Below are 144,179 nucleotides of genomic sequence, written 5' to 3'. Positions count from 1 at the left end.
ATAGGAATTATTTTTCTTGTAAAGGAAAGAATTTAGGAGTCGGGTTCCAATGCCCCTTATGCCAGAGCCCAGGCTTCAGGTAGCTTTTTTATCTGCCTTCTCAGTTTGTCACTTTCATTTCTATTTCTTTGGGGGTAACACTCATCCCGACATGGCTACTACACCACCATACACTGCATCTACATTAATGAATGGGCAAAAGTCAGGGCTATGTGACCCTTTTACTTGGAAGAAAGAAACTTTCCCAGAAATCTTTTCAATAGACTCGCCATTAGATTTCATTGGCCAGAACTGGGTATAGGTGAGTACCACATATACAAGTAGAAATATAAGGCACATAGTTAAATTTGCATTTGAGGTAACTATAACTATGACTAATTTTAACTCTAAGTATGTTCAGTGCAATATTAGGGACATAAAAATTAGTCATTGTTCATCTGAGAGTCAGATTTAACTGGATATCCTGTACATTCCATCAGGCAATCCTAACAGGATCACACACCTACCCTACTATGAAAAGAGTTGGGAAATCAAATAATACAGTCATGCTATCGTAAACCAATTATGATTTATCATTTAGGCTTGAGCACGTTACCTGCATGGAAAAAAAAGGCAGTTTTTGTTGTTGTTGTTGTTTTTCAAGAAAGAGAGGAGAGAAAGAGAAAACTATTAACTGTGTCTGACATAGGCTGCTGGAATATATTCCTCATCAGTTCTAAGAATTGGAATAGTATAGAGCGTGAATTGTGGAAGACTGGGAATCAGATTTTTTTTTTAAGATTTTATTTATTTATTTATTTGATAGACAGAGATCACAAATAGGCAGAGAGGCAGGCAGAGAGAGAAGGGGGGGAAGCAGGCTCCCTACCGAGCAGAGAGCCCGATGCGGGGCTCGATCCCAGGACACTGAGATCATGACCTAAGCCGAAGGCAGAGGCTTAACCACTGAGCCACCCAGGTGCCCCGGAATCAGATATTTTAATCTGCTGTCCAAATATAGATCTACACACAGCCAAGTGGATGATGACTAAAACAAAAATAAATCCAATAACCAACATTTGGTCTATGAAAGAAAATATGGAATTATGGAAAAATTGTTTCATTTTTTTTTACAAAATAAAAATATAAATAAATATTTAATGTTGAGGGAGGGGATATTTTCTTCCAAATAAAATCAATAGAAAAAGTTAAAAACTCCCAAAGCAATAGGTTTAACAAAAACTGTATGGAACTTTAATAGATTAAAAAATCATAATGAAAACAGGAAGACAAACTGGGAAACCTTCTGCAGCAAATACAACAGGCACAAGGTTAATGTGCTTATTTTTAAAGGATTTCTGCAAGTTAATGATTTTTTAAAAGATTTTTATTTGAGACAGAGAGAGGGTGATAGAACAAGCACAAGCAGGAGGGAGGGGCAGAGGGAGAGGGAGAAGCAGACTCCCCGCTGAGCAGGTTGCCAGACATGACCTGGGACTGATCCCAGGACCCTGAGATCTTGACCTGGTCATGACACGAGCCAAAGGCAGATGTTTAACTGACTGAGCCACACAGGTCCCCTCTACAAGTTAATAATTAAAAATATCACTAATAGCCTAGAAAATGTAAACAAAAGATAGGAACCAATGAGTCATAGAAGAAAATGTACATGGCTAATAACATGCTTAGAAAAAAAAATCTGACAAATTGGTAATGAAAAAAAATCAGGTGAATAGAATGTAATTTTTACCTGCCATATTTTCAATCTATGATAGCAAAGCATTTTCTTAGAGCAGCCTTGTACACTAATTGTAGAGGCAAAAATTGATGCTGAACTCCTGGAAAGCAATTTGAAATACCTGTGAATCAATCAAAAGGTATGCCATTGAATAAGCAATTCTGAAGCCAGAACTTACTTCTTATAATATAATCATTTTGTAAATAAATAATTCTGTGAAAAACTTCATTTCTTAATTTGAAACAATATGAAAACATTTAAGGTGAAAATAAAAATTGGGTTACCCATTTACTTGATATTCTGGAAAAGGCAAAGCTATAGGAGTAGAGAACAGATCAGTGACAAGTGACAAGGATCTGGAGTAGGAAGAGAGTCTGAGTACAAAGGAAGAAGGGAGGGAGTTCTTTGGGGGTGTTGAAATTGTTCTATATTCTTTTGGTGATGGTAGTTATCAGAATACATGAGTTAAAACTCATAGAACAGTTTATCAAAAGGAGGAGGAGAAAGTGGAGGAGGAAGAGGGAGGGGAGAGAAATGAGTATACCGTGTGCTTATTTTAAAAAGTGTTGTCACCGATATGTATAAAATGCATGTTGGAAAAATTAGAAAAGCAGTGTAAAAAACATGTAACTTCTTAATACTCCCTGCTCCAGATAGCACAAATAGCTAATAGCAAGTAGATTAAATTTTTAAAAAGCTTTACTCTATATTTGTGTATCTTTATCTATAAATGAAATGTATATTTGGATTATACTATATTTATATCTTGCTTTACCACTTATAAGTATTTTTCTATAAATTATATATTTTGTATGCACATTGTGGAATAACTGATCATTTTCCACTTAATTTAGTTAACTCATTTTTATATACTTAGTAATATGATGATTAAATATGATCTTTATACATTTATGTATATACAGTAAATACACGTATACATATAAAACTGTTTTAATCAGAAAGATATAAATATTTTTTAACAAAAGTTGTGATAGTATTCTTAGAGAAAAGTTGCTGTGGTGATCTTTGTGTCAGTTTTAAACCGAGTTTTAGATTCTTGTTATATTTCTTCACACCTGTTAAGGTGCTGTTAGGACATCCTTTTTAGAATGATATGCTGCTCTCTCTCTTCTTTTGTCGCGAACTACAAATGTAGTGATTACAGAGAAATGGTCATCTTTAATACTTTTTCCTTCTCAGGGAATTTTGAAAGAATAGTGAATCATTAGGAAGATTTGTTAGTCTTTGAACCTTATCAAATATAGGATATGAAGGCTCTAATATTTGTATACATGATAAGCTTTTGGATAATCAAACTCTGTGATATATTTGTAAATTTCTCATGCAGCAAACATTGTAAAGACATAAAGGGACCACTATGCTGTTAGAAGAGGCAGTTCTTTGAAATGTATGTGCATCAATGGATTATACATACACAAAACTCAAAAGCAAAGTTTGTTTAATTCAAGATGGAGCTCAGATTGGAAAACAGAGATAATTCATCTCCATGCATGTATGTGTGAGTATCTTGGGCAGCAATACAGATGTCAGAGAAAGATGAGATTTCCACAACACATTGTCCTACCTGTCCTCTGAGGTGTAACTCAAAATCAGAGGACCATATTGTAATGCACAAGTAGGAAGGGGGTATATCAGAAGTGAATATTGTTTGTTGGAAACCCCGATTTAAGTTCCATGACATTCCAAAAGACTATAGTCTGGTTACCAAGTCCAGGCAGGCAGAAGAAGGGGCTGGGGATAGGGTAACTCTTGCTGAGTATAAAATACTAAGTTATGTGTCAGTCATTAGGCAGCAACATGGTGGCTACCGGGGCCACCATACCCACTTTTGGAGCTGCTAGTTTGCCTTGCCACACTTCAGTGGATCTGGCTAATGAGGAAAATGTTCTGAATGAATTCAGACAATATATTACTTGCACGAATGGCAGCAGCAAGTTCTGCATGTTGTCAGCTTCTGTGTCCTAAGACCTACAGGAAGATACCAACCAGAAAGGCAGGAAACAGGCAGCTCTTGGGTGGTGGTTTGCTCTTTGAAGAGTCAACACTCAACACTAAGCCAAGGGGTTTTAAAGCCTTTAATTGTACCATAGAGGAAGATAAGGTAGAAAGTCGTGTGTCCAACAGAAATTAGGGAAATGGAATATAGAAACAGATTGTGGCAGTTCCCTCAAGATGGGGATGTGGATGAGAAATGGCCTTATGGCATCTCCTCACCAAGCTCCTTATCTTTCCCTGTTCCAGAGAAATCAGTGTATTTCACAAAGACTTGGGCATAGATTTCAGTCGATCCTTGCCTACACGGTGTGTGTGGACTTGTGCAAAGTTATCAGTATACCAGAGTAGAACTATTCCCCTACATAGAATGATTCATGGGATGTTAGGCACTGAAAGTACAACTGTGAATAGCTACAAGAAACTTGTTTATGCTTTTTTTTTTTTTAAGGTCAAAGAGATGAGCATGTGCTAAGCTAGTGAGCTTTTAATCATGACACAGGTGTGTCTTGACATACCAGAAAGCAACACATGGAGAAAATTAATTTGTAAAAAACAACATATGGTTTTTAATCAGATTAATTTAGGCTCTGAGCTGCAATGTATTAACCATGTTTTGTTGGCCCTAAACCACAATTGATTCACAAATCAATTAATACTCTAATCTATTTTTGTCACTCATCCCCCACTAGTGAACACACTATACCTCAAATGAAGCCTAGCCTCTGGAAAAGTTCTCATTTACATACAAGATCTGATCTTGTATGTATCTCTGCTTGAGCACTTAGAAATCATGACCTCATAGAAGACTTCTTTAAGTCACAAAACAATTCTCATGATCAGGAGTGTTTGCACCTTAGTTTGTGGCCAAGCCTACAATTTTCAACTTACCTCTAATTGCAAAGTTCATTTTTTGTGGGTTTTTTTTTTTCCCCTACTGGCAAACATTGGGTAAATATGCTACCTCTTCTACAAGGTTGTACTCAGCAAATTAAGACACACTTTCTTTCTTATTATTAGTTCTTAACAAATGTTGGGGGTCAGAGAAAAGAGTGCTCCAAGTTTGCTAGCTTCCCCCAATATAGTTACATAATTCAGTGCTGTGATCTTCCAAAATCAAGTCCTGGACAACATTAGAGAATTTAGATAGGTAAAGAAATGGACATCTTTAAAATCTATGATATTGCAGCTATGGGAAGCAGCCATCAAAATAACAGTTTAGTGATAGGTACTTGCCAGGGGACATGGTGTCTTTTTTCCTACACTGAGGCCTGACTTTGCCTCTTCTCCATTTTTAAAATTGTCTACTTAAATTTATATCATGAACCTCTGAATCCATCTATTTAGTCAAAATATATTTATTGAGCAATGCTGAGAACATTGTAAATTTGCCTTTGTGAAGTGTACATTATGTAGGAGACAATCAACAACTAATAAAGATAATTTCAAAGAGTCAGAACTGTAATGAAGAAAATGAAATAGGTGATGTGACAGAAGATGGGTGGAGAGTTTCCATAAAGGTCTCCTGTGTGTATAGCAAGTTTTCAACATCAGCAACTAAATATCTTCCTGGGAAAGGTCAACCAAGATGATGATACTTTTTTACAATTCAATTTTCTATTTAAAGTTATTCAATTTATCCGAGATTTGCTTTAAGAAATATTGTGGGTCTACTGAATATTAAAAAACCCTAATGGAAAAGACTAATTCTATCTATTGGATCAAAATATAAACCCATTTGAATTTATATGCTTTTAATATATATTGAAATTACCTTCATTTTATAATCTTATGGAATTATAAATGACCTTTCCTTCTTCTTTAACCTTGAAGGTTTGTGCAAATTTTTCCAGATTCTGTTCAGATTCCATCTTGCAAGGAAAACCTTTCCCATTCTTCTGGTTTTGTTTGTTTGTTTGTTTGTGTGGTTTTTTTTTTTTTTAGATTTTATTTATTTATTTGACAGAGACACCAAGGGCAGGAACATGAGCATCGGGAGTGGGAGAGGGAAAGCAGGCTTCCCGCAGAGCAGGGAGCCTGATGCAGGCTGGATGCAGGCTCCATCCTAGGACACTGGGATCATGACCTGAGCCAAAGGCAGATACTTAAGGACTGAGCCACTCAGCCGCCCATCTTCTAGTTCTGTTTAAACCCCAAGCTCCTACCCTGCTCTATCCCTTTTCTCATCTCTGGGGATTCCATTTCCCTGACTACACTATGAGCTCCAAGAGGGCGACAGTCTGCTGTCTGCCAGAGAGAAATCAAAACACAAATCAATGACTGACCTTGGGAGGTAACATGCCGTGTCATGGCTATAGATGGAGTACTGGAGGCAACTGCATATGTGACAGATGAATTTTATTTCCAGTTAAAGATTTAAGTTCCAACTCAAAAATTACATGTTGCTTCTCTACATAAGAAATATGTTTTAAAATGCTATCTAAGAATAGGTTTGCTTCTCCCAAAGATCTGGATTATTTTCTTCTCATAGATAATGAAAACCATGTAACTAATAATACCTTCCATTTTGCTTTGACTTTTTGGGATGTCAGACACAAATTTATGTCTCAGTTATAACAACCATTTTGGACCTTACATCTGCTTATCTGTGTTCTCTTTCCCCCTTGGTCTGTTCCTTCTATTCTAATTTATATTTTCCTTGATCCTGATATTTTATTTATGTTTTACTATTTTGTTAGTTGTGTTTTTATAAACCATCCTAAATCCTTTGTGGATTAACTCAAGATATAAATAAGCTACTTACTTAAAATCGTTCTGAGTGTATTACTTGTACCATCTCTAAACCACATGGATTCTCAGAAAAAATAAACTTTTTTCTCTCAGCTTTTAAAGTTCTATTTTTTTCTCTTAAATTCTCCCTCCAAAATAGTAAGCTTATTTCAAGAACATTTGTATGGAATTTCATCTATGAAAAATGCACTTAAATTTTAGACATTACTATAAATTTCATTCTCTTATTTTTAAACAGTTTTTAAAAATCAAGGCTGTTTCGGGGCACCTGGGTGGTTCAGTTGGTTAAGTATCTGCCTTTCGCTCAGGTCATGATCTCAGGGTCCTGGGATGGAGTCCTGGATTGGGATTCCCTGCTCAGCAGGGGATCTGCTTCTCCCTCAGCAGCCCATCCCCCTCCCCCAAACATGCACGCATGCTTTCTCTCTCTCTCTCTCTCCTTCCCTGTCTGAAATAAATATATAAAATCTTTTAAAGAAAATCAAGCCTACTTGGTTTTTTAAAAATCAAGCCTAGGATGAATCATTCTTTCAAGGCTTACTGCTTTCATCTCATTTGCCTTTTAATTTGCAGCTTCACATTTATGATTTTAATTTCTGGATATGACTGTGGATTTGTTCATCACCTATGTATATAATTCTTACCTAATATCTTCAAGAAATTGTTTGGCCATTTCTAATGAAATCATTTAAAACACTTACAGAAAATGAATAATAGCCTAGAGGCCTTTGATAAGTTTGCCTACATAAATTTTAAACACTTGTGCAGAAAAATATCATTACAGAATTTTTAAACACAAAGGAAATTCTAGAAAAATTAGTTCACATAGTTAACTAAGTAAGAATTTCTTTAATGTACAAATAGCTTTTGCAAGTAACTAAGAAAAAGACTAGTAGCTCACAAGACAAATGGTTAAATTGTGTAACATTGAGGTCACCAAAAAGTAAATTTAAATGTAGAAAGATGTGGAACTTTTAAAAAATTAAATTTAATTCTTTAAAATTAAGTATCATTGACATACAATGTACATTAGGTTCAGGTGTACACAATGTAGTGATTAGACAAGTATACACTATGCTTTGCTCACTAGAAGTGTATGTACCATCTGTCACAATACAATGCTATTCCAGTACCATTGGCTATGCTGCCTATATTGTACCATTCACCTCCATGATTTATTCATTCCATAATCAGTGGCTACTATACTTCCCACTTCCCCACATCCATTTTGTCCTTCCTGCCACCCTCATACCCTCTGGAAACCACCACTTTGTTCTCTGTATTTATGGGTCTGTTTCTGCTTTTTTGTTTGTTTCTTCCTTTTTTTTTTTTTTTTTTTGTTTGTTTGTTTGGTTAGGATTTCATATATAAGTGAAATAATATAGCATTTGTCTTTCACTGTCTGAATTATTTCACTTAGCATAATACTTTCTGGGTCCATTCATGTCATCACAGTTGGCACGATCTCATCTTTTTATGGCTGAGTAATATTCCATTGTGTGTGTATACCATAGAAAGCTGTGAAACTTTATCATAATAAATGCAGCATAAGGGGCGCGTGGGTGGCTCAGTGGGTTGGGCCGCTGCCTTCGGCTCAGGTCTTGATCTCGGGGTCTTGGGATCGAGTCCCGCATCGGGCTCTCTGCTCGGCAGGGGCCTGCTTCCTTCGCTTCCCCTCTCTCTGCCTGCCTCTCTGCCTACTGTGATCTCTGTCTGTCAAATAAATAAATAAAATCTTAAAAAAAAATAAATGCAGCATAAATATAAAGAATTATGAGGGGCGCCTGGGTGGCTCAGTGGGTTAGGCTTCTGCCTTGAGCTCAGGTCATGATCTCAGGGTCCTGGGATCAAGCCCCACATCAGGCTCTCCACTCAGCAGGGAGCCTACTCCCCCCTCCTTCTCTGCCTGCCTCTCTGCCTGCTTGTGATCTCTCTCTCTGTCAAATAAATAAATAAAAAGTTTTAAAAATATATAAAGAACTATGAGATGTTTTTTATTTATCAGATAGGCAGAGATTAAGTTGTTTGATAACAATGAGTTTTATTCAAGGTATTGGAAATAATCTTCTCTCATGCTATTGGTGAGAGTGCATACTGCTGTGAGTTTCAGAAGGCAATGTTTATCAACATTTTTTTAAAATTTTCTATTTTTTATAAACATATATTTTTATCCCCAGGTGTACAGGTCTGTGAATCTCCAGGTTTACACACTTCACAGCACTCACCAAAGCACATACCCTCCCCAATGTCCATAACCCCACCCCCCTTCTCCCAACCCCCCTCCCCCCAGCAACCCTCAGTTTGTTTTGTGAGATTAAGAGTCACTTATGATTTGTCTCCCTCCCAATCCAATCTTGTTTCATTGATTCTTCTCCTACCCCCTTAAGCCCCCATGTTGCATCACCACTTCCTCATATCAGGGAGATCATATGATAGTTGTCTTTCTCCACTTGACTTATTTCGCTAAGCATGATACGCTCTAGTTCCATCCAAGTTGTCGCAAATGGCAAGATTTCATTTCTTTTGATGGCTGCATAATATTTCATTGTGTATATATACCACATCTTCTTGATCCATTCATCTGTTGATGGACATCTAGGTTCTTTCCATAGTTTGGCTACTGTGGACATTGCTGCTATAAACATTCGGGTGCACATGCCCCTTCGGATCATTACGTTTTATCTTTAGGGTAAATACGTAGGAGTGCAATTGCTGGGTCATAGGGCAGTTCTATTTTCAACATTTTGAGGAAACTCCATGCTATTTTCCAGAGTGGTTGTACCAGCTTGCATTCCCACCAACCGTGTAGGAGGAGGGTTCCCCTTTCTCTGCATCCTCGCCAGCATCTGTCATTTCCTGACTTGTTGATTTTAGCCATTCTGACTGGTGTGAGGCGATATCTCACTCTGGTTTTGATTTGTATTTCCCTGATGCCGAGTGATATGGAGCACTTTTTCTTGTGTCTGTTGGCCATCTGGATGTCTTCTTTGCAGAAATGTCTGTTCATGTCCTCTGCCCATTTCTTGATTGGATTATGTGTTCTTTGGGTGTTGAGTTTGCTAAGTTCTTTATAGATTTTGGACACTAGTCCTTTATCTGATATGTCGATTGCAAATATATTCTCCCATTCTGTCAGTTGTCTTTTGATTTTGTTAACTGTTTCCTTTGCTGTGCAAAAGCTTTTGATCTTGATGAAATCCCAATAGTTCATTTTTGCCCTTGCTTCCCTTGCCTTTGGCGATGTTCCTAGGAAGATGTAGCTGCGGCTGAGGTCAAAGAGATTGCTGCCTGTGTTCTCCTCAAGGATTTTGATGGATTCCTTTCGTACATTGAGGTCCTTCATCCATTTTGAGTCTATTTTCGTGTGTGGTGTAAGGAAATGGTCCAATTTCATTTTTCTGCATGTGGCTGTCCAATTTTCACAACACCATTTATTGAAGAGGCTGTCTTTTTTCCATTGGACATTCTTTCCTGCTTTGTCGAAGATTAGTTGACCATAGAGTTGAGGGTCTATTTCTGGGCTCTCTATTCTGTTCCATTGATCTATGTGTCTGTTTTTGTGCCAGTACCATGCTGTCTTGATGATGACAGCTTTGTAATAGAGCTTGAAGTCCGGAATTGTGATGCCACCAACGTTGGCTTTCTTTTTCAATATCCCTTTGGCAATTCGAGGTCTTTTCTGGTTCCATATAAATTTTAGAATTATTTGTTCCATTTCTTTGAAAAAGATGGATGGTACTTTGATAGGAATTGCATTAACTGTGTAGATTGCTTTAGGGAGCATAGACATTTTCACAATATTTATTCTTCCAATCCAGGAGCATGGAACATTTTTCCATTTCTTTGTGTCTTCCTCAATTTCTTTCATGAGTACTTTATAGTTTTCTGAGTATAGATTCTGTGCCTCTTTGGTTAGGTTTATTCCTAGGTATCTTATGGTTTTGGGTGCAATTGTAAATGGGATGGACTCCTTAATTTCTCTTTCTTCAGTCGTGTTGTTGGTGTAGAGAAATGCAACTCATTTCTGTGCATTGATTTTATATCCTGACACCTTACTGAATTCCTGTACAAGTTCTAGCAGTTTTGGAGTGGAGTCTTTTGGGTTTTCCATATATAGTATCATATCATCTGCAAAGAGTGATAATTTGACTTCTTCTTTGCCGATTTGGATGCCTTTAATTTCCTTTTATTGTCTGATTGCTGAGGCTAGGACCTCTAGTACTATGTTGAATAGCAGTGGTGATAATGGTCATCCCTGCCATGTTCCTGACATTAGCGGAAAAGCTTTTAGTTTTTCTCCATTGAGAATGAAATTTGCAGTGGGTTTTTCATAGATGGCTTTGATGATATTGAGGTATGTGCCCTCTATCCCTACACTTTGAAGAGTTTTGATCAGGAAGGGATGCTGTACTTTGTCAAATGCTTTTTCAGCATCTATTGAGAGTATCATATGGTTCTTGTTCTTTCTTTTATTGATGTGTTGTATCAAATTGACTGATTTGCGGATATTGAACCAACTTTGCAGCCCTGGAATAAATCCCACTTGGTCATGGTGAATAATCCTTTTAATGTACTGTTGAAACCTATTGGCTAGTATTTTGGTGAGGATTTTTGCATCTGTGTTCACCAAGGATATTGGTTGATAGCTCTCTTTTTTGATGGGATCCTTGTCTGGTTTTGGGATCAAGGTGATGCTGGCCTCATAAAATGAGTTTGGAAGTTTTCCTTCCATTTCTATTTTTTGGAACATTTTCAGGAGAATAGGAATTAGTTCTTCTTTAAATGTTTGGTAGAATTCCCCCAGGAAGCCGTCTGGCCCTGGGCTTTTGTTTGTTTGGAGATTTTTAATGACTGTTTCAATCTCCTTACTGGTTATGGGTCTGTTCAGGCTTTCTATTTCTTCCTGGATCAGTTGTGGTAGTTTATATGTTTCTAGGAATGCATCCATTCTTCCAGATTGTCAAATTTATTGGCGTAGAGTTGCTCATAGTATGTTCTTATAATAGTTTGTATTTCTTTGGTTTTAGTTGTGATCTCTCCTCTTTCATTCATGATTTTATTTATTTGGGTCCTTTCTCTTTTCTTTTTGATAAGTCTGGCCAGGGGTTTATCAATTTTATTAATTCTTTCAATGAACCAGCTCCTAGTTTTGTTGATTTGCTCTATTGGTTTTTTGGTTTCTATTTCATTGATTTCTGCTCTGATCTTTATGATTCCTCTTCTCCTGCTGGGCTTAGGGTTTCTTTCTTGTTCTTTCTCCAGCTCCTTTAGCTGTAGGGTTAGGTTGTGTACCTGAGACCTTTCTTGTTTCTTGAGAAAGGCTTGAACCGCTATATATTTTCCTCTCAGGACTGCCTTTGTTGTGTCCCACAGATTTTGAACCGTTGTATTTTCATTATCATTTGTTTCCATGATTTTTTTCAATTCTTCTTTAAAATCCTGGTTGACCCATTCATTCTTTAGATGGATGCTGTTTAGTCTCCATGTATTTGGGTTCTTTTCAAACTTCCTCTTGTGGTTGAGTTCTAGCTTCATAGCATTGTGGTCTGAAAATATGCAGGGAATGATCCCAATCTTTTGATACCAGTTGAGTCCTGATTTAAGACTGAGGATGTGATCTATTCTGGAGAATGTTCCATGTGCACTAGAGAAGAATGTATATTCTGTTGCTTTGGGATGAAATGTTCTGAATATATCTGTGATGTCCATCTGGTCCAGTGTGTTGTTTAAGGCCTTTATTTCCTTGCTGATCTTTTGCTTGGATGATCTGTCCATTTCAGTGAGGGGAGTGTTAAAGTCCCCTACTATTATTGTATTATTGTTGATGTGTTTCTTTGATTTTGTTATTAATTGGTTTATATAGTTGGCTGCTCCCACGTTGGGGGCATAGATATTTAAAATTGTTAGATTTTCTTGTTGAACAGACCCTTTGAGTATGCTATAGTGTCCTTCTTCATCTCTTATTATAGTCGTTGGCTTAAAATCTAATTGATGTGATATAAGGATTGCCACTCCTGCTTTCTTCTGATGTCCATTAGCATGGTAAATTCTTTTCCATCCCCTCACTTTAAATCTGGAGGTGTCGTTGGACTTAAAATGAGTTTCTTGGAGGCAACATATAGATGGGTTTTGTTTTTTTATCCATTCTGATACCCTGTGTCTTCTGATTGGGGCAATTAGCCCATTAACATTCAGGGTAACTATTGAGAGATATGAATTTAGTGCCATTGTATTGCCTGTAAGGTGACTGTTACTGTATATGGTCTCTGTTCCTTACTAATCTACCACTTGTAGACTCTCTCTGTTTGCTTAGAGGACCCCTTTCAGTATTTCCTGTAGAGCTGGTTTGGTGTTTGCAAATTCTTTCAGTTTTTGTTTGTCCTGGAAGCTTTTAATCTCTCCTTCTATTTTCAATGATAGCCTAGTTGGATATAGTATTCTTGGCTGCATGGTTTCTCGTTTAGTGCTCTGAAAGTATCATGCCAGCTCTTTCTGGCCTGCCAGGTCTCTATGGCTAAGTCAGCTGCCAATCTAATATTTTTACTATTGTATGTTACAGACTTCTTTTCCTGGGCTGCTTTCAGGATTTTCTCTTTGTCACTGAGACTTGTAAATTTTACTATTAGGTGACGGGGTGTGGGTCTATTCTTATTGATTTTGAGGGGCGTTCTCTGACCCTCCTGAATTTTAATGCTCGTTCCCTTGCCATATTGGGGAAATTCTCCCCAATAATTCTCTCCAGTATACCTTCTGCTCCCCTCTCTCTTTCTTCTTCTTCTGGAATCCCAATTATTCTAATGTTGTTTCGTCTTATGGTGTCACTTATCTCTCGAATTCTGCCCTCATGGTCCAGTAGCTGTTTGTCCCTCTTTTGCTCAGCTTCTTTATTCTCTGTCATTTGGTCTTCTATATCGCTAATTCTTTCTTCTGCCTCATTATCCTAGCAGTGCGAGCCTCCATTTTTGATTACACCTCATTAATAGCTTTTTTGATTTCAACTTGGTTAGATTTTAGTTCTTTCATTTCTCCAGAAAGAGCTTTTATATCTCTTGAGAGGGTTTCTCTAATATCTTCCATGCCTTTTTCAAGCCCGGCTAGAACCTTGAGAATTGTCATTCTGAACTGTAGGTCTGACATATTACCAATGTCTGTATTGATTAGGTCCCTAGCCTTCGGTACTGCCTCTTATTCTTTTTTTTTTGGTGAATTTTTCTGCCTTGTCATTTTGTCCAGATAAGTGTATATGAAGGAGCAAGGAAAATACTAAAGTGTGGCAATAACCCCAGGAAAATATGCTATAACCAAATCGGAAGAGATCCCAAATCATGAGGGGGGAGAAAGGGGATAAAAAGAGGTTCAAAAGAAAGAAAGGAAAAAAAAAGAAAGAAAAAATAATTAAAAAAAGAAAATGAATAAAGAAAAATATAAAAACGAAAAATATATATATTAGATAAACTAGTTAAAAAAACATTAAAAAAGAAAAGGGTAAAAGTTAAAACAATTTAGCAGAAGAAGAGAAAAATGAAAAAGAAAAAAATTAAATTAACTGCAAGACTAAAAAAATCACAGGGAGAAAGCCATGAGTTCCATACTTTGCTTTCTCCTTTCTGGAATTCTGCTGCTCTCCTTGGTATTGAAACCGCACTCCTTGCTAGGTGAACTTGGTCTCGGCTGGATTTCTTGTTTATCTTCTGGGGGAGGGGCCTGATGTAGTGATTCTCAAGTGTCTTTGCCCCAGGCGGAATTGCACCGCCCTTACCAGGGGCCTGGCTGAGTAATCCGCTCGGGTTTACTTTCAGGAGCTTTTGTTCCCTGAGCGCTTTCCGTAGAGTTCCGGAGGATGGGAGTACAAATGGCGGCCTCCTGGTCTCCGTCCTGGAGGAGCCGAGAACCCAGGGCCCCACTCCTCAGTGCGCCCTCAGAAAACAGCGCCCAGTTACTCCCGTCTGCCTGACCTCCAGCCGCTCTCCAAGCTTACCCAGCCTGCGACCGGTTCAAGGTAACACCGAGCTGCGAGCTTACTGTCGGCTCTGTCTCTGTAGCCAGCTTTCCCATTCCAGTACCTGCAAGCTCTGCGACACTCAGACACCCCTGATCCTTCTGTGACCCTGCGGGACCTGAGGCCATGCTGACCCCGCGTGGGCTTCGCCCCGGTTTAGCCTCTGGAGCGATGTCCCTTAGTGGAACAGACTTTTAAAAGTCCTGATTTTGTGCTCTGTTGCTCCGCTGCTTGCCCGGGAGCCGGCCCCTCCCCCCGGGGTCTATCTTCCCGTTGCTTTGGATTCACTTTTCAGCCAGTCCTACCTTTCAGAAAGTGGTTTTTTTTCTGTTTCCAGAATTGCTGTTCTTCTTCGCTTCAATCTGCTGATGGATTTTCAGGTGTTCGCAATCTTTAGATAAGCTATCTAGCTGATCTCCTGCCAGCTGTAGTAGTCTCAGACTGCTACTTCTCCGCCATCTTGACTCCTCCTTTTTATCAACATTTTTAAATGTACATATTCTTTAATCTAGCCAGTTGACTTCTGGTATTTTTTACACACATACTTGAATTATAGAAATAATAAAAAGATCTTATTTCCAGTATTGCTTGTAATCTTAAGATAACTAGGATAAATATTTACCAAAAAAGTGACTAAATTTGATCATTTACTCAATAAGTACTTATAATCTGTTATAAGTCAGGCTTAGTCCTAAACTTTGTAAGTAGGCCAAAATGAATAATATAAAGTCTTACATTCTAGTGGAAGCAATGGAAAACAAATAACAAATTTTTGCTTATATATATGTATTCATATACATATATTCAGGTTATAATGCATACTATGAAGAAAACAAAATTAAGGAGCATGATAGAGGAAATAGGAAGCCTAAATTAGGTAAGGGGGGTCAAGATAGAACTCTGAAGAGGTGACATTTAAAGTGTGACCAGAAGAGCAGGGCATAAGTCATATGGCAATAAGGGGGAGAGTGTGGTGGTAGTTTCATATATACAAAGGCTGCTGTTAAAAAGTAAGGGGATAAATATAAATGGACTTACAAATTCATTCTATTATCTTTCTGGTTAGGAAATTATTAATGATTAACAAATGTTACAGTGTGGTGTGTATTGTATAATCCTGTTTGTTTAGATGAATTTGTACATGTCCATCTGTATTTCTATGGTGTCTACATACACATGTCTATCCATTGAAAATTTATAAAAAAACATAAGCCCCCTTCCCATCAACAGTGATGGCACTTCCAAGGAGTAGGCCTTGGATATCAGGGAGCTTGTAGATTTCATCTTATAACCATACATTTCATAAACACGTTCATTGTGTTATTTTTTAATAGCAATTTCAAATTTAGAATATATAAAATATGTATTCGAAATGAATAATGGGACTAGGAAGGAATAATTTTAAAACAGCTTCCTCTGAATCACATTATAGGTTTTCAGGCCTTTCTTAATCCTGCTTTTATTACTTAATGAAATTATCATCAGCCTATTTGTCCCTCAGTTTACACTTGGATGAATGTATTCTTAAAATCAATCTGATAAATTTCTCCATTTATTTTACTGAAGTAATATTACATTTTTTGTTAAAAGAGCATACCATTGTTTAAGAATTCAGTCTTGCTATAAATATAATATTAATGTGGGTGTGGTAAATAGATTACTGAATTACAGCACCAAACTTGAGTCATAATTAGTTATTTTAATTAACTATTAATTATTTGTGTCTTGTTCAGAAGATGGCCATCAGAGAGATCTTTCTCCAGAATTTAACATATAAATACTTTTTTAGTATAAACACATTACCTTTTGCAAAGCACTTCTGCATTTATTTCAATCCTGATGTCACTTCCTAGGTGAGTCTATATTCTCCAGTATAACAGCATACTATCTTGACTCTGTCATTGTTGTTGTCCTGATTTTATAATTTATATTGATTGTGTTGTCAGGCTCCCTTATAGTATTGTGAGCCCCCAGAGGAAAACTGATATGTCTCTCGAAACAAAAACAAGTCCTAAAAGAATTTCCTTAAACCAAGAGCTGTTTGAGCCTAAAGAAGCAAAAAAAGACACAAAACAGCTATAATGGAAAAAAAAATCACTGCTATTTTTTCCTGCATATTCTTTTTATCTTCTGACATGATTACAGATTATATATATACAAAAATAATTTCTGAAATATTACTTTGTATTTATTCTTGCATAACCATTTTTTGACTCAAGAATATATCATGCATATGTTTTCAGTGTTAAGTATTACTCAACAAAAGCATTTAATAACTATATCATTTCATTCATATGCATCAGTCAATCTTCTTAACAGAATTTTGGGGTAGTTTCTAACTTTTTTTTCTGAAGGAAATGGTTATGTTAGATAAAATTAAAAAGATAAATGTTGAGAATAAAGAGAAAACATACATGTGGCAATAGCTGTATTGCATTCAGTATTTTCTATCTTCTGCACGCTACCACCTATCCTCACCAATCCAATTTACCCACCACTCTCCTAGCTTTGGTCAGCTCTGGGGTCTCACCTGATTTGCGTAAGCTGAGGACTACTTCACTTATATTCCTTCAAGACCTCAGCTGTCTCTTTTCCAGGACACAATCAAAATTGGACTTGTCAAGATTATGATTATTTAAGCCATACACAAAACAGTATTTAATGCCATTGTTCTGTAGCTTGAGTAAATCCTAGGGAAATCTGTTTTTTCTTGGGCTTGAAATAACAGGCAATTTTGCTCCTTTCAGATGCTTCCTGGAATCCTAATTAGTAAAATTCTGTTGCCAAAAACCAATTTTGATTCAATGGTAAAAGTTGGATTAAATGAGAAAGCTTTAAGGTAACTGGGGGTTGAGGTAGCATGTTCAAGTGTTTGGGCTCTACTAAGAAGAGCCTGGACCTTTTTCCCAAAAAAGAGGTCTCTTCAACCCTCCTGGCAAAGAGCTGATGTAGCATGGACAGGTACATTGGTTTTGCTGATACCAAACATCCATTGGGATCTGATGACTTAAGAGACGAGATGAGAGAGATCCCACTCCTGGAGACCCACTGGCTTTTAGCATTCATTTCATATTTTTCCATAGTTAACTGTACCATCATATCGTGCCCTTCTCGTAGAAGCAGTAAAGTAACTTTGAATATGTGTTTGTTTCTCCTCATTAGATAAAATCTAAAAGCAAAGAAACTGTAAATGGCTCCTGCTTACAAATCCAATTTATGCAAGTGCCACCCTCTGATTTAGAATAGTAGCTTGAGTGCTTCTTCATGCAGAAATTTGCAATTGGAAGGGACATACACAGCATCAAATAATGGAACAATGAATTCTTATTGCACCCTATCATCAAAAAGGGCAAACAGATTTGAAAGGTAGTAAGGGAGCAGAGCACTATGCTATGCCACCTGGAATGCTCAGGGAGAGAAGGCTGGACGGGTATTTTGGACAACAGGACAGCTCAGAACAACTGAAGCTAATCCCTGACATACAGAAGGCCTTTTTAATCAGTAGGGTTGAAAGATCAAAGGTTGACATTTGAACAGATTGTCAGGATGAGGAGGTCATACAGAGGGAGTAAATAATTTTGAGTGTTTATGTTGTGGTTAAACCACACATTTTCCCAAATGAGAAGCTCTGGTTTACATTGCACAGCTAAATAATGACAGAGCTGGTGTGTGTGTATATGTGTGTGCGTGTGTGTGTGTGTGTGTGTGTTATACATATATGTATATATAAAAATGTGTGTATAAATATATATATATTTAAGTCTGGCTGTATTGTCTCTGAAATAAGAACTTTTGTTGAAATAACTTCTTTATCTGCTTTCTCTTGCTTTGATTCTACCAGTCTTCATTAAACATAAATATTCAAAGCAGATGTTTTGGCCATCAAGACTAGTAATAAAAGATTTTCCAGGAAAAATTCACTATTATATAGTTTAAAAGTACGTACCTATAATTAATATTTGATTCTTCCCATATACTAGTCTCAAAACGATGTCATTCACCTATATTTACTTAAGTATACCTCACAATGACCTTATACAGAAAATACTTCAACCTAAATGTATTGATTCATAAGATCTTCTTTCTGGAATAATGTGCTATTTCTGGTGCTTCTCAGAATTTTAGAAGTGCTACATTCCACATCTCTACCCCAAATTCTTCTGTTGGTATTAGTGAGATTCTTATCTTACCAACTTGGCTAGCACAGGTTCAGCTTCTTTTTAGAGGCTGCTGCCTCACTTTAACATGCTGCTATATGACTTTTACAGATTGAAAAGGCATAGGGACAACTTCATTTAAAATAAGGAGATGTGTTTCAATAAGGCTGGCAGTGTTATAGCAAAGGGGGAATTGACCTTTTATCTCTTTGAAATCCTGTTCTGATTAGTTCTATTATCTCAGAAACATTGTAATAGCAGGAAATTTTTAAATGGTGAGGTAAATGCTTAAAGTGTAGACATTTTTCCATTTTCTGTTTTTGCTAATTTTTATTTGTTCACCTATATTTACGTGCTTTATTTCCTTCTTAAAATATGTCTTTCCAGGGCACCTGGGTGGCTCAGTCAGTTAAGCATCTACCGTCAGCTCAGGTCATGATCCCAGGGTCCTGGAATTGACCATCATGGAGCTCCCTTCTCAGCAGGGAGTCTGCTTCTCTCTCTTCCTCTGCTGCGCCACCACCCCCCAACTTGTGCTCTCCCTCTCAAATAAATAAAATCTTTAAAAAATGATGTCTTTCTTTTGGATGAAATACAGTTTTCATTTTAAAGTCAATACATTTAAATGAAATTAATGTATCTGAATAACACATATTCAAATAATATATTTAGAATGCAGTCTGGTTTCTTCTTGACTTAATTCTGGAACAACCCAAAGACTAAATGACAATAATGAAAGCTTTCTTTACTTCAAGTAAAATTGCTCTTTGATGAATAAGGGTGTCCTGGGAAATTTTATGATATATGTCTTAGATTTATGATACATGCCTTCTTCTAAACATAGTTTTCCCTTTTTAGATATTCTTTCCTTCTCTGGGGTCATGTTATTCTCATTACATCCTTTTTGAAGAAATTTTCCACCCAGTAATGGTTACCAACTTACTGTCTGGAAATGCATTCATTGAATTCCTCATTTATGCAGTGGTCTTTCCTTTTTTCAGGAAGGGCTTCCAAAGATAAGATAAAGTTTAACCCAAAAGAGAGAACGTCATTCTGAAATAACAGGCACTGAGACAACTTGACGTATTAATATTTGGTGATAGGAAGTCCTTCTGTTTAACCTTCAAACCCATACCACATTACCCAAATTTATTTTAAGGCTATATCTTTGTTAAAGCACACACATTTCCCAAATATTACAATTTGCTTGAGATTACAGAGCTAGCTAATGAGAGTACTGGATTTTTCCTTTGAGTAGACCATACTACCTCCCGAACATGAAATTTTATTGAAATCATTACTCTTTTATGTCTAATTGTAATCATTTTGTTCTTTTTCTCTACCATTTATCTATAGATCTTCATTAAAAATAAATATCCAAGGCAAGTGCTTTGATATTGTATTATTGTTATTATAAATTATTTGTTAATCCTTTATGTGTGCTTTCTTATTTTGTCTGCCTATTATGATGCTGAATGGATAGGCCTAAACCTAGGTTTCAAATATCTGAGGAATAATAAGGATTTTCATTTCAGAGTTAATATTTTCACTATAAAATTATCAATCATTTTAAACAAAAATTGTAACATTTCCCAGAATATTTATTTTAAAAATACTTATTTACAACTACAACAGCACTTTAAATATGATTATCTTAGAGAAGATTAATGCTTTTGAATGCCTCATGCACTGATTGTTTTATGTCAGGCTTTTATTGTATGTTGATATGAATCTCTGAATGTAATTTGACCTTGGTGATATGATTCTCTAAGGTAGTAAGTTATGTCATAATGAAAGTCTTATATTTTTCCCAACAATAACTTTTAAAAAATCAATTCATTATTTTATAATATTTGATTGAGTTTGGGTTTTACATAAAAAGATTTCTAATTTGCCTACCGTAAAATATGAAGTTAGTTGTGCCATCCTTATTAGTTTTCTAAGTTTGGAATTATTCTTGTTTTGTTTTGTTTGTTTTGTTGTTTCCAGATCTATAACATCTCCAGTCTTTGCTGAATTCATCTAACCAATTATTACCTAGAGTATCATTATTTTCTAGAATAAATTATTTAGTAGTATGAGACTTAATGAATTCTCGAAATGAGGACTGAGTCTCAATAAACTCAGAAGTTCAGAGTAATTTGTCAAAGTTCAGAAGAAAAAAATCTCATTGAGACATCGGAAATTAGCAAGGAGGGCTATGGTAAACCTTGCTGTTCTCTTTAGTACTGCAAGTCAGTAAGAATTAGGGGCAGGGCAGGGGGAGGGGGAATAAAGCCTGCTGACTAGAGCACTTTTTCCTTAGGATCTTTCTATCAAATTAGAGAGTGCCGTTTGTTACTATTTTTCTGAAGATGGCATCAGATTATATTAAAAGTGGCCTATGCTTTTGTTTCTACCATTTGGAAGTAAACAGGGAAGGAAGTAAACATTAATTTTAAGAAATATTAAACCTAGAAAACCACTGTCCCGGGAGTTAGAAAAGTGAACTGAATTCTCAACTAAGCTTTGCCTCTGTCAAGTTTGATACTTTCTACAAATCGTTGATTGCTCTGATCTTCAATATACTTTTCTCTAAAATGAAGGAAACAGACTAGGTGGTATCTCTATTTTTTTAAATAAGGAACTAGATTTGTATATATGTAAAGACACATTAATATAGACTAGTTAATGTAAAAAAAAAAAAAAAAACAGGGTGCACAAAGGCCAGGCAGGAAGGAGGTTTCCCTCAGACTTGGACGGGCTTCTTTGGGTCAGCTGAGGCAATATTTTGGTTGCTGCCGGAAACATACCCTGTGGGGAGAGTAAAACCTTAGCCTTACAGGAGCAGCTACAGTGGACTGAATAAAAAAATTATAGTTCCCTGAATGAAGGCCAGCACAGGTTGAATGTGCAGTCTGTGTTTGCTAGAAAAGTCCATCTCAGACTTTTTCAGGCTACATATTACAATCACTCAGGGAGTTCTAAACTACAGTGGTGCCCAGGCCACACTCTAGAACAAGGAAATCAATCTCTCAGGGTGTTGCATAAGAAGAAGTGGTTTTTAGGTGGCTGTCAGGTGATTCAAAGACATAAACAAAGCTGAACACCAGTGATTTCACACACCATTGGCAAATTCACGTTCATTTTAATTATCTACTCAATCTGTCGTTGGTGGAAAAAGACAACAGGTAGCGTTTCAAAAATGATTCTGGGTGGCTTAGTCTTTAAGCAACTGCCTTTACCTCAGATCATGATCCCAGGGCTCTGGGATGGAGCCTGACCCCAGGGTCCTGGGATCAAGCCCCACATTGGGCTCCCTGCTGGACAGGAAGCCTGCTTCTCCCTATGCACTCCCCCTGCTTGCATTCCTGCTTTCTCTGTCTCTCTCTGTCAAATAAATAAATAGAATCTTTAAAATAAATAAATAAAATTAATTAATTAAAATTTAAAAAAATGATTCTGGGGCACCTGGGTGGCTCAGTCAGTTAGCGTCTACCTTCAGCTCAGGTTGTGATCTGGGGGTCCTGGGATCAAGACCCTAATTGGGCTCCCTGCTCAGCAGGAAATCTGGTTCTCCCTCTCCCTGGGTCCTTCTTCCCTTGCTCATGCACGTTCTCTCTCTCTTTCTCTTTCAAATAAATAAAAATTAAAAAAAAAATGATTCTGAGATCATTCTGTTCAGCACAAAGAAGACCTATGGTGTGTCAGTGAAGGCCATCACTGGCAAATGAGAACTGAGTGAGGACTTGCTATCACATATTTGCCATCCCGGCGTTAGAGTTTTTGTTTCTGCTTTTGTTGTTTTGTTTGTGGTGGTTTTTTTTTTTTTTTTTTTTCCCTGCCTGCAGGTTTTCAGAGCAACGAGTAGTGTCTGCTCATAGAGAGTGTTTTGAAATATCTATAAGTTCTTTAGAACTTGCATGCTTTTACCTACTATGAATAATTTGGCTTTACTTCTATATACTTAACTTCAGGTTGCATAGGTTTTACTCCTGGAACCCTCCCAGGAAGGGCCAAATAGTTGAGAATGCATAGGAAAAACAAAAAATCACAGTAAACAATAAAAAAAACTTCTCAGTTTTATGGTAGCTTTGTAGACGTTGGTACATTGATTCCCATGAAACACTTTAAAAATAAGATGTATACTCATTGTGAAAGTTTAAAAATCAATGCCCACAACATAACTGACTTTTACAGTCATGGTAAAAAATTATCTTCCATTCTGAGTTTAAACCTGCATCTTGCATCTATCTTTCCAATGTTAAAACTAACAAAAATTACTTGAACTTGTTTCTTTTCCTGCTTCAATTTTATTTCTTCTTAATAATTTCAAAATTATTTTTTAAGAAAATAAAAAAAATAGCCTGACCTATTGCCTCCATATCTTTATGGATATGAATCCTTTACTGAATCCTTTAGACCCTTGTAGCTGACTTCTAACTACTACATTATGTAGATTTTTCAATTTAGGACTTCCATACACAGATGGTGGGATGACACCAGATTACAAAATCTTCCTTCTCCAGTGCTTGATAACATGCAAAACTTAAAAATTTTAAGGCAAAAATTTTCTAGTATTAAACAGACAAGGATTTTAACTTCATGTCATATACCTCAAAGGTGACAGCCAAGAAAACTGGCAGATTGTGGATAATACTACTCTTAAGTACCCCTAACCCAACCTCAGAAGCTGTACTCTGACTAAACAAAATCGTCACAGTGCTCACTTAGACCATCATGTTTCCAAGACATTAGGCTTATGAATATTATTTTTTTCCCTTCTTAACTTGGGAATGAGGATTAGAAATGGTGGAAAACCACAACATGGTTGAGTGAAGATAGAAGTAGTTGCCATAGAGAGTCTGGCTAAATAGTAGGGATGAAATATGGTATCTGACGGTCACTGACAGAAATAGCCTCTAGGATCTGTTGGCAAATTAGGGAGCCATCAGGATTTATTTATACCCTTATGATAAATGACTGCATTCCCTACCAGGTTAAGTATAGCCTGGCATAGGACAATTAAAATAATCTCAAATAAGAGTACAGAAGTAATTCCAGCTAAATTCTCCTTATCTGGACAAAACTGCTTAAGTTCAGCATGAATATGAGGAAAAGAAGAGTCATAGTGGCCAGTGCAAAACCTGCTACTGTAAGAGGAAAGTAAATTAAAGTAAAAGAACAAAACATGTAAATGAAAGATGAAGTACTGATCTAGAGGAAGAAACTCAAAAATGAAAATTTCTCTGGAATATTTAATTTTTAGATAACTCATTGAAATAAGAGGTCATAGATCATTGATAAAATAACAAGGTAATTCCATGTTTGATTTTATCCCAAAATTTCAGAATAATAAAGCCAGTTTGTAACTCCAAGTGGATGCATATTGAACATTTCAAGGTTAACAAGATCAAAGCAAAATTTTTCAGTCATAAATATCTTTGTCTTTCAGTCTTCCTCATTATAATAAAAGTCACCCCCAAGCACATGTTTACTCAAGCCAGAAATATGCTCTTACTCCCTCTTTCCATCATATCTCATGGCCAGTTCATCAACAAATCTTATCTAGATAGAAAATCAATAAAGAAACAGTGGCTTTGAACTATAGTTTAGAACAGAAGAATCAAAGAGATATATGCAAAACATTCCATCCAAAACCAGCAGAATACACATTCTTTTCAGGAGCACATGGAACATTCTCCAGGAGAGATCCTATGTTAGGCCACAAAACAACTCTCAATAAATTTAAGAATGAAATCACATCAAGCATCTTTTCCGGCCAAATGGTATGAAACTAAAAATCAATAATACAAAAACAAAAACAAAAACAAAACACCCCAACCTGGAAAAAACATAAATATGTGGAGGCTAAACAGCATGCTACTAAACAACTAATGGGTCAATGAAGAGAACAAAGAGGAAATTAAAAAAAAAAATACATAGAAGCAAAACTAATTCTGAATTATCACACACACACACACACACACACAAAATCAGGAAATAAGATCCAACAAACTCAACTCTTGAAAAGTTTTCTTGAAACACAACTGTGGAAAAAAGAAACTATAAGGCAACATTCCAAACTGAATGAATAGGTTTCAACAAGCATTGGTCAATAGGAAAAACCATGATGAATGAGAAACTAACAAAACTAGAAACAGAAGTAGAAAAAAAAAAATGAGGAATGAAAAGAATTGTTAGAAGTCAGGAAATGGACATGAAAGAAAAAAAATTATGCCCACAACAATTAAATTACAAAGTGCATGTGAGAGGCTTAACTCAAGTGATAATTTAATAAGGATCATTGAGCAAGGTAGAAAATAAACTAAGAATGAAATAGATTAAAGAAGAATCCCTGAAACAAGAAATTGCAAAAACTGTGAGACTGCCCATGTTTATTTCTATGTGAATACATTTGAAAACCTAATTGAAGCAGATAACTTTCTGTGGAAATACAGTTTATCAAAATTGATCCCATTCTATAAAGAGAATCTAAAGAGACTGATTTTTGTACAAGAAATCGAGATAGTAATTAAATAACTGTTCCCTTTTCCTTCTAAGAGCAACTAACCCAGATATTTTTACAAAGTCTATTAAACCTTAAAGACCAGATAGACCTAATGCTCTATGAATGGTTTCAGGGAATTGTAATGAATTATATCCCCTAATTATTTTTATTAATTCTTTATATATAACCTGGTAAATACAGAAACATTGTTGTGAATATTAATGTAAAAATACCAGATAAAGTGTTAGAAATCTAAATCCATACTAAGAAAATAATACAAGTGATCAGGTGGAATTTATTCTAGTGATAGAAATTTGGTTGAATATTAAAAAATCATTTAATATAATAAACTATGATAAAATGGCAAAGAAAAAATAATGTAATCATGCATTTCCATATATGCTAAAACTATAGCAAAATTCAATACTTCTTCCTGATTAAAAAAAACAAAATAACTCAAGGAAATAGGCTATCTTACTTTTTATAGAATGAGAAAATGCTAAGGGCATTTTACAAAGACAAGGAACAAGTAAGTCCAGGATGCCCATTTTCTCCACTACTATTCAGCATTCTACTATATACATTTGTCAAAGAAATTAGACAACTCAATCAAAGATATATATATATATATTAAGTAAAGGTGTATCTATTTATAGATGCCATAACAGCGAACTTTGGAAACTGAAAATAATCATTGCTAAAACTAACAATTAACTAATATTACAATAATAAAAAACTAATAAAATAAAAGTAGGCTAAAAAAATTACCATGCAAAAATCATTAGCCTTCATCTATGTAGACAATAACCAACTAGAGGACATAATATATGAAAAATAACCTATTTGCAATAGCAACAAAGATTAAATACTTAAAAAATGAACAAGAATTGCATAAAACATATATGAAGAATACTTTAAAACACTCCTGAAAGCTACTGAAGTAGACCTTTAAAAATGAGACGCCATTCGTTCTTGTATAGGATGACTCAACAAGGGATGACTCTTGTATAGGATGACGTTCTTGTATAGGATGAGAATTGAGGATGTCAGTTCTCCCTAAAGTAAAGTGAAGTCAATGTAATCCTAATCAAAATACCAACAAGTTTTTAAATAAAGTTTGACAAATCAATACATGTATACCTCATTGTATTGTGGTTCATTTTATTGTGTTTTGTAAAAATTACGTTTTTTATAAATTGAAGGTTTGTGGTAACCCTCCAGTTGAGGAAGTGTATTGGTGCCATTTTTCCAACAGCATTTGCTCACTTCATGTCTCTGTGTCATATTTGGTAATATCCTATACTTTTACATTTGTTACAATGATCTGTGATCAGTAATATTCAATGTAGTAATTGTTTTGAGCCACATTCATATAATATCGCAAGCTATTCATAAATGTTCCATCATTTTCTGACTGTTCCACAAACCAGCCAATCCCTGGTCTCTCTCTCTCTCTCTCTCTCCCCCTCTCTCTCCTCAGAATTTCCTATGCCATAAAAGCAGCAATATTGAAATTAGGTCAGTTAATAACTCCACAATGACTTCTAAGTGTTCAAGTGAAAGGAGGAGTTGTATGTCTCTCATTTTATTTATTTTTATTTATTCTAGAGAGAAGAGAGAGAATGTACAAGCAGGGGGAGGAGCAGAGGGAGAGGGAGAAAATCTCAAGCAGTCCTTTTCCTTCATGCTGAGTGTGGGAAACTGATGCTATAACCCTGAGATCATGACCTGAGAAAAAATTAAGAGTCAGATGCCTAACTGACTCAGGCACTCAGGTGCCCCACGTATCTCATTTAAATCCAAAGCTAGAAGTGATTACGCCTCATGAGGAAGGCATGTTGAAAGCCAAGATAAACTGAAAGCTAGGTCCCTTGTGACAAAATGTTAAGCAAATTGTGAGTGCAAAGAAAAAGCTATTGAAGGAAATTGAAAGTGCTACTCTAATGAAAACATAAATGATAAGAAAGCAAAATAAAAATAGACTTACTGATGATCGGAGAAAGTTTTCATGATCTGGATAGAAGATCACACCAGCCACAATATTCCCTTACTCCAAAGCAAATTCAGAGCAAAACCCTAACTTTCTTCAATTCTATGAAGGCTGAGAAAGGTGAGGAAGCTATAGAAGAAATGTTTGAAGCTAGTAAATGTTGGTTCATGATGTTTGAGGAAAGAAACCATCCCCATAACATCAAAGTACAAGATGAAGCAGCAAGTGCTGATGTAGAAGCTGCCATAGGTTACCAAGATAATTCATGAAGCTGGCCACACTAAACCACAGATTTTCAACATGGATGAAACAGCCTTATATTGGAAGAAGACGCCTACTAGAACTTCCATAGCTAGAGAGGAAAAGTTGATGATTGGCTTCAAATTTCAAAGGACTGACTGACTCCCTTACTAGGGACTAATGCAGCTGGTGGCTTTACATTGGAACCAGTTCTCATTTAATATCCTGAAAATTCCTAGGACCCTTAGGAATAATAGCATAATAATATTAGCATAATAAATTATATATTAGCATAATAAATTATGCTAAATATACTCTGCCTATGTCCTGTAAATGGAATGACAAAGCCTGGATGACAGCACATCTATTTACAACATGGTTTATCGAGTATGTTAATCCCACTGTTGAGAAGTACTGCTCAGAAAAAAAAAAAAAATCCCGTATTTCAAAATATGACTGCTCACTGTCAATGCATCTGGTCACCCAAGAGCTCTGATGGACACCCAAGAGCTCTGATGGAGATATATTACAAGGTTAATGATTTTTTCATGTCTGCCAATACAACATTCTATAGCCCATGGATCAAGAAGTGATTTCAACCTTCAAGTCTTTTTATGTAAGAAATACATCTCAAAAGTCTCTATCTGAGGAGCTACTTCTTCTGACTGAACAAAAAATAGTGGTTTCTTGAGATGGAATCTATGCCTGGAGAAGATGCCATGAAGACTGTTGAAGACAACAGAAGATTTAGAGTAAAAACATAAATTAGTTGGTAAAGCAGCAACAGATTTTTAGAGGATTAACTGCAATTCTGAAAGATGTTCTGTGGGTATAATGTTCTCAAACATGCTACAGAGAAATTGTTTGTGAGTGGGAAAGTCAGTCAATGTGGTAAACTTCATTGTTGTCTTATTTTAAGAAATTGCTGCAGCCACCTCAAACTTCAGCAACCTCCACCGATTAGTTAGCAGCCATCAGCATGGAGGCAAGACCCTCCACCAGCAAAAAGATAACTCACTAAACTCAGATGATGATTAGCAAATTGCAGGATTAAAGTGTCTTTAGATTAAGGTATGTACATTTTAGAGACACATTGCACACTTGATACACCACAGCTAGATATAAAACATAACTTTTCTATGACTGGAAATCTAAAAAATTCATTAGACTCTCTTTATTGTGATATTTGCTTTGCAAAACCAAACCTGCAGTATCTTTGAGTCTATATTCCCCAAAAGTGTATAACTGAAGAAAGATAGATACTTAAAGAAAACAAAGTAATTTCTAATGCTAGAATTTCTAAAGCTAGAGTAAATTCTGATGATTTCTTATCAAACTTAGAAATAACCCAAATACTGATCCTTATTTATAGGGTTCTATGTGATCTGGCCCCTGTCTGTCATCTCTGAGCTCATCTATCTCCCTTCCAGATTCAGCTTGTTTCAGCTGCTTGTCTTATATTGGTTTATTCACTCTCTACCCCTTCACCCTCTATCTCTTTACCCTGTTGTGTTTACTTCTTTTGTATTAATTACACTTAATCTACCTCAAATAAACTCAAATTAAGAGCCACTCTTATGAAATGCAAACCCAAAGGAAGTATGCTGTTGTCTTCCTCATTTCTTTTTCCATCTCTTGCTAGTACATTGCCTGGCACATTCTAAGTACTAAATAATACTTTCTAAGCAGTCGTCACTCATGACTTCAACTGGTAAATTCAAGGTTTTGTTTTGTTTTTCTTTTCTTTTTTCTTTTTCTTTTCTTTCTTTAAACTAATCCATAATACTATGGCATTTAACTCTGGCTCACTCATAGCTTCATTAATTTCTGCCCTTCCCTGGCTTTTGTGCCACTGTCTCCCTAGTTTTCTTTTTATCTTTCATACTCCTTTTTCTTCTTCATGCCTTTGACCTCCCTTGATCTCCACTTAAAGGTTTTCTACAGAATTCTGTTGGGCTAGAATGCCCACTCATAAGGGAAAATGCCTAAATTTGGAAATATAATAAATGGCTACAATCCCAAGACTTGCAGTGTAACATGTTCACCCTCATTAAAAGAATCCTATCTGCCTTCATGTCTGAACTGTAGGAGTTTTTCATTATCCTTCTATGCACTAAAGTAACATTAGCTGTAACAAACAATCCTGAACATTACCCTAGCTTAACTGTGTATGAGTGTATTTCTTGTTCATGTTGTAGTCTACCTGTTTATACAACTCTGTTCATATTGGGAATCTAATGCACTCTAGGATTGGAATCATTTATGTACAGTTAGTGGATGGAGGAAGAGCATGAAGGGAGATACTGTGCACAAGGGCATCCCTTAAGTATCTTGCACCATGTCTACTTTTATGGCACTGACCAATAGCACTCAATCAGAAGTCTGAGAAATATAGTCTAGTTGTGGGATCAGGAGAAAGAGGACCCAGGCTTTGTGAACACAGTAGTCTCTGTCATACCAAAGTAGAAGCATAGTGGAAGTCTACAAGGCAAACATGATGGTATCTGGTAGTTAACCTGATATAAGAGGAAGCAATAAGACATAAACTTTATGAGCATGTTTAATGCAAAGGACAGACTCTTTGCTAAGACCTGATCTTTGTTTCTAGTATTGCCTAGCAGGTCATCAACTTAAACTCTGAATTGGGGATTTGAGAGCTACATTTATGAAGACTGTTAGCCTCCCACCTCATATGGGCCCTTGGTTTAGACATTATAGTATTGGATTTCTCAAATTTAGAGTGTCCCTATAACTCGTTCCTCAGTTTTCAAAGACAAGCAGTTCTTACATGGCCTCTCAGCTTCTTCAGCCATGCCACAGTGGAGCTGTGGTCTAGCATCAGGACTAAGAGACTCATTTGAGCAGACTTTCTTTGCTCCTCTTAGGTCCTCTTATTTCTCTATGCATTCTCCCTTGGCAAGCTCAGAAATAGGCCCAGTTTCAAGTGTTCTCTGTGCATTATAATACAATTCACAGCCATTTTCTGAATGTTTTAACTTAGATGTCATGTTTGTAGTTAAAAATATGAGCTATGAAATCAAATAGATTTTGGATCTATTTGAAAAATAGATCTAATTTCTCATCTAATAGCGGTGTGTCTTTAGGGAATTTACTTAACCTGTCACCACTTCTGGCTCCTCATCCAAAAAAAATCAAGATGTGATGACACCTGTTAACCTGTTGTTAACATCACTTAATCGTAAAAAAAAAAAATCTGTAAGTGACATTTTCTTACTCTATTTCTTATGCTAGTTCAAAGACATGAGTACCCCCTAAACTGTCCAAGTGAGAAATCTGGTTGTCAGCCTAAACACCTTCTCTGTCACACTAATTAGTTGTCAAAATCTATTAATTTTACCCTTGTGACAGAAACTGCTGGCTGCTCAGAAAAACTCTTCTTTCTGGTCATCTAGCTAGATGACATTATAGTTAGGTGTGGTCCTAAGACTGACCTCTAACCAGGGAAGTATGGGTGGACGTGTTATGTGTCACTTCCAGGGGTGGCTCATAGAGACTTACAGCTTGATTCACCATACTCTTTCCCTTCTGCTTGCTGTGTTTGCACTCAGGGTGACCTTGAACATCACTTGCTGAAGACATGGAGCTTGCCTCACTCAGATTCTGTGAATTACTGTGTGGAGCAGAAGATCACTGTCCCACTGCTATCTTTCCTTTTTACTTTTTTTTTTTTAATTTAAATTCAGTTAACCAACATACTAGTTTCTAATGTATTCAATGAATCATCAGTTGCGTATAACACCCAGGGCTCATCATATCATGTGCCTTCCTTAATGCCTATCACCCAGTGACCCCATCCCCCCATTCACTTCTCCATCCACCACCCTCAGTTTGTTTCCCAGAATTGAGAGTCTCTCATGGTTTGGCTCCTTCTGATTTCTTCCCATTCAGTTTTCCTGCACTATCCCTGCCATCCTTCCATTAACAGTTAAGGTAGACCTTCCGTGGCTGTCAGGACTTCTCTGTTGAGCAAGAAATATACTTGTGCTGCCAAATATTTGGGAATCTATTTGTAATAGTGGTTTGACTACTTTTAAAATCCTTTTAAAAATTCTGTTACCTGTTAGATACTATTTATGACCCACGAGTCACCTGATAATTATAAATTTTCTCTTCATTCAAAATCTGCTTCACCTTCCTCCCTGTGCATATCATGCTATGTATCTATACTAGGACACCTCACAAATACCATGATGGAACATGTGTTATTTTCCCTTTGTAGGTTATTCTGTGTACCTTAGATGTCTGACTTCTTTATCTACAAAATGGATTCCCATTAATATACAAGGACTCAATTTAGATACCACTCTGTGATTCTTCACTTCATTCTCCAGCTCCTACTTGGAATGAAATATGTCTTCATTTCTTCTCAACACTCTGTACATTTCTTTAATATTTCTCTTAGCAGATCTTTGTGTAACTATTTGCTTACCAATTTTTATTGTGAATACTAGGATGTTTCTTCATTTAAGACTAGAGATTTTTCTTTTTAAATATGGTCATTTTTGTATTACTCAACATGCAGTCATTTTCTGGGGAAGACATTTACTGAATGAATGATTGTCCTTTCCTCACTGTGTCATAACAAACTATCCCAGCATTTAGTGGCTTGAAACAAACATTTTATTTTATTTACAATTTCAGAGGTCAGAAGTCTGTGAAGGGAGTGGTTGCTGGGAGAATGGTTGCTTCAGGATTCTCTTCTATGATGGCTGTTTCATTTACATGTCTGGGCCTTAGAGCTCCTTGGTGTCTCTCTACATCTCTGTCTTTATCTCTATCTCTGTCTCCATCTCCATCTTTATCTCTCCTCCCTCTACATGGTGTCTCACCTTCCAGAGATTCTTCATGTGGCTTGTGCTTAACACATCATGGTAGTTTCAGTGTTGCACTTCTTCAATGAAGCTGACTTCCACGAGGATGTGCACTCAACAAAATGTTCAAAATAGGCTTGGTAGAACCTAAAAAATTGGTTATGATCTTACCCTGGATTCCCAAGACATCTCTTCCTCTGCATTTTATTAGACATGTAAAGTCATAAGGCAAGCCTGATTTCAAGGGAAAGAGTCCCTCTGTCAATGGGAAGAGTAGCATCTTTAATGTAACAGTACAACAAATAAATGGATATACTGAACATACTCAATATCTGAGTAGTGAATATACCGATAATTAAAAATAAAATCCCCAAACAGTTTCACTGTACGGTTATAATGTTATACACTTAAGTGTACCAGATACCATATTAATTTGGGAAAACCACATGATCTGTGGATTTGGGGAGTCAAAATCTGAAAGTGGATATGTATGTAAGTGAATCATAGTTCCTCCTATTCCGTGTACAGAGTACATTATTGTATCTCAAGTAAACTCAGTAAAAGACCAAAGTGAAAATATTCATAAAAACAAAAATTGATTTTAACATTAGCTAACGTGCATAGGTCTTTAAGAAGATGGGTAGCTTTTTCAGTCATAGAAAAGATAAGAATAAATGTGTGTATAAAAATGCCCAATTTCGATGTATTAATAAGAACTACCCTTTTTCTGGCTTAGGATTTTGCCAACAGGTATAAGGTCATAATTACAGCTTGTTCTGATATGATAGTTATAAGTATTATAAAGCAAACGAAGACAAAATAGGATATTTTTTTCTTCGAGGAGTATATATATATCAGTTGCTATCACGTATCTTGAGGATAGAGGAAAACTTGTGAGTGAGGGTTGTGTTTCAACTGAAGGGAGTTGAAGCTGCCAATAACAACTGCAGGGGGAGATTATTTCTAGGACAATTAATGAAGTAGATTTTAAGATCAGTGGTAGGGTAAAGTTGGGGACCTCCTCTTTGTACTCTGGAACTCATACGTCCCTGATTATAAGACATTCCAGAACTATTTCAGGAATGATCTCCAACTATCTCTCACCATGTGAAAGTAGTTTGGGAACAAGGTTACTAAAATGAGTGTATCATTCATCAACCACAGCAACAGCTGCAAATGTAGTGAAATGAGGCAGCAAAAGTCTCTGAAGCAAGTTTGGGCAGCCATGAGTGAGACTCATAATGAATATCTGTCATAGTTCAGTTGCAGAAAATAGCAACCATTCTAGTTATTTTAAGGAGAAAGAGATTTAAACCAGGAAGTTGTCATAAGAATTATGGGCTGAGTGAACCCCCAAAACACACTGCTTAACTGGACTTCCAAAAGAGCTGCTACCTGTATCCCAGTGAGGATGGAGGGGCCTCCAGAGGCCATCCTGTACACTTTGGGGCTTAGGGACTAAGTAGCAGTGATCCAGCATACCTACATGTCAGCAATCCCAGAACCCATGACCGCAACACCACAACAGGCTTGTCCACACCTCCATGCCCCTTTCGCTTGCAGGAACGGCAGCTTCTCTGCAGCCTCACTTCTGCCCGTCTCATCTTGAGAGTGCGTTTAACTGGCAGGTGCTAATTCCCATCCATAACTCTGGATATAAGGGAGTTTGTGCGAAGTAGTTTTTAGCTCTCCAGCTCTCTCACGGTGAAGGAAGGCACTTAGGAAGAGGCTGCAATGGCTGATGATTGCCCCTTCACCTCATCCACCACAGGGTGCCCTGAACATTAAGAGCAGCCAGAGTGGTACATTGTGTGGAAGAAGGGCACTGGCCTCCTCTACCCAAGGCTGTCCTGTGGCTATCAGACTTCCAGCCTTCTTCCCACAGAGTCCATGCTCCACACAGGGCCAGGAGGTTGTAGAACTGGGAGCCCATGGTAAGATGCAAATTCTGGTGAGTGGCGGGACAGAGGAAATAGTTCTCACACAGAGTTGGACAACACCCCTGGGATAGGGTTCTCCCATGAAGCTTGTGTAAGGCTCCTGCTCTAGTACTTTGTTTATATGAAGGAAATACATCTTGATTTTGTGTGGTTTTGGATGCATGAGGCCAGGCATGTGCAGCTTTCATACTTAAGAAAAAAAATCCCATAAAACAAACTTTGAGCCCAAACGTCAAGATCTCCCAGACAAAACTGTGACACAATTTACCCTAGGACCCTGAAGCCCTGGCCAAAACAGGGATATAAAATGAAAGCTCAGAAGCATTTTAGAAGTTGTTCCAAATATTAAGGAAATTATATATGTTCATTATAAGGATTATAATGTGTTTTAGTGCTTTTATATAAAGAAATTGCTATGTCAAGCCAGTATCAATAGTAAAAGGCACAATTTTGCTAACTTATGAGAAGATGAAACATGTAATTTTTAATTAGGCAACATTGGATTAGCTTTTAAGTTGAGCACTTGGAGTAAATGAACACGGAAGATAAAGCTGCACTGGGGTTGTCTCATCAGTATTGCTTGAATGAATCACACCTACCACTGAAAGTATGAGCCCACAGATTGTGCTGCTTTCTGGGTAGGATTAAAAATAAATTGATAAATAAATCTGCACTTGAAATAAAAATGTACTCTTATGGCAGCTATGCTACTAGTTTTTCTTTTCATGAGAAAACTAATACCTAGAAGCTCCCTAATTGTCCTCAACTATGTTGTATAGCATTTAGTATAGGTGGAGATTTAACAATGAATAAATTGGTCTTTCACATGGGTAAAACAATATACATAAATGAGATTTATTACTTCGGGACCAGGGATTATTAAACACAAATAAAAGTAATCATATTAAATCTCTATTGCACTGAAGTTCAGACACTAACCCTTACCCTCTGTCAGGTTCTCACTGACTCTGCTCTGCAGACAATCCACAGTCTCCCCCTTTTTGCTATTGCATCTCGGGTTTTCCTCTCCGATAGTATAATTGCCTTGAATTTTAACTTTTGGTGTGATTTCCTTTCTACATCAACAGAGCGTGCTCCATGAGGTCAGCGTTTTTGTTTTATTCTGCTTTGAGTCCTCAACATCAAAAGCATAGTGTCTCACATCAAGGAGGAGCACTATAAATTTGGGTTGAATAAGGATCTACAATTGCTTATGCCTTTGACTTGCTTATTCAATTCACCCCCCGATGTTTCACTCAATGAGAAAATAGGTGATAGAGGAGGTTGCTGAAGAACACAGTTAACATTTCTGCCTATAATTGTATTGAAGAAAAAGAAAGCTAACAAACCAAAATAAATTCATATAATATACCAACAATGGTGTACAATCTAATCTATTTGATAGACCCAGAGCTTCAATATGACAGCTAAGATAACTCATAGGAAGGAGAGATGGTAATAGATATGTGTACTGATGAACGAATGAAAGTATTCCTGCATGGAAAGGTCAAACTGAGGTGAATGATCTGACTGGAGATTCTCAGATTTTTACATTGGTAAATATTTGTTGGGCACCCACTGGAGAAGGTGTCCTTTTTGATTCCATAACTAATGCCGAAATATAGAAACTATGGTTCTCAGCTTACTGGAGATAACTTTCTAGAATCCTCAAAGATAAAAGTAGGAAATAAAATTGGAAATGGAGGGGGCCCTGAGATACTGTTGCAATGTTTGTTTTAGTGAAGCCCTGTCCCATGAATTATGTATTGTGCCTGAGAAATATTTCAGAGGAGTACGAGGGTTATTATCCAACACGAACAACAACTATCCTGATGCCTGAGAAAACATTAGTCCCTAGTGAAAAGCAGATACCTAAAAAGCAAATAATGGGTGCTCGCTTCGGCAGCACATATACTAAAAAGCAAATAATGGGCTACGAAACACAAGGTAGGACCCAGAGTGGAGGACGGATGAACATTAATAATGACAAAATTATCAAATTGGGTTTGAAACAAATTAATTTCATTACCTGAATTAGATATTTTTATTTTTTAAATTTTAGATGTTTAAGTTACAATTATAAATCTACATAAATTAAATTTTAGTTTTATTTTCCTTCATTCCACCTTTCTTTCATCTACCTCCTAAAATGAGTTGAAAATAATATTGAGAAAAAAACAAATGCAATTAACTTATTGAAGATTATATATTAAATCAAATAAATAATGTTCAATTATTTTGTTCTTGGGTATTTGCTTTCAGGTGGTTGCTTCCTCCTGTGAATTTAGTAACAAACTATTCTTAAGCAGCATTAGTATCATCACCAATTAATTGAATTACATGCAATATTTATGAGCTTGAAAAAATTCAATCCTTATTTTATGATTAAAAGAGCATAGTTGAAGAAACACTGGGTGGATACATAGCTCTAAAGGTTTCAACTGGATCTGATAAAAGGGAAAATACTAGATAAAAACCCTGAAAGAAAAATGCTTAATCTCTATTTTCAAAGAAAATTGAAACTAAACCTCTACATGTATCAGATATTAACCACTAAATATTATTATATACTATAAAATAATTTTCATTCTCCCACAACAGAGACTTCATGTATCTGCTAGTTTGTAATTCGAATGGATTTCCCAAATGAGTCAGTTTGAAAATACACTAAATAAAATACAATGTTTTTATGGAAGATTTTTGAATTATTATAAGCAATTTTGAATGAATAATTTGAGTATAGTTTTACATTACTTAAAAGGTAAAATTTACATTACAAAAATGATGCAGCATTCATGAACAGAACCCTATATCCTTTGAAATTGCTCAAAACAAATGACTATCTACTCATATTCTAACAAACTGGTTTGATATTATGTGGCCATTTTAACCTTAGAAAGATTTTGTTGTTTTCATTTCCTAGAAATATAGAAAATGTCCCTATTATCAGGTAGCCTGCTTTTCCTTTTCTTCTTCTTAAGAAGAAGAAATGTGCTCTTGGCATATTGCTTAGTTTTCTCTCATTAGAAAAAACAATAAATGATCAATGTAAAAAATGAATAGTGGGTTGATGGACTTCAGGGAGTCAGTGAACCTTCTGAAGTCGTGTGAGAGATACTACATGTATCTGCTCATGTACATTTTTTAGGAGGGGTTGGGCCTATATTCTTATGGATTCTCAAACTGGTTTGTGGAGGGAAAAAGGATTCACTGGTGCTCAAGCTTAGTTAATATCACTTAATGGTTAAGTATTTATGCTTTATGGTCCTTATCTTTATATCTATTTCCATTTCTTTATGTCTTCCTCACTCTCTTGAGCCTCCTTATCTATATAGTTATTAATATCAAGTGTGGCTAGGTAACCATGTGTAGAAAAGAACATTAGTGCACATTTTCTTGTTTGCATATTATTTATGTTTGTAATTTTAATGTATATTATTTCTGAGCATTTATGTATATATTCATTAGTTACTTTATTTCTTGTTTCACTTTCTCCCTTTCCCTTACTCTCTTGTGTAAGGAGAACTCACAGTGTTTTTGACAGTGTGATTTAGTCTTTAGATTGCTGAATAGGGAGGATGGATATTGAATATACTAGAAAATAAATTAACACCACACAGACATGGGTATGGAGACTTCTGGGTCCTTGTACTTCCCATTTTTCTGAGAGCAGCTTAATTTGTACAAAAACACTTGCATTTTTAGGTGAATGTATGATGTCTGGAAGCTGAGTAGGGGTACAAAGGTGAGAATAGATTATCAAGAGCCATAGAGGTAAGTGAGAAAACTACATAACCCCGACTTCCTTGGTGATGGATTCCTAGATACTTTCTGCTAATGGGAAATCCTAGTCTGAGTATGAAAGTTAGGAAAGAAAAGTATTATTGTTTCTGCTTCTAGAGTGCTTCCAGCAGCACCTGCTGCAGCGGTGGGAGAATCTGTGGATTTCGTTGTCATTCTCAAGCAGTAGGGTCCTATTGCCAGCTAGGGCGGGAATGCTAGAGCAACTTTGGCTGTGGTGTTCATGGGTTCTGGCTGTGGCCCAGACAGTGCTAATTGCGGGTACTATCAGATCTTCAAGCTTCTGCCAGAAGTGTGTGGGCTTTTATGTATTCTACAGGTGGGAACATGACCTTCAGAGAACTGTGAAAATTAGAGGGATAGGAAAACATAGCAAGAACAGCTAACTTAAATTTATAGCTCTTTAATGTTGGTTAAAGTCTTCTTTGCTGGTTTTTGTGTTTAAATCATAAAACTAGAAAAACAATTTTAACCAATACTGGAGGCTTACCAGTTTACAAAGGAGAACTTCCGTGAATGGCACAGTGACATAAAGTCAGATCAACAGGTCTTATAATTGTAGGGATGCGATAAAAATTAAGCACTACCGTGCCCTAATTAAGTGAAGAATTTAATTCAGAAGAATGCATCAAGAGGCAAAAGCAGGTTGTGATTTGCCAATAAAGCCACTTCTTAAGAACAGAATTATATAATGAATCATTTTTTAGAATTAAAATTACCTCAGAAATCATCAGGTTAATAACCTTTCTTTCCAAGTGAAAAGGATATTCTGACAGCAGTTTCTTAAAATTTACAAGACTAGTTGGTGACAGACCTGGAAAAAACATCCAGATTTCTCTCTGAATAACAGCATTTTGCTATAAGTAGAATGGTCAGGATGAAAGAGTCTGAACCTTTATGGATTTACTATACTAATTCCTTTTTGGCACATTGACCTTGAAACCTTGCAAGGTCACTAGGTCAGTAGAGAGAAAAGATTGATGCTTTGAAAAATCTGGTTTTGGCATTTTGCAGAGTCTGGGTGATTTCACACAGATTATAGATATTTGCTGAATGTCTTCATTTTATAAATGGCATTAGGTTATTTCACATGTACGTGGAGCCTCACATGCTCAACAGATGTTTTTAGGTGATTTTGTTTTGGCTTTTAGAAGCCTATTTTGTTGAATTTAAGAAATTGCTATTTTTAGACCAAAAATGGTCAAATATCAGCAATTCCTATAGTTCGACCAAATAAAAAGGAGATGGTATTCTGATTAGATTTTTTGGCTTAAGAAAAAAAAAATCAAAGAGGTTTCAAATGCATCATATATCAGGAGGATTTTGCTAATTTTATCTTAGAGATAGGAATTCTCTGAGATCAATACAGACCTCTTGACTTTCAGTCTTATTGTCTTACTCCAGCATCAGGTGACAGCCAATCTGTTCACTTAGTGTATGGATCATTTCTATATTGTATCAATTATAATAGAGAATTTATGAAGGATATGAGTGGAAAAAACATCCCGATTAGATTGCCATTGAACCCTACACTCTCTAAAATCCACTAGGGAACATTAATGATTAGGCTTTGGTATGGGTTCAGGCATGGCCAAAAAAGACTGGTGAGTTTAGTCTGTAAGGTGGAGGCCTGTGTCCAGCAGATAAGACAAGATTATAGAGTCAAGATCATTCTCAAAGTCAACAATTTGCATATTTTTTTCCTTATGTATAAGGTAAAACTGCAAAGAAAAACTATTTCCACTGACCTCTACTTTCTTTTTTCCCTTCCTCTCCCTCTTTTGTATGTGTGTGGAAGGAAGAACTCTTTAATCATAGACAATGTTAGACTGTGCAAGCCTTGCTAACTGATAATGCTTGAAACGCAGACTGATCAGAAACACTGAGAAAGGTTACTTGTCTAGTGAAACGTATCAGTAGAGATCAAGATACAGATAAATGTGTTCATTATAGTTCAGCCTAAATGGTGAACATGAATCTATCTGGTAGATAAATCTGTATTTGGACAGTCCATTAAAAAAGGCATTAACAATTTTAAATGCATCATTGAGCATTTTATTACCCTTACCTATTGGCTTGAAAACTCAATAAGTAGGGAAGAAAAATATCCAAATTAATACACATTTCTATTTTGCAATGTATGTGTATTGATTTAGTTTTAAGCTAATTAATAAATTTTTTAAATGTCAAGTTCAGCAGCATAGAATTAGAATTATGTGTCTCTAAGTATAAATACTGTATATCTTCAACAATTAAACATGTTTTATGGAAGGTAATTTCTTGTTCTTTCTTAACTTACTTTTGCTGTGATTTTAAGAACATGTTAATTAGAAATGTGAGTTATAGGAAAAGAATATCCCTAAAATTGATGATAATTTTAATATATTAGGAAGATTTTATAAGAGAATTGTAATAGTCATTTTTCTGAAAGCTAGATATAAAGAAAAAAGATATTATTATATAAAAATGACATGGGTTTCTACATTATTTAACCTAATTCTATTAGTTAAAGCCCAGGAAGGTAAAAAATTAAAAAAAAAATTTTTAAAGATGTTAACTGTTCAAATGATAAGAAACTGACTAAAAGACAATCGGAGAAAGACAACTATCATATGATCTCCCTGATATGAGGAAATGGAGATGCAACGTGGCAGGGGTGGGGGAAGTTGGGGGGTAGGAAAAGAATAAATGAAACAAGATGGGATCCAGAGGGAGACAAACCATAAGCGACTCTTAATCTCACAAAACAAACTGAGGGTTGCGGGGAGAGGGGAGGTTGGGAGAGGGTGGTGGGGTTATGAACATTGGGGAGGGTATATGCTATGGTAAGTGCTGTGAAGTGTGTAAACCTGGTGATTCACAGACCTGTACCTCTGGGGCTAATAATACATTATATGTTTATAAAAAAATTAAAAAATTATAAAAAAAAGAAAAAACTGACTAAAAGTAACTGATTATTCAGATGAGGGAAAAGTTGTGGAGCCAGAGAGAGCAGTGATTGAATCCAGAGATGAATACAGATGGGAAACTCAGTCTTCCATAGGGCTAAAGAGACAATGAGAGAAGCCCATTGAGATCACAAAAGCCAGAGTCCCAAGCCTGGAACCGTAGCAGGGACTGTCCAGAAATTGCTGGGACCATAGACAGAGGAGCTGTAACTGTAACTCTTCTCTGATAAAACCACAAAAGAAGTACAGTTGTTTTTGGTCATCAAGCAAAAGTGAAAGAGAGGGAGAGTAATTGCCTGGTATCTCCCTGTCTTTTATCAATATGCCATCAGTGCTTTCCATTGTACTTAATAGGTAACCAGTTGAAAAGGGAGGCTGAAAAATGTGTTTGTGGCAGCCTTGCTAATGTGTGACTGGATCTTGTGTGGAGGGAAATTAAGACTGAGGTCTTCAGCCGCTTCTCTTCTGGTTCCATCTCTGTATTTGCGCTGTATTTCTGGAGGGCAGTACCTAGCCAATTAACATTGCAGAGGTACTAATACAGGCTCATTCCTGCAAGATGCGGGACTTTAAAAAAAAAAAAAATGGCTGCAGTTCAAGGATCTCCCCATGGGCTTAGGCAAGCTTTCTTAGTACTGTACTGTGGTCTTACATTCTTCTGCTTAAAAGGGGTCAGACATGCATTAACATGTGAAGGCACTTTCCACCTTCTCTTGCTTTCTCTTTTTTTTCCTCTATAAGCCTCGTCCAGTAAGTCTCTTTCATGTGTCTTTGGTAGCTTATTAAAAGGCTTTAGCTTGTGCATGGGAATAGCTGATGTAACTAAGTAGAACTGAGGTTCTGATAATTAGTCATAGAGCTCCAGTGACATTTAAAAGCTCATCCAAGGCAGATGACTTGTGTTATAGTCAGGGTCCTGATTGAGAACATCTGGGACTGGAAAATGTAGGAGGGAGACATTGATATGCCTCTGAGCTTATTGGTTCTGCAGATCTCCTCAGTGACTGTAGCTTGCATAGGTGACTTACACCTCCCAACCAAAGCTAGCATTTCCCCCATGCTGGAAGACTGCAGAGGCCTCTCCCTTGCAAGTTAACAGGTATTTCCATTTAGGAATAAATGGAAATTTATTCCTTCTCCTTGTTGACAGACCTCTAACTACAACGTTGCTGGGGAGTTGCTGTGCCTAATAAGGAAGAAAAGAGAGTATAAACCAATAGTAATCGATAGTACTTATAAGTACTATCTAGCATGCATTGACAGGAACCAGAGTAGAATAAGGATGCTCGATCAAGGGAGTTGAGACAAGAGACTGGATAAGTGAGAATTCCATTAACTTGAGGGCACATCCTCAGACTTAATACCCTGGAAAATACTCCAGGGAATGAGGTCGAATTGGCTCTTAGAAACCCGGCCCTTAGGAGCTCTTAGAAGAGAAGTCAAGAGCCAATATTGTAGTAGAAATGCCTGGGTTGCTCTGGTAGACAGCAGAGAAAGGAATGAAGGGGCCAAGAGAAATGGTCATGACTGAATGAGCATTTTATGTAAGGCCACAATAGATTATGCTCAGCTGGAGGGCCCAGAGTGCATTCCTTTCACCATGGCCATCAGGAATGGGCTGAAAAGAACAGCATGGATAACACCAAGTAGTTCTGGGGTGGTTCAGGCAAGTGATAATAGGAAAGGTGATCACATAGTTGGACTCATAATACCCAAGGACATAATGCTCAGTCTTCTCCCTCAATTCTTAGTAATAGAGGGCAGGTGATGATGACTAACCTCACCACTGGATACAAGAGGCTTAGAAGTACTGCAACAACTGGCAATAGTGGAAGGGCACCAAGAAGCTCAACTGGCATGGATTTGTGCAGATAGTTAAGAGAGCATACCTAGGGATAAGTGGACAGGCTGGACAGAAGTTTGCTATTTAATATTTATAGACAGAAGAAGGAGGAGCAGGAAGCCTAGGAATGTCTCCTCAGTGAAAGGTTATGATAACTTTCTTTCATTTCCCATGGATAAGCCCATTTCCAAATCCAAATCACATTTGTGGACCAACCAGTTGTCATTTATAATTGGGATTGCTGTAGTTGGTAGTTAGAATAACCTCCACATTGTGGTGTTGGCCTGTGGGTTAATATTTATCATGATAGAGACAGTCAAGTGGAAACCTCTGAAACTTGCCCAATCTCCTTGGCCAAGAGAGAACTCAAAAGCAATAGTGTACCCCATCATCTAACCTTGGGCTCTGAATGATTATAAGTCCTGATACTTGAAGGACTGTACTCTAAAGACTAGCAAATATACTACTGAGTTATAATTTATGGATACCTCCAGAGTAATTTGGATTTCTTGTGTTAGGGATCACTACCTTGCAGGGTTAGTTAGCCCTGATCAGGAGAAACACTAGGCATACTATTACACAATGCCATCAGGGAGGAGTTTGTGTGGGGTGCTGGTAATCCACTGGAGAGCCTTCTGGTAATCAGAAGTTACCAACATGGTAACTTCGGATCAATACGTGAAGAAACCCTAGCCTGCGAAGTTTCTTATTACTGAGGTCTCAGACTCTGTAGGAATGATGTTGGGTCACATCACAAGATAAGCCGTCAAGATCTGCCAAGGTGATAGCCAAGTTTGATGAGAATTTAGAATGGATAGTAAAGGAGGGACAGGATGAATACCATATGTAGTCCCTGACTCCAGTCATGACAGTGGTAGCTCATTCCAGTTTCTTCTCTTTTCTAAGTCTGTCCTCTGGAAGAGAAGTCCACAAAAAAACACAAGGGGGCTGTTCTTGAAGACATTTTTTCTCTACAATGCATATGCAAGATAAATTATGTAAATAGGCAAACACAGCAGGGTATCTTGAAAAATTAAGAAAGCTTTTAGAAATTTTTTGAAACCTAATGTTAGTTGTAAACCCTATATAATTACAGGTTTTAGTTCTCCCTTTTCTGCAAGAAATAACAATTAAGAGATGTCTAACATAACAATATATGAGTCACCAAAATGTAAAATCAAATGTTTGGTTTGAACATTGTTAATTATATGCCTGTCCTCCAACCTATAAATTTTGTTACCACTCATTTCGAACTCTTTAATCAACAAGAAATTCCCTAATTTTCTATTTTTCTCCAGTATCTTTAGCATATTTTGACTCTGTTGTTAAATTATGTTATTAATAATTCATTGTATTTATGTATTGTGGCTTAAATTATGTATATAAAAAATTCACAAATGAGGCTGCTACCCTAAAATAATGACCCAAACCATCATACTCTGTGCTTAAAAATAAGTGGATAGAAACAACACAAATTTCCATCAAGAAAAGACCTGATAAATCAGTAAATATTCCAACAGAATAGCAGTAATGGAAATGAACAAACTACTGCTACATGCAATAACACGGATGAATCACAAGCACAATAGTGAGGGGAAGAAGTCAACTATAAAAGATTACATGATATAAATTCAAAGAAGCACACGTCAGACCTCAGAATGGAAGTCAGCATAGCAGCCATCTTTTGGGAGAAGGGCAGGTACTTATGGCATGAGAGGGGCTCCTGGAGTGTTCTTGATGCTCAAATTCGTCACTTGGCTGGAGGCTACATGAGCGTGGTCACTGTGAAAATTGGGGCTATACTTTTATGATTTGTGTATGACTTGTGGTATGTTTCGACAGAAAGTTTTTTAAAAAAATGAATGTTCAAATAGAGGTTAGCATTGAGATTGTGAGCTATCCTTATATGCTGTAATAAGTCATTGTATATCTGAATTGAGAAAAGAGATTGTTGTGCCATGCAGACATGTCCGCTTCCCTAAGAGAAAAGAGTACATGTATTTTCCTAAGACTAATCAGTTGTCCTCTAATATGTAGAGCATCACAGAGACTTTCATAATAATCTCGTTACTACCAGAACAAAATTAATATTCTGTATCATACCATACAAGTACTGCACTATCTAGTCCCCTCGCCACACTGAGCATCCTTTCTCACTTTGCTGTGTATTCGGGATGAAGAGGGCTTCTTTGAGCTCCAAATATTTGCCCAGATCTCTCACATTGGAGTCTTGACAGGATTGTCCTACCTGCCTGCTGTGCTCCCCCCAACCCGTTCAATTAGTTAAGTTTCTCTTAGTCAGCATCTAGACTTCCAGAAAGAAGTATTCTCTGGTTATACAACTGGTATAAATCTCCAAGGCTATGTTTTAGAGTCTTGCTTCATAGCACTTGTTACAGTTGAGATTGTTGTGACTGTTTACTTAATTCCTCTCTCATTTTGTATGCCATGATACCTATGAGGAGAGCTTCCTTGTCTTTGTTAGTTTAAATTACTTTTAATTTTGAAATTGTTTGTTTAACAAGCAGTTGCAAAGATGGTACAGAGTTTCCCTGTACTGTTCATGCAGCTTTCCTCATCATTAACATCTCAAATGAGGAGTACATTGTCAAAGTAGGAAAGTAACATTGGTGCCATATTATAAACTTGAATACAGCATATGACTCCTTATTATCATTGTAAATTACCTTCTACTACAGCATTGATGCTGCATAACTAGCTTTACACAAATATTTTAAAATGAACACTATTTGGATGAGAATATGAAAAAAATCACATTTTAACCAAAATTTCCTCATCTATGAGAGTGTAAGACTATTTTACAAAATGCCTTAACTTCCACATTTTTTGAGTTATAAAACATTGCCACTGTCCTCCATTAAAGGAATATATACTTAAATTATTTTTTGCTGAAGTTGTAATAATCCTGCTTGATTTCTCTACTCAGTTCTTCCTAATCATTGCCAGTGAGCTGATGTTGAAGTCTTGGGTTCTATAAACTTGTCCTTTAGAGGAGGGAATCAGCATTCACTAGCATTCTATTTTATAAAGCAGAATTAAACAGTTCTGTGAATGAGCAGAATTATTCCCAGAAAAAGGATGTGTTTGAGAAACTTCATTATACAAAAAAGAAAATCTTGGAACACTAATTAATTTTAAGTTTGTTTCAGAGTTAAAGGAGACCTGAGACATTGTTATAGCATCGTGAAGACTCTCGTTCCTTGTCTTGATCCCCTTATATTTTCTTCTCCGTATTCTTATAACAATATCCAGTGTTTTCAAATCAAACTCAGAATTAGACAACCTAGATTCAAATGTTTGAGTTATGGCTTTTTAGTCATGACTACTAAGCTCCAAAGTGACACCCTGTGTATTTTTACAAGACCCTGGACCCATTTGCTTGAGGAACACACCTCAGACTTTACATTATTTCATAGTCATATTTACCCAACACCACCACCACTCTTCATCCAAGCCTGCTTTAATTACACTCCTTCTCATCAACTTAGTTCAAAGAACCAGAGGACTAGCTACTTTCTTACTTCCTCTTCTATATTCTCCACCACTTCTTACCTAAAAATATCTCAATACCAATCTGTAGGTTGAAGATACTTCCCTAAGCCTTGCTTTTATCTTCATTAAGGGAATGGAAGCTAGCGTTGTGCCTTAACCCAAGTTCTTCTTAATGTATTCTGTGTGTTAACTATCATGGGGACTCCCTAGTACTCTGCTCTGCTCATAATTTTAAATTTTCCTTATCTTGAACTGCCCTCGAATTAAGCCTGAGATAGTTCTGTCTCTTTAGAGATGGTGTCCAGTCTATAAAGCTGCCCTGATGTAGTCTTTGAAGTGAGTTCATTCTCTAGGCTCAGGGAATACCTCTCTCTGTACATGCCTGCTCAGTGCTCCCTCACAGCACAGTCATCAATGATGAAAATAAAAAACTTGCATAAAATTTATTTTTCCTGAAATGAAAAAGATGCTATTAATTATGTTCCATTACAGAAATACCAACTTCTCACCAGTACTAAACTTAAATAGCGATTTCAATGGATGGCAGAGAGAAAATATATTCAATGCTAAATTCTGTTTAATCACCTTTTTATATCTCACAGCATGAATATGTTCATCATTGACTCTTTAAAAGTTGACTGAGGTAATTATCAGGAAAAATTATTTCATTTTGATTACTAGAAAAGCATCTTTTAAATTATTAAAATCTTCAGGCAAATGCAAAACCTATAATTATGCATTTAAAAACAAGGCAGCATTTTACAGCTATTAAAACACCTTCCCTGAAGGAAGTAAGCAGTGTTGCCATTATTCAAGCTATAAAGCACAGCACAGAGATGGGACTCATAGAGCTTTAAGAACTGAACACATTCAAAAGGATCTTAGCATGTTCAGTTGGAGTGTGGTCTAAATGGTTGATCCAGAGTCCCACATGGCTAATTGAATTGACAGACACTCAGTTATTGAAATGGTAAAGCTTTCCAACTTATCCACACCAAAGAGATGTAGAATCTGAATAATTCAAGCTAAATCAACTCTTCCTGAAGTTAAGTGAGAAGGCCAGAAGACCTACTTCATATAGAATATTCCAATAATTAATATATTATATTTATTGCAACACTTGTTCATTTTTTATATCATGAATGGAAAATTATTTTTAATGGAGGTAAATTGATGTGGTATTCTGTCTATGCCATTTTCTAGAAGGGCATTTTAAAAATGTTTGAAAAGAATGAGTTCTGTAGAAAGGTATGACTCTGGTTGACTGTATATATTTACAAATTAGAAAGAAAGACATCAGATTAGGTAACATCTAAAGAATATTTCAATCACTAATGCAATCTATATAGAAATTTTGCTGCTTTTAATCAGAAAAATTAAAATATAATAAATAAAAATATTTTTTCAGTAGCAGAGCTAACAGAATAAGAGTACAAAAGAAGTAAAGTCTTTAAAAAAGAAAAAAAAATAAAAGCTTTAAGAAAGAAATAAGAGGGGCCTCTGGGTGGCTCAGTGGGTTAAAGCCTCTGCCTTCGGCTCAGGTCATGATCCCAGGATCCTGGGATCAAGCCCCGTATCGGGCTTTCTGCTCAGCAGGGAGCCTGCTTCCTTCCTCTCTCTCTCTCTGCCTACTTGTGATCTCTGTCTGTCAGAAGAAAATAAAATCTTTAAAAAAAAAAAAAGAAAGAAAGAAGAAAGAGAGAGAAATTTTTTTTAAAAAAAGCTTAAGTATATGTAACTTAATTTTAGTTGAGAAAACTGTGTATAGGTTTCCTAAAACTGATCATTCTTATTAGCCAATAAAAAAAATTAAAATATTTTTCATGTCCTGTTTTGATCATAATCTAATTCATTCAGTCATTAAAATGGGTGTGATTCTACTACATTTTACAATTTCTTTTGAAATTTTAGCAGCTTAAAAATGAAAAGAAAAATTATTACCTTTTTAGACTAATGTAAGATTTTAAAAATCTAGTAAAATTTAAATTTATTTCATCAAGAGACATAAACATTTTTTTAAGATTTTATTTATTTTGAGAGAGAGAGAGGATGCACCAGCACATGGCGGGGAGGGGTAGAGGGAAAGGGAGAAAGAGACTCCAGCCGACTCTACTGAGTGAGGAGCCCTACGTGGGGCTGGATCTCACAACCTTGAGATCATCACCTGAACCAAAACCAGGAGTCTGACGCTTAACCAACTGAGTCACGTTGGCGCCCTTAAAGACAAATGTTTTGACCAAAAAATATGTTTTCATTCTTTTATACATATGCCTGGGATCTATTTGTTTTTTCTGGTTTATACTGGTCTATTTACCTGTGTTTTATTTTCTTCCTTTAAAAATTCTTTTGAAAGAATCAGAGGTACTATAGGAGTAGGACACTAAAAAAAAAAACAAAAAACAAAAAACAACAACAACAAGAAACAAGTGGAATCAAGAGCAAGTACTAGGTGATGGGAGCTGGGGTAGAGGATACATTTGGCCAGGTCACACTTGTGCAAGGTTCTGCTATTCAGAGCCTTCCAGAAATGAAAGAAGAGGCCAGGACAATTGACAGCCAAAAGTAGAGTCTATAAAGTGATTGATATTAATCCAGTTCTATAAAGAAGATGTAAATAGATGTCAGGAAATACTTAAACCATACAGACTGGGGGGAAAAAAACCCTCATTTTCAAAATCAAAAGTATTCAAATCTTGCTCATTGAAAATGGCACTATACTGAGGGGCATAATGACAGTTTTTGTTTTATAATAAGAATTGAGGTGTTTGTAATTTTCAGGCTGTGAGAGGAATATGTCTCCTTTTTATTAAAAAATATTATTGTTTCAATTGTTATGCAATAAAAAATAAAAAATATTATTCTCATTTCTTCTCCACAGGATATTTTATTGAGTCATGATCTGGAAGAGCAAGTTAATAGTCAGTTAATAACATTTTTACATGAGCTAATTTAGAACCTTATTTAAAAACTGTGGGAAAAAATACAGATCAGTTGTGGAATCTTGAGTAAACAAAATATCAAAAAAATAGTCAAACAGAAAGAAATTGTGACATATTAAACATACACACTCAAGTGTGTGGACACACACATTATTCTGAGTTAAAAAGACAGCCTGAGAGAGTTGTTATACTAGAGTACAATATTTTTGCTAAAATAAATCTACATCTCCATGCCATTTTATGCTACATGAGAAGTTATATAAAGTTGCAATCTCTAGGAATATATAAGGTGAATTCAATTTTTTGAAAATTCTAGATTCAATTTTTTGAAAATTGCTATTAGGTAAATCATTCTTAAATATGTAAGTCTTAAGCTGTGGATTAGCAAAAAGAATGTCAATTCCTAGATTCATGAAGTTGAAAGCTCATAGACTTTTGACTCAGATACATTTATATCTAAATCTTAACTTTACTGCTGTCTTCTATAATCTTGGAGGAAATACTTTCTCTCCCTGTGCCTGCATTGTGTTATCTACAAAATACGGGTAACATTACCTATTTCAAGAACTGTTAGGAGAATTAATTAAAAGGATGTTTGAAAGGTTCATTATTTAGATCTCTGTTACCACCTGTATTGTGTACAACTATGCACAAAATTAAATTATTTGTGCTTTTGAGGGCATATTCAAGGACTCAGAAATAGAAGCATTGTAATGCTTGCGACAAAGCTAAAGCTGGTTTTTAGAGTGGAAGGATTGGTCTCACAATACAGATGTGCTGGGGAAGGAGTGCGAAAGGTAGTTATTGCTAACTCTCCTGACTAAACTTTATTCCTCAACACTACTGTTTCATTGGCACATATGCATTTGCTGTGATTTCAAAAGGCTCTTGCGCAATGAAGGACCTGTAGCTGTGCTTTGAGGAAGCGTTAGTGAGAAAAACTGGAGAGCTGGGTTTTGAGTTTGGCGACTATCAGGCAACTTAAGGCCATTAAAACCAAGATATCAGATAGAGATTTATGCATGTGTAACTTACACATGGCATGTGGGCTAAAAAGGCAAATTTGGAAATCATTAGCATATGGTTACAGTTGCACACACAATCACGAATAAATTGCCTAGGAGGAGAGTACAGAGTACAGAGTGAGAGGAGAAGAGGGTTTAAGATTTACTCTTGTCAAATCCACTTAAATACACATAGAGGAGAGTGGATGGACATGCAGTGGAATCTGTACTGAGAGAGAGTAACCAGAAAAGTGAAGGAAATCGGGACAGCTCAGGGTTCAAGAAGTCCCCAACAGTATCGATAACCTCTGAGACTAAAGTTACAGTAGAGCTGAGACATCACATTTTACAATTTGATAAAAATGTAGCTCCTGAAAAATCCTTCATTTCATTCCATGGTGCTGCAGTTCAGAGGCTGAGTTTTTTTCTTCAGGGTGACCTCAGTTCTTCTCTCCAGGCCAAACAACTGATTGGATGAGCCCCAACCAGATTATTAAGAGTAATCTCCTTTATTTAAAGTCAACTGACTGTAGATGTTAATCATATCTTCAGAATACTTTCATGGGCAACAAGTAGATTAGTGTTTCAGTGAATAACTGGGTACTGTGACCTACACAAGATGAATGCAAGACTGACCATCATGCTTGGCCTCTAGCTACCCCCCAAAAGCAATCATATAATAAATAAATAATTATATAAGAAATAAATTTGCTTAGCTTATATAAGAAATAAATATAAGAAATAATTACATAAGAAATAAATAAGAAATAAATTTCTACTGCTAGAAAAGGGACAGATTTTTGTTATTGTTGTTTTATAACAAGGAGCTAAAATTTTAGGATTAGATGTACCTTAGAGGCCATATAGGTGTCTATACATAAAACATTGATTGTACACTTATGTTTGCACACATTATGCATGGTAAACCTCAGTAAAACATTAAAAAAATTCACTTATGAAATCTCTTAATGGCTTTTATTTAAAAATAGTTTTTCAGGATGTCTTCTTTGCAGAAATGTCTGTTCATGTCCTCTGCCCATTTCTTGATTGGATTATTTGTTCTTTGGGTGTTGAGTTTGCTAAGTTCTTTATAGATTCTGGACACTAGTCCTTTATCTGATATGTCGTTTGCAAATATCTTCTCCCATTCTGTCAGTTGTCTTTTGATTTTGTTAACTGTTTCCTTTGCTGTGCAAAAGCTTTTGATCTTGATGAAATCCCAGTAGTTCATTTTTTCCCTTGCTTCCCTTGCCTTTTGCGTTGTTCCTAGGAAGATGTTGCTGTGGCAGAGGTCGAAGAGGTTGCTGCCTGTGTTCTCCTCAAGGATTTTGATGGATTCCTTTCGTACATTGAGGTCCTTCATCCATTTTGAGTCTATTTTTGTGTGTGGTGTAAGGAAATGGTCCAATTTCATTTTTCTGCATGTGGCTGTCCAATTTTCCCAGCACCATTTATTGAAAAGGCTGTCTTTTTTCCATTGGACATTCTTTCCTGCTTTGTCGAAGATTAGTTGACCATAGATTTGAAGGTCTATTTCTGGGCTCTCTATTCTGTTCCATTGATCTATGTGTCTGTTTTGTGCCAGTACCATGCTGTCTTGATGATGACAGCTTTGTAATAGAGCTTGAAGTCCGGAATTGTGATGCCACCAACGTTGGCTTTCTTTTTCAATATCCCTTTGGCTATTCGAGGTCTTTTCTGGTTCCATATAAATTTTAGCATTATTTGTTCCATTTCTTTGAAAAAGATGGATGGTACTTTGATAGGAATTGCATTAAATGTGTAGATTGCTTTAGGTAGCATAGACATTTTCACAATATTTATTCTTCCAATCCAGGAGCATGGAGAATTTTTCCATTTCTTTGTGTCTTCCTCAATTTCTTTCATGAGTACTTTATAGTTTTCTGAGTATAGATTCTGTGCCTCTTTGGTTAGGTTTATTCCTAGGTATCTTATGGTTTTGGATGCAATCCAGATGGCGAACAGACACATGAAAAAGTGCTCCATATCACTCGGCATCAGGGAAATACAAATCAAAACCACAATGAGATATCACCTCACACCAGTCAGAATGGCTAAAATCAACAAATCAGGAAATGACAGATGCTGGCGAGGATGCGGAGAAAGGGGAACCCTCCTACACTGTTGGTGGGAATGCAAGCTGGTGCAGCCACTCTGGAAAACAGCATGGAGGTTCCTCAAAATGTTGAAAATAGAATTGCCCTATGACCCAGCAATTGCACTATTGGGTATTTACCCTAAAGATACAAATGTAGTGATCCAAAGGGGCACATGCACCCGAATGTTTATAGCAGCAATGTCCACAATAGCCAAACTATGGAAAGAACCTAGATGTCCATCAACAGATGAATGGATCAAGAAGATGTGGTATATATACACAATGGAATACTATGCAGCCATCAAAAGAAATGAAATCTTGCCATTTGCGACAACATGGATGGAACTAGAGCGTATCATGCTTAGCGAAATAAGTCAAGCAGAGAAAGACAGCTATCATATGATCTCCCTGATATGAGGAAGTGGTGATGCAACATGGAGGCTTAAGTGGGTAGAAGAAGAATCAATGAAACAAGATGGGATTGGGAGGGAGACAAACCATAAGTGACTCTTAATCTCACAAAACAAACTGAGGGTTGCCGGGGGGAGGGGGTTTGGGAGAAGGGGGTGGGATTATGGACATTGGGGAGGGTATGTGATTTGGTGAGTGCTGTGAAGTGTGTAAACCTGGTGATTCACAGACCTGTACCCCTGGGGATAAAAATATATGTTTATAAAAAATAAAAAATTAAAAAAAATAGTTTTTCAGTACATAACTATATGACATTGGTAATTTAACTAAAGGGTTTTTTATTTCCCCCCAGATATCTTGGAAAATACTTCTCACAGGTTACAAGTGTAATTATTTCCCTCCTATAGATTGATAAAAATCCACGTTAATAATTAGTTGTAAAACACAAAAAATAAATCACCCATGTCTATCCTAGGTCCTGAAACCTGAATATAAAATTATATTTCAGACTAAATACTATTATTTTGTGATGAACTGAGCATATGGTCATTTTAATAATATAGTTGTATAGGATAAAAATAATTGTAGGATTTAAAATTATTATTTTAAATTACTGTTTATAATGTCTGTCTTTCTCACTAATACAGAGAAGAAACCTAAGCCAGTAGTTACAGGGAAAGATTATCCATGATTACTCTGGGATACCATGGTCTGAATAAAAACCAAACATTAAATCGTGTAATTTTGGGGGATGCCTAGGTGGCTTAGTCATTTAAGTGTCTGCCTTTAGCTCTGGTCATAGTCCCAGAGTCCTGGGATGGAGCACCACATCAGGCTCCCTGCTCAGCGGATAGCCTGCTTCTCCTCCCTGTGCCTGCTGCTCCCCCGGCTCATTCTCTCTCTCTCTCTCTGTCAAATAAATAAAATCTTTAAAAACTTTTTAAAAAACAATAAATAATTAAATAAATCCTGTAAATTTTTTTTTTTACTTTCAGATATTGTGAGAAATATGGTAAGAATCAAAAGAGAATCCAAGATATGTAATTACAGTGCTATGAACATACCAACATCCTGTTATAACTTTAATTGTCAAGCCATTGTCAAAAAAAATTAATTTACTGGTTTCTTTTTTGGTGTTTATTTTATTTTCCAAAAATTCTGGTCTTCAGCATCAGCAAAAAAAATTCACCTTGAGGGTATGCTATTATTCTACAATTGCACATAAAGGATATTATAAGCATTTGGCCTTTAGTTCCCAATCACAAAACATATCTTGCCTTTATTATCCAGAACAGTATTGTAAGTCTTAAGGAGTCCAGTGTCACAGCAGGTGATCAAGTGGAAACTAGGCAATATTTGCCATATGCTTTTGTATAGGTCATTTGACAGAATGAGGAAATATTTTATATAATAGGTAAAATTGTTACTTTTACCATAGAACCTTTAGCATAATGTGATATAAGTATATTTCAGCCTTCCAGAATCTCCTAGAAAGGACTTTGATAATATTTCAAGGGCTCTAAATGTAGAACTATGTTACCAACACAATAGTCTTTAACACCTTGGCTTTGTTGGGAGGGGATCAACACTTGTAAGAATCATTGACAATACTGCAAGATTCTGTGTTCACTGAGTCAGAGGCATCAACAGGCAAGGCAGTGGAACTACTGTCAGGATTTAAGAAAAGCCAGATCCTACTCTATAGGTTAGGGAAAAAAGAATTATGTGTCTGAGCTTAGTAGTCATGAAATATTCTGCTAAATTTTAAGACATGTCTTTATACACTAATTATAAAAAATATATGCAGAATATCTTCCTAAGATTTATTGGACAGATAAATCAAGGGAATAGTTAATAGATTTTCAAAGAACAAAGCATGGCAATAAACAACTTTTACCCATATTCTAGGCTTCTGATAAGCATTACCATAATTTCTAGCATGCTCTGAATTCTTCATAGTAATTATAGTTAAAGGAAGAGAATTCATAGAAATATAAGAAAATGCTCTAATTCCCAATATTAAAATGTAGGTATTTGAAATTTTCTTTGTGCATAATTTATGTGTCATTTATCATATGTGAAAAGATATGAATAGCAGTTAGAAAAGCTATGAATAGCAACATATCTTGATCTGGTAATTTCAGACTCTGAAATCCACATAGAGTTGGTCCACATCTGATTTGTCTAGGTCTTTTGAGTACTGGTAAAACTTGGAAAGACCTATATATTACAAGATGTTCTTCATATCACAAGCTTATCTAGTCGTTGCCACAATTTCCAAGGAGTGAGTGGTACTTTCTTTTTTCCCCCCCGATCCTAGTACAACAAAAATACAATAATAAATATAGCAAAGAATCTATTTAAAAACTCTTAAATATTAATTGAAATATTATAGCTGCTGCTGCTTCTTCTTCTTCTTCTTCTTCTTCTTCTTCTTCCTCTTTTTCCTCTTCTTCTCCTTCTTCTTCTTTTTTAAATATTATGGCTTCTGAAAAAATCCAAAGCAATCCCTTTTTTTCCTTATGTCATTCCAAATAAAACTCAGGTTGGTTTTGTTTTGTTTTGTTTTGTTTTTTTAAACTCAGGTTGTTTATCATGAAAAAAAAAATCCCAGCTTTGAGATTGTTTCATGAGCAGGAAAAGTTGTCATGACCACCAAGTAAGAAACATAAAATGGATGCCCCAGGGAGAGAAGCATTCCTCAGGGTATGTTACTATTTAAAGACTCAAATCTGCATGCCCTTACCTTTTGACTCTTAAAAGGATCAGAGTTCAAAACAACTTACTTGTCAGTCTATCAAGAGAAGCTGCCTGGTACAGTGTACATTGTTCTGGATCACAAGCTAAAGATTTGTTTTCTCATCCTAACTCAGCCATTGTGTAGTCTGAGCAATGCATTATACAAGTACAATCTGAATACTTTACAGTACCTGTAAAGCAAAGCATTTCATCAAGAAAATGTCTCCTTTACCTCAAATATTCTGTGATTTAAGAATTTAATGTCACTTAACCTCTGGTGATATTTAGCATTCTGCTAGTTTTTGTGTGGAGGTTAAAGAATCACGCTGTCAAAGAAATAATAATGTTATTGCCTTTAAAAAGTTAAAGTTAGCAAAGACACACTTGGGATAGCTAAAAGGTATTAGAGATATATTTCAGAAGTAGGAGTGGAAATTAGTCACTTAGAGATGATGTAGAAAAGACAAGGAAGAGCTAAAGAGAGAGTCAGATACCCCCTAAAATGTGTAAAATAAAAAAAAGAAAACTAAGAGTATCAAATTCTGGCAAGGATGTGGATCCATTGGAATTCTCACACAGTACTGGTAGGAGAAGAATAAGGGTACAGGCATTCTGGTTAATTCTTTGGCTTTGCTTTCAAATGACACAGACATTCTGCTTGTAGATATTTGCTCAAAATAAGTGAAAACATATATCTACAAAATATTGTGTAGATAAATATTTATAGTCACTTTTCTAATAACACAAAACTTGTAACAACCGAAATGTTCATTAATAAGTGAATGAATAAATAAATACATTCATATAACTGAATACCACTCAGCAGTAAAAATGTATTCATTCTGAAAGCATGAAACTATGATTAATGTCATGAGCTTTATGCTAATTAAAGCCCCTGAAAGTGTATATTAAATCATTACATTTAGATAATTTCCAGGAAAAGGTAAAACTAATCTCAATAAATACTGTAAATATTGTATATACTTTTTTATGAATATATATAAATATGCATGAAATAATATAAAAAATAAGAGCTAATAAAGGGTTTTAGATAGGTTGTGGTATGCAAGGTTAATACAAAAACGTCAATTGCTTTACTATATATCATCAATGAACAAATGAAATTTGAAATTAAAAACACAATTTCATCTATATTAGCACCCCAAAATTGAAATACTTGAGTTAGAAATCTAACAAAATGTGCACAAAATCTATATGCAGAAAACCATAAAATGTTAATAAAAGAAATAAAAAAGAGAGCTTAATAAATGGAGAAATAGTCCATGTTCATGGATAGGAATAAGAAGGCTCAATTTTGTCAGAATATCAGTTCTTTTCAACTTGGTTCATAGATTCAATGCAATCACAATAAAATCCTAGTAAGTTATTTTATAGGGTTTGACAAACTGGTTCTACATTTTATATGGAGAGACAGAAGACTCAGAATAGCCAAAATAATATTGAAGGAGAAGAACCAAATTGAAGGACTGATACTACCTAACTTTAATTCTTATCATAACCTTACAGTAATCAAAACAGTGTGGTGTTGGTGAAATAATAGAAAAAAGAAATCAGTGGAAGAGTAAAGATCCCAGAAATAGATCACCATAAATAAAGTCAACTGAGCTGTGACAAAGGAGCAAAGGCAATACAATGGAGAAAGGATAGTCTTTTCAATAAACAGTGCTGGAAAAATTGGAGATCCACTTTCAAAAAAATGAATCTGGACATCACCCTACATTATTCACAAAATGTAACTCAGAATGGATCACAGAACTACATACAAGATGCAAAACTATGAAACCCTAAAAGATAACATAGGAGAAAACTTAGATGCCCTTGGGTATGGTGATGACTCTTCAGATGCAACATCAAATCCTGGCCCATGGAAGAAATAATTGAGAAGTTGGACTTCATTAAAATTAAAAACTTCTGCTCTGTAAGACAAAACCAAGAGTGAGAAGAGAAGCCATGGACTGACAGAAACTATTTGCAAAAGACATATCTGATAAAAGACTGTTATCCAAAATATACAAAAACTAAACAGTAAGAATAGAACTAGCTCAATTAAGAAATGGGGTAAAGATCTGGGGTGCCTGGATGGCTCAGTGGGTTAAGCCTCTGCCTTTGGCTCAGGTCATGATCTCAGGGTCCTGGGATGGAGCCCCTCATCAAGCCCCGCGTTGGGCTCTCTGCTCAGCAGGGACCCTCCTCCCCACCCCCCCATGCCTCTCTGCCTACTTGTGATCTCTCTGTCAAATAAATAAGTAAAAAAAATGGTGCAAAGATCTTAACAGACACCTCACCAAAGAAGATGTCCAGATGGCAAGTTACCATGATACACCTATTAGAATGGCCTAAATCTGGAACACTGACTGACAATACCAGATGCTAACGAAGATGTGGGACAACATGAACTCCCATTCACTACTGATGGGATGGCAAAATGACACAGCCACTTAGGATGTCAGGCAGTTTCTTAAAAATGAAACTAAATATGCTCTTACTTTACAATCCAGAAATTATACTCCTTGGTATTTACCCAGAGGAACTGAAAACTTATATACATACAAAAACCTGCATATGATGTTTATAGCTGTTTTATTCAGAACTGGCCAAACTTGGAAGAAACCCAGATGTCTGTCAGTAGGTGAATAGACAAGTAAACCATGGTACATTAAGAAAATTGAAGATTACTCATCACTTAAAATAAATTAGCTATCAAGCCACAAAAAGACATGAAAACAAAACCTTAAATGCACATTGCTAAGTAGAAGAAGCCAATCTGAAAAGTCTACATACTATAGATTCAAACTACACAACATTATGGAAAAGGCAAAAATGTGGAGACAATTAAAAGGATAAGTGGTTGCCAGGAGTTTTGAGGGAGCAGGAGAAGGATGAATAGGGTTGTCAGGGTAGTGAAAATACTCAGGATGATACTTTAACAATAGATACATTATATATTTGTTGAAATACAACACTAAGACTGAACCCTAATATAAACTCTTGATTTCAGGTGGTAATAATAATACCTCCATGTAAATTCATCTATTGTAACAAATGTATCATTCTGCTGGGAAATACTCATAATTGGGGAGGAAAAGTACAAGAGAAGGAAGCATTTGGGAAATGTCTGTACTTCTTTCTCTATTTTGCCATGAATTCAAAATTACTCTAAAATTTTTAAAATTATTAATAACTTAAAATGTATCTGAATTACATGTGTGAGAGAATAAAAAAGTGATCAAAGATTAAAGAAAGTAGTTTTTCTTTATGTATTGGAAATTAAGAAGGGAGAAGAGAGACTAAATTCATGACCAGGCACAAGTACATGGTTTTACAATTACAGAGAGTGAGAGAGAGAGAGAGAGAGAAAGGGATAGAGAATATATGTGAAGCTATGGAGGAAGGGCCCCTGTGTCTATGATAGGGCAAAACAAACATGAGAGGGATGTTACTACATCCATATATAGTCTATATAAAGCTGTACTAATCAGAACTAGAAGGCAGAATAAAGTCAGGTGAGCTAATAATGGCTAATCTAATCTCAAGAATCCAACATTTTTTAAGAACCCAAGAACTATATTAGAACAAATTTGAGATTTCTTAGCTGACTTTCTTTACTTTTAACTGAACTTTTGATTCTTGCTAAGATCACACAATGTTTCAAAACAAGTCAGTTAAAGAATAATTTCCCTCTTAAATATGAGGCAAATATGAACATTCAACTTAGTCTTTGTAGTTTAATCAACCATCAGTGTAAGAATATGTGCTTCTAAGGGTGTATAGAATGCATTCTCAAATCTACTCCATTCAACCATAATAACTGACACCAATTATAGTTGAGGAAAATGCATACCTTGTTTGATTTAAACTCTGAACCACTGATAAACCTCATGAACACAATGAAATTGAGCCATTCCCCTGTGGAAGTGCTGCAGCTGGGGGATATTTACTAGTTTGCTCAAGCATTAATTATGGTTTTCCTATTTAATATCCGTGAAATAATGTGCAAGAAAATGGAGTTAAAAGATGTCAACATGAATTTACACACACACACACACACACACACACACACACACACACGATATATGAGAGGCACTTTCAGCATTCATTAGGAGGCCAATAGTTTTTATATGCCCTAGGCTGTGATACTAATGGTTTGGTAATGAACAGTACCTAATCCTACTGTAAGTGGCTGTATTACTGCCAGTTTGTTCTCTTTTCTCTCTTTTTCTTTCCTTCCATTTCCATTCCCAGTGGCCTAATTCAGTCAGGCTCTCCTATTGAACTTGCTACAACCACATTTTGTTTTTCTCTATTCAAGCAACTAAAAACTATGCATAAAATCTGACATATCAGCATGTTTTGTTTTTTTTTTTTTTGTATTAAGAATATATGTAGGTTAATGCAAAGAACTACCACATAATACATTGTTGGACCTCTAAAACTTTATCTCCCCCTTTTCTGTGTATTGTAAGGTAAAGACCTCAGGACATTAGCTATAGGTAATGCTATTTTATTGTTGTAGTATGTCCTTTTTCATTATCTTCTGGAAAGAGAAAACTGTTTTTCTTGCAAATCTAACTTGCTATAAACCAAACATTACTTGTTCTTACAACTTCTTTTTATTACCAATAATGCTTGTATAAGCCCTCTTGACACACTTATACAAATTCTGCTTATTATAGCAAGTGCAGCTAATCCCCATCCAGAGCCTCTCCTGCCCTTTGTCCCATGAATCTGGTAAGCAGTTTTATTTGTATCCTTATCTTTCAGTTAAGCTTTCAGAGTCATCTCTACTTGCTCTTTCCCAAATGTGTGAGTGTGACCTAAATGTCAAGTATAATTTCAGTGCTCTCAATCTTGGATTTTTTTTTTTATTCCTTCTCTTTCAATATTGCGCTCAGCCCATTCATTACTCATCCTTTTTCTACAACAAGGAACAAAATTGTTGGCACTGTTGTCTGAGGATTGTCCTGTGATATTCTTTAATATAAGCTTAGAAATATATTTATTTTTTGGAAATGGTTTACAACTAGTGATAATGGTTTAAGCTACTGAATAGAAAGAGATAGTACTAATTCCATTGAGATTCTCTAGGATGGACACTTATGGTCCCAGTTATTGAGTATTTTGTCACTCTTATATGTATGTCACTCTTATTACATTGGGGAAAATTAATCCCATAAAAAACTACTGAGTTATCTAATCATGAAGGAGTCTTCTGAACTCATCTCCTCTCACGGACATAATGAATCTACACTGACATTCAGAGAAGTCCCCTTTGCAAGAAATTCAGAAACTAGCTAGGCAACTCCTATACATCAGGCAAATGAGAAGATACCCACATCACCCACATCAAAATGGGCAGTAAAGGCTGAGACATGCTCTCACCATAAACTCCACTACCAGCATAGTGCCATGCAATCTGAAGGGAACACTTAACTTCCAGCTTCTCCCTAAGGAGTAAAGAGTTGGAACCCCACATCTAGCATGACAACTTTTAAGACTCCCACCTGAGGGAAAGGTGGCCCAAACACCTAGCTCTGAAAGCCAATGGGGCTTGTGTCCATGAGACTACAGAATATAGCTAACAAAGAAAGAATTTTTTTTAAAGATTTTATTTATTTATTTGACAGACAGAGATCACACACGTAGGCAGAGAGGCAGGCAGAGAGAGAGAAAGGAGGAAACAGGCTCCCTGCTGAGCAGAGAGTCCGATGTGGGGCTCAATCCCAGGTGACCCAAGCTGAAGGCAGAAGCTTTAATCCATGGAGCCACCCAGCTGCCCCAAAGAAAGCATATTTTTAAAAAAGATTTTATTTATTTTTTTTTATTTGAGAGAGAAAGAGAGAGTGGGAAGAAAAGACAAGAAAACTCCAAGGTGAGCATGGAGCCCAATGCGGGTCTCCATCTCAGGACCCCCGAGATCATGATCTGAACCAAAATCAAAGTCAGTTGCTTAACCAACTGAGCCACCCAGGTGCCCTGAAAGAATTCTTAATGGACTTATAAAGACTTACCATGGCTATTCCTCCAGACCCAATGCAGAGGGAGCAAAGAAAAACAAACAAACAAAATGCCCATTTTCCAGTCTTGCTGTGAAAGAGGCCATCTGGATACTTTCAAAGCTGCTGCCTAGGGGTCAGGCTAATTTAGTACACATCTAGGAGCTGACCGAATTTTCCCCAGAGACTTGGAAACCAGAAGAATGCACCTGGGCTTTTCAAAGCAGCCTTCTGTAAATCACCAGTATCTCCCTAGAAGGACCTTGTGCAGAACCCATACAACTCAATGACAAAAACAAAGAAACAAAAATAGAACAAACAAACAAACAAACAATACAACAATTAAAAAATGGGCAAAGAAGGGGCTCCTGGGTGGTTCAGTTGGTCAATCATCCAACTCTTGATTTCGGCTCAGGTCATGATCTCAGAGTTGTGTGATGGAGTCCTACATCAGACTCCAGGCTCAGTGGGGAGTCTGGATATATTAACTCAATTGTTAGAATCCTTTCACAATGTATATGTACATCAAAACATCACTTTGACATCTCAAATACAGTTTTATTTATCAGTTATTGCTCAGTAAAGCCTAAAAGAAATGAACAGCACATAAATCCAAGCCACATAGATATTCTCTTACTAGGTTCCTTTTATTTCTGTTATAAAGAACAAAGCAGGACTTTTTGACAAAGTTGTTTAAGCATTTCAGGTTTCCTACAACATTTTATTTTCTTTTATTATTATTATTTTTTGTAGGCTCCTCGCCCAATGTGGGGCTTGAATGCACAACCCTGAGATTGAGTCTCATGCTCAACTTACTGAGCCAACCAAGTGCTCCAGCTCCAACTTTCTAAAATTGAATATTCATACATAGCTTCATGGCAAATTCATTGTCAGATTTATCTGTCTTGTTATGACAATATAATTTTACAGGAAAGAAATCAAACTCAGGGTGGTGAAGTAAACTAATGGGCAATATATCAGAAAACTAGCAGGTATTAGTCTCCATTTGATCCCAAGTCTGTATGACTCTTAAAATTAATTCTCTTAATGGATGTAATACCTTAGTAATAGAATAAGTGGTGATGGTAGTTATAAATGTATACCAAAAAAACCATAAATAATGTTTCTGTATTGCAATCCTAGGACCAATAAAGAGTAAGAACTATGTGATGTGAGTCACACTAAGCTTTACTCTATTGCATGAAGTTATTTTGGGTAGAAGAGGAGCTCTCTAGAAATCCCATGCATTGGATAGAAAACTAAATGCTTCTACTTAATGCTTTAACTTTAAGGAGAACTCATATCCATCTAATAATTTCAGGGATGTCACAAATGCATTGAAAAATGTTTCAAGTACTAATGTTCTCCTAATGTCAATATAAGATTTGGGAAAAATTAAAGGTTATTTCAGAAGGCATATGGGGTTTAGATAATGATACTAAGGCGAGAATATCTTTAAAAAAACAAAGAAATTATTTCGGAAGAGTGGACAGTTTTTTCCCAAGAGATGCTCTCAATTTATTGCTTATTTAATTCAGTTAACAATTTGAAAGGCAGAGAGGGTTCTGATACGCACCTTCTAACTGACACACTAATTTTATGATTATCCCCATTGTTTTCATGTGGATAACTATAGGGAATGTTAAATGTTTTTAAGATCAAAATCTTCCCATTTCCTTAGGAACATGATTTAACTCAAGCAAACCAATAGTAACAGAGTATCAGCTATCTACATTTTGTGGGTATTGTAGGAGCTATAAAGGTGAACACAAAATCTCTGCCTTCAGAGAGCTTATACTTTAGTAAGAGATATTTAAAAAGCATCTAGATAACCAAAGTAGAGGGCTACCATAGAAGAGGGAAGCAAGACAGGATATACATACAATATTACAGTGGTAAGACAGAATTTTAAAAGTGAAATGACATTTGCTGTGTGCATGGTGTGTTTAGTAATATTTCAACAGAGGGTAAGTGTTAGGAAGGAGGATGGCATTTGAGGTGGATATGTAATTCTACACAAACAAGAAGATAGGGACTTGGGGATATTTGAGTTCTCAAGTTCAGTTTAATTAGAGAAGGCTTTATAATTTATATGATTCTTTATAGACTTCTGGCACTTTTTAATGAATAATATAAATATATTTATGCAAGCAAACCTGGTGATTCACAGACCTGTACCACTGGGGATAAAAATACATGTTTATAAAAAATAAAAAAATTATATTAAAAAAAAGGAAAAAAAATATATTTATGCAAATAGATTATCTTTTATCCTAGTAAGAGTGAATTCTCATATCCACTGTGATTTGAACAAGAGAAAAAATATGGAATTAACAGTGATTTGATAGCTTAAAATAAAAGATAGGGGCACTTGGGTGGCTCAGTCCGTTAAGCATCTGCCTTTGGCTCAGGTAATGATCCCAAGGTCCTGCGATCAAGGCCCACATTGGGCTCTGTTCAGCAGGTAGTCTGCCACTTCCCCTGGCGTGCTCTTCCTCTCTGTCAAATAAATAAATAAAATCTTAAAAAAAAAAAAAAGAATAAACAGGTATAAGGAAAAAATAATTGATTGGCTCCTCCAAGGATAGGATTGGATTCAAGAACTCAAGCAATATCATTGGGCTCTGTCTCTCTCTGTTTGTCAAACAGCCTTTCTTTTATGGTAGAATTAATTAGACCATATCTTTCAGTTTATCAATCACAGAAAAGAGTGTGTTCCCTGATAAGTCAGGAAAAAAATTTCCACCAAACTCTCTGATGAGCCATTTTGCATCACAGACACATCTTTGTCAATGTGATTCTAATTAGTTAGCCATTAATCAACATATCTTTATAAATTATTCAAATTTATGATTTAATTTTACACATTTGATTCCAGCAATTCTTTGACTATAACCAGCTGTTATTATTATTATACTTATTTCAATGTTGAAAAAACTGAGGCTTAAAAAGATGATAGATATCCTGGATGACGGAATTTATCTGAGATTTTCAAATTCGAGCAGTGAGCAGAATTGATTATTTTGGAGTATTTATATATGACGACTGGAAGGTGCTAAGGAACTAGTGAAATATATACCAGAGAGGTAAAAAGAACATTCTAGAGCCATGGAATAAAGGGCACAAGAGCAAACAATTTCACGACAGAAAAAGTGATAAAATACCACGTGATATTTGAAGAATAAAGCTGAAGACAAGGCTACGAGATTTTAAATACTGATGTAAAGGAGGAAAGTTATACTGCACTGAAGACATGTTGAAGAAGATTTGGGATTTTGGAAACTGACATTCATATAGCTTAAGAATTGCACTGAGAAAAGCAATGGGACTATAGTTAGAGTATAGCAGGAATGAGGAATAAAGGAAATTTTTGCTTTGCGATTAAGATAGCAGTTACCAATTTTTATAGTATCTGAGCAATGAAAATAAACATAAAATGCATTAGAAATATTTTTAAAAGTAAAAGCATCATTAGAAAAATATGTATTCCAACTGGTCTGAATTCTATGTTCAATTCAATATAAAAAGTTCTAATAAGCTTATTAAAAATCTATCTCATTTCTTGATATTTGACTTCCCTCATCATGTGACAAACCACTGACCAGAAACAAATTCGAAGTCTCCTATGGTCTCAGGTCTAAATAGCAGTGACCATGTCTCTATCTATTATCATTTCCTGATTGTAACAGAACAAATAACTGTTAGAGGTTATCAAAGGTAAATTCGTTACCTTTGCTAAACTGTCACAAGCTTGGTGATTTTATCGACTTTGGTCAATAGGCTGTCTTCTCTTGAATTGCCCAGCAGTATTTCTGATGTCGGTTGGAGGCATTCGCCTAAGATTTCTAGGCTCCAACATTCTAACTAGACCTTTTACTCTTTTTTTAAGTCTCTGACATGTGCTGAGCACTCTTAATTAGTTTGAGTCCTTGAGAAGAGTTGGGATGCACATCGAGCTGCATCGAGCTCCACTGTCTTTTTTTGTTCTCCTTAGTTCTGGCTTTTGGCTGCTAATAGAAGTATATTTGACTTCATAATGCATTTCCGTAGATGTTTTTTCCTTGAATAGCCAATAAAATTGTGCCTCACTGGAAGCATTTTATTCAGGGACAATTCTGAGAGGCAACACAAAGTAAAAAATGTTAGCCTCCAAGAAAAAGGAATCCAAATTTAGACACACTTTTTTATTGCATGTTTCTATCATTTTTGTATGGTTCTTTTCTTTTTTTTTTTTTAATGTGTGGACTACAAAAAATAACTTATGTTGGCTAAGTGAAAATTAGTGGGTAAATGGTAAGAGCAGCAACTAATGCTATAGGCTTCAAAGTCTTCATTTCAGTGCCTTAATTTATTTAAGCAGACAGTTATATAGTGAGGTGAATTAGCATTTTATGCTTATAGAATGCAGAATTTTTTTTTTAAACAAAATCCTACCAGAGATCACTAATCAGTTTTTAATCAAATGAAAAGTGACAGGAGCTCACAGTTCTGCCTGATTGTCCTTCATGGTTTGAAAACTTACTGACTTGGGCAGGTAATACCTAAGATAAATCTTCTCTCTGAAATCTTATGGGCAATATGGTAACAATGTTGATCTTGGATTTTAGGCAGCTGTTGAGGGAGGAGGAGAGGAATATGTCCTTGTAGCATGTGTAATGTAGTCAGTGTTTTTATCCTATTGAGCAGAGTAGCAATCTACATATAATTGATAATCCTAAAAGTTTGGGGTTGGCCCTAGTGTGTCTTTAAGAATTTGGCCCTGGTGCAGCCTAGGAACTAAAAACAGGGACATGGTTAGCATGGCAACTAAAGTAACAAGTTAAACAGTCTTTGAAAGTAACATGTCCCAATTTGGCAGCTAGAGAAAACATGTTTGTATTCTGATGGAAATAGCTACTTATAAGCTATTAACAAGAACATTGCTACACTTTGTTCAGATAGTCAGAAGCTTTTCTAAAGCATCCAATCTATTTCCACTTTTGTCTTTCTATTGTTACCCTGGGTTTTCAAAGAACATACACAATCTTCAAAATGCATTTTTTGGACTTTATTGAATGCCTCTTTGCCCCATTCTTTGGTTCATACGGTATAGAACATTTAGAAGTTCTCAACAATTTATTTTGAATGAATGAGTAAATGAGTGAATAATGAAGGATGCCCATGAACAGAGCCGCAGCAATTGAAGGAGACTAAAGGAGACATGGGTGGGTTTACAAATGGACCTACCAATGGAAATCAAGGGTTAACATATTCACCTACTTTCCTACTTTTAAAATGATGACCTCATTTAATTCAAGCTTTCCTCTGGAGCAGGAGTTTTTCCATGTCAACTTATAATAGAGTTGAAGGTCTATGCCATATACTTAAATTTCACTTCTGCTGAGTTACAAATTTGGAAGGGCTGGAGAGGGAACAAGATTTTCTTTTAACTTTCATCACAGACCAGGCACCTCCCTTCTATACTACAGTGAAGGTTGGTTTTTCTCTACTCATTGGTGTGAACACTTTAACTTTCATACTATTTTTGTCCATTTTTAAAGAGAAGCACAAGGAAAACAGCGCTCTGTAGAAAGATGACGCAAGTGGAATGCATTTAACTATATTTACAAGTGACTTTCTAAAAAACATTTAATGGGAATCTAACAAATACTTTTCAATTATAATGTACTTTATGAGGGAATTCTTTTACTAAGAGATTTGAGAATTCTCAATTAATAATAACCTTCATGATCTACTGAACAATTTCAAAATTCAAGGTTTTTAAGATACATTAAAATAACATGCAAGTAAACATCCTTAGAAGAGTACGTAGGTGAATAGGAGAGAGGGTGATTTCTTCACAACCAAATCCCAGATTGAGCTGTTATTTCTTGCTTTGGATCAAAACCTGGACTTTCTAGCTGCCTTTACAACTTCTGTGCTTCATACTCAGTTTCCATAGCAAGCTAGGAATCGTTCCTGTTGGAAAATTTCAATAGGAAAAGGAAAGTTTTGAGGACAGAAAAACGCATCTAACAATGTGCCCTGCAGCCTACAGTATAATTGCTTTAAAAACCAGGGAATGGAAAACAGTTTAAGTGTTATACTGCCATACATCATTCAGGGATTAAAAGTGATCATTTTTCAGACTTGCGCAGGGCAGTTTGCTTCAGCATGGCATTCTGCCACATGGTGATATATTTGCCTGCAGAGATCACGCTGAGGTAGTATAATACCCAGTTCTGCTTTGGATTTTTCCTAAAGGCAGACACAATTACTACAACAATCATGACAAATTGCATGGTGCTCTTTCCAACAGCAAGAGATTCCCCCCAATTTTTGCAACTGTTTGAAGTGGGTTATCCATGCTGGGGGGTTTTTGTGTGCTTTGTTTAGCTTTTTTAATTATGTTATCCAAAGGAAATACTGACACCGGGATATAACTTTGCCAATACTGATAACAAACATTTTGTTCCATGCCCTTTAAAAATTGTAGCCAAAGTATTTTGAGTTTTAAATCATGGATCAGTTAAGGCAACAGATAACTGGTTTCCTATTTTGGTAGAAATTGAATTTTGAATTATGTTTATGTCCTAGTGATACATAAAATGGTTCACCATCTCAGTTCATTTCAGAACACCAAAAATATTCAGTGCCTTCTATGTGCCAGAAAATGGCCTAATTGATGAAGAAACAAATGAACATGATATGTTTCCAGTCTTCAAGGAATTTCATATCTAGAGGGTCTTCCTGTGACTTCAGTATGATCACATGATTTTCTTACTTAATCTTTTGACAGCAATGCTCATGAATGAATCCAGACATTACCTTCTATTCTAAAAGTCTCTGTTATAGTTTTGCAGCAGGACTGTCAAAACTTAATGGCATTCAAGGACAATTTTTGCATTTGAAAATGCGTTAAAGTGGGGAAAAATGTGAGAATGACCGGTGCATATGCCAAACGAGGAGAACATGCATCTCAATAATCCAGTTTTATTAGACTGAATACTTACTTGAAAAACTCAGAAGAATCATATAAAATGAAGTCATCTGTATGTAACGATCATAGCTGAACATGTGAAGAGAGAATGATCTGACTACAGAGAAGGATTTCTCTTCTCAGATAGATAGTGAGGAGAACAGGATAATTAACACCTGGAAAAACTAGAGTCAAAGGAGATTTGCGAGGCTTTGAGGTCAGAAGTGATCAAAGTTTTCCATAAAATGGCTAGTACTAGACTTCATGGTGAACTGGGCAGGGTGACTTTTATTCTGCATATTCAAAGGAGCCAGAAGTGTAACAAAGAAAAATTCTCAGATAATTTTTTTCCCCAGCTTAATATTCCCCTTTGCTGACACTCTTACCCTATATTTACATTCCAGTGCTCACTTTTAGGATGTACATCTAGAATCATTCTTCCAAATAACTTTTGGAAATCTTACAAAGATTCTCAGCAGTTTAAACTTACTCTGTCAAAAATTCAATTCATTATGTCTCCTTTTTTTCGTGGTGCCCGTCTTTTCCCAATGACTCAAATTCATAATTCCACACACTTCTCCTTTGTTTCCTATAGATAACACATTGCAAAATCGATTTTCATATTCTCTTCCTCTCTCTTCCTCCTGCAGTCTGGTTTCTTTCATATTCTGTCAAGAACAGGCAATAAAATACTATAGGAAGACCATAGGTTTGCAGACAGATAAACATTGTTTAGAATACAATTCCCTCTGTTATAGGAGTCTGTAAAATAATTTCATCTGTCTAGGCTTCAATTTTATCATCCTTAATAAGTACAAAATATAGCATAAAATGATTAAAAATGATTTTCCTAGATAGATATGCTATCATCTCATTGGTTTATGTGTTCATAGACCAATTCCAAAAATAAGTATCAAAATTTCAAAAATTTTGAAACTATTCATAGACCAGTTTCAAAAATACCTATCAAGTGTCTGCTGTAAACTAGAAACTATGTTATGCCTTGGAAGTGTCCCATCTGGGAACATTTTGGTGTCATTAACTAGAATGAGGAGCATTAGAAGATGCCTAGATTGGAGGTGGCATAAATCAGGGAAGCACATAGCAGAAATATAAATATCTGCCTACAGGAGGTGGAATACAGAAAAAGTGAGAGAGGAAGAGAGAATGGTGTGCTGTTTTCATAATGAATCCCAGAATTTCATAGATAGAAAAATTGAATCCACGAAGTAGATGGCAGAAAAATCAGAGGGGACAGGAGACTATTGTGTCATCGAAATCAAGTCAAAAGCATATTTCAAGAATGAAGTATGTAATCCGTGCCAATTGATGCTAAGAAGTGGCACAAGAGTAATATGGAAGAAAGACCTATTGGATTGTTGTTATTTCCAGTTTTTATTTAAATTCTAGTTAGTGAACATACAGTGTAATATTGGTTTCAGAAGTAGAATTCAGTGATTCATCACTTATATATAACACCCAGTGCTCATCACAAGTGTCCTCCTTAATACCCATTGCCCAATTATCTCTTCCACCCACCTGCCTCCCTTCCAGCAGCACTCATGTTTTTCTCTATAGTTAATAGTCTATTTTGTGTTTTGCCTCTCTTTTTTCAAGTATGTCCATCTATTTCATTTCTCAAAGTCTACCTATGAATGAAATCATATGGTATTTATCTTTCTTTAGCTGATTTATTTTGCTTTGCATAATGCACACTAGCTCCATCCATGTCATTGCAAATGACAAGATTTCATTCATTTTGATTGCTGAGTAATATTTTGTTGTACATATATACCACTTCTTCTTCTTGTAGTTCCATGCAAATATTAGGATTGTTTGTTCTAGCTCTATAAAAAATGCTGGTGGTATTTTGATAGGGAATTCATTAAATGTGTAGATTGCTTTGTGTAATATAAATATTTTAAGAATATTTGTTCTTCCAATCCATAAGCATGGAATGTCTTTTCATTTCTTTGTGTCATCTTCAGTTTCTTTCACAAGTTTCCTGTAGTTTTTAGAGTACAAATCTTTTACCTCTGGTTAGGTTTGTTTATTCCTAGGTAACTTATGTTTTTTTGTGCACTTGTAAATGGTATCAATTCCTTGATTTCTCTTTCTGTATAGAAATGCACCAGATTTCTGTACATTGATTTTGTATCCTGTGACTTTACCGAATTCATGTATCAGTTCTAGCAATTTTTTTGGTGGAGTCTTTCAGATCTGTAAATAGTGAAAGTTTGATTTCTTCCTTGCTGATTTGGATCCAGTTTATTTATTTTTGTTGTCTGATTGCTGAGGCTAAGACGTCTAGTACTATGTTAAATAACAGTGGTGGGAGTGGACATTCCTGTTTTGTTCCTGACCGTAGAGGAAAAGCTTTCAGTTTTTCCACATTGAGGATGATATTAACTGTGGGTCTTTTGTATATGGTCTTTATAATGTTGAGGTATGTTCCTTCTATACCTACTTTGTTGAGGGTTTTTATCAAGAATGGATGCTGTACTTTGTTAAATACTCTTTCTGCATCTAAAGAGTATATCATGTGGTTCTTATCCTTTCTTTTATTAATGTGGTTTATCACATTGATTGATTTGTGAATATTGAACCACCCTTGCAATATAAGAATAAATCCCACTTGATTGGGCTGAATGATTCTTTTAATGCCTGTTAGATTTGATTTGCTAGTATTTTGTTGAGAATTTTTGCATCCATGTTCATCAGGGATATTGATCTATAATCCTCTTTTTTAGTGACATCTTTGCTTTTGGAATCAAGGTAATGCTGGCCTTGTGGAATGAGTTTGAACATTTTCCTTCCATTTCTATTTTTTGGAACAATTTGAGAAGAATAGGAATTAATTTTTCTTAAAATGGTGGGTAGAATTCCCTTGGGAAGCCATCTGGTCCTGGAATTTGTTGGGAAATTTTTGATTACTGCTTTAATTTCCTTTCTGGTTATCAGTCTGTTTAAGTTTTCTATTTCTTCCTGTTTCAGTTTTAGCAGTTTATATGTTTCTAGGAATTTATCTATTTCTTTGAGATTGCCCAATTGTTTGGCATAAACTTTTCATAATAGTCTCATAATTGTATTTCTGTGGTGTTGGTTGTTATCTCTCTTCTCTTATTCATGATTTTATTTATTTGGGCCCTTTCTCTTTTCTTTCTGTTAAGTCTGGCTAGGAGTTTATCAATTTTATTAAATTTTTCAAAGAACCAGCTCCTGATTTGATCAATCTGTTATTTCTTATCTATATCGGTATCTATCTATAGATATTTATATATATAAATGTATTTAGTGTATAAGTATATCTATTTCATGTGTGTATATATATATGTATATATACTTGTTTATGTTCTAATCTTTATTATTTCCATTCTTCTGCTGCCTTTAGCCTTCATTTGTTTTTCTTTTTCTAGCTCCTTTAAGTATAATGGTAGGTTGTGTATTGAGATTTTTCTTGCTTCTTGAGGTAGGCCTATATAGCTATATACTTCCCTCCTAGGACTGCTTTTGCTGTGTCCCAGAGGTTTTGGACAGTCAAGTTTTCATTTTTATTTGCTTCCATGTATTTTTCTATTTCTTCTTTAATTTATTGGTTGATCCATTCATTCTTTAGTAGGATGTTCTTTAACCTCCATGTATTTGTGGTCTTTCCAAATTTTTTCTTGTGGTTGACTTCAAGTTTCATCACACTGTGGTCAGAAAATATGCGTTGTATGATATCATCTTTTTGTATTTTTTGAAGCCTAATTTGATCTATTCTGGACAATGCCATGTGCACTTGAAAAGAAAGTGTATTTTCCTGCGTTAGCATGAAATGTTCTGAATATAACTGCTAAGTTCATCTGGTCCGGTGTGTCTTTCAAAGCCATTGTTGCCTTGTTGATTTTCTGCTTAAATGATCTGTCTGTTGATATAAGTGAAGTCCCCTACTATTATTGTATTATTACCAATGAGTTCCTTTATATTTATTATTTATATTTATTATTTTATATTTTTGGATGCTCCCAATTTGGGGGCACAAGTACTTAAAGTTATTAGATATTGTTGGATAGACCTTTTAATTATGATATAGTGTCCTTCTTTTTCTCTTTGGCTTAAAACCTAGTTTGTCTGACATACATATTGCTACTCCAGCTTTCTTTTGACATCTATTTACATGGCAAATGGTCCTCCATCCCCTTAATTTCAATCTGCAGGTTTGATTAGACCTAAAATGAGTTTCTTGTAGGCAGCATATAGCTGGATCTTGTTTTTTTCTTTTTCTTCTTCTTTTTTTTTAATCCATTCTAACACGCTGTCTTTTGATTGGAACATTTAGTCCATTTACATTCAGAGTAATTATTGATATATTTGAATTTAGTGCCACTTTCTTCTTCTTCTCTTCTCCTCCTCCCCTCCTCCTCTTCTCCCTCCCCCTCCTCCCCCTCCTCCTCCTCCTCCTCCTCCTCCTTCTTCTTCTTCTTCTATTTTTATTCTTCTTCTTATTATTATTTTAGATTTCCTATGTTCCATTTTAGTCTTTGTCACTTTTGGTCTTTCTTTTCTATTCAAAGAGTCCCCTTTAATATTTCTTGCAGGGCTGGTTTAGTGGTCACAAACTCCTTTCCTTTGTGTTTTTCTGGAAAACTCTTTGTCTCTCCTCTATTCTGAATGATAGCCTTGCTGGATAGAGTATTCTTGGCTGCATATTTTCCCCATTTAGTACATTGAATATATCATATTACTTCTTTCTGACCTGCCATTTCTGTGGAGAGATCATCTGCTAATCTTACTTATCTAACCCTATAAGTTTGGGACTTCTTTTTCTTACTTTTAGTATTTTTTTCTTTATCTTTGTATTTTGCAAATTCAACTATGATATGTCTTGATGGTGCTATGCTTTTGTTGATTTTGATAGTTCTATGTGCCTCCTGGATTTGGAGATCTGTTTCCTTCCCCAGATGAAGGAAGTTCTCGCTACAATTTCCTCAAATAAGCCTTCTGCCCCCTTTTCCCTCTCTTCTTTTGGAACTCCTATGTTACAAATATTATTACATTTTTTTGAAGTCACTGAGTTCCCTAAGTCCACATTTGTGGTCTAATATTTTTATTTTTCTCTTCTTTCCAGCTTCACTATTTTCCATAATTTTATCTTCTTTTTTTCATATTTTTATCTTCTATGGTATTTATCTGTTCCTCTGCTTCTTCCATCCTTGTGGTCATTACATCCAGTCAGTTTCAAATCTTGGTTCTTGCATTTTCATTTCTACCTAACTAGTTTTTATTTCTTTCATCTCTGTGGTAAGGGAATTCCTGATGTCTTCTATACTTTTCCCATGCCCAGCTAATATCATTATGAATGTTGCTTTAATTTCTGAATCAGGCATATTACTTGTATCTGTTTTGATTAGATCCCTGACCTTTTCTTATTCTTTCTTTTGGGATGAATTCCTCCATCTTTGCATCTTATCTAGATCTCTGTCTTTTTCTGTGTGTAAGGAAAACCTGCTGTTTCTTGCTCCTGAGCATAATGGTTTTATGAAGGAGAGGTCATATGCTATCCAGGACACTTCAGGAGGTGTCTCTGCTGTATGCTGTGTGTACTCTGCTGCTGTGTTTTGCTTCTTTCCCCCAAGTCAGTCCTTTGCAGAGCTTCTCCTTGCCTGCAGTGGAGAGTGTTTGGACCTTGGCCAGAGTGTGGTGGGTTTTAAGTAGCTGTGTTCTGGTCCACTTGTTAGAAGAGACCTTGTGCTATTTTTGCTAGGGCTGAAACTTTGCAGAACTCTTTGGTTAGTAGACATGGTTTGTGTAAGGGATATGTGCTGGTCTCCTAGGGGAAGGGGCCAACTGTGCTGATTCTCAAGCACACTTGCATGAGAAAAGCAGTACCTGCAGAGCGCTGGAGAGTAGGGTTTGATGTAAGTGGTTTAGACTGTCCCTACTGGCACTATGCTGATTGCTGAAGTTAGTTTGTAGGGGGGAGAGAAAAGTGCCAGCACTCACCCTTATCCCAGAGAGGGGAGTTTGCACTTACTGCTGTCTGGGAAGCACTCCCAGAAGAGTGAGCAGTCTCCCCTTGTGTGCCCCAGCTGTCCCTCAGATCCCTATCTTTACCCTCTCTGTGTCTAGGCTGTCTGTCCACCCATCAGCACAGTGCACCTTGGGGTCTATCCCAGGCAGGCCAGCTGAGTTTTAAAATTCCAAAAGTTAAGGACCTTAGGAGACACAGACCCATGTTAGTCCTCTGTGGGAAGTTCTCACTGTTCTGGGATTAATGAAGGTTTGTCCCAGTAGGGCAACTGCACCAAAATATAGGGGCATGGAGTTTAGAGTAAAGCACAGCAAATAGCCAGTGTCCAGGTTAGCCACCTCAACAGGTGTCTCTGCATCTCTATGCTGAGAGACAGGTGAGCGAAATGGAGCCTATTAGCTTTTTTGTCCTTGGCAAGGCAATGCCACCTCTCCCAGTGTGTCCCAGAGGATCCTCAGATCACACCATCTGCTCTCTTGTTCTTTGACCTACTTCTCCACAGGAACACTGTTGTGCCTTGGCGGGTGCCACACCAACCATCCCCTACAGACCTCTTAATCTCTGGTCTTTGAGCCCCACTGGTTGTAAAAACTTCTGAAAATTAACCCCCTTTATTTTCTCCGTCATTGACATTGGGAAAGTATTTTTTTCTGGTGTGATTCCTTTTGTGCTCCTCTCTTTCTCTCACCTTCCTTCCTTTCTTCCCTCCCTCCCCTCTCTGTGACCAGGGCTCCCTTCCCTTTACCACATCTCTGATCCTTTTCTTCCCCAAACCACATCTCCACTCTTCCTACCCTCCATGATGTGGCTTCTTCTCTCTCCCTAGTTATGTATTTTGTTCTGTCAGTCTTCAGATCACTTTCTTGTTATTCAGAATGATTTCATATTTATCAAGCTTGTTTGAGGGATGAGGCAAGACTCAAGTCCTACTATTATTCTGCCATCTTAGCTCCTCAGACCTACTGAATTTAAATTTATGGACACAATCATCATTCTTAGTGGAAGTTCTTTTGGAGGAGGGCATATAAAATTGGTAGATTCTTCCGTGGTTCTCCACTATCCATTCTTATCTTCTCCTACAGAGTAATAGAACCTCCCATTTCATCTGTGCACTGGACTTCCAAAATTAAGCCAATATTTCTCTATTACCATCATTGTTAAATGTGATTATATTTTTGATTTATGGATATAGATATAGATAACATAACACAACTTCCTAGTAATACTCTTTCTTTCTCCTATTCTTTCACCCAGTTACTGGAATGTGGATATGTTGGTAAGCTGTGTTTGTCCATGCAGATAAAGGCAACAATTTATGGATATCAGAGCAATAAGAAGGAGCATGAGTTTTGAAAACTTATCAGATGGGTGCTGCCACAACAGTTCCAACTTTTACAAGAGAAAGATAATTCACTTTTGCTTAGCCTTTTGATAAGTCTGGATCTCTGTTGTAGCAGCTGGGCTTATATCCATACTAGCACACAGCAAATATGAAATAAGAGCAAGATGCAGAAATGAAGACAGCTTATATAGAAAACCTTTTTCGTAACAAAAGAGAAGAAAAGAGAAAGCTACGAAAGTAGCTATAAATGAATGAGTGAAAGAGTGACTATGGTGAGGTATGTTTGTTGCCAATGGTATGAATATGATAATTCTGTAATTGTCTAAAATCCAATGGTAAGAATCCAGGTACAGGTTGAATATAAAATTAGAAAAAGGTATTCAATAATATTAGAATATTGAATTTAAAAAGTCCATTGGATTTATAGTATATTCATAGTAAGGGCCTTTCCTCTCTTGTAATAAGAAGTAGGATGGACAAGGTGTTCACAGATATAATTTTGTATGGCTGCATTGAAAAATTCCTGTGCTATTTATTGTAGATCTTCTATAAAGACTTGAGGATTCACTGGAAGACTTCAGATTTAAGAAGACTGTAGAGTTGTGTGTTTGTGTGTATGAATATGTGTGTAAATTATGAGGACAAGGTAAAGGAAAAGAATAGAGTGGAATTGTGGGGATGACTGAGTAGCTCAGTCAGTTAAGCATCTGCCTTTGGCTCAGGTCATGATCCCAGGGTCCTGGGATCAAGTCCCATAACAGGCTCCTTGCTCAGCAAGAAGCCAGCTTCTCCCTCTGCCTGCTTCCCCTTCTGCTGCCACTACCTCTGCTTGTGCTCTCTTTCTCTTTTTCTGACAAATAAATAAAATCTTTTAAAAAATAGAGTAGAGATTCACAGACCTGTACCCCTGGGGATAAAAATATGTTTATAAAAAATAAAAAATTAAAAAATAGAGTAGAATTGCCTATTTGATTCCATTTGATATACTGATCTTAGGTTTGTCATTGAACTTACCTACATTCTCCAGCACTGTTTGATTACTAGAAGGCAGGTACAAGAACAGTAGATAGTTGGGTTAGCCAGCAATGAGCCTTTATCATATTAGTGTGATGAAAAAAGAGCAGAGAAGGGGGATTTATGATGTCATTAAAAGTGTTTTTGAGATGGTAAACTCTGTTTAGACTCAGACATGATGACTCTCCTGTGCTTGGCGGTATCACTGGAAAGCTGGCTTCATCCTGTTGTAGTTAAAATGCAGACATCTAAGAGACTGATTAAGAGTCTGATACCTCCTCCATTATTTTCATATCTCTCTTTTTTCCATTTAAGATCCATGGTACTGTTGTTCTGTTGTTTTTTAAACGTTAGAATTAATTCAAGAAAATCAGATAAAATATAGAAAGAATTCAATGTTTGTTTCTTGAATGAGTTGTACGAATGAATGACTACACACACATCCCATCTAATCCTCAGTGTTTTCACCTTTCCATACCTAAATTTGAGAGCTAAGTGCCACAAAACATAAGTATAGTGGAAATAGGCATATTTAGATAAGCAGCAAAAGATTTCCACATTATGATTTCTTTAGGGGAAACACACATGTATTTCTGATCTTCTTCATTGTACTGTACTTAGAATGGTCATAGAGGTTTCTCATCGATATCTAGCATAAGTTGTTGAAACTGTATTTGGTGATTTTATTTTCTATGTTTCACTCATTACATTATATTCAGATGGTTAAAATCCACCATTGTTTTTTCCTATTTCATAATTAAAGTCAGGATTCCACTTGATCATGATCAGTTAGAGGTTTGGCCTGCAGATCTTTGTCAACTTGCACTTAAGTATCAGTTTCCTTCTTTCCTTTGGGAGTCATGTATTCCCTAGCTTTTCTATCAGCTGTGGCATTTCCTTTGCAAGGAGTCTCTGGTGTAAGCTGGCTGCATATGTTTCTTTATGTTTTCCCAGTAACTGACACACCAAAAAAACCCCATCTAAAGGCAGCCTCTAATTGCCATTTGATCTCCCTTTCTTGGGGAAGAGGGTGTTCTTAGATATTTTCACCCAAAGGAAATAAATTTTCTTTGAGCTTCCTGAAATTTGTGCCTCATTGTTCTTTAAGATTCCAAGGGATTAGAACATTTGTATAAAAATGAAACTGAAATATAGAAGTATAACAACCAAAATTTCATATTTCAAAGTGTCTACATAGGGTTTTATAAAGAATCATGGGTATAAAGCACTTGACAGAATAATAAAATTAGTTAACAATCGTCTGTGAATACTAGAGCTCAGTTAGCTTTTTCAAAACCATTCTTTAGGATTTTCAACTTTTGAATGTCAAAGCCATTGCAGAATTTAACCCCTGCCCTTAGAGATTTTAGAACACGCAAACAATTTTGAGAATCAAAAATCAGAAAACACTTACAATATGTTTTGTGTGCTTATTGGAAGAGGGAGACCAAAAAGAATAGGAGTATGGAACAGGGGCAGGAAGATGGAAGTCAATTGTCATTTGTAGATTATTCTCATTTATTTATTTATTTTAAAAAAGATTTTATTTATTTATTTGCAATAGCACAAACAAGGGAGGAGCAGAAGGAGAGGGGCAAGCAGACTCTGATCTGAGTGTAGAACTGGGCATGGTCAATCTTAGGACCCTGAGATCATGGTCTGAGCTGAAGTCAAGAGTCAGCACTCAACCCACTGAGCCACCCAGGCACCCATAGGCTCTCCTTTATTTGCTAACTTCTGGTCACTTTGGATTACCAGTTTCTTTGAATGCCTCTTAGGATCTCTTCTATAGTAACACTTTATATTATGTTATGATTATCACACTAGAAGTTGAAAAATACTATAAATCACTGTCTCCTCAGTGTTCTATATTACTTTTATTAGGCTGTGATATTTTGGGATGCCTGGGTGGTGCAGTCAGTTAAGTGTCCAACTCTTGGTTTCAGCTCAGGTCATCTCAGGGTTGAGAGATTGAGCTCTGTATTGAGCTTTGTGCTCAGCACAAAGTCTGTTGGAGATTCCCTCTCTTTCTCCCTCTGCCCCTCCTGCTCATTCTCTCTCTCTCACTCTCTCTCAAATAAATAAATAACTCTTTTAAAAAGAGAGAGAGGTTGTGCTATTTTAATGAACACAATCTAAACTCTGACACTGGACGCACATAAAGTTTTTGTGTTACTCTAATGATATACTCAAAAGGGGAAACCAAAGAGTAAGCCAGGCAAATTGGAGGAATAGGAGAGAAGAAAGAAGTAAACAAGTCAGAGGAAGTCAGAAAGATCAGAGGGAATAAATGGAAAGACTATGTGTAGATATATATGGGAAAAAACAATCATTGGCACCTAATACAATGAACTGATGAATGAACAACATTCCCCCATGCCTAATTCTTCAGTTGTGATGAATATTTACTGAAATCAGTTCTCTTACCTGGGGGATATTTTCATAACTTAGAGTGATAGTAATGGTCCAAGAAATGTGTAAGTGTTACAATAACATCAGATATGCCCAAATATTTATTTGGTATCTGTAATTATAGGATTTGTTGAACACTGGAGCTTATACTACTTAGACAACTAGGATGCATCACCCTTATGGTTATAAAATATTCTTCCTTAAACCCAACTTCCATTTCTCCAGTGTGCAAATTTTGGAATAAAATGTAATAATGGGTAAAACTAGACGTATTTGGTCTGAGAGTGCACACACACACACACATATATATATATATATATATATACATGTCTGTATGTATGTGTGTATATATACATGTCTGTAAGTCTTATGTATGTGTGTGTATATATACACACACTTATGTATATGTATATATATACACATACACATACATACAGACATGTATATATGACTGAGATGTGTGAATTACATAAGCAAATTCAATGAAATTTTATGTCTAACAAGTAAAAAAAGCAACAATTTAACATGCATATTACCTTCTTTAAAATGCATTTTGAATATTTGAGCTGTATCCCTAGGTAGCTTCATTTTGGCCCATCTTAATAGTATTTAGTCTAGGTTTCCCCTTCATTTGAGGTGGCTGATCTTTACCAATATGTAAAAATCTTCTGCCAGATTCAAATGTAATAAAATGTTGGAACAATAGCTGCTAATGTCCATTTTATTTCTTTTATTTCTCTGGAACTTCAAAAAATACATTAGGTTCCTGGGTTTTAGTTTCTTAAAAGCTTGAAAGAAATTGAAGAAGGCACAAAAAGATGGAAGACCATTCCATGCTCATGGATCGGATGAATAGATATTGTTAAAATGTCTATACTGCCTAGAGCAATCTATACTTTCAATGCCATTCCGATCAAAATTTCACCGGCATTTTTCAAAGAGCTAGAGCAAACAATTCTAAAATTTATATGGAATCAGAAAAGACCCCAAATTGCTAAGGAAATTTTGAAAAAGAAAAACAAAACTGGGGGCATCACGTTGCCTGATTTTAAGCTTTACTACAAAGCTGTGATCACCAAGACAGCATGATTCTGGCATAAAAACAGACACATAGACCAGTGGAACACAGTAGAAAGCCCAGATATGGACCTGCAACTCTATGTTCAAATAATTTGTGACAAAGCAGGAAAAAATATACAGTGGAAAAAAGTCTCTTCAATAAATGGTGCTGGGAAATTTGGACATCTATGTGTAGAAGAATGAAACGACCATTCTCTTACACCATACACAAAGAAAAACTCAAAATGGATAAAAGACCTCAGTATGAGCAGGAATCCATCAGAATCCTAGAGGAGAACATGGGTAGTAATCTCTTCGACATTGGCCACAGCAACTTCTTTTAAGAAATGTCTCCAAAGGCAAAGGAAACAAAAGCGAAAATGATTTTTTGGGACTTCATCAAGATCGAAAGCTTCTGCATAGTAAAGAAAACAGTCAACAAAACAAAGAGGTGACCCACAGAATGGGAGAAGATATTCGCAAATGACAATACAGACAAAGGGCTGATATCCGGGATATACAAAGCACTCCTCAAACTCAACACACACGAAACAGATAATCATATCAAAAAATGCGCAGAGGACATGAACAGAAACTTCTCCAGTGAAGACATACAAATGGTTAGCAGACACATGAAAAAATGTTCATCATCACTAGCCATCAGAGAGATTCAAATCAAAACCACATTGAGATACCACCTTACACCAGTTAGAATGGCCAAAATTAACAAGACAGTAAACAACAAGTGTTGGAGAGGATGTGGAGAAAAGGGAACCCTCTTACACTGTTGGTGGGAATGTGAGTTGTTTTAGCCACTTTGGAAAACAGTGTGGAGATTCCTTAAGAAATTAAAAATAAAGCTACACTATGACCCTGCAATTGCACTACTGTGCATTTACCCCAAAGATATAGATGTAGTGAAAAGAAGGGCCATCTATACCCCAGTGTTCATAGCAGCAATGGCCACAGTCACTAAACTGTGGAAAGAACCAAGATGCCCTTTAGTGGACAAATGGATAAGGAAGATGTGGTCCATATACACTATGGAGTATTATGCTTCCATCAGAGAGCATGAATACCCAACTTTTGTATCAACATGGATGGGACTGGAAGAGATTATGTTGAGTGAAATAAGTCAAGCAGAGAGAGTCAAGTATCATATGGTTTCACTTCCTTGTGGAGCATAAGAAATAACATGGAGGACATGGAGGGATGGAGAGAAGGGAGTTGGGGGAAATTGGAGGGGGAGATGAACCACGAGAGACTGTGGACTCTGAAAAACAATCTGAAGGCTTTGGGGGGGCAGAGGGTGGGAAGTTGGGTGAGCCTGGTGGTGGGTATTATGGAGCGTACATATTACATGGAGCACTGGGTGTGGTACATAAACAATGAATTTGGGAACACTAAAAAGAAATTTAAAAAATAAATTTTTTAAAAATAAAGTATTTAAAAAAAGCTATTTTAGATTAGAATTTTAAATACTCAATTGCAATTTATATTATTATTTTCTTTTGTAATTAACATATAAGTAGCCTAGTCTCTGCCTAAAAGAGAGTCTTGAAGAAGAATGAGGAAAAAAGATCTTAAAGTTAAATATAAGTAGGGGTGCCTGTGTGCTCATTTGTTTAATTGCCTGACTCTTGATTTTGGTTCAGATCATGATCTCACACTTGTGAGATCAAGCCTGGTGATGGGCTCCATGCTGGGCATAGAGCCTGCTTGAGATCCTCTCCCTCTCTCTTCTTCTGTTTCTCTGCCTATCCCCTGCAACTGCTCTCTCTATAAATAAATAAATAAATAAATAGATGTAAAAATAATAGTAAAATATAAATAAATTATATATTATATATTGAAAATAAATATAAGTAAAAAGTATAATTTTGTACTGATTCACATCTACTGTGAATCTAAATGTGGGCAGTCCTTGTCTTGCTCTGTAGTGTTAATGCATTATAAATGACTGTATAAGCTGAAAGAGTGCAAAGTGGTCTTAATAGCAAATGATAAATTTATGATTGCCTTATTACCTTCAGCAGTTTTTGGCAAGAAATGAAAATGTCAGTTATAAATGTATATAGAAAATTTAAAAATAGTAAATTCACATTTTATTTTATATATTATAATTTAAAATATTAAGAACGTTGAGAATTGAGATGTATTATATCTTGATAAAAAAATACATGTCAGGGGTGCCTTGGTGGCTCAGTGGGTTAAAACCTCTGCCTTTGGCTCAGGTCATGATCCCAGGGTCCTGGGATTGAGCCCTGCATTGGGCTCTCTGCTCAGTGGGGAGCCTGCTACCCTTCCTCTCTCTCTGCCTGCTGTGATCTCTGTCTGTCAAATAAATAAATAAAATCTTTTTTTAAAAAGTGTCAGCAATAGTTGAACAGTGTTTGACTCCTTTCTGTCATTATAACTTACAGTACTGATTGAGCATCCTTTCTATGCCTTGTGAAGTGACATACTTCTTTCTAAGTCTGGATCCACTTCCAACATTTTATCCTTTGTTCTTTTGAAGTCATGAAGTGCCTCTGAGAATTGCTTTAATGTTAAGTTTTTGCCCACATCGCTTCTGAGATATCTTCATCTTTTTCATCACAACCATTTTCTGTCATCATTATTTCAGTAAGTGTGCCTTCACGAAGTTCCTCTGGATGCATACCTAGTATCTCCCAAACAGCTGTAGTGTTGACATTCCCATGATCAGCTATTTCTTCTGCAATCCCTTTTATGTGTGATTTGAATTCTGAAAATTATTTGCACAATGTAGTTTCTGCTATACTGCATGTATTTTATTCTGTTACTTACAGCCATCATGCTTAAATATTTTCCAAGACATGCTATAAGTAATATTTTTTCCAAAATTCATCTAAAGAAATTTCATGATCTTCCATTGTAGCATCATTAGCCTGTCTATGACAATAGGGCTTCAAGTGTTGAAATGACTCTTTGGTCCATTAGCTGAACTGATGAAATTGAATTTGGTGGTAAAAATTAAATGTTCACATTTTTATTCAAGTTCTAAAGAGAATCAGGGTAGCCTGGAGCATTATTCAAAAGAAATGGTACTTGAAAGGTTTTCTGATTATAATTTATAATTTGCCTGTAGTGTCTCTCACCTGTAGGTGATGAGGCAACACAACTACACTCTTTGCTGTCTGTGTATGAGCTGAATAACTGATGTGCAATGACCTATTGCTGACAGCCTTTGAAAGAAGTCACATGCTTGGTTCCTGATTGTAATGCACATTTGTTATTTATGCAGTCAGTTTATAGACTAAAAAGCTAAAAGCAAAGTTGATATTTTGTGTAATTACAATTAATATACTGTGATAATTGAAATTTGAGTTGTGTAGTTGGGGTTGCATATTGAATCACCAAAAGTGAGAACTGTCATATGGTTGCTAAATTAAATAGCCTCACTAAGTATTGAAGCCAATATTCCCAATAATATAATTGAAACATATATGATTTGATTTTGTCCAAGCCAAAGGACATGGAATGACAAATGTTTGCTAAGCGATGAAAAACCAGTGAATTCCTAGAGGTCATTAACCATAAGCCACTCAGCAATTCTCACCGGAACCTAATTGTGTATGTGTAGTACACTCTTATTATGAATAAATGCACTTAAGAATGAATGAATAGAAAGAAAGTACTTCTTTCCAGTATGTATAATATATCCAACAAAAATACATTTAATTTACTAAAATTAAGAAATTCAATCCTTTATCTTTATATAAAATTATAGACTCATAAAATCTATAATTACATTCATTTTATGAAGCCAACAAGATTTGATAGAATCACAATAGACAATGAAACTAATTTTTTTTTCTTCTGAATATTCCCCAGGAAAAAGAAAACAAACGTCATGTTTATGTGCCTTCTTTATTCCTTGGATTGTACGTTGAACAGCTCTTCTTCCCTCACTTTTTCCATCTGAGTTTTTCCAGGAAATAAATATCCGCTAGGTCTGAAAAAAGCCATTTGTGTCTTTGACTTCATTTTTGCTTCCTGCAAGCTCAGTTATGTTTTATGATTCTCCTTTCCAAACCATTGTATAAATCAGTAGTGGTCTGGGTGTGTTTATTCTGATACTACAACATTTTTGGCTTACTGACTAGTATGCATTTCTTGCTTCTCTAAAAATAAGAAAACTTGATTAAGAATTTATTGTCCTTATGCATCCCATTTTGAAAATTATAAATGACAATATATAACAAACAAAATCAGACAAACGAAAAATAATGAAACATAAACCCAGGAAACCACACTGTGGTAAGTGAAATCTTTCTCCGAAGGGGAATGTAAACACTTGATTTTGTGTATTATAGACAGGTGTATAGAGATAGCATTTCATGTTAAATAAGAAGCAATCTGATTAATTCTGCATCACTACAGTAAACTCTGCCTTCAATGTTTATGGATAATTAGCAAGCCATCATATTTTTGAAAGTGAGAACTGTGTCCTTGGCACTACCTAACATCACTTGATATTTTATTCATCATAACTTTCTTAAAGTATACAGATGACCCTTGAACAATATGGAGGAACATTAGGAACATCGACCTCCTGCACAATTGAAAATCTGTATATAACTTTTGATAACCCCCCAAATTAACTACCAATAGCCTACCATTGGCTTGAAGCCTTACCAATAATGTAAACAGTTGATTAACACATATTTTGTATGTTATATGTATTACATACTGTATTCTTAAAGTAAGGAAAAGGAAATGTTATTAAGAAAGTCATAAGGAAAAGAAAGTACATTTTAAGTATTGTACTGTAAAAAAAAAAAATCCATATAGAAGTGGATCCATGCAGTTTAAATCTCCTGTTGTTCAAGGGTCCTATATATATATATATATATATATATATATATATATATATATTTAAAGACCTATATCTATTTTTGAAGCAGATGTCTAAATAACAGATCAGCAATATATCCAACATATTGTTTCAAATCAAATATCCAATATTGCTCAAATAAAAGGAATTAATCCTTGTTTGTCATAGTAGATAGAGCCTTCTTTAAAAACTCTATATTTGTCTTTACTATTTATATTCATCAGTCTGAACTTCTTAGACAACAAAACTAGTGAAAATTGGTTCAGTGGTCCTTTTTTGTTTTCCCTCATCTGGTTTCCTTCAAATTATGAAAAGAAACCAAAACAAAGAAACCATAACAAAAAAAGATGTTATGCTTCCATAGGCAATTAATACATTAAAGGGAAGTAGAGAACAACCACTAGAACTCTAACCATAAAATAAATGTTTTTATTTATATAATTAATTGTTTTTTTTTCTGAGTTACGTATGAGTAAATCTCAACATTTCTATTGGAGCAAATATTTTTATATTTAGGGCTTGCTGAATTCTTACATTCTTAAATTAATTCTTATTGAGTTAGAAATTTTCCATTCCTGAAATTTTAATACCTCTGAATTCTCTTGCTTGAACTAAATTGTGCTTAAGTCTCTTGAGGTTGCAGTAATGGAGGCGCAAGAAGTAAAAGCATTGATTGAAATTATGTCAATTAAAGCAAGCCTCAGACCCCGATATTTCCAACATCCAGAGTGAACATATAGTCTCTCCCACTGGGAAGCTTCTGAGAACCAAAGAAAGTTCTATTGTAATTACATTGGGGAAACAAGAATGAACTGGTAATGTCCTTATCTTGGCACACCTGAATGTAAATCCCTCCTCTAACTGATGAGTTCACATGGGTACGGATCAAGCATTTCTCCATCTTTTACTCATATATCTTTGAAATCTTGACTTCTGGCCCATTTCAAGTATTTACTGCATTAAAACTGAAATACAAAGAAAATAGGGGTAAAGCAGGGCAGAGCAAAAATAAATAAATAAAAGGAAGCAAAATGAGAGGAAAGGAGAAAAGAAAGGAAGGAAAGTGAAGTTTAAGAATCCTTATACCATTTATTCACAAGATGAGATATGGGATATTTGTATTTGAAGAAGGAGGACTAGAAATTTAAAGAAATTTGTATTCCTACATAACTCTGTTTCCATTAAGAGATAGATTGGTATATTTTAAATATGAATACAGTGTGATGGGAAACAGGGAATGGATGAAAAATCACAGCTCTCATATCACATAATTTGGTGGTGTAGTGTACTATTAGTCTATTTTTTGTTAGTCTCTCTCCTAATTCTGTCCTCCTCAAAAATTCTTTTTGACCAAACTATGGTTTTGCAAAATCCCATACATAATCATGTGGTGATATATACCCCAGAGCACCTTGTAAACTGCTTTTCCTAAAAGTTTAATCTGGATCAAAATTAAATTTGTTTAATTATTTTCCTTATGAACTTCTAACATATTGTATCAAAACTTACACTTGTATTCTTACACCACATACATGGAAATGAAGAGACCAAGTTTCATTTCATTGAAAAGCCAAAAAAAAAGGTGTTGAATATCAAGTTGTGAGATAGCCCTTGTAAATACAAATCCTTTGTCTCCTGTTTTACTTTTCTCCTCTGCAGTCATAGATATATTTAGTTATTGCAACTAAGTGTACTTCATTCATTAATATTTCATTTTCAGTTTCAGCGACACTCCAGGTTCACCACAGGCTTTTAGAATTAGAGACAGCCATGAAATTGCATCCTACTCCAAAAAGATAAAATAGTTCCCCCATTAAGGGAAATTTGTTAAGTGTCATTTCCATAGCTTGCAAACCCATCATTCTCATTGCATATCCAGCCATCTTCCTCCATTTCTCAGCAACAAATCATTAGCTAAGAACTGGAGTGAGACCTCATTATCACTCACACTAAACAGTTTTCACAAAATGTGTTAGAAGAAATTTACTAGTCTACCCTGAAGCATTATCAAAGAATTGGTACTGAAATACATTTGTCAAGATAAAGGAACAAAGTATATTTTGTGATATGATCTCCTTCATTTTTAATCCTGTTTTGCTGGCTTGTTCACTAATTCGTAAAACTCAGTAATTGGCAGTAGTTTTCTGTCAATTTGCCCTGGACTTTCATAACTTTAAAACACAATAGTATTTTGTGTGTTTTTTCAATATGCAAAATATAAATATAGACATAAACAATCATATGTTTATTGAGTAGTCTTTTGTTACCTTTGCAAAAAAGTAGTAGAGGAAATATTTATGGTACAGCTTAAAGTCATAGTAAAGCTATAGCATATCTTATAAGGGAAAACATGCTATTTCTAAAAATGAACTGCTTCCAAATTTAATTATATATAAATTAAAATTTTCTAAATAAAATAATGAACAACAAAGCCAAAGACATGCAAGAACCCGAGAAAAATATGAAAGCTAAGTGGCTAAATATTTTTAACATACAAGGAGTGCTTATAAATTAACAAGAAAATATGAATAAATAACTCAATATACAAATGGGCAAAGAAAAAGCAAAATATAAATGGACAATGGATTTGAAAGATGTTGAATCTCATTATAAATAATGCAAAGTAAAATAACAAGGAGGTATTTTTATTCACCTAAGCAAAATCTTGAAATATACTTAAAATATGAAATAAGACAAAAAAGGTCACTAGACATTATTAGCAAAAGTACAAACCTATACTCTTTTTTTGGAAAAATATTTGGGAAAATACAAACAAAAGAACACCTAACTTTGCTTTCTCATTAACCAAGCAAATTTACCTCAGGGCAGATAGAGATCTCTAAATTTATATATATTTGGTGAATAAATATGCCTAAACCAATATTGAAGGCTATAACATAAAAATATTACCAATTAACTGTTTGTCATAATCAAAAAGTGTTCAGAAGGAGCAAATTTGATCAATTAATGGTGGTCGTTCCATTAAATAAAATGGGACAGAGCTTTTAAAATCAGATCATCTTGTATATAGTCGTATGCAATTTTTTAAGAGTTGCAAATACATACATGTAATACATGCAATATGGAAGTATATCTATTACTTGTGCATGTTTTCATGTGTAGATTGTCACTACATGTTCATAATGCCCCATACTCTGGAAAGTTGGATTCATATGGAATCCTTGTTTTGAGGGGTAAGGCAAGACTGGATTACTTCGAATTATAATCTAATTATATTACTTACTTGACAAAAATGAAAACATACAAAAGGTAAGGAGATATTATTAATTTTCTTCTTCGTATATGAGAATCAGTTCTTGGTCCTCAATACGTTTTAATCTGTGTTGTTTTAGTTTGAAGTTAAAATGAAAAGATAAAAATGGGATAACCTTTTTTAATCTATAACGCTCATAATTATGTCATGTTTACATGATATTTATTTGACATTTAAAAATGTATAACATAGACATACAAAAGCATTTACTTAAAACTCAAAATTACATGAACTGCTAGCCACAGAGAGAGAAATACTAACAACAACCTTGTCTAGGTGACTAAGGTAATCCTTTGCAGCAATGTCTTTACTGCGTGGAATGAATAATGGGTAAACCATATCCTCATGACCTCAAACAATAAATGTAAAATCACCACCGGACGATCAGGCTTATTATCAGAGAATGTAATTAGACCTAATTACATCTCAGACTTATTTTCCCTAATTTTTCATTCTCCTGGTACTCATGCATATTGATTATACCACATAATCGTGGGCTTACTGATTTGTTGCCTTTTAATTGGTCTCTAGTGTTTCACTGATGTGTATTCCTCTTCTTGATATCACTGTGGGGCTTTTTAAAAATGCCTTCCTCATATCCCTTAGTATAATTGACAATCAGGAAATGTTTCTTTAATGAAAACAGAGTGAGGCAGAAGCTTTTTCAGCATGGACTATTAAATCACTTAATTAAACAGGAGAAACCCAGTAGGAAAAGTGAGATTCTGGTTGTCAATTGGATAATGATAAAAGAAAATAAAGTGAAAGCTGTATAGGTAAGGATGAACCAAGGAATCTCGGTTCAGTAAGATAACTGGGAAAAGAAAGATGGTCATACAAAAAAATTTTTTAATAAATTTCATAGGTCTAGTCATGGCAAGGGGGTGAAATAATGCTAGGTGTTGACATGGTTCATTTTAAAGTAGTAATACAGGTATTTTTCATGATCTATACTAAAATACAAAAAAAAAATTAAGAGATCCTCTTATTGAAAGGACAACTCAGAGGCAACATCTGTAGGTCATTATTATGTATATATATTTTTTCCTAATCCATTTCCTTTATCCCGAAAACAGTAGGGATAAAGTTTCTAAATTACTTTTTTATATTTGGTCAATGAAATAAAAATATGCTAATAAATCTTATACTTTGTCATTGAAAAGTAATGAAAATTAGTAAAACTAGATTTCACATAAAATCATATGTATATCTGAAGTCTCATAAAATGCATTGGAAAATGTTATTTTGTAGGCAATATGTGATTCTTAAATATCTGAAAGAATAATATTATTTAAAAATCTAATTTATTCAGGGCATCGGGTGGCTCAGTAAGTTAAGCCACTGCCTTCGGCTCAGGTCGTGATCTCAGGGTCCTGGGATCAAGCCCCACATCGGGCTCTCTGCTCGGCAGGGAGCCTGCTTCCCCCCTCCTCTCTCTGACTGCCTCTCTGCCTACTCGTGATCTCTTTCTCTCTGCCAAATAAATAAATAAATAAATAAAATATTTTTTGAAAAATCTAATTTATTCCATTTTGCTGAAGACATTTGTCCACATACAGGGCTAATTTCATGCCAAGATTAAAATTTTAACAGATAAAATATGCGTAGGCTAAAATGTATTGGGAAAAGTTTTTAGGACTTCATTCAGTAGCACTCATTGAAAAGCCATTTTTTACATAAATATTTTATCAAATAACTTTAAGTTATTGAGCAACAACCTGCATCATATTTCTTTATGTGTGTGATCAATAACAAAAACAATGCTTTTCTCAAGTTGTTTAATTTGTAAATACCTTTCCCTTTCTCTATGATATTTGACTGATTTTTTAAAAAGATTTTTTAAATTTATTTGATAGAGAGAAAGAGAGGGAGGGAACACAAGCAGGGGGAGTGGGAGAGGGAGAAGCAGGCTTCCCACTGAGTGGGGAGACTGAAGCGGGGCTCAATCCCAGGACCTCAGGGTCATGACCTGAGCCAAGGGCAGATGCTGAATGACTAAGCCACCCAGGCACCCCGACTGTGGTTTTTTGACACAGAAAATGGTTGATGTAATGAAGCACGAGTCAAGATTGCTATCTTTTTGAGGATAAGGATTAAACTTTGTGCCCCACAGCTTATTCACAAACATTTATATGATACTATGTCAGGCACTGTTCTAGGCACATAATAAATATTAACTCACTTTAGTCTTCCTAAAACTCTATGATATAAATATTATTATAATTCCTACTGTGCAGTCAAGGGAACTGAGGCAGAGTGGAAACTGAGACAAGGTTCCACAGCCAGTAAGTGGAGGTTTAAAAAACAGGGCTTGTATTTCAGATTTTATATTCTTAACCAGTATAAAATGTTTCATCCCTATAACCTCTGATATAAACTCTTAAACGAGTGAATTAAACTGAATAAAACTTTTCAAAGTATTTAATCCAGTATGTATACAAACCCACACTGAATTCCAGATTCGGTAATTTCGGTCAACATGCTATATATGACTTGCTTATTCATTAAATTGTATCAAGTCCTAATTCAGGACTAGAGTTAAGTAAAATTACTGTAGGGAAACCTACTTTGAGTAACTTTAAAGTTAGTATTATAATAAGTATATCACAATATTTCACAATATATTTTTCACAAAATATATCAATGGTGCTTGCTTCAGCAGTGTATATAAAAAACAATACTGAAATTAGATATGTATTAATACACATATAAAATAAAAGTCGATTGCCCATTGCTGCAGGTTTTTTTAATCATAAAAAATTATAATTATCTGACCAAAGACAGCTTACTTTCTTCATGATGAAAAATTTATTTAATGAAGATATTCACTGTGCCCAGTTACACCCTCAGAATCCTTCTCAACACAAAATGTCCATCACCATTGCCAGTATATTGAAGGTGCTTCAATGAGAGAAATCAATTTGCCATCCTTGTAATGTAATCACTAAAATAATAATTGCTTCCAATATTTAAAAAGTCCTGGTATCAACTATACTAATTTCATGGAAATCACGTATAAGTGTTCTTCTTTTTTATATACTATGAACATTATAGTTAGCATTGAGATGATTCACTCTTTAAAGATTACATGCTATTTTGTGTGTGTGTATATATGTGTATATATATATATATATATATATATATATAATGACTTTTTTTCTTAATTTTTTATTTTTTATAAACATATATCTTTATCCCCAGGGGTACAGGTCTGTGAATCACCAGGTTTACACACTTCACAGCACTCACCAAAGCACATACCCTCCCCAATGTCCATAAGACCACCTCCTTCTCCCAAACCCCCTCCCCCCAGTAACCCTCAGTTTGTTTTGTGAGATTAAGAGTCACTTATGGTTTGTCTCCCTACCAATCCCATCTAGTTTCATTTATTCTTCTCCTACCCACTTAAGCCCCCATGTTGCATCACCACTTCCTCATATCAGGGAGATCATATGATAGTTGTCTTTCTCTGCTTGACTTATTTCGCTAAGCATGATACGCTCTAGTTCCATCCATGTTGTCGCAAATGGCAAGATTTCATTTCTTTTGATGGCTGCATAGTATTCCATTGTGTATATATACCACATCTTCTTGATCCATTCATCTGTTGATGGACATCTAGGTTCTTTCCATAGTTTGGCTATTGTGGACATTGCTGCTATAAACATTCAGGTGCACGTGCCCCTTTGGATCACTACGTTTGTATCTTTAGGGTAAATACCCAATAGTGCAATTGCTGGGTCATAGGGCAGTTATATTTTCAACATTTTGAGGAACCTCCATGCTGTTTTCCAGAGTGGCTACACCAGCATGCATTCCCACCAACAGTGTAGGAGGGTTCCCCTTTCTCCGCATCCTCGCCAGCATCTGTCATTTACTGACTTGTTGATTTTAGCCATTCTGACTGGTGTGAGGTGATATCTCATTGTGGTTTTGATTTGTATTTCCCTGATGCCGAGTGATATGGAGCACTTTTTCATGTGTCTGTTGGCCATCTGGATGTCTTCTTTGCAGAAATGTCTGTTCATGTCCTCTGCCCATTTCTTGATTGGATTATTTGTTCTTTGGGTGTTGAGTTTGCTAAGTTCTTTATAGATTTTGGACACTAGTCCTTTATCTTATATGTCGTTTGCAAATATCTTCTCCCATTGTGTCAGTTGTCTTTTGATTTTGTTAACTGTTTCCTTTGCTGTGCAAAAGATTTTGATCTTGATGAAATCCCAATAGTTCATTTTTGCCCTTTCTTTTCTTGCCTTTGGTGATGTTCCTAGGAAGATGTTGCTGCGGCTGAGGTCAAAGAGGTTGCTGCCTGTGTTCTCCTCAAGGATTTTGATGGATTCCTTTCGCACATTGAGGTCCTTCCTCCGTTTGGAGTCTATTTTTGTGTGTGGTGTAAGGAAATGGTCCAATTTCATTTTTCTGCATGTGGCTGTCCAATTTTCCCAGCACCATTTATTGAAGAGGCTGTCTTTTTTCCATTGGACATTCTTTCCTGCTTTGTCGAAGATGAGTTGACCATAGAGTTGAGGGTCTATTTCTGGGCTCTCTATTCTGTTCCATTGATCTATGTGTCTGTTTTTGTGCCAGTACCATGCTGTCTTGATAATGACAGCTTTGTAATAGAGCTTGAAGTCCGGAATTGTGATGCCACCAACGTTGGCTTTCTTTTTCAATATCACTTTGGCTATTCGAGGTCTTTTCTCGTTCCATATAAATTTTAGAATTATTTGTTCCATTTCTTTGAAAAAGATGGATGGTACTTTGATAGGAATTGCATTAACTGTGTAGATTGCTTTAGGTAGCATAGACATTTTCACAATATTTATTCTTCCAATCCAGGAGCATGGAACATTTTTCCATTTCTTTGTGTCTTCCTCAAATTCTTTCATGAGTACTTTATAGTTTTCTGAGTATAGATTCTGTGCCTCTTTGGTTAGGTTTATTCCCATGTATCTTATGGTTTTGGGTGCAATTGTAAATGGGATTGACTCCTTAATTTCTCTTTCTTCTGTCTTGTTGTTGGTGTAGAGAAATGCAACTGATTTCTGTGCATTATTTTATATCCTGACACTTTACTGAATTACTGTACAAGTTCTAGCAGTTTTGGAGTGGAGTCTTTTGGGTTTTCCACATATAGTATCATATCATCTGCGAAGAGTGATAATTTGACTTCTTCTTTGCCGATTTGAATGCCTTTAATTTCCATTTGTTGTCTGATTGCTGAAGCTAGGACCTCTAGTACTATGTTGAATAGCAGTGGTGATAATGGTCATCCCTGCCATGTTCCTGACCTTAGTGGAAAAGCTTTCAGTTTTTCTCCATTGAGAATGATATTTGCGGTGGGTTTTTCATAGATGGCTTTGATGATATTGAGGTATGTGCCCTCTATCCCTACACTTTGAAGAGTTTTGATCAGGAAGGGATGCTGTACTTTGTCAAATGCTTTTTCAGCATCTATTGAGAGTATCATATGGCTCTTGTTCTTTCTTTTATTGATGTGTTGTATCACATTGACTGATTTGCGGATGTTGAACCAACCTTGCAGCCCTGGGATAAATCCCACTTGGTCGTGGTGAATAATCCTTTTAATGTACTGTTGAATCCTATTGGCTAGTATTTTGGTGAGGATTTCGCATCTGTGTTCATCAAGGATATTGGTCTATAGCTCTATTTTTTGATGGGATCCTTGTCTGGTTTTGGGATCAAGGTGATGCTGGCCTCATAAAATGAGTTTGGAAATTTTCCTTCCATTTCTATTTTCTGGAACAGTTTCAGGAGAATAGGAATTAGTTCTTCTTTAAATGTTTGGTAGAATTCCTCCGGGAAGCCGTCTAGCCCTGGGCTTTTGTTTGTTTGGAGATTTTTAATGACTGTTTCAATCTCCTTACTAGTTATGGGTCTGTTCAGGCTTTCTATTTCTTCCTGGTTCAGTTGTGGTAGTTTATATGTTTCTAGGAATGCATCCATTTCTTCCACATTGTCAAATTTATTGGCGTAGAGTTGCTTATAGTATGTTCTTATAATAGTTTGTATTTCTTTGGTGTTAGTTGTGATCTCTCCTCTTTCGTTCATGATTTTATTTATTTGGGTCCTTTCTCTTTTCTTTTTGATTAGTCGGGCCAGGGGTTTATCAATTTTATTAATTCTTTCAATGAACCAGCTCCTAGTTTTGTTGATTTGTTCTATTGTTTTATTGGTTTCTATTTCATTGATTTCTGCTCTGATGTTTATGATCTCTCTTCTCCTGCTGGGCTTAGGGTTTCTTTCTTGTTCTTTCTCCAACTCCTTTAGGTATAGGGTTAGGTTGTGTACCTGAGAACTTTCTTGTTTCTTGAGAAAGGCTTGAACCACTATATATTTTCCTCTCAGGACTGCCTTTGTTGTGTCCCACAGATTTTGAACCATTGTATTTTCATTATCATTTGTTTCCATGATTTTTTTCAATTCTTCTTTAATTTCCCGGTTGACCCATTCATTCTTTAGAAGGATGCTGTTTAGTCTCCATGTATTTGGGTTCTTTTCAAACTTCCTTTTGTGGTTGAGTTCTAGCTTTAGAGCATCGTGGTCTGAAAATATGCAGGGAATGATCCCAATCTTTTGATACCAGTTGAGTCCTGATTTAGGATCCAGGATGTGATCTATTCTGGAGAATGTTCCATGTGCACTAGAGAAGAATGTGTATTCTGTTGCTTTGGGATGAAATGTTCTGAATATATCTGTGATGTCCATCTGGTCCAGTGTGTCGTTTAAGGCCTTTATTTCCTTGCTGATCTTTTGCTTGGATGATCTGTCCATTTCAGTGAGGGGAGTGTTAAAGTCCCCTACTATTATTGTATTATTGTTGATGTGTTTCTTTGATTTTGTTATTAATTGGTTTATATAGTTGGCTGCTCCCACGTTGGGGGCATAGATATTTAAAATTGTTACATCTTCTTGTTGGACAGACCCTTTGAGTATGATATAGTGTCCTTCCTCATCTCTTATTATAGTCTTTGGCTTAAAATCTAATTGATCTGATATAAGGATTGCCACTCCTGCTTTCTTCTGATGTCCATTAGCATGGTAAATTCTTTTCCACCCCCTCACTTTAAATCTGGAGGTGTCTTCAGACTTAAAATGAGTTTCTTGGAGGCAACATATAGATGGGTTTTGTTTTTTTATCCATTCTGATACCCTGTGTCTTTTGATTGGGGCATTTAGCCCATTAACATTCAGGGTAACTATTGAGAGATATGAATTTAGTGCCATTATATTGCCTGTAAGGTGACTGTTACCTGTATATGGTCTCTTTTCCTTTCTGATCTACCACTTGTAGGCTCTCTCTTTGCTTAGAGGACCCCTTTCAATATTTCCTGTAGGGCTGGTTGGTGTTTGCAAATTCCTTCAGTTTTTGTTTGTCCTGCAAGCTTTTAATCTCTCCTTCTATTTTCAATGATAGCCTAGCTGGATATAGTATTCTTGGCTGCATGGTTTCTCGTTTAGTGCTCTGAAAATATCATGCCAGCTCTTTCTGGCCTGCCAGGTCTCTGTGGATAAGTCAGCTGCCAATCTAATATTTTTACCATTGTATGTTACAGACTTCTTTTCCCGGGCTGCTTTCAGGATTTTCTCTTTGTCACTGAGACTTGTAAATTTTACTATTAGGTGACGGGGTGTGGGCCTATTCTTATTGATTTTGAGGGGCGTTCTCTGAACCTCCTGAATTTTGATGCTTGTTCCCTTTGCCATATTGGGGAAATTCTCCCCAATAATTCTCTCCAGTATACCTTCTGCTCCCCTCTCACTTTCTTCTTCTTCTGGAATCCCAATTATTCTAATGTTGTTTCGTCTTATGGTGTCACTTATCTCTTGAATTCTCCCCTCGTGGTCCAGTAGCTGTTTGTCCCTCTTTTACTTAGCTTCTTTATTCTCTATCATTTGGTCTTCTATATCGCTTATTCTTTCTTCTGCATTATCCTAGCAGTTAGAGCCTCCATTTTTGATTCCACCTCATTAATAGCTTTTTTTATTTCAACTTGGTTAGATTTTAGTTCTTTTATTTCTCCAGAAAGGGCTTTTATATCTCTCGAGAGGGTTTCTCTAATATCTTCCATGCCTTTTTCAAGCCCGGCTAGAACCTTGAGAATTGTCATTCTGAACTCTAGATCTGACATATTACCAATGTCTGTATTGATTAGGTCCCTAGCCTTCGGTACTGCCTCTTGTTCTTTTTTTTGTGTGGAATTTTTCCTTCTTGTCATTTTGTCCATATAAGAGTATATGAAGGAGCAAGTAAAATACTAAACGGGTGGCAACAACCCCAGGAAAATATGCTTTAACCAAATTAGAAGAGATCCCAAATCGTGAGGGGCGAAAAAGGGGATAAAAAGAGGTTCAAAAATAAAGAAAGAAAAAATAAATAAATAGAAAAGAATTAAAAAGAAAAGAAAACAAATCAGAAAAATATAAAAAAGAAAAATATATATATATTAGATAAACTGGTTAAAAAACGTTAAAAAAGAAAAAGGTAAAAGTTAAAAAAAAAATTTTACCAGAAGGCGAAAAAAAAACAAAAAAGAAAAAAAAAATTAAATTAACTGCAAGACTAAAAAAATTCACAGGGAAAAAGCCATGAGTTCTGTGCTTTGCTTTCTCCTCCTCTGGAATTCTGCTGCTCTCCTTGGTATTGAAACCGCACTCCTTGGTAGGTGAACTTGGTCTCGGCTGGATTTCTTGTTGATCTTCTGGGGGAGGGGCCTGTTGTAGTGATTTTCAAGTGTCTTTGCCCCAGGCAGAATTGCACCACCCTTACCAGGGGCCGGGGTGAGTAATCAGCTCGGGTTTGCTTTCAGGAGCTTTTGTTCCCTGAGCGCTTTCCGTAGAGTTCCGGAGTATGGGAATACAAATGGCAGCCTCCTGGTCGGTGGCCTCCTGGTCTCCAGCCCGGAGGAGCCGAGAGCCCAGGGCCCCACTCCTCAGTGCGCCCTAGAGAACAGCGCCCAGTTACTCCCGTCTGCCTGCCTTCTAGCTGCGCTCCGAGCTCAACGAGCCTTTGACCGGTTCAAGGTTACACCGAGCTGTGAACGTACTGTTGGCTCTGTCTCTGTAGCCGGCTTTCCCGTTCCAATTGACATGCAGACACCCCTGATCCTTCTGTGACCCTGCGGGACCTGAGGCCACGCTGACCCCGCATGGGCTTCACTCCGGTTTAGCCTCTGGAGCGATGTCACTCAGCAGAACAGACTTTTAAAAGTCCTGATTTTGTGCTCTGTTGCTCCGCCGCTTGCCGGGAGCCAGCCCTCCCCCCCGGGTCTATCTTCCCGTGGCTTTGGATTCACTTCTCCGCTGGTCCTACCTTTCAGAAAGTGGTTGTTTTCCTGTTTCCAGAATTGCTGTTCTTCTTCTCTTCGATCTGCCGATGGATTTTCAGGTGTTTGCAATCTTTAGATAAGCTATCTAGCTGATCTCCGGCTAGCTGAAGTAGTCTCAGCCTGCTACTTCTCCGCCATCTTGACTTCTCCTATAATGACTTTTATAACTTGAGAATTTTGATGAATAATAGCTTATTTCATTCAGTGTTTTTGCACTGAAATCTAGCTTGTCTGATAAGAGAAAACTCCACTTTCCTTTTGTTTGGAGTCGCCTGTGTGCTTTTGGTTCCCTGTTTATATTCAATTTTTCCTAATCATCTATCACTATAGCATAGAATTGGTTTTTGCTTTGAAAGACAATCTGGAAATAATTCTGATAGGTGAGCCATTCTTACTAACTTTTTTTTTTCACATTTTTTTTCTTACTAACTTTTTTATATAATCAGTATATATGTAAATATTACTCTCACTGAGTTTTTAATATTTTTCATCATAATGATATAAGTTTTAATATTTAGTAAAGTTCCCATTTTTATTCCAGAAATTACTTTTATATTAGCATGTTAGGGTTTTTTGCCTCTTTTTCAGATACTGTTTATTGATTCCCTACTGTGAGTAAAACAGACTAAACTTGTTAAGTCTTCATTTCTATTTCTCTTCTCCTTCACCCAGCTTGATTTAGTAAGATTATTTAATGTTTATCTTTTATATACTTAAGATTCTACTATTTGGGTTATCAGATTTAAATGATATATTTTAATCTCCCACCTATTGCTCCTAAACTACAGAAGTCAGTGGTTTCTATTCTATTTTCTATCATTGTTCTCTATTTTCTTCCTATTAAAAAGTGATAGTTGTATTATTTCTTTCTTGTAAAAGTACATGTCATGTACTTAGCAACATTTCATCCTAATCCTTTCCTTTCTTTAGTTTTATTTCCAGATATGAATAGTAGTTTCAATGTTGAGTAGAGTATTCAATTTATTAAATATATTCAGGTTTCACAAGCAGTGCTGGGGTTTCCTAACCATTTCTGTTCAATCAAGCTCATCCTCTACTAGAGTGCTGTTGAATAGAACTTTCTGTGAGGATGGAGGTATTCTAAATGCATGCAATAAGTAGCACTAGTGAATGTGTCTTGAAATCTGGCTACTGTGACTGAGGCACTGAATTTCAAATGTTCTTTAATTTTTTGAAAGATTTTATTTATTGGGCGCCTGGGTGGCTCAGTGGGTTAAGCTGCTGCCTTCTGCTCAGGTCATGATGTCAGGGTCCTGGGATCAAGTCCCGCATCGGGCTCTCTGCTCGGCAGGGAGCCTGCTTCCCTCTCTCTCTCTGCCTGCCTCTCCATCTACTTGTGATTTCTCTCTGTCAAATACATAAATAAAATCTTAAAAAAAAAAAAAGATTTTATTTATGTATTGGACAGAAATCACAAGTAGGCAAAGAGGCAGGCAGGAAGAGAGAGGAGGAAACAGGCTCCGTGCTCGATCCCAGGACCCTGGGATCATGACCTGAGCCGAAGGTGGAGGCTTTAACCCCTGAGCCACCCAGGTTCCCCTAAATGTTATTTAATTTTAATTAATTTTAATTTAAATGTTTTTAGCTACATGAGGCTAGTGGCTGCTGTACTTTGCACAACACAGCTCTAATACTTTTTATGTTCTTACACTTTCAATATCACTTGTTTTTAACTTTTTACTTAATGGACTACTTGGCTGAATATAAAACCCCTAGCTTAAACTCTGTTTTAGTAAAACTATTGCCAAACCACAAACAGAGAGGTAAAGAAATCAGGTTGTGTAGCTAGCAAATGTGCTCTTAATATTCATCCATAGGAATAATCAAGTGCAGTTTTGAATTGCATGGAAAATACAGTGGCATATATTCACAACAATACCCCAGAGTTATAATGCCTTGTAATTTTTCTTTTGTTCCAGAGGAATCTTGATCACTTAACATTCTTTAGAACATCACAGTTTTTCTTTGTATTGCAGATAGTATGCAAAGTTGAGCTGGAAATAAGTGGCACACATGTTGAAGTTTCTAATTAAATACATGCATGTTGGCGGTCAGAAAGTACATTTAGGAAAATTAAAGACTTTCCACTTCTATGAAGTACTTTGGGATTGAACATACTTGTGGCTGTTAACTCTGGCACTGTCTTTCATTAAAAAAGAGGCACAGAGCTTCATGAGAGTCTTTGATTTTGCCGCACCATATACCATGTTTGGGAATACTGTTCCTATCACCATTCATCCGGGGACTAAGAAGATGTCCAGTTTTCAGTGAACACAGAGCAAGAGAGCAAATCAAGTCTGTATGGCAAGATGTCTTAGCTCTCTGGCTATATGATGCAGAAAGTCCAATGGAATAAGAATTATCTGTGAATAATAGTTTTCCTATGTGAAAATCCTACAGATTTCTGGAAAGCCTCAATAGGATAATTGAAATAGTGGCACTTAGGTTCCTATAAATATTTCATACTGTGTATTTTGGAAAAAGAGCTCCTGGTGGGAATCAAAGATTTAGGATAAGGAAACACAGAAAGAGATGTGTAGCTAGGCCTATGGGACTGCCCACAAAAGCAGTAGGTTGTATTCCTTTAGAAGATGCCCACCACAGAAGTTCTCCAACTAGGTAGATGGTATGACCTGTCCAGTGAATTTCAGCCATGACATGCTGATCAGAGGCCCATTTTAGGAAGGAGAAGTTAAAAGAGGGACACAAAACCACATGATCCCTTATCTTATCATGTATACTGTTATCCAGAACAGCCAAATAAATCCTAATGGATGATAGAATGGACAATAACATGCAGTGGAGTTGCTGAATAAACAACCAATATGTGGTGGGTGCTGTGTTTCTAGTGGATAGAATGCTCAGTTTGAGGAACAAAGGATTGGTTACTCTTACAGACCCACTAACAATAGTGCTCTTATCTCCCCCAAATTAGTCTTCCAGATTTGAAGTCCTAGTTCTAGTTCTTGTGAGGATAGACAGATAATCTTCTGCTGAACTGGAAGCTGAAGTTACTTGTTCACTTTGGGTTACTCATGCCCATGGATCAAAAGAAAGGACGTGCTACATGGGTGGGAGAGGTGGAGAGGGGTAATCCATTTTGATTAGCATAAAGAACTACCTTTGCTTTTACACACTGGGGTCAGGCATGAGTATGTAAGGAAAACATAGGATTTACTGGGTGCATCTGTGTCCAGTGATAATGGTGACATAACCACAGTTCAACGAAATTGAGGCAAATAATGGCTCAAACCAGTTGAAATACTGTCTGAAGATGAGGGAAACTTAGAAGTGAAGAAGTAATATTTAGAATACCATTTGTATTTGTATTAGCTCTTAGTCCTTTCTGCTTTGTTCTCCTCTCTCACTCCTGCTCATTAAATGATGAGCTCTAGAAAAGCCTTTGCACATAACCATTTATTTTAGGCTCTGATTTCTGGGGAACCCAGATATAGACATAAATGAACAAAGATATTAATTGTATCAACACTCTATTTGTATGACAAATTGAAACAACTAGCAAAAGATAAATAATTGAATAAAATTTGGTATGTCCTTATGAAATACTATTCAATACTAGTCTTAGTAAAAAGACTAAGTTAAATATACATAAATCAGAAGCATTTATAAATTATGGAGAAACATGTAATATGACTCCATTTTGAAATTTTATGAGGCAGTCATTTGAAGGAATGTTTCATATGAGTACAAAGGCATGATTAGAATGATCTAGAAATTTTTCTAAATGGAATCATACTATATATTTGTGTACATACGATTGTGTAAGATTGTATGGTAATGAAGAAACATGAAGAATATTAGACAATAGGTTTTTAACATTGGTTATTTCAAGAGACAAAATGGGGGAGACCATTAATTCTTTATTCATCTTTGAATTTATTTCTCTGGGAAAGAAAAAAGAAGAAAAGAAAGAGGAAAGAAGGAAGGAGAAGAGAGAGAAAGAAAGGAAGAAGGAAACAGAAAGGAAGGAAGAAGGAAAAGGAAAAAAGGGAGGAGAGGGAAGGGAGGGAAGAAGGAAAGGAAAAAAGAAAGAAACCTAGAATTTGAAAAAATAAAACAAAATAATTGTGCCATGCTACTGATAATTTTTATAAGGTAAGACAATTTTTATAAAGTAAGCTTCTAACATGGGATATCACAAGGCAGTCATTTAAAAGAGTGTTTCATACGGGTAAAAAGCCATGATTAGAATTATCTAAAAAAAATGAGAAGTGAGAAATTGGAAAGGATGAGTATAGTCTGCTCTCTTGAGTGATTTTTCTATATAGTTGAAAGAGGGAAATGGATTTAAGGAAGGGAGTTATTAAATTATTAAAAATTATTAAATTAATTATTAATTTAAAATTATTATTAATTATTAGATTGATTATTAAAAATTATTAAAATGAGAATTAATTTTGTATTCTCATAACAATCATCCTGGTGAGGTGCAATATTGATGATATGTGAGAGGGGAGAATTACTAAGCAAATTCCTTCAGGAAGTCAGGGTATAGGATCTAGAGGAGCGGTGTTGGCCTTGATAAGAGCAAGGTCAGGAGTGAAGGGAGAAATGGAAGCAGAGGCAAATGGATTGGTGTAATTGGCAGTTGCCTATATAGTTGACCCTGGACAACATGGGAATTAGGGTTGTCAACTTGCAATGCAGTAGAAAATCCACATACAACTATTGACTCCCCTACTATTGACTGGAGATATTGACTGGAAAACTTACATGTAGCATAACCGTATACACATATTTTGTATGTTCTGTGTATTATATACTGTATTCTTATAATAAAGTAAGCTAGAGAAAAGAAAATGTTATTAAGAAAATCAAGGAAGAGGGGCGCCTGGGTAGCTCAGGTATGAAGCCTCTGTCTTCAGCTCAGGTCATGATCCCAAGGTCCTGGGTTTGAGCCCCACATAGGGCTTCCTGCTTGCAGGAAGCCTGCTTTCCTGCTCCTACGCCCCCCTGTTTGTGTTCCTGCTCTTGCTGTGTCTCTCACTGTCAAATAAAAAAGTAAAGTATTTTAAAAAGAAAGAAAGAAAATCAAGAAAGAGAAAAAGCATTTACAGTGTGTTTATTTATATATTTACCAAAAAAAAAAAAAAATCCTCACGTAAGTGGACCCATGTAGTTTGAACCTGTGTTGTTCAATGGTCAACTGTAGTCTTGTTGTCTCAGTGAAATAAAAAGTAAGATCATCATTCAAGAGTTAGGAAAGTGGAAAGGGAGATGGAATTTTGAGGAGATAAAAGGAAATATAAAATCTGGAAGAGAGAAAGAGAGGGAGTAAATAGTGACAACAAAAAAGGATTGCTGAGCAGTGCTCAACTTGAAGACTTTTGATTATGTTTTAATATGAGTCTAGAATCCAGATGGGTTTGTGTTTCTAGCCGTAGTCATCTCTGTGGGTTTAGGCAAAGAAATTGATACGTTATGCAAATACACTAGAGAATGTGCTAAAATACAGGCTTTTCTACACAATTAGAGCATTCAATAACCACATTTCTATTATCTTGTTACCACTGGTTTCCCCTACCTTCTACTATAATAATATGTAGGTAGCATAAATGATGAGAGATGCCACTCCCTAGTGGCTGAATTTCTGAGTTCGCTTTGCTCAGGAAAGCCTTCTATGAGGCTGGGGGATGTTACATGGTCTTTTGTAGTTTTGGACTAAATGTAAATGATTTTGAAGCAAACTGCTTCCTAGAAGACAGCTTCACAATTTTTCATCTCTCAATATATATTTCCCTATTGTAAAGTTACCTTTTGTTTTTAAGCTTTTATAGCACAGTGCAATGGAAAAAAGCAGTTTATTTCATTCTCACTACATGAGGTTTACATTAATTAATAAAACATTTAATTAAAGCAATGCTTTGGGAATTCACCATGGCATTACTAGAAACATGTTTATTAATATAAAATGGCATCATGTACAATGTGCAATCTTTCTTATAAATTGCTTGGCTCCAGAGAAAAATCACTTTCTCAATAACCAGTGGGATAAGGCTCTAGCACAATTATTAGAATTTTTCATTGATTTTAAATTTTGATGAAATGTGTTACATGTTTACAGCCGACAATTAGACTTATTTGAAGTATATGTTATAGTAGGTTCCACTTTTCTCTCTTTATATAACATAATATATATAATATATGTAGTAAATAAGGTTTAGCCAGCATATAACATCATTTTTTTTAATTTCACACATTTCACCATGCTACTTATAATCATTTAAAATCAAGAAAATTTGAGGAAAATTTTATATGTAGAATTTTTTGGTTAACAAGTTTCAAGTTATTCTATTTTAATAAGAGAAAGTGCTGGAGATTTTGAAATATTTAACACAATCAAAGCAGTAAAAGTTATTTGAGAATTCCATGTTAAGCAAGGAGTCTACATCACAAATGGAAAACACATCACCACCACATTTAATAAGACATTTCTTTTTTTTCTTTTTAAAAATTGTGTTAGATATACATATAACAAAACTTACCATTTTAACCATTTTTAAGTGTACAGTTCAGTGGCATTAAATACATTCACATTTTTGTGCAGTCATCACCACCATCCATCTCCAAAACCTTTTTCATCTTCTGAAACTGAAGTTCTGTACCACTTACACAGTAACTCTTCGTTCTCTCCACTCCCCCCAACCCCTGGCAACTACCATTCCGGTTTTTGTCTCTATGAATCTGACTACTCTAGGTACCTCATGTAAGTACATTACATGGTATTTAACATTTTGTGACTGGCTTATTTCATTTAACAGGATATCTTTAAGTCCCAAGCATGTCATAGCACGTGTCAGAATGACTGCTTTTTTAAGGCTGAAGAACAGTCCACTATGTATATACTACATTTTGTTTATTCATTCATCTCTTGATGGACGCTTGGGTTGCTTCCACTTCTGGTCTATTGTACATAATGTTGTTATGAACATGGGTGTACATGTGTCTGTGTAGTTCTCTGCTTTAAATTCAAGTGGAATTGCTGGATCATTTGGTAATTCTATGTTTAATTTCTTGAACAACTGACATACCATTCTCTTTAGCAACTGCAGCAATTCACATGCAATGCCTAGGGTTCCAAATTCTCCACATCCTCAGCAATACTTGTTAGCATGTGTGTGTGTGTGCTTCATAATAGCCAGTGTAAAGTAGGATATCCTACTTTGTTTGGTTTTTCTCTTAGTAATTAGTGATGTTAAGCATCTTCACATGTGCTTATTGGGCAATTGTATATTTTTTGGAGAAATGTCTAGCCAAGTTATTTGCCTATTTTTAAATCAAATTTTTTTGTTGTTGAGTTTGAGGAGTTCTTTATATACCCTGGGTATTAAGCCCTCCTTACATGTATGATTTGCAAACATTTTTCTTACATTTCACTCTGTTGGTAGTGTCCTTTAATGCACAAAAGTTCCTTTTTTTTTTTTTTACAAAATATGTTTATAAAACTTTCTTTAAAGTGGAAATATAATTTAAAACTCAAGTTTAAAGCTAACTATTGTGTTTCTCTGCACTATTGAAATTAAGATTTAGATTAGATTAATGAATTTAAGAAAAATGATACAAGTATTATCTGTGCTTTATCATTAAAGGTTTTCTGAAGACAAGCATCACTTAATTTTGCCCTTCTAAATGAAAATTTTTATAATCTTAAATACATTTGGGTCATATTTTTTAAATAGAATTGTACTGAAGTAAGAATAGAATAAGAATAAGAATAGAGAAATAAATGACTTAAGATTACAGTAGATGAAAGAATCTGTGAATTTTCACACTTGTGATTTTAGCTTTGCTTCTTTTCTTCAGTGTAAGCACCAATGACAGTCAAAGTTTCCAAATAAAATATCAAATAATATTTATGGAACCTTAACTATTTTCTACCGAGAATCTTAATACTTGATCTTCAGCCAGCAACACTATTCTTTTATAATTTTGTATATTTGGTTCTAATACAGGATTCGGAACAGCTCCAATACTATCCTTTAGAGAGTTTTTCACTGATCTACCTGAATTAAAAAGCCCCACTCCTACCCTACATTACTCTTTCCCCAGCCAGATTCCAATTATCTATACTTTATAGCCCTGCATGTATAATTGCCTGAAATTATCTATATACATTTTTGACTTGGGCAATGTCTCCTCCATGCTCCCACTAAATGTGTGCTCCATGAAGGACCTCATCTGTCTTGTTTATGTGGATACCCATTGCCTAGTAGCTGGAGTATAGTAGGTAATGAATAAAATATTTGCAGAAGAAGAAATAAAATGACGGTTGTGCCAAAAATTCTTATGAAATTATATCCTTTTCTTCAAATTATTGACATTATATGACCTTGTTATTAATTACATAATTATATATGAAACTAGATTATACATGGACTATTTTTCAGTTATTTTACAAGACCCATTTACGGTTTTGTGCATTCATTGGTCATTACAGAAAATACATTGTCCTCATCTTATCTTTCATAGTGAATGGATATGTTGTAAGTAGTTGTATCTCAGGGTCCAACCAAGGTATTTATTTTCTTTACTTTCTTTTAGATCTCTTGCCCACAGAGCATATATCTTTCTCTTTGATAATGAAAAAAATATTTTGTAATTTTCTAAACTTTTCAGAATTCTTTTTTCTCAATCTTAGTTCCTTAATTCAAAAATACTCAGTAGTAAAATAGTCCCTATTTCTGAGAACTGTGTGTGAAACATAAATGAGACATTTAACAGCATAGTAACATTTTTCAAAATTTATGTAACACTTTCTTTTAACATTAGTAGGAAACCTTATGATTTAAAGAAATGAGGTATTAATTTGAATTCTGTTTTTCCAAATCTCTTAAAAGGGCTACAGATATTAAATAATTAGCTTTTGAATGTCACAATTATAGGAAGCTGTTGCTTTTAATACACCTCACAGCATATCAATTTAAGGGGAAATTCTGGATGCTGTTGCTTCATCTGCTTAGACAGTATTAAATTTTTTTTTTTCAATTTCTTGTTAGGAAACACCTCAGGTTCTTCTTCTTCTTCTTTTTTTTTTAAAGCACTCTTTCATTTTAGGAGAATGATACATTGGAGACAATCTTACCCATCTTGAAATACTAAATACCAGAGTGATTATTGAACGATAGAGTGTTTCCATTACTTTTTGTCTTGCAGACAGTTTTTTGTGTCATTAATTTTTTAGTGCCAATAGAGTATTGCAATATTCTAAAATTCAACCTCTTTCCCAATGAATCTCATAAATCTTACAGCCGCTGTGGCTGGAAAGCAAGGGGCTTTTATAATGGCAGATATTCCTGGCCCCAAGACAAATATCTTCAGTAGGGTTTGTTTTCGCTGTTGTAATTACATAAAGGAGATACTTCAGGAACAATTGCATAGTATAGCATGATGGGCTGTAGGAAAATAGTCAGCAAAGCTTGGTTCTGATTGCAGCTAAGTTACTTGCTTGCCACATGATTTGGAAATACCAACTTCTTCCAGTAAAAATTGGAAATTTTGCTGATAGTATGTTTTAATTTGTATATTAAAATTAATACATCAATATGCTATGATTTTTTTCAAAAAGGATGAACATTTTCTCTAAAAGAAAACCATGACTTTCTAGAAAGATTCTTGCTGAATAAGTTTGATATTTCTCATTCAAGATGAACAATCCTCTTTCTCTCTCTCTCTTTTTTTTTTTTTAAGATTTTATTTATTAATTTGAGAGAGAGCAAGACAGCCTAGCTGGGGAAATGGCAGAGAGAGAGGGAAAAGCAGGCTTGCCACTGAGCAGACAGCCCTTTGTAGGGTTTGCTGTGGGGCTCGATCCCAGGATCTTGGGATCATGACCTGAGCCAAAGGCAGTTACTTAAATGACTGAGCCATGCAGGTGTCCCCAAAACAATCCTGTCTTGTTTTCTAGTTTTCTAGTTAACTTTTTTGACATTCTAGTTTGGGACCCTCAAAATTAGGTCTCCTCAGTTGATAATATTTCAGATATTCAACATGGAAAGCACTAGTTTGATGTGCTCCATATATAGATGCCTAAAGATTGAAAAAATATTTCCTACCTCAAACAAAAGTTTTCACAAATGAAAGTTAGTGTCCTTATTAAAGTATTCTGGAAAAGTGGTCTCAGGGGAATCTGCCAAAAATGGTTGATAATAGCTAATACTATACTAACTCACCATGTGATTTCCAAGTGTAGGAGGTAAGAAGCAACATTTTCAGTACAGATATGTGTCCACCATCATTTTTGTAATGCCAGAAACCATTCAGGCAGGTAGTATATAAATAGATGATATTCACTAAGGTTTTGAAACAATTTATAAAAGCAGTCAAGAAGTAATGGATTTACTGGGTAATCTTTTCAGGATAAATAATAAATGTAATATCATTTAACTCACAAATCACTTAGTTCGTTATCCTTTTAATTCAGAATATAAGATACCTATTTGATAAATGTTTTAATTTAACTTCAACTAAGCAACAAATAGGTACTATTCACCTTAGGTAGACATTATGTCAACTGATTATTTTCTCTTTTAATACTATTTCAAACTACTAAATGAATTAAATCCTTAAAATAATGTCATTACATTAAACACATGTAATTACTCAAGTTGTACTTCTTGAATTATATTCCTTTGCCTATAAATGAAATATTTGTCATCCATATTTTGTCAACCTGAGGAAATTAAAATGATCTATTGTATACTTTCTGCTTTTTAAATGATGATTATTTTTTAGAATCCCTAGCTCAAATTTATCTTTTCACATAGATTTAAATTTATTTTCAATTGTGAAAGGATAACTAACTTTATTATATATCTTTTAAAATTGAAAATAACCAGCACAGTTGTGGTGTGGTATTTGATAAGGTTTTAAGGTAACTTTATCTTACCTTACCAGTATATATAAAGCTTTTTATATTTTGTCTTTAGCATGTTTGTATATGCTTACATATATATCCATTAAAGAGGTAATCTTTTTTGTCACTTGTTCTATATTTAAGATATTGTATAAACATTGAAAATTTATAAAGAATTTTGAAGAAATTTAATTTTATTTCTACTAAAAACCAAAAGGATATTCTTTGTATTCTATGAATTTATAAGAATGACAAATAAGATGATAATTAATTACTTCTTGTTTTCCCACTAGAGAAAAGTTTTAAGTTATAATATGCATAACTTCTAACTATATACTTATACCTAGTTTATGTAATGTGTTATTTTGTGCTCAATTTTGGCATGAGTAGGTATTAAATGATAATTGGGAGTTCTTTCCAATATTTGACACAAATCTCCCATCAAGGAATATAATAATAGTGTAACTGATGATTAAATTTTAAAATTGTTAGTATCATAAAAAAATACATCTGTCCCTTATGCTTTATGTTTTTTTAAATAAAAGTAAAAGATAAACCTTAAAGGAAGATCAAAGTGCAAGAAGACAAAATTAGAAGAAAAACCCCTGTAACTCAGGTAGCAGGCACTCAGTAGGTAAACACTACTGGAAATCTTTAATTCTTTCTTAAGAATTAGGCTGCCGAGAGGCAACTGGGTGGCTCAATCTGTTGAAAATGGGACACTTGGTTTCAGCCAGGTCATGATCTCATCATGGGTCTTGGGATTGAGCCTCCCATCAGGCTCTGGGCTCAGCAGGGAGTCTGTTTGATGATTCCTACCCTCTACCCCTCCCCCTACTCACTTGCATGCTCTTTTCTCTCTCCTAAGTTTTCTTTAATTTTTAAAGTTTTCTTTAATTTCTTTTAAACATTTTTGGTTTTCAGAATGTTCTACATTTTGCTTTTTAAATTTATTCCTGAATATTTTATTCTTTTTGATGCTGTTATAAATGAAATTGTTTTCTTTTTCTTTTTCTTTTTTTTTAAAGATTTTATCCATTTATTTGACAGAGATCACAAGTAGGCAGAGAGGCAGGCAGAGAGAGAGAGGAGGAAGCAGGCTCCCCACGGAGCAGAGAGCCCGATGTGGGGCTCGATCCCAGGACCCTGGGATCATGACCTGAGCCGAAGGCAGAGGCTTTAACCTACTGAGCCACCCAGGCGCCCCTGAAATTGTTTTCTTAATTTCATTTTCTATTTGTTCATTCCTAGTGCACAGAAATATATTGCTTCCCAAAACTGATCTACAGATTCAAGGCGATTCTTAACAACATCCCAGATGAATTTCTTTTGCATCATTTGGAAATATAAGAGAACCATAATAACCAAAACAATTTTTTAAGAAAATCAAAGTTGGAAGACTCACACTTCTTAATTTCAAAACTTACTACAAACTTCAGTAATCAAAACAGGATAGTATTAGCCTAAGAGTAGACATACAGATCAGTGGAACTGAATTGAGAGTCCAGAAATAAACCTCAAATTTATGGTCAACTGATTTTTGACTGGAGTACCAAGACAATGAAGAAAGAGTAATGTTTGGGGGGTACTCAAATGGCTCAGTTGGTTAAGCAGAGAACTCTTGGTTTGACTTAGGTCATGATCTCATGGATTTCAAGACTAAGCCCTGCACTGGGCTTCACACTCAGGAGTCTGCTTAAAGATTCTCTCCCTCTGCCCCTTCCTTCCCCAACTTCCTCTCTCACTCTCTCTGTCTCTCTAAAATAAATAAATAAATCTTCTAAAAAATAATTAGGCTGCCAGATTAATTAGTGAGTTATAAACATTTATTGGAGTATAATGAAAAGAAAATGTCAAAGAAGTAATCCAACCATGTAGAATAGGAAAAGCTTTTTACCTGTTCTGTAGGCACTGATGTGTGAAGTATAACAAATTTGTCTCTGGCAAACTTAGACTTATAGCTACTCTGTGCCTATGAACATTTAGTTTCTCATAATAACACTATACCCCTCCCTGCCTTTTTATCAAATATATTCTTTTTTAAATTAACATATAATGTGTTTTTTTTCAGGGTTACAGATCTGTGATTCATCAGTCTTACACAGTTCACAGCACTCATCATAGCACATACCCTCCCCAGTGTCCATCACCCAGCCACCCTCTCCCTCCTAACCCCATCCACTCCAGCAACCCTCAGTTTGTTTCCTGAGATTAAGATTATTTTATGGTTTGTTTCCCTCCCTGGTTTCATCTTATTTCATTTTTCCCTCCCTTCTCCTATAATCTTCTGTCTTGATTCTCAAATTCCTCATGTAAGTAAGATCATATGATAATTGCCTTACTCTGATTGACTTATTTCACTTAGCGTAATACCCTCTAATTCCATCCACATCATTGCAAGTGACAAGATTTCAGGTTTTTTGTTGGCAGCATAATATTCCATTGTGTGTGTATACACACACACACACACACACCACATCTTTATTGATTCATCTGTTGATGGACATGTAGGCTCTTTTTATAGTTTGGCTATTGTGGACATTGCTGTTATAAACATTGGGATGCCTGTGCCCCTTCAGATCACTACGTTTGTATCTTTGGGGCAAATAACCAGTTGTGCAATTGTTGTATCATAGGGTATCTCTATTTTCAACTTTTTGAGGAACATCCATACTGTTTTCCAAAGTGGCTGCATCAGCTTGTGTTCCCACCAATAGTATAGGAGGGCTCCCCTTTATCTGCATCCTTGCCCCATCTGTCATTTCCTGACTTGTTAATTGTAGCCATTCTGACTGGTGTGAGGTGGTATCTCACTGTGATTTTGATTTGTATTACCCTGATGCCAAGTGATGTGGAGCATTTTTTAATATGTCTGTTGGCCATTTGTAGGTCTTTGGAGAAATGTCTATTCATGTCTTCTGCCCATTTTTTGATTGGATTATTTGTTCTTTGGGTGTTGAGTTTGATAAGTTCTTTATAGATTTTGGCTACTAGCCCTTTATCTGATATGTCCTATCAAATATATTATTTTAAGACTGTGTTTTCAACCCCATCATTAGCCTTCATGTTGCCAAAGTCACTGGCCACTTGGCTGCTCTCATATTATTCCATCTCTCAGCACAGATGGCCACTGCTTCCCTGAAACATTTTCCATTCTTGGATTCCACAAAATATGTCCCTGATTTACTTGAATTGTTTGCCCTTCCTCAGAGATTGCCTTTCCTGAATCTTCCTGTTATGACTGACCCTAAATGTTAAGTTAAACCACCGTTTGATTTTTAAACTTTGCTGTACTTATATCATTTTCTGGTGATTATGGCTTTAAGATTATCTGTATTTATCTGACTCATAATTGTCTGCATCCATCACTTGCCTCCCTCAAGTTCCAGACTCAAAATATCCAGCTTCCTTCTATACATCTCATTGTCTTTTTTTTTTCCCCCCATAGGAAAACTTTTATTTTTCATTCATTCCCACTATTCTGGTTCATTTTTTAATATATATATATATATATATATATATATATATGTAATTTTTTTGACCTTTGTTTTTTTTTAATTTATTTTTTATTTTCAGCATAACAGTATTCATTATTTTTGCACCACACCCAGTGCTCCATTCACTCCGTGCCCTCTATAATACATCTCACTGTGTTAATAATAGTCCCCTCATTTACCATATTGAACATGGGACTCTTAACTCATTAAATATCCCAAACACATAACTATACTTTATTTCTGGTCTTCCCCATCATGATAAATGGAACTATCTATAAGATTAGGTAAAAAATCCAAGAATGTTCCTTTGATTTAACTCTTCTTTCCTCCCTGAATTCAGTTAATTAATTGGTGAATCCTATTGACTTGATTTCCAAAATAAGCTTAAATAAGTCTTAAATAAGTTTCTCTCCAACCCACTGACAACCTCATGTTCCATCATTGATTAGTAAATAAATAAATAAATCTGAAATTGCCATCTTACACTTACACCTCCCCACACTTGCCCCCTTCAATTCATTCTTCAAAAAACAGACAAAATAATTTTTAAAAATTAATCAAATCACTCTTGCTTTAAGACATCCTCTTGTGCTTAGAATAAAATCCAGACTCCATACCATGACACATAATATTCTACACACCTCGTACTTGCATATCTATTTAATATTATCTTCCAGACCTCTCCCTCTTCTCTCCACCTTAAAACCACACTGGCTTTCTTTCTGTTCCTTAAACGTTCTAAGCTTGTTTCTATCTCTGTACCTTTGCACTTACTGTTTGTTCCTCTTGGAACTGTCTTATTTAGACTTCTCACATTGTTTTCAGTCTGATTTAGATTTCAGCCTGATTTCACCATCCCAGAGAACCTTGGCCTGATTTGCCCATGCTAACCATGGTTTCACTTTACATCCTCCAACAGTGAAGGGACCTGTCTGTGTAACTCATTGCTTAGCATGGTGTCTGGTATCTAATTATTACTCAGTCAACATTGTTTGATTGATTCAATAAAGATCGGTAAATGAAACCTCTCAGAAAGTATGAGGACTGTATTCCCACTGAAATATAAGCAACTGATTAAAAAAAATTTCTAACTTATTATTAAATTCTTAAATGTAAGAAATAAAGCTTATTTTAAAAAGTTACTATTAGGATAAATTTAAGGCACCCTTAATTAGACAGTAGGAGGATTTGAGGGGAATGTCGTAGACTATGCTGGGTGCTTCATGTAATACACATAAGTTATTCCTTCTAAACCTATCTATTAAAAAAACCCAAAGAAATTACACTTGTATTTTCCATCATTTTCATTTTCCAATTTGCTTCACTTTTAATTCGTTAAATTGAAGTAAAATGTACATCAAAGAAAACAGCCTATAATACCAACACAAAAATTAATTCAGAAATGTTTGCATCTGCATGCTTTATAAACATACTTTAAATATATACTACTCAAGTATAGAAGTTACAACAGCTAAGCATGAATTATGGAGTTATAATTCCACTGATGAAATCTCAAGGCACAAAACCATGGGTCATATCCTACTATAGATTTAATATGAAACTCTTTTCACAGTTAGGGAATTCTGCTTGAAAATTGAGAAGACAGGTTGTGAATTAATAGTCATAAAATGCATTGTTCTATGAACCCCATATTGAATTAATAAAAGAAATATGAATCAGGCTCATGAGAGAGGAAGGTATATTTTCTGGTTTAGTGAAAGAATGTACCAGCTTCATTTTTAGAATTAGAAATAAATGCTGTAATTTTTTTCAGGTTATAATAACTGGGTTTTTTTTGTTTGTTTGTTTATTTGTTTTTGTTTTCTACTCAAATAAATGAAACCTGTGCAGATAAAATATTTTGGTGTTGGGAATTCTAGGAAGTGGGATGCTGGCACAGAGACGGATGGACAGTCTGTTTTATTATTTTAATCATTGTGCTGTGCCACATGCACATACTTTTTAAAAACTTAACTTTTCATTTTTTTTTGGTAGTGTCTACAAAGTGACATAGGGTTTTTTTGTTTTGTTTTCTCTTGTTTTGGATCTCTGTTTCATTTAATATTCATTTTTTAAATGTAAATTCAATTAATTAACATAATGTATTTTGGTTTCTGGGGTAGAGGTCAATTATTCATCAGTCTTATGTAATACTCATTATATAATGCTCATTACTTCATATGCCTTCCTTAATGTCTATCACCTAGTTACCCCTCCCTCCATCCCCTTCCCCCATCAACCCTCAGTTTTTTTCCTATGATTTAGAGTTTCTTATACTTTGTCTCCCTCTCTGATTTCATCTTGTTTTATTTTTCCCTCTCTTCCCCCATTTTATCCTCCATTTTGTTTCTTAAATTCCACATGTGAGATCATATGATAATTGCCTTTCTCTGATTGACGTATTTCACTTAGCATAATACCCTCTAGTACCAACCTCATCATTGCAAATGGCAAGATTTCATTTTCTGATTGCTGAATAGTATCCCACTGTGTGTGTATTTGTGTATATATGCATACACACAAATATATATATATATACACACACAAATATATATATTTTTTGTGTGTATATATACATTATATATATATATATATATATATAAGTTGGTGTGTGTATTTGCGTATGTGTGTGTGTGTGTGTGTGTGTCAATATATAGGCATTTGGGCTCTTTCTATAGTTTGGCTATTGTGGAAATTTCTGCTATAAACACTGGGGTGCAGGTGCCCCTTCAGATTTGTATCTTTTGGTTAAATATGCAGTAGTGCAATTGCTAGGTCAGAGTGTAGCTCAATTTTCACTTTTGAGGAACCTCCATACTGTTTTCCACAGTGACTGCACCAGCTCGCATTCCCACCAACAGTATAGGAGGGTTCCGCTTTCTCCACATCCTCACCAACATCTGTTTTTTTCCTGACTTATTAATTTTAGCCATCTCGACTGGTCTATATCTCATTGTGGCTTTGACTTCTATTTTCCTGATGCTGAATGATGCATTTTTTCATGTGTCTGTTGGCCATTTGGTTGTCTTCTTTGGAGAAATGTCTGTTCATGTCTTCTACTCATTTCCTTATTGGATTATTTGTTCCTTGGGTATTGAGTTTGGTAAGTTCTTTATATATTTTGGGTAGTAGCACTTTCTCTGACATGTCATTTGCAAATATCTTCTCCTATCCTGTTGATTATCTTTTGGTTTTGTTGACTGTTTCATTGCTGCGCAAAATGTTTTTATCTTGATGAAGTTCCAGTAGTTCATTTTTGCCTTTGGAAATGTGTCTAGCAAGAAGTTGCTGCAGCCAAGGTCACAAAGGTTGCTGCATGTGTTTTCCTCTGGGATTTTGATAGATTCCTGTCTCATTGAGGTCTTTCATCCATTTTGAATCTATTTTTGTGTGTGGTGTAAGGAAACGGTCCAGTTTCATTCTTCTGCATGTGGATGTCCAATTTTCTCAACACCATTTGTTGAAGAGACTGTCTTTTTTGCACTGAATATTCTTTTCTGCTTTGTCAAAGACTAGTTGACCATAGAGTTTAGGGTCCATTTCTGGACCATTGATCTGGGTCCATTTCTGTCCCTGGATCTATATGTCTGGTTGGGTTTTTTTGTTGTTGTTGTTTGTTTGTTTGTGTTTTGTTTTGTTTTGTTTTGTTTTTGCCAGTACCATATTGTCTTGATGATTACAGCTTTGTAATAGAACTTGAAGTGTGGAATTGTGATGCCACCAGCTTTCGTTTTCTTTTTCCAACATTTCTTTGGCTATTCCAGGTCTTTTCTGGTTCCATACAAATCTTAGGATTATTTGTTCCAATTCCGTGAAAAATGTCAATGGTATTTTGATAAAGATTGCATTGAATGTATGGATTGCTCTAGGACACATAGACTTTTTAACAATATTTGTTCTTCTAATCTATGAGCATGGATTTTTCCATTTCTTTATGTCTTCTTCTATTTCTTTCAGGAGTATTCTATAGTTTTCCCAGTACATATCCTTTGCCTCTTTGGTTAGGTTTATTCCTAGATATCTTACAGTTTGGGGTACAATTGTAAATGGAATTTACTCCTTAATTTTTGTTTCTTCTGTCTCATTGTTAGTGTATAGAAATGTAACTGATTTTTGTGCATTGATTTTATATCCTGTCACTTTGATGAATTCCTGTATGAGTTCTAGCAATTTTGGGGGTGAAATCTTTTTGGGTTTTCAATGTACAGTATCATGTCATCTGCAGAGAGGGACAGTTTGACTACTTCTTTGCTGATTAAGATGCCTTTTATTTCTTTTTGTTGTCTGACTGCAGAGGCTAGGATTTCTAGTACCATGTTGAAGAGCAGTGGTAATAGTGGACATCCCTGCTATTTTCCTGACCTTAGAGGAAAAGCTCTCAGTTTTTCTTCATTGAGAATGATACTATCGCTTTTCATAGATGGCTTTTATGATGCTGTCTCTATCCCTACACTGTGAAAAGTTTTATTTTATGATGTTGTCTCTATCCCTACACTGTGAAAAGTTTTATTTGTTTTTGTTTTGTTTTGTTTTTTAAGATTTTATTTGACACACAGAGAGAGACAGCCAGAGAGGGAACACAAGCAGGTGCAGTGGGAGAGGGAGAGGAAGCCTTTCCACAGAGCAGAGAGCCTGATGTGGGGCTCCATTCCAGGACCCTGAGATCATGACCCAAGCCAAAGGCAGGTGCTTAATGACTGAGCCACTCAGGTGCCCCCACTGTGAAGAGTTTTAATCAAGAAAGAATGTTGTACTTTGTCAAATGCTTTCCTGCATTTATTGAGAGGATCATATGGTTTTTGTCCTTTCTTTTATTTATGTAGTGTATTACATTGACTGATCTGTGGATGTTGAACCACTCTTGCAGCCCCAGAAATTTATCCCACTTGGTCGTGGTGAATAATTCTTTTAATGTACTGTTGAACCTTATTGGCTAGTATTTTGGTGAGTATTTTTGCATCCATGTTCACCAGGGATATTGTTCTGTAATTCTTCTTTTTTGGTACTGTCTTCGTTCTGGTTTTGGGATCAAGGTAATGCTGGCTTCATAGAAAGTGTTTGGAAGTTTCCCTTCCATTTATATTTTTTTGAAACAGCTTCAGAATAATAGGTAATCATTCTTCTTGAAATGTTTGGTAGAATTCCCCTTGGAAGCCATTGGCCCTGGACTCTTATTTGTTGGGATATTTTTGAATACTGCTTCAATTTCTTTGCTGGTTTTGGGTCTGTTCAGGTTTTCCATTTCTTCCTGTTTCAGTTTTGGTAGTTTATACATCTCTAGGAATTCATCCATGTCTTTCAGATTGCCTGATTTATTGGCATATAGTTGCTCATAATATGTTCTTGAATTGTGTATATCTCTGTTGTGTTTGTTGTGATCTCTCACACTTTCATTCATTCATTTCATCTCTCACTTTCATTCATGATTTTATTTGGATCCTTTCTTTTTTCTTTTTGATAAATCTGGCTAAACTTTCATCAATCTTTTAATTCTCTCAAAGAACCAGCTCCTAATTTCATTGATATGTTCTACTGTTCTTTTGGTCTTTATTTCATTGGTTCTTGCTCTAATGTTTATTATTTCTCTTCTCCTGTTGAACTTAGGCTTTATTTGCACTTCTTCCTACTGCTCCTTTAGGTGTAAGGTAAGGTTGTATATTTGAGACCCTTCTTGTTTCTTGAGAAAGATTTGTATAGCTGTATACTTCCATAGGACTGCCTTGGCTGCATCCCAAAGGTTTTGAAGTTATGTTTTCATTTTCATTTGTTTCCATGTTTTTTTTTAATTCTTTAATTTCCTGGCTGATCCATTTATTCTTTAGTAGGATGCTCTTTAACCTCCATGTATTTGAGTTCATTCCAAATTTCCTCTTGTGATTGAGCTCTAGTTTCAAAGCGTTGTGGTCTAAAAATATGCAGGGAATGGTGGCAATCTTTTGGTACCAGTTGAGACCTGATTTGTGACCCAGGATGTGATCTATTCTGGAGAATATTCTATGTGCACTGGAGAAGAATGTGTATTCTGTTGCTTTATGATGGAATATTCTGAATATATCTGTAAAGCCATCTGGTCCAGTGCGTTATTCAAAGCCCCTGTTTCCTTGTCAATCTTCTGCTTACATGATGGGTCCATTGCAGTGAGGGGGGGTGTTAAAATTCCCTACTATTATTGTATTATTATTGATTTGTTTCTTTAATTTTGTTATTAATTGGCTTATATAACCAGCTGCTCCCATGTTAGGGACATAAATATTTACAGTTGTTAGATCTTCTGATTGGATATACCCTTTAATTACCATATAGTGTCCCTCTTCATCTCTTATTACAGTTCTTGTTTTAAAATTAATTTTTCTGATAAAAAGATTGCCATCCCAGCTTTCTTTTGATGTCCATTAGCATTGGATGGTTTTTCACCCCCTCAATTTCAATCTGGAGGTGACTTTAGGTCTACAATGAGTCTCTTGCAGACCGCATATCAGTAGGTCTTGCTTTATTATCCAATCTGATACCCTGTGTCTTTTGATTGGGGTATTTAGCTCATTTACTTACAGAGTTAACTATTGAAGGATATGAATTTAGTGCCATTGTATTATCTGTGACAATTACCTGTGAAGTCACCATTCCTATATATTGTCTCTGTTTGTTTCTGGTCTGTGTTACTTTTGAGGTCTCTCTTTGCTTGAAGGATCCCTTTTAATATTTCTTGTAGGGCTGGTTTGGTAATTACAAATTCTTTTAGTTTCTGGTTTGGTCCCTGGCAGTCAGTATTGCCTGTTGTTCTCTTTTTCAAGGTGAGTTTCTCCATCTTGTCATTCTTGCAGAAAGTGGTCAGTTTTCTATTTGTAGAATTGCAGCTATCCTCTTACATCTCCAGTTGAGTTCACAGCTGTTCAGAATGATTCGATAGCTATCTAGCTGAGTTCCTGGAACCAGATGAAACTAAGGTCTCCTACATCTCTGCCATCTTGATTGTTTCTCTCTCTGCTCCATTTTAAAGAAATGCCTGTCACCTCTGAAACAGAGAGGGAACCTCCAAAGTGACATAGGTTAAAAGATTATCTGATCCTTCCTTTTTTTAAAAACATTTGAGACTACTGAGTCTGAAATAAGTTAAATGATAAATGGAAATAACTTGGATTTGGAATCAGATTCCCAATCTCTAATATCAGCCAAGCACTTACTAGCTGTGTGACCTTTTCCAAATTACTTAGCCTCCCTAACCCTATTTCTTCATCTGTAAAGAAAAAAATGATATTTACCTTGGAGATAAGTTTGTAACCAAACCAAGTAATGCAATGCTATGTGTATAAAAAACCTACCTTGGAAATAATAATAATAAGTGATTTCCTATAAAGCATATAAAAGGTATTTCACTAAAGAAGGAATTATCCTTTTGGTAAATGACACTAGACCTATCACTTATTCATATGTGAATACAATGGATTTGGTTCCATCCAGTGTATTATATAGAATAATTATTCCAAATGGATGACAGACCTAATGTAGAGTCCAAAAACAATAAGTTTCTAAAATAAAACTTTTGAGAAAATCTTTATGAATATTTAGTTAGATAAAGATTTCTTAACACACTCTATTTAAAAAGTATAATCCATAAAACAAATTGATAAACTGACTTCATATAAATTAAAAACACTGCTCTAGAAAAATATTATCAGAAGAATAAAAGACAAGCTACAAATGAAGAGGAAATATTTGTACTCATGTATCTGATAAAAACTTGTGTTTATAATATGAAATAATAGGAAATCAAACTAATTTGTTTAAATGAGCATATTTAAACACTTCAGAGAAGACAAGTGGATGGCAGATAGACCCATGAAAAAATGCTTAATAATATTAGTAATTAGGAAAATTACCACTATACACCCATTTGAATGTTTACAGTTGAATAGATTGACCAGGATCTGGAAATAATGGAACTCTCATGTACTTCTTTTATAAATGTAAAATGGTGCAATCCTTTTGGAAAAAGTTTGGCAAAAATGCCTGAAAATGTTAAACATACACATACTATAAAATCCAGCCTTTTGACTCCTATATATTTACACAAAAGATGTGAAAGTCTATGTCTATGACAAAGTTTGTAATAGCCTCAAACTGAAAGCAGTCCAAATGTCCATGCATAGGTGACTAGATGAACAAATTATGGAATATCTATACAGTGGAATACTAGTCAGCAATGAAGTGATTAAACTATTGATACACATAAACATGGAAAAACCACAAGTAATTATTCTGGGTAAACCAAGACAGGAAGAAAGAGTGGCAAATATAAAATTCTAAAAAATGCAAACAAATTAATAGGGCAAATAACAAACAAACAAAAAACAAACAAACAAACAAAAAAACTAAGATCAGTGTTTCCCTAGAAATACAAGCATTAGAGTGAGGGAAGTTTTGGGAGGGGGGAATTCCAACCAGGCATGAGAAAACTTTTAGACATGATTGACATGTTCACTTTACTGATTGTGATGATGGTTTCTCAGATACATACATATGTCAAAACATCAAATTATATACTTCATGTGCAGTTTGTTTTATGTCAAATATATTTGAATAAAACTGTTAAAAATAAAATTTAAAAAAAGGTACAAAGACAGCATGGATTAAAATTGAAGAAAGCAAATAAAAGTTAGAATATAAATGGTATGTATATTTTAAATATCTGTGTAGTGTTTTAGCAGGGACCAGTGTCCACAACTTCCTGCTCTTATTCATTTTCTTAGTGATATTAACTCTCTCACTTCACCATGCTAATTTATAACTTAAAAGACACACACTACTTTGAGATGCAGTGATTTCATTTAGAAATGTCACCTGCCTAAAATGTCATTTTATTTTGAATTCTGTTAGTCTAAGTCTGTCCTTCTAGACCCCAGAATTAATGATCTTCCTTTCCCATGGATATATCTGAAAATAGTTGAAGAATGCTATATTTACACTTCTAAAGCCATTCCTTCTATGATAAAAACATATCCAGTTTATTCTGTTGTTTCAAAATATTATTTGATCCTATTCATCTCACTCAGGAGTCCCCTGAGTTTGTTAGTGTCACTCTTAAAGTATGGAATCCAAAACTGGAAGCAATAATCCGGATTTAATGTGATCAGTACAGAGCACTAGGAGACTATAATCATCTTTGTTCTGAACCATACAACAGCCTGAGATTGGATTACCTTTTTTAGCAATAGTGTCATGCTGTCAGTTCCTATTGAACTTGAAGCTAAATAAAACTTCATGTTTTTCTTTTTCAGTGGAACTGCTACAAATCCTGTTTTTCCACTTTTTATTTATATAAAACCAACTGTTTGAACCTAAATGTAGGAATTTATATTTGTTCCTTTGAAATTACATCTTGTCTTATGTTTCTCATTTCTGTCAATTGAGATCATTTTGAGTCCAGTCCTCCTATCTACTATATTTATAGTTCCTCTCAGCTTTTAGGTAATTTCCAAATATCATACATAACATTTTACTTTATGTGAATTCCTTAGGCCTTATATTCCCCTCTAGCTACCAATTTACCTTTCACCCTCATGTCACAATTACAGTAAATACATATTATTTACTTCCCTTCATAGCTTTCTTTAGAAAAGAAAGCTCTCTTCTATAGAACTGGGAAGTTTAGCAAACCACTCCTCCTCCACTAGAGAAAATATGATCTATACTGGTTAATCTGAATACTCTATTTCCAGAGGTGGAATATGATCTATACTGGTTAATCTGAACACTCTATTTCCAGAGGTGGTTTGTGGATGGGCCCATTAACCATCCTGGGTCAATCAGAATCCTCTGCAAGAGTTTTATGCCAAATCAAATGTAGAATACATTTGTGGTCACACCATAATAACTGGGAGAATGTGACCATTCGATCTGCCAGAACAATGAAAATCTGTTGGTATTAGGATAGCATAAAACCAACTCATAGTTATACGAGGTTGGATGGAAAAGGAAACTGAAAATTTGTGTTAACCTTTGGATCCAGCTATAACTTGGTCACAATCATGCCTTAACATCCCTGTAATGTTGGCTACCTAATTGTTTCTATAGGAACTACCTTGATTTGGATGTTACATAGCTTTCCTTTTTGCTGTTAATAATAAGAGTAGTATTTTTTTATTGTAGAATAAGTGCAAAGTATGGAAAAGCTAAATATATATACAGATATATAATACCATATTATTGATATCAATATATCTTTAAAATATTACTTCTTATTCCACCAAGTCCTCCATGAATAAGTACTTTCTATTCATTAACTCTGTGTTGTGGAGAGTCAAATGAATGTTAAATAGAGCAGACATAGTTTGCTCTCCTAGAATCCAAGATTCTAAGTAAGCTTTGCACATGGCACACCTTGAATATATATTTTTGCAATTCATTACTCAAGGAAGTCTCTTTTCTTTCGTTCTTTCTTTCTTCTTAAAAACAAAGTAATAGTTGCTCAAAACTTATTTCCTAGTTACTTTACTATATTTTAATGTCATCGATGCTCTTTAAGTTATTGATATCTGTATGATGGAACTATTAAGTAATATGCTATCGTGCGTCCCTTTCCAGCTTCCATTCAATGACTTCATGATGGATGGGATCATTCATGATGGGAGTATTTGCACCAAAGACATTAGCAAGCACTATAGATCAAGTCTCCCTCCTACCCACCTGGTTATGAATAGTTTATCAGCACACCAAGGAGTAGAGTAAAAGAAACAGAAAGAATTAAATGCTGCTGCCATGTACCTTTTGGTCCTCATGCTTTAAATTTGTTATCCTATTTATGTATTTTTTCAAGTATAATTCACATACAGTGCTAAATTCACTTCATGTTTATAATATAATGATTCAACAATTCTATACATTATGTTATGTTACCTATTTAAATCTCACAATAACACTGTGAGCTAGCAACTATTTTTTTTTCATGTTCAAAGTGCTTTATTATTTCTTATTACCTGATGAAAACAATCACACTTTACTCTGACCTTGACTTGAAGAAAATAATTTTGCCTTAGTCTGACATCATCACCTGGAGAAAACCCTGCCTTAGTCTGACTTTAACCAATCTTTTCAGTCTAGCCCCTACTATTTTGCTTATTACACTTCACATTCTGGAAGTTCATTAACTTTATTTTATTTAATAAAATAAAATAAAGCTAGCAACTATTTTTATCCTCATTTTAAGGGTGAGAAACTAAGGTACAAATAAGTTAAATAATTCCTCTGAGGTAGTACAATTAGTAAGTTACAAACTGTCATGTCTTGACATTACACAAGAATTTATAAACCTTGAATGATAGCTTACATTTTTTAAAGGATTGGGCAAAGATTTCTCCAGTTTGGATTTTGAAAGGACTCACTAGATTCTATAGAGCATACTCATAAAAGACTTATATTTTCTTCATTTTCTTGCTTGAACAAACAATAAACAAAAGACTCTTTAGCAATTATCTTTAGCTTCTAAAAATATAATCCTATAACAATGTAAGGTTTTCATATCACTGAAATTTTCAATATATTGTCATACGATTTGTTTGTTAGCAAAGTTATTTGATACTCATTTCAAACTTATATTTTGTTACCTTTTTTCCAACCTAAGTTTTTCATGGAGGTAATTGTCACATGCCACTTCTTTGGATACTTCCTAGTTTCCATTTTTTCTTTCTCACTGAGGTTATTCAAAATGATATGGTTGGATTTGGGGGGATGTTTTTCTGAAATTTATTTGGTACTTGAGTCATAATGCTTCTTGCTCTGCTAATAGGTCATGGCTTCTTTCTCTTGAGATATTCAAACATGCTTTCCTCGTCTTTGGCCCTGTGGGATTATAGACCAATATTCCTTTCTTTTGGTTTTGCAAATATTAAGATGGTATTCTTTTTTCTATGGATAGCCATTGTTTCTACAAATACATATTTTCATTATTGGTAAAATTGAATTTTAAAGTAATGCTTTTCATTATTGTTTCTTTTAGGCTCTAAAATTATCAACAAATTAATTCAAATATATCAAGCCTTTATTATATATTTTACTTTCTGTGTTTTAATTTTATAAAGATACAACCTCATAGATGTTTAATATAGGGGCACCCGGGTGGGTCAGTCAGTTAAGTGGCTGCCTTCAGCTCAGGTCATGATCTTGGGTCCTGAGATGGAGACCCACATCAGGCTCCCTGATCAGCGGGGAGCCTGCTTCTCCCTCTGCCTGCTTCTCTGACTTACTCATGCTCTCTATCTGTCTGTCAAATAAATAAATCTCTTTAAAAAAAGATGATTACTATAAAGTATGATGAAAGAAAATTATGAACCATCAATTTTGAATGTAATTGTTGGATTTCTCTTTTACTGTGTTTAAAATTTTCAGTGAATTAATCTAAGTTCTATGATATTAAAAAATAGTATAAAAGATTGCATTAGCTCCCACATAATTTTGTAGCAATATTTATTTATTTATTTATTGAGACATGACTTCTAAATAGCACAGTAAGCTTGGAGCTCTTAACATAATGCCTGGCACTTAATAAGTACTAAAATATATTGGTTTACATACCTACTCAAAAGAAAATAGTGCTTTAACTTGAAACATTCTTCGAGTTAAATAAAAAAGATGATTGAATTAAATTAAAAAAGCAGCTCAATTATTCCTTTGATAACAATGGAAGGGAGAGATCTAGTCTTTTTTTTTTTTTTTTTTTTTTACAGATTTTATTTATTTGTTTGATGGAGGGTGGGGGAGGAGCAGAGGGCAAAGCAGGCTCCATGTTGAGCAGGGATCTTGATGCAGAGCTCAATTCTAGGACCCTGAGGTCATGACCTGAGCCAAAGGCACTTTTTAAAAAAATTTTTTTTTTAAAGATTTCATTTATTTATTTGTCAGAGAGAGAGAGCACAAGCAGACAGAGTGGCAGGCAGAAGCAGAGGGAGAAGTAGGCTCCCCGCGAGCAAGGAGCCCGATGTGGGACTCGATCCCAGGATGCTGGGATAATGACCGGAGCTGAAGGCAGCGGCTTAACCAACTGAGCCACCCAGGCACTGAGCACCCAAAGGCACTCTTAACCAACTGAGATACCTAGGCACCTCAGAAAAGATCTAGTCTTAGCAGATGATAGTCATGTTCACAACATGCATATAGTGCCTAAATTATATATCAGATTCTATGCATATACCCTTGCTACACAAATTTGCAAATGTGGAATATATAAACTAATTCTATCATTTTACACATGGTCAAATGGAGCTAAGAAAAGTTAAGTTGTTTATCCAAGATCATCCTGTTGGTGGCAGATCTAGGATTCACATTTGTCTGATGTGAAAATGTCTTTCCACTATATTGTGCTGACTATTCCAGTCTATGTCTGGAGCCCAAATATTTTCGAAGTCAAGACTTGGTTTCTAAGTAGGCAAATCCATAAAAAGATGTAACATTCGCTAGTGTGCCACATTCATAAGTGGTCCACTGTAATTTTATATTAAGTCACACATGGATGATGAGCAAGTGAATGGATAAATGAGTAGATAACTTCCAGTTCTTGGTCCTTAGTCAAATTAAAAAACCTTACTATCCTGGCTATACCAACACATTAATATGCAAACCATTTTCAAGTCACCTGCTGGGAAAATAGGAAAGAAAAAGGAGTCAGCAAAAAGAAAAAGTGTCATTTCTTTCATGCATAAATAAAATTTAAATTGCTGTAATACTAGTCAAGTGTTATTCATTAATAACTAGCATATTGCACTAGATATCAGCTGGATTAATTAGTGCACTCTACTTGTTACAAGTATAATTTCTCATATTACTTTTAATGACATTTTTAGGCTGTTAAATTGCCAGTGAATGCAGAACTTGAAATATCAACATTCTTTCAAAATGTTAATTTTGCTGATTATGAAGAGAACTATTATACTGTGAAAAGAATGTGGAGCCTGGGGTCTAAAGACCATGGATTAAATCCTGAATCTGACATTTACTCAATTTATTAGGCAAATTATTTCATTTTATGACTTAGTTTTCTCTTTACTAAAATTGTAGGGAATCATATTCCTAAAATGAGATAATGCAGGTGAAGGACTAACACTAGCTTTCTTCAGCAACTTTGGCAGACATAAATACAATGAAACTGACCCCCCAACTACCTCTTCACCAGATGTTTGGAAGCATGACTGACCCCTTCTAACTGAAGAGTTCTGAGTTCTTTGGGTAGTTTAAGCTCAAGGTGGGCCTCATCAGAAAGAATTGGATGTCTTGATATAATTTGAGAGATAGACACTATCATATTTTATATATCATATATAATGATATATATACTTCATAATGATATATATACACACACAGTAATATATAATATATAAGTTCCATGATAGAAAAACGTATTCAAAAGAATAAAAAGTTAAATGGCCATTAAAAAATAGTAGTGGTATATATAAATATAGATAACTTATTTATATGTATTTATATAAAACCTGTTTTTTAATGTATAAACTATTTTATCCTAGGAATTCAAACATATAAATGTAACATGTAATCTGTTATTGAGCATATAAATGGATGAATTTTAAGTAGGGCATAGCCTATATATCATTAGACTATACAGTCATAACCTCTGAAGCTAAAAAAGCCATGCTTTCTCATTCTCTACAGAATGACTATATTTTTTAATGTCCCCTAATGACAATTCAAGTGAGTTTCACATGTACTATATAGTCTTTTTTACCAAACCAAACTGTTCCAAGCTTGTTCTTCAAATTTAGTTAAAAGATCTTTATCACTTTTGAGTAATTCTGTAATAGATGGATAGATGGATAGTGTCATTTTAATTTTGAGGATAATTAATTTAAGTGATAATCTTTGAAGTTCAGAGTATAACACACTGCATTTTAATTTGCACACTACTCCAACTGCAAACATTTTAATATCCTATTTATTCATTAGGATTTCAAATATAACATTTCTTCGCTCAAAAAGGAACTATGGAGAAAAGAAGCATGAATAGTCAATAATAAATTAATATAGAAAAAATGCCCTTTCTAAATCCAGTGTGTTGTTAGTTAAATATGCAAATATGTATATTTTACATGGGTTTTGTATATGTAAGAATTTTACTAGTATTCAAGAAAATAATGTGATCTTAATTGTCTTGTTTTTGGTTTTGTTTTCTTTGTAGCATTGCTCTTTGAGTCTCTTAACTATGTAACAAAATTTTTGTAAAGTAAGGGCTGAAAAAAAACTATATTTTAGAGCCCAAAGAAGTAGTACTAGGAGAAGCTAATGATCTACTCTTTCAGTTAAAATAACTTTGCAAGTTCCTCCCCACTGCATCTACCTCACTATTTATGACTCAGACAGTGTATGAAAAGACTTAGTCTTTCCTCAGAAGCAGATCACCAAAAGACTAAAAATTTAACCTAAAATGTTTATTACTCTGGACAGGAAAAGTGGATTATTCCATCATTAAAGCTAATGCATATATATTTGACAAGCCATATATATTTTTTAAGGCAGTTTATTTTTGTTCTATTTTATCATAAGGCAGTTTAGAGATTTACCTGTTTTCACAGCATTGTCTAGCTGTATTTTATAATAAATGAACACAAACTCTTGACTGCTATGGAAATCATTTCTTTGTGTTTTTAAAGTGAAGAAATTCTAGAAACAGGTACACCCTCAGCAGGTGTATAGATATGCAATAGCGCATGGCTTATCAGGCTGCCTGATAAAATTACTATGACATCAAGAGCTAGGTGTTAAAGCACAATAGGCTAGAAGAGTATGAGCCATCAAGATGTTCAGGAAGACCACTACTTTGATACTCATTTCAGTTGTTGAAGGCTGTCCTGCAATGCCATTTTGCAGTGTAAATGTTACTACGACATTTCATCCTGATGGGTCCTGTGATTTTTCACTTAGCCTAAGATGAATCAAGAGGACATGAGGTGAAAGGGGTTGGTGAAGATCAATGAAATAACATCTGGATAGGAAGAAGGAAAATCAAACAGAGCAAACTCCAAGAGCTAAGATAACACTTTAGGGGAATGATTATCAGGGTGACCATGCTTTAGCTGATAACTTACATTAGTTCACTAGCCAGGAGGAGGAACGGTTTGGAGAAACAAGTCTTTTTCAAGTTCTTTCTGTGTTCTATTTCTATTATTTCATTTAAACATCTGATTAATTCACATAATATTTGATATCTAGAATACCCTAAAATATTAAAAGGAAGAGTTCAAGTACCTGACATTCTGCTTTGATCCTTGACAAAATGGTAGGGAAGAAAAGATGCAAATAAATCTCCATTCTTTATCTACCCCCAGTAAAGTGCTCCAAATAGTCATGTTTTCATCTAGTATATGCCAAACTTGTGCCGACTCTTTGGAAAATGAATAAAAGGGAGTCTGTTCATGAGAACTTAAAGAGCTATTTCCATCAGAGCTTCCAACCTAGAAAATGTCCTACACTGCTCACTGTTGCACTTAGCTATTGACTTACTTGTCTTGAATTATTTGTTTTGAATGTTCTGAAAAATATTTTGAAGTAAATGGAGCAATAAACCACTGATAGATATATAAACACCCAGATTTACAGATATACACATAGGTAGGTAAAATGAGGAAGCATGTAGGGTATAATACCTTGGAAGAAAAAGAAATCTGTAATTTATGTCCATTATTGCTGATGCTTCCAGATAAACCATCTCGAATTTGAAAATTATGTTTTCTAAGAACATACCAAGCCTGTAAGTCAGGTTTCTAAACATACTTTTCCTTATATGTAATTAATCAAGAGTAGATTTTTATCTGTTATCTTTATCTTACTAGACAGTTAATCGATGGATTCAGCCCTAAAGGCAGTGGCACTGGGAGTGTAACTAATGCAATATTCACAAATGCGAATCCATTTGCAAAACTCATTCTTTGACTCACAAAATAAATGCTACCATTGAAAAGTAGACATTTTCTTCTTGAAATATTTTACTATAAATACAAAAATATTTGCATGCTTTGTCATGCTCAGAAATAATAGTTTCATGTGCTTTATTTATCAAAAAAGTTTTAAGTTTTTAACAGTTTTACTGTTCTCTGGTCATTGCAAAAAAGTGATAAGAAAACAGCTTCTAGCAGGTCCAAACACCTTGTCCATAAATCGATAATTATGTTAGTGTTGATATTTTTATAATTGGACAAAGAAACACAGTTTTCATCAATTATGATCAAAGCCCTGAATTTCTCAATAAGATAGCTTCTTTTAAAGAAAAGCAGTTATTTAATTCTTATTTGTAGTTCTTTTAAAAAACACATCATTTCTTAATTTTGTTTACATTATTACCTTTTTATGCAGAAAGCAATAAAAATTCTATTGAGTAAATTTCTAATGAAAATTAATATTGACTGAGTAAGTCAGCGTGCTATCTTCTTTTTTATCTGCATACATGAAACTAATACTAGGAAATATTTTTACTTTTTAAGCTTTAACCACTTAAAGCTTAACAAAACTGATTAGCTTTTGAAAACTGCTTTCTTTCATGATGATATATTAACCAGTAAAACAGGCAAGGGAAGAATAAGAAGCCGATCATAGCCACTGAAAAGAGAAATTTATAATGTTACGCTCATATTAACTTATGTGAAATTTCACAAAAGTGTGTCTGCTGATTTGTAAAATTAATCAAGTGTACTCGGGGCTTAAAAAGAGATATATAATGACCCAAAGTATTCATAATTACATTAGATTTAATTTAATAAAAATTTGTATTTCAAAAGTGACCTACTGAAGTGACATCAGCATTGGTGGGAAAGGAAGCTCCAAGTTCACATTCCCCCAACAGAAACACTGACTTAGCAATAATATATAGCCCAAATTACCTTTCTACAAACTCCAGAAACCAAGTAAGAAGTTGCAGCACCACAGGTGAGTACAAATCCAGAAAAAGATGGCTAGAAGCCAGTGAGAATGCTCCTTGCTTTTACCCACCATAGTCACCCCAGCGTGATCTGGAGAAAACTCCACAAACTCTCGGGCTTCTCCCTCCACTCAGAGAGAAGTGTGGACTGTGAGTCTAACGATCTCTTTTTTCAGAGACTACTCAAGGGACTGCTTTCCCTCTTAACTGATTCAGAGCCCTGAAATAATTGTCGGTTTAGCGCCAGACCAAGGGCCTCTGAACAAAGGGCAAGCACGCCTTCTTGAGGCACTACTAGAGAGACTGTTTTACTGCTGGTAGTCACCAGGGGGCGCAAGAGATTACAGGATGCAGAGAAGGGGGCAAACTTCTCTAACTGGGAAATTACCTGTACAAGCCCACAAAAGGTTTTAAACACTCCCCAAAATTTCTGGCTAGGCTTATTAACCAAGATCTTCCTTGGTATGAAGATAGTAAAGACTGAGAGATATGGCTGTTTTGTTGTTGCTGTTGCTTTAATTATTCAAGACTATTTTTTAGAAGTTGTAGGCAAATGTATTATTGGATAAGTTGACTTTTCATGCTGTTGATTATTTCTTTTGCTGTGTAGAAGCTTTTTAATTTGAGGCAAACTGAATCGCTTATTTTTGCTTTTGTTGCTGTGCTTTGGGGGTCATATTTTAAAAAATCATTTCCCAGACCAATGTCAAGAAGATTTTACCCAATTTTTTTCTGTTAGTTTTATGGCTGCACATATTAAATTTAAATTTTTAAACCATTTTGAGTTGATTTTTGAAATAATAAAAGATAAGTGTTCAATTTGATTCTTGTGCATGTGACTATCCAGTTTTGTCAATACCATTTGCTGAAATGACTTTCCTTTCCCCATTATATATTCTTAGCAACTTTGTTGATGGCTATTATCAAAAAGACAAAGAGTAACAAGTGTTAGTGTTTATATATGAATGAATGTTATTTAGTCTTAAAGAAAAAAAAAGGGGGGGAATCTTGTCATTTGCAACAGCATGGATGAACCTGGAAGACACAATACAAAGTGAAATAAATCAGGCCCAGAGACAAATACTGCACGATCTCTTTCATATATGGAAACTAAAATAGTCAAACTCATAGAAGCAGAATGGTGGTTGCCAAGGGGTGGGGGAATAGGGAGTGTTGATCAAAAGATACAAAGTTTCAGTTATGTAAAATATATTCATTCTGGAGTTCCAATGTTTAACAATGAGACAATAGTTAATAATATTTCATTGTGTGTTGGAAATTTGCTAGAGGGCAAATCTTTAGTGTTTTCACCACACGCATGTGCACACACACACACACACACATACACACACAATGATAATAATGTGAGGTGATGGATATGCTCATTAATGAATGTGCTGGTTATCTCACAATGTATATGCATATTAAACATCAAATTGTACACCTTAAATATATACATTTTTTGGTCAATTATATTGAAATAAAGCTGAGAAAAAATGCGGACATTAAAACTTCCCCAGATAAACAAAAGCTAGGGGGCTTATTAATATTATTCCTGCCCTATAAGAAATGCTAAAGGGATGCCTTCAAGTAGAAACAAAAGGATGCTAGACAGCAACATGAAAGCGTATAAAAATATAAAGGTCTCTGGTGAAGGTAAATATATAGACAGAAAAATGATCCTTTAGTATTATACCACTGATGGTTAAATCACCTTTAATTCTGATATAGAATTTAAAAGATAAAAGTACCAAAATAACTGCAAATTTATGACAATGATATACAATATAAAAAGATGTGACTTGTGAATCAGAAACATGAAGTGGAAAAGGCAGAAATGGAAAGGAATAGAGTTTTTTATGCAATTGAAGTTGTTATCAATTTGAAATAGGTTACATAATCAAGATGTTAGGTAATCCTCATGGTAACTGCAAGGAAAATACTTACAGAATGTACAGCAAAGGAAATGAGAAAGTATTCAGAGCACAAGGTTGTGAAATATCAATGAAGCACAAAAAAATGTAGTAAAAGAGGAAGAAGGACAAAATAGCTACAAGACATAAAACAAAAAGAAAACGGCAATGATAAGACTATCTCTATCAGCAATTACTTTACATGTGAATGGATTAAACTTCCTAAGCGAAAACGTAGATTAACTAAATTAACAACAAAAAATTCAATTATATGCTATCTTAAAGAGACTCACTTTATGTTTTGTTTGTTCTTTGCTTTTGGGGGGTGCTTGGGCATTTTTAAAAATTTATTTATTTTTATTAAAATTCAATTAACATATAATGTATTATTGCTTTTAGAGGTAGAGGTCAGTGATTCATCAGCCTTATATAACACCCAGTGCTCATCACATCACATGCCTCTGTTAATGTCCATCACCCAGGTACCGCATCCCCGGACTCGTCCCCTCCAGCAACCCTTTGTTTGTTTCCTGTGATTAAGAGTCTTACGGTGTATCTCCCTCTCTGATTTTGTCATTTTATTTTTTCGTCTCTTCCCCATGGTTCTTTACTTTGCTTCTTAATTTACACTTATAAGAGAGATTGTATGATAATGGTCTTTCTTAATAGACTTATTTCACTTAGCATAATACCCCCTAGTTTCATCCATGACATTGCAAATGGCAGGATTTCATTTTTTGATGCCTGAGTAGTGTTCCATTGTGTGTGTGTGTGTGTGTGTGTGTGTGTATACACACATATCTTCTTTATCCATCATCTGTCGATAGACATCTGGGCTCTTTCCATAGTTTGGCTATTGTGGACATTGCTGCTAAGAGCACTAGGGTGCAGATGCCCCTTCAGATCACTACATTTGTATTTTTGGGGTAAATACCCAGTAGTGCAGTTGCTGGATTGGAGGGTAGGTTTATTTTTAACCTTTTGAGGAACCTCCATACTGTTTTCCAGAATGGCTGTACCAGCTTGCATTCTCACCAACAGCATAGGAGTGTTCCTCTTTCTCCACATCTTCACCAATATCTTTCATTTCCTGACTTGTTAATTTTAGCCAATCTGACTTGTGGGAGGTGGTATCTCACTGTGGTTTTGGACTGTATTTCCTTGATGCCCAGTGATGTGGAGCATTTTTTCATGTGTCTGTTGGCCATTTGGATGTCGTCTTTGGAGTAATGTCTGTTCATGTCTTCTGCCCATTTCTGGATTAGATTATTTCTTCTTTGAGTTTGATAAGTTCTTTATAGATTTTAGACTAGCCCTTTATCTGATATGTCATTTTCAAATGTCTTTTCCCATCCTATTGGTTGTCTCTTAGTCTTGTTGACTGTTTCATTTGCTGTGCAAAAGCTTTTTATCTTGATGAAGCCCCATAGTTTATTTTTGCCAGTGCTACCCTTGCTTTTAGCGATGTGTCTAGCAAGAAGTTGCTGTGGCTGAGGTCAGAGAGGTTGCTGCGTGCGTTCTCCTTAAGGATTTTGATGGATTCCTGAAGACACTTTAGGAAATGATGGATAAAGATATGCCATGCAAGTGGTAATAAAAAGAGAGGAGAGATGGCCATATTTGTATCAGATGAGATAGATTGTAAGTAAAACACTGTTATATTTTAAAAAGACTTTATATAATGATAAAAAGGTCAGTTTACCAAAAAATACAGCATTTACAAGTATAGGTATACCTAATATCAGTGCTCCCAAATATGTGAAGCAAACACTGCAGAATTGAAGGGAGAAATATATCACAATAAACATATCTATACAAGGCCAGAATTTCCTCATGTACTCCCACCAAACAACATACTGCTGTAAAATGAATGCAGAAGTACATAAAGGAATCTGACATCTTCTATTAAGCTAGATAGTAAAGAGGCCTAAAAAATATAAAACTGGGGCACCTGGTGGCTCAGCTGTTAAGCGTCTTCCTTCGGCTCAGGTCATGATCCCAGCGTCCTGGGATCAAGCCCCCATTGGGCTCTCTGCTCAGCCTGCTTCTTCCTCTCCCACTTCCCCTGCTTGTGTTCTCTCTCTCCCTGTGTCTTTCTCTGTCAAATAAATAAAGTCTTAAAAAAAAAAAAGTAAAACTATGCCACTTTTACCTTTAGAGAATTTGGGGAGGGGGAATCAAATTTTCTTTTAAAATAAATAAATAGTTTTGAATTAAAATATTTATGTGACCATGTATATTGTTTCTTTAATAAAACCTTTAAAATCTATTGTAAAAGTGAAAAGAGGCATAGTGCTTCAGAAAAATTTAACAATAATTGTCTTGAAACAAATGAAAGTATTTATCAATCCAGTTTGTTCAACAGGGTGCAACAGCCATGAAAGCAGCAGCAAAAGCAGCTAGCTCGCAGGGAACCCTGAAGTCAGTGTCTCCATCACCCCTCGGCACTATGCACATTCTCCGAACATGTTCATGAACTGCACAGCCCCTTGAGTTTTCGTGGATGAGGTAGAAGTGTTATCAGGCTCTCCCCAGAGAGAGAGAATATGGATGTTCCCCTCAGTACACAAAACAAATTTCAGTCTTTAAATAAATAGTAGCCCATGTGGCATGTAATACATCTGATTTTCTCATCTCTTTTTGCCTTTATATTTTGATCTCAGCAAGTAGCAATTTTCATCCATACAGTCTCAAAATGATGTGACTGCTTCTACAAGGAAAGGGATGAGAATGAGAAAATGACAACAGCCTGTTAATGACCACCTTGGTAAAGAAGCGTAATTCTTAACAATTGTTTGTTACGTTGCATCCCTGCTGTATTTGTAGTAGTTTGGTAGAAGGTGAATAAATACCTCCTCCTAAGGCAATGACAAATATGGTGTTACAGAATTCGGGGGGGGAACTTTTTATTTAAAAAAATAAAACACTGGATGACGTAGGGGTTCAAGTAAGCTGTACATAGACAGTAGTACTCAAAAGCTGTTTAATGAGGCCCATGAGCTCTTTTACTGCAATGAGTTCTTATCTCTGGCATCCACTTCTTCCCCCACTTTTCTTTGCCTTCCATTAACAGAATATTTGTTACCTTCAGTGCCATGATTCTCATAAGCAATGATTCTTAAGAAGAGGAATGACAAATTTATCTTTCTTTTTAAAGATTTTATTTATTTATTTGAGAGAGTGAGCACAAATGGGGGATGGGGACGAAGAGGGAGAGGCAGACTTACTGCTGAGCAGGGAGCCAGAGGGGGAACTCTATCCCAGGACCCAGGGGTCATGACCTGAGTGAAGGCAAGCGCTTAAGGGACTGAGCCACTCAAGGGTCTCAGTCTTCTTCTATAAAAGACCGCATAGAAATATTTTTTACCTTAGTGGATCAGGAAACCTCTAAAACAACTATTCAACTCTTCATTGTATCCAAAAAACAGCCATAAGCCATGGGTAAATCATGCATATGACTGTGTTTCAATAAAACTTTATTTACAAAGAGAAGCTGGGGTTCATAGATTTAGTCCACCGGCCAGTTTGAGACCCCCTGACTTAGAATATTGCTTCCTGTACCCTTGCCATCAGTAATAGAATGTGTGAGGTAATTAGGGCGTTTTGTGTTTCTATACCGGGATTGTCTCATCGAAGACAATAAGAATAAGTGTTGATAAGAAAGATCACAGAAAATTAATTAAAAGCACTAGAGATGCTGTTGCTCTTTATCTTTGTTCACAGAACTCTCCTCTACCTCTTTTTCATTTTGGCTCAGAAACATAAAACTTCACATATTTACACTGATTCTGTTTTCAGTTAGTTTAACCATGGGTAGTGACAACCCAATTATTGGATATTACTTTGTAAACCAGTTAAGGTTGAGAAGAACTTTTCTCCCATCTTCTATACTTGCTAAAGGTTACATATAGAAAATAGAATTTCACAAATTGCTAGCCCACCTAAAAATGTACCCTGTAGTAAGCAAATCTCCCACAGTCATAAACACCATTCTAGTGTTGCTATTTAGAAATTTACTGCATTTCACAGTCCAATGGCTCAGTAAAAGCAATTTTTATTTTTACTTCCTATATCAGCCTGTGTGAAAATTTTTCCGTGTCAGAGAGGCAGTAGGAGGCAAACATTAAAGTACTTTATTATTTTACTCTCAGAAAAACAGGTTTCAAACCACCGTCTATCTCAAAATGTTGACACCTGAAGGACCAGTCAGAGGTAGCCTAAAAAACAGATTACTACACTGCAACAAATGTTACTACATTAACACATTCTTAATATCTAATAAAAATTATTAATAAAACTCTAGCTTGTCTGGCTTACTCATATATGTTCTCACTTATTTTCCTGTTCCTCCCTCTTCTATCTTCCTTTACCCGTCTTTACTTCTTAGTCTCTTCTACCATCTCCAACTACTTTTCTTACATTATCATTATCAGTGGTTCTGTTCACAAGTGCATATAATGATCCATGTTTACAAACCATGGGAAGAAAATCAAAGTCCACTGAGGGTTAGGAATAAGAGTTTGATTGTTTAAACTGCTAGAGAGGTCAATTTTCTTTTTCTCTGTTTTCCTTTTATCTCTTGTCTCCAATTTACTCAAAATTGCTGGTTAAAAACTTCCAAGATTATTGATTTTCTATAAAATCCCACATGAAATTCCTTTCAGGTCTTCCAAGGCCATTAGTAATTTAATCCACCACAATTAGCCAATCCCAGAATGTTTCCTCTACTCAAGGCACACCAGGCATCTTACCCTCGAAGACTCCTAGGTAATTTTTACTGTGTCTTTGCTAATATTAAGCTATAATATTATATCAATAATGACACAACAATTCAAATTCTATCCACTCACTGAAACCCAGTTCAGAGCTGAAATCCTGGGGATATCCTTTCTATTCATTCTCATCCCAAAACTCTCTTACTCCAAGTTAAAGCCAACATTCTTCCAATGACCTATGTATGTTTAATGATCTGGTTCTGACTGCATTACTGCTCTCTCTCCAGTCACACCACACCCACTATTCTGCCCTCTTGATCATACATACTTCTGCTGTAGATCTTTGTACCTGACCTCCCCTCCACATGACTTACACTTTTCCAGTTATCTGCACGGCCAGTCAATTTATCTCTTTCACTTGCTGCAGATTTCTATTCAGTGACCCACTTGCTTCAGATTTCTATTCACTGGATACCTTACCAAAATTCCTCACTCTGTCCTGTTGACATTTTGCATACCCCTTTCCTCCTTGTTGTTTCTGCTTAGCATTATTTACTCTTTAATGTATTTACCTATTTATCTTACTTATTGTCTGTTCTCCTGCACTGTAAGCCATTCGAGAATAGGTATTTTTTTTATCAGTTTTGTTCAGTACCGTACCTGAAGAGGAATACCTGAAATGAGGTACTCCATTGATGTTTGCTGAATAAAGGAGTGTCAGGAGCATAATTTAACACTTCATATTTCCCTACTTTACTGGCCTTTATTATTCCCTGAATGATACTAATCTGTCTCAGACTGTCAGAACTTAAGGTCATGGCCTGGATTTTATCTTCCAAAATATCTAGTACAGTGGTATGTAATATGGAAAGGATTCATATATATATATATATATATATATATATATATATATATATATGTTTTGATATACTATTCAGGTCTTATGAGTGACAAAGAAGTGAAGGAAAAGGAATTTGTGAATTTACCAAAAATAGAGTAAGCTCACTGTTTGGTGATGAGAGTTTCTGGAAAATGTGTTTCTGGTTAGAATGAAAAATTAAAAACCAAGTTTCATTTACTAGCATCTCTCCTCAGTAATGCTGTAAACTTACTTAAACACTGAGCCTGGGTAATTCAAGATATCTTAAAATGTGAGGAAGACAAAGGTGAACAGGCTAACAGAAAACCAAGAGAATGCTAAAGGGAGATTTCCAAACAGTCTAACAAAATCTATAGTCAAAATTCCATTTAGAATGAAAATAACTTCATGCAATATTAAATTAATATTAATATTAAAGTATGCTTTTACCAGTTTCAGACCCTATGGGTATTACACGTTAAATTTTGTTTTTGTTAAATATTTTGCTCTACTTAGAAGCATTATTACCTAACAAAAGCCCTTAAATTGTACACAGTGACCTCAATTTAGCAGGTAGAAAAATCTATGACTTAATGCATGTATAGTAGCTGGTCCAATAATAAATCAGCTCCAATTAATGCAGTAGTGACTACCAGGCAGCCTCCTGTAGTTAGAAATCTGTGGGGCCAAACTTAGAGAGCTCACCTGCTGAGAATGTCGAATCGTCTACAGTTTAGCTATTAAGCTCATTTTGTCTTCATCTAGCTGTACTGTGTATGAGAACCGACCCTCATCACCTGAGCTGAATCAGCAATCCAAGGAAACTGCTATTTGCCAAACACGTCTCCCCAAATCAGTTCTGTGGTGGGGTTGCTGATGCTATGATGTGTTTTTTTCTTTTTTTAAGAGGAAAGCTTTGAATCTGTAAGTTAAGCATGAAATAATAGATGTATTTTTGAAAATATTTATAATTATTACACAAAAGGTAAGATTCGGAACTGAGAAAAAGTAACCCTGAAAAGGTAAATTAATGTGCATACCTGTGTTCTCCTCCTTGGACATCGTTTCCAATTTCATAACTCTAGTCCCTCCATCCCTCCATTTCACCTGGCATGTAAAAAGTTTCTGATCTCACCTTTTAAAAAAAAAATAAAAGTATTTATTTATTTCTCAGAGAGAGAGAGAGCACAAGCAGGCAAAAGCGGCAGGCCCTGAGCAAGGAGCCCGATGTGGGACTTGACTCCAGGACCCTGGGATCATGATGTGAGCCGAAGGCAGCGGCTAAACCAACTGAGCCAACCAGGCGCCCCCTGAATTCACCTTTTTTGGTGCGTTCTCCCTACCCCCTTCTGAAACTGCTCACTAGCATTTTCAATAATCTTGCAGTTGTGTCTTTTCACTGGGGACAACATTGCAATTGTGACTCAATCCCTTAGTCTCTTCCTTCTTACCTAGGCAGCTTCCCAAGCTCTGCGAGATAAAACTAAACAACCATGCAGATTAATGATACAAAAAAAAGTTTTTCAGACAGAGCTGGACCCTCATATCTATTTAATAATGCATTTATTTGTTCTTACTTAGTTCCTCCTTCCATTTCCCCTCACTGAAGGTTTCATTTTTCAAGCTTTAACTTGCCACATAATCTTTTGGTAGTTTAACTCAACTTCGAGTAGAAAACTGAAGTAACTAGAAGTAGATATTTCCAATTTTCCAACACGTTTACTTATTAACATATCCTTATCCATATTTCCCTTCCTTTTTTCTAGTCTCAGCTCAAGAAGTCCCACCTTCTATTCAGGACTAGTTTCCCTGTTTTCACCTGAGTGATGGATCCAGTTTCCTTCAAGGCAATGCCCATGACATATTTCTCCTCTTTTTCTAGCCCTCCGTGCTGGCTCCTATAAACTTGCTCTTTCAAGACTCTTTGTTACTCACCTACATATTCTCTAAGAGCAGATTTTCAGAAAGAAATATTACCCACTCACACCAGCTCCCATCATCACTATAAATTCCATTCATTCTTCAATACACTGAGATTACTTTCTTCTTCCACGGCTTTCCACTCCCTGGAAACTATCCTGGAAATGAACATATAGTCTTGATGTGTCAAAGCCAATAGCAGCTTTAATGATCTGGATTCATTTAGAGAAAACTTCTCTCTTGTCTGCCTTGGCTTCTAAGTTACCACTATGTCTTTTGGCTTCCATGTTACCACTATGTCTTTTAGATTTCCGGGTCCCGGTCTTCTTAGCAGAATCCTTCTATGCTGGTCTCATCAATCCATCTCAAACCTCTCTCAAAACATGTCGTTCTTCAGGTGACCCCTTCCGCTATTTTCGCCAATTGCCATTCCTTGTCTTAATTCTATACTACCTCTTCCATATCTCTTTCCCAGTGAGAATATTTTTTCTTTCTCTTGGTCTCTCACTGTATTTTTACCTCTTCTATAGTATTTACTGCAACATTATATCAAAGGTCTTTGTGTCTCTCTTCACCAAATTGTAAATACCACCTGGTTGTGTTCACTTCTATTTACCCTAACAAGTTAGACATAAACAGTGCTCAGTAAATTAAGTTAAATGTAAGTTTCATACTCCTTGCAGTTTACCCTATATTCTTCAAAAGCCAGACCTCACTTAAAACTACCAGGAAACAAAGTAATTACATTACATAACATTGATATTCTTGAATGCCTTCTAGGAAATTCCTATCATTACTAGGTAGTAAATTTTCTTTCTCACATAAAGATTTCCCCCTCTACACTTTAGAAATTGTCCAGAATACCGGTACTGTAAAAGAAGGAAGTCAAACACCTATAAAATTACTTGCTTAAGCTTGTTGCTTTAAAAACCTATTTGCCTTTTACTTCTCTGCAAAGAATTTAGGAAGAACATGACCAGATTTCTCTTCATATTTCAAAAGGGAGGAAGGGAATTTGTGATTGAATATCAATAAAGGGCCACACTTATTGATTCTGCACTAGTGCCCTAAGATGTAGTCTGAGTGGGTCAAAATACCCCATCATCACCATCCACATGCTGTACAGAACAATAATCCAGGTGATCACAGGTACATTTCACTGTGTCACTTGATTATGTTTACAATCAAGTGATTCATCTCAGTTTTAGCTAAAGGAATTCTCTTTTAAAATTTCCTCATGGTATCAGGAATCTTGAATGTGACCTTTGAATATTGCTGATCAAATTTAAATTCTAGTTCTTTCTAGCCCTATGTCTTCAAACAAGTTTCATACCATTTCTGAGCTCTATATGCAGCATGGTAATAAAAAGAAATCCTTTTTGACAGGGTATTTATTAGGATTAAAATGAGATGATGCTCCTGAAAGTATTTTGTATGTATAATGCATTATTCAACTATTGGTAATTATTTCCATGTTCAAATTTGCCTTTCTTTTGGGTTACTTTCCCATTTGGACCCCTAAGCCATCCTATTGGATCCAATTAGGATTTCTTCACCATTACACCCTGATAATGCTTCTCCATACAGATAGCACCATGGATATAAGTTTTTCCTATTTGGAGTCTGCTAAGTAGATCATTCTCTGACAGATTTAATTTTAAGAATGATTCTTTATGTCTTCACTATGCTTTATACCTCACCACTGGAAAATTACCTCAGGGAACATTCTTGTAAATTTATTAATAACACCTCAGCAACTAATGTTCAACACAACCAATTGATGAAAATAAGCATTCAGTGATGTAATATAATTTGAAGCCCTTGCCTTTTTGCAATGCTTCTAGGGCCTAACATGTACCACATTCATATTTAGTCAAATTGGATGGTCTCAGATCTTGACAAATAACATTTTATTCATTAGTACTTGGATTTTCAGGTGATTTCTCTGGGTTCAGTACTCAAGTGTCTGAGGTCTTAAATGGAGTTTATTCTTGCCATTGTTAATGACTTCTTCACATAAAACCTATAATTATGGGATTCTGTTAGTAATTATTTTTGCTTGCAAAGATAATGATGCCATCTCTGGGAATATTCAAAAAGCATCCAGTGCAGTCTGGACACACACTGTGCATTCGATATTTGAATTCATTTTGGCAACCTTTTAAGGCATTTTTCATTTTTTCAACTAAGGTCTTATAAACTTTCATTTGCCAAGCATAAAATATATTTTCTCTGACATATGCAAAAACATAATTTAAGCAAGTATATGTATGTACATAGATATCATATTTATGTACATATCTACACATTTGCATTTAATACATATTTATTTTAAAAATAAAATCTACATTGAAAATGTTGCTTTTCTTCCCATTGCATGTAGCTATTATTGCATAGTCTGAGAACAAACCAAATTCTCTTTGACAATTTGAAAGTAGAAAATACCATGATATCATGACGGATGTATGGCTAGATACAAAGAGAATAGATATATATTCTAGATTAAAGAGAAAGATGTTTTTATTGTGATAGATTTAAAAATCTTAAATATATACTTTAAATGCAGGATTTTAGGTGACAAGTTCCATTTCTTTGATAATGATTTAACCAACAGTATATATTGTAGTACCTACATTCCAAGTTTTATTCAGAAATTAGGTAGTACCTCCTCTAGGAATCCACTAGGAACTCACTATCCTGTTACAGGTTCTTTTCTCTAAGTGTTCCCATAATATCCCATGCATATCTACACATTTGCATTCAATACATGGCTTTTATATGGTTTTACATATAGATATGAGCTTTTTGAGTACAATGCCTTTTTCTTACTCATCTTCAAAACAACTGCACCCAGCCATAGTGTTTGGCACACAGTATAGTCAGAACAAAACAAGAAATGATTAGGTGAATAAATTAATAAACAATCCATAATCTGCCATCTAAAGTAAAAAATGGTATTATTATCATTGATTTTGGCTCATTGTTCTTACTTCCTTATTCATTCTGCTTATAACAATCTAAATGATTGTACCTTCTATAAACCAAAAGAAGGGACACCTGGGTGGCTGAGTCAGTTAAGTGTCTGCCTTTGACTCAGGTCATGATCCCAGGGTCCTGAGATGAGTTCCCCATCAGGCTCCCTGCTCAGCAGGGAGCTGAACCTGCTTCTTCCTCTGCCTGCACCTCCCCCTGCTTGGGTTCTTTCTCTCTCTCTCTCGCTCTGACAAATAAATAAATAAAATCTCAAAAAAAAAATATATATATATATTGAATCCTTATCAGAAACTATCCTATTGTGATTTATATCCAGTGGTTTGCTCAGAAATCTATAAGAGTTGGTTCACTGGGCTATGGGTAGAGAGAAGGAAAAAAGATGAAAAGGCTTGATTTGTAGCATTTTCTGATTTCTCTGGGGGTAACACTCCTACCATGGCCAATTTCAAGTTACTGACACAATGTCACTGACAGAGTTGGGAAGACATATGCACAATGGGCTCTCCTGAGTTGGTGAAAACAGGATCCAGGATACACTGGCTGCTTCTTTCACTAGTTTTACTGAATTGGCTTCTGCTACAGGTTTTCAGCTGCTCCATTCAAGGACTGACTTCAGTGGGGGGAGGTAATAAATCAAGGACACTGGAGCTAGTTGTAGGCTGCCAGGTTCCTTAAAAATTTTATCTTTAAGTACAATTCTTAAGATCACCAATAACCACAAGAACAATTATACCTAGTCTTTTTCAGGAAGCATATTTCAAAACACAAATAAAAGCATGTAAAGTACAAGATAAATGCTTTTGGAATCTATTTTGATTTGTATTGGAGAAGGCTGTACCATAGTTAATAATTTCATCCTTTTGGTTGGGGAGAATAGACCATTATCTCAAAAAAAAAAAAAAAATCCCGTGTTGTTTTATGTTAATGACTTCCTTCTTCATTTTTCAATTAATTTAAGCTTAGATAGCCTCTGCTAGTAAAACTCCAGAACTTTAAACATTTGTGGTAAACCACATGTTTACATATTTATGCATCTTCGGTATCTTGGTTTCTGGCTTACAGTTATTAGAATCGAATGAGAAAAGACCAATTCAGCAATACTATAAACATCCTACTGACGAGGCTTTGAAAGAAATTAAGAGTCATGAGAGCTATTTAATCCGTAACCTGACTTCTGGTGATTCATTGAATCTTTTTTAACCATCTGGGCTCATGGACAAACTCTGAAATATTTTATTAGTGATGAAGTCCTGCAATTATTTTAAATCACAATACTGATTAATGTACAAGGGAGAGAGGGATTTCAGATAAACATTTTTGGAAGTCTTCACTACCCATACTGTCAAAAATTATTTGAAATTATTCAGTAAAATCTTGATATATATAAAACTTTCAATAGTCAGAATTAAGCACACCGATGGCAATATTATTCTTAATTTGTTACCTACAAGTAACCTTTGGAATTCAGCAAGCATCATCATTTTCTTCCAAGAGTTTAAGCTTAGTATATTTTTAGAGGGAGCAGGAAAATTCTTTGAATTCTGGGTTCACATATTAAGTTCAGAAGTCTTATCTTTCTAAAAATAGGAGCAAATAAATAGACATCTTGAGCATAAAAAATATTACAAAGCTTCAATTCCAAAGATAGGCTACTCTTGCATTCAAATTATATGCAAAGTAAAAATGAAACAGTATGCTTTTAATTGATTCGCACCAGATTACACAGGATAAGAACT

Source organism: Mustela putorius, unplaced genomic scaffold (genome assembly GCF_011764305.1).
Source record: "Mustela putorius furo isolate JIRA1106 unplaced genomic scaffold, ASM1176430v1.1 tig00003969_pilon_pilon_pilon, whole genome shotgun sequence".
Taxonomy (NCBI): Eukaryota; Metazoa; Chordata; class Mammalia; order Carnivora; family Mustelidae; genus Mustela; species Mustela putorius.
The sequence above is the reverse complement of the archived record's forward strand: the minus strand, read 5'-3'. Positions refer to the sequence as shown.